The 119,186-nt window shown below is 39.7% G+C and overlaps 5 protein-coding genes across 13 annotated transcripts; 2 read left to right on the plus strand and 3 right to left on the minus strand.

Annotated features, from left to right (window-relative positions):
• Window positions 1–224: 224 nt before the first annotated feature.
• Window positions 225–20,933, minus strand: ANKLE2 (ankyrin repeat and LEM domain containing 2). Of its 2 annotated transcripts, none has more exons than XM_040577747.1 (13): window positions 20,499–20,933; window positions 15,217–15,705; window positions 12,724–12,915; window positions 11,672–11,865; window positions 10,512–10,700; window positions 10,091–10,213; window positions 9,648–9,714; window positions 8,785–8,966; window positions 7,061–7,167; window positions 5,978–6,171; window positions 4,296–5,013; window positions 3,637–3,768; window positions 225–3,272 (listed from the first exon to the last, which is right to left on the minus strand). In XM_040577747.1, exons 2-13 carry the CDS (start codon window positions 15,692–15,694, stop codon window positions 3,035–3,037), a joined length of 2,814 nt encoding a protein of 937 aa, XP_040433681.1. In that variant the 5' UTR covers window positions 15,695–15,705; window positions 20,499–20,933; the 3' UTR covers window positions 225–3,034. The 2 variants fall into 2 exon arrangements, with proteins under 2 accessions (XP_040433681.1, XP_040433680.1); XM_040577746.1 differs by lacking the exon at window positions 20,499–20,933 and adding an exon at window positions 20,030–20,267.
• A 500-nt stretch (window positions 20,934–21,433) lies between these two features.
• Window positions 21,434–47,864, minus strand: GOLGA3 (golgin A3). 3 transcript variants are annotated; one of them, XR_005825204.1, is made up of 24 exons: window positions 47,732–47,864; window positions 44,171–44,452; window positions 43,187–43,299; window positions 41,971–42,656; window positions 40,887–40,998; window positions 40,055–40,361; window positions 39,250–39,452; window positions 38,218–38,355; window positions 37,144–37,305; window positions 36,495–36,863; window positions 36,011–36,088; window positions 34,490–34,753; window positions 33,861–33,955; window positions 32,808–33,024; window positions 32,074–32,217; window positions 31,257–31,454; window positions 30,585–30,701; window positions 29,949–30,088; window positions 29,021–29,153; window positions 28,695–28,817; window positions 28,113–28,277; window positions 26,873–27,027; window positions 25,313–25,867; window positions 21,434–24,896 (listed from the first exon to the last, which is right to left on the minus strand). XR_005825204.1 is itself a non-coding variant. In XM_040577745.1 (23 exons), exons 1-23 carry the CDS (start codon window positions 47,862–47,864, stop codon window positions 25,660–25,662), a joined length of 4,419 nt encoding a protein of 1,472 aa, XP_040433679.1. In that variant the 3' UTR covers window positions 21,434–25,659. The 3 variants fall into 3 exon arrangements, 2 of the variants coding, with proteins under 2 accessions (XP_040433679.1, XP_040433678.1); XM_040577745.1 differs by having other exon boundaries at window positions 21,434–25,867; window positions 44,294–44,452; XM_040577744.1 differs by having other exon boundaries at window positions 21,434–25,867.
• Window positions 47,865–47,956: 92 nt separating this feature from the next.
• Window positions 47,957–50,557, plus strand: LOC121079828 (basic proline-rich protein-like). Its single transcript, XM_040577578.1, has 2 exons — window positions 47,957–48,088; window positions 49,869–50,557. The coding sequence occupies exons 1-2, from the start codon at window positions 48,040–48,042 to the stop codon at window positions 50,555–50,557; spliced, it is 738 nt and encodes a 245-aa protein (XP_040433512.1). The 5' UTR covers window positions 47,957–48,039.
• A 7,093-nt stretch (window positions 50,558–57,650) lies between these two features.
• Window positions 57,651–94,928, plus strand: LOC121079464. 4 transcript variants are annotated; one of them, XM_040576798.1, is made up of 7 exons: window positions 57,651–57,846; window positions 74,727–75,721; window positions 81,870–81,921; window positions 82,022–82,124; window positions 83,417–83,580; window positions 86,801–87,046; window positions 87,594–94,928. In XM_040576798.1, the coding sequence occupies exons 1-7, from the start codon at window positions 57,769–57,771 to the stop codon at window positions 88,329–88,331; spliced, it is 2,376 nt and encodes a 791-aa protein (XP_040432732.1). In that variant the 5' UTR covers window positions 57,651–57,768; the 3' UTR covers window positions 88,332–94,928. The 4 variants fall into 4 exon arrangements, with proteins under 4 accessions (XP_040432732.1, XP_040432735.1, XP_040432734.1 ...); XM_040576801.1 differs by having other exon boundaries at window positions 83,492–83,580; XM_040576800.1 differs by lacking the exon at window positions 57,651–57,846 and adding an exon at window positions 66,218–66,300.
• A 1,622-nt stretch (window positions 94,929–96,550) lies between these two features.
• Window positions 96,551–118,850, minus strand: CHFR (checkpoint with forkhead and ring finger domains). Of its 3 annotated transcripts, none has more exons than XM_040576805.1 (18): window positions 118,723–118,850; window positions 117,152–117,299; window positions 115,033–115,132; window positions 108,615–108,724; window positions 107,774–107,833; window positions 107,401–107,610; window positions 105,940–106,155; window positions 105,225–105,381; window positions 104,782–104,936; window positions 104,031–104,193; window positions 103,013–103,155; window positions 102,440–102,559; window positions 102,041–102,124; window positions 101,237–101,307; window positions 100,220–100,307; window positions 99,937–100,044; window positions 98,714–98,786; window positions 96,551–96,966 (listed from the first exon to the last, which is right to left on the minus strand). In XM_040576805.1, exons 2-18 carry the CDS (start codon window positions 117,285–117,287, stop codon window positions 96,924–96,926), a joined length of 2,037 nt encoding a protein of 678 aa, XP_040432739.1. In that variant the 5' UTR covers window positions 117,288–117,299; window positions 118,723–118,850; the 3' UTR covers window positions 96,551–96,923. The 3 variants fall into 3 exon arrangements, with proteins under 3 accessions (XP_040432739.1, XP_040432737.1, XP_040432738.1); XM_040576803.1 differs by lacking the exon at window positions 118,723–118,850 and adding an exon at window positions 117,837–117,920; XM_040576804.1 differs by lacking the exon at window positions 118,723–118,850 and adding an exon at window positions 117,728–117,877.
• Window positions 118,851–119,186: the final 336 nt, after the last annotated feature.

Below are 119,186 nucleotides of genomic sequence, written 5' to 3' on the forward strand. Positions count from 1 at the left end.
GTGTGTGTGTATGAAATATCAAATTAAGATAGTATTAAGATAATTTTTATTGTATGCAGATTTCTTTTGTCTTAAAGATTATGAAAGTACTTAAGTAGTGGCTTAATAACCAAACCTCATTGTGCACGCACACACAAAGGATGTGAGTAATGAGTAATTTAACCGTGTCATGGTATCAACCCCACCTACTTACCATTATGCCCCATTAAGTAAATACATTTTGACACTTTTAGCACTCATTTATTTTTGAATAGAAAGCAGGGTAACTCTGTGTTTGTTTTTAACATGACACTTGGCTAATTTAAAAAGAACAACAAAAAAACTGATCTTTTGCACCTTTAAAAGTGAACTGAAGCAATCCCAATCTGATTCAGTGTCTCCACAGGCTCTGTGTGGAAGAGCTTTACTTCACCATGGTGACTGATTGATCACTACATAAATTGCTCCTTTTTTTAAATAGATGAAGAAAATACATTGTCAGAAAAATTCCCCTTTAAAATGCACTACAACTGGAGTAATGCAAATCATTTAACAAATAAAAAAATATTCTCTTGACTGAACCAAAACAAAATTACAAAGTGGAAGGCAGGGTTTGGTGGTGGTAGGGTAGGGAAGTGTCTTAGTGTGTTTTCATGTGTGTGTGTGTGTATACATATACATAGCAGTAATATACATTTAAATATTAAAAAAAAAAAGAGAAAGCAAAGCATAAAAAGGTAAAAAGGAAAAAATACTACTGTGTTAGTATCAGTCTCCTGGCTCTGATAAACCCTTATCAAAAGTACAACGTTGCTATATGACAAATCAAGAACGGCTGGTTATCGGCTTAGCAACTTCCCCTATGACTTTGTCTTTACCTTGATATCATGTAATTACTTCCCTTTATCATTTGAATAATTTCTCCAGAATGACAAAGACGTCATTTACATTGAATTATTAACCCCCCCAAAAAAAAATTTTAACTAAAACTGTAGGAATTTTGAGCCCTCCAAAAGTAGTTTGAGACCACAGAGACTGCTGCATCAAAGAACTGAAAAAAATATGAAAAAGTCAAGTTAATATACTTGGTAACATAGTCAGTTATAGTTGTTTAAATGTCTGCTAAAGAATGATACCCACTCCAAACTTGTTGTCTGGAGTATCTCTGAATGACAGTAATTTGAGTAAAATGGTTCTTCCTAATGTCCAGGTTATTGGAAAAAGAATTATAAAGGAAGATCTAATTAAGTGTTTATTTTTAAAAAATTAATTTCTAAAATAGGAATGTTCTTCCACAGTGCAGAGCTGTTGCACCAAATAAACTTAGAAAGAGAAGTTAAAATACGTTCCATTCCAGAAATCCCAGAAGAAAAACTATTTTGTGTGCCCCGCTGTAAGTAGGTGCCACTTTTTTAAACTTTAAAAGAACAGAAGTTTAATTAAAAAGGTATGTTACAAAAGGCACTATTGAGCTTGCAAAAGCATTAAGTGCAGTTTTCAGGTTTATACCAAATAATGAAGCTATTTAAGTGTGTATGAAACAGTCACTAGTGAGCAATAGCCATCAATCCCGTTAAGGTTTGCATTCGTAAAGCCAGGCTCTGTACCAGTGAGAGCTACAGGTGGTGACGGGACCAGTACTAGATGATAACAGCCTGCCTACCATTAGTGTTTCTTTAGCCATACATTTAGGTTACAAAAGTCCCAGAAAGCTATATACGCACATTCCCTGTGGCACCCATGAGTCCTAATCCACCTTTTTTTTTTAATTGCACAGCCTTTTAAGGTTTTAATTATTTTTCTAATCAGTTTTGTGTTTAAATATAAGCTAGGTTGCCTTTTTTTTTCCTTTTTAAATGTATTTATTTTAAACAGCTAGCAGCACTAGAGAACTCTTTCTGGAAGCCTTCTTTCAAGCAACATTACAAACATTACCTGTCTTGTTTTTGAAAAAGCAGTCTTCAGTCTCAGCATTGTACTGGCAAAACAAGTCATTTTTACGGAAGGCTAAAAAAAGAATAAAATTACTGACTGCTGTAATAAAAAGTCATTACCACATCCAGGCTAGAGACATAGTGAAAGTGTAGATTTCAGTGAAAATAGTTGTAGTCCTTATTCGTCTTTCTTAACAGTTGGGAAATAAGTAGCCGTATCACGGGCCACTGGATACTACTGTAATATATTACAATCTAGACCATTAAGATATGTTGCTGGTAAACGTCCTGAAATTATTGCTGATGTGCTTTTCCATAATAACGATTAACATCTGCTAATGATAAAAGCTTTTGTGGGGAAAAACAAACTAATTTTATCTTTTAATCTTAAAACTAACCTTTAGCAGAATACCAGTAATTTCTAGTGTCCCTTTACTAAAACACTTGTTATTATCATGGTGTTTGTAACAGCCTCAGCTTAGGTAAAACTTGAGGTTTTCTGTGTAAATACATGCATACATATATATGTGTGCATATGTGTGTGTGTATTCAACTATCTAGATCAACCTGCTGGCTGATTATGCACGACGGTATCACATTCATACCCGTCACTGGAAAGTCGTTGTTACTGAGGCTCTGGCTTACGCTTTTCAATTGCCATGTTCCCCTGCAAGTGGAAGAACATTTTACAGCTTGCTGTCCGTTCCTTCTAGTAAGATTTCTGGTAAGACTTTGCTGCTGATGTGCTTCCTTCAGACTACCCAGCTAAAGAAATGTAGTTGAGGGCTAACGAGTTAATTGTGATGACAGCTGGTGATAGTAAAATACCACCATTTCTAAGTAAAGGTTCAGCTCACTGCTCTACTGGCAACAAGGGTTAATTCATAGCTACTGGACAACTGCACTGACTGTCACTTAACTTCTTGCATATCACCAGTAATCTATCATCTCATATATGGCAATAAAGACATATATTCAATTTTTGCAACATACATTTGTCCTCCATTGAGGAAAAATAAATAGCCAAGTGCAAACCTCATGTCACTTTAGTAACATTGTAATTTTTTCCTCCACTCTAACAATGAAAATATAATTAAAGTTCCAGGAAAATAAATCATAGTTTAGTGAGCAGGAGGCTCTGAGAAATAACGCAGTTTTAACAGAGCATGGTTGATACAAGCTGGACTGTACCGCCCAGGGCTCCCAGGGTCTGGAGAGAACGCGGCAGCATTGCCATATTTCCCTGGGCTTCCTGTCACAGGACTGTTTCTTCCTGGGCTAGAACACACTGAAGCATTTGGTGGGCCAGAAGCTGTGCTTTGGGACTTGAATCTTCCCTTCAATGCGGGACTTGGCCAACTGGAAGAAAGACAAAAGCATTTCGCATTTTGTTAAGAAAACTGCACTAGAGAGAGCAGTAGTGTCACTCAGTATCACTTGTAAGTCTTAGAAATAATGCACCAGCAGAGAAGCACGGTAACTGGTAGATGTCTGAGAAGAAAACGTGACAGCACAATATATCACAGTGAATTAGACATGGTGCTTAATTAGTGAAATGTAATTTGCTCCAGAATGGCCATGAAGAAGAAATGGGTGCTTGTGAAGCACCCTGATGATTTTGGTCCAATGCTCCCATAAAAAAGGGGCATTAAGATCAAAATCCACTTGAGCTTGGTTAGTGCTGTAGGTATTATGGCTCATTTGTTTGGCTTTACAGCAGTACCTTTGCCGGTCAGATGACGAGTACGACTGCACCGCATGTTTCCATTTGTAAATAAGGGGGTACGTCTGTGGATCAATCTGTGCTGCTTCTATAGCTGCTAAGACATCGCTGTCCAGCTTCGAGGGCTGTTCCCTAGAATAAAAACAGAACAAGATGAAAGAGAATGACACGTTTGTCTAGGCAGTAAGACATCCCAATTCCAAAATATTTTTTTCTATAAAAGCAAATTACCCATGTTCCTCTATAAACAGTTTCTGTATGAACTTTTTGCAGCAGGCCCAGCTATAAATAACTGTCCATTATTACGCAGTAGCCTCATTTTGAAAGTTTTGAAAATTTAATCTGAGGACATCCCAACAGTGTAGTGAACACTTTGTTAATCTAAGATAGGCACACCATGAAGTTACAAGTCCATCAGATGAATGGTAAACAGAAAAGTTACCTGAAACTGCGATTTGGAAAGATTTCATCTGTTCCTTGCGTTTCAGATACAGTATTCAGGTAATTAGTTGCAAGAGCCCTGTGGCTACTGTACAAGCACTGAAGCACATTAAATGTTGCTTAGTATCACATGAACTTAACCTTGCTGCGAGTGATACTACAAAAAGCATTCTGTTTTGCATATATGGCCCAAAGGACAAATAAAAGATGATTCATACCCAAGCAGAAATAATTTCTTATTTGTGGGTGGAGTCTTCAACAGAAATTTGTGGGAAGGAGGCTCTTGACATATTTGTGCCTTATTAGTCTGAATTCCAGATTCCATGGACAATCGCTCCTTTTCTGATGGTATTTTGTGTTCTGTCCTTAACTTGGCCTCTCCAGGTTTACCTGTAGCAAGTGGCTCAGAAGAACTTGCCAGTGAAACTGCATAGCTGGTCATATCCAGCTGGTCCTTGGCTATTCTACCCTGACTTGTTCTTTGAGCCAGAATTCTCTCATTCACACTTTTTTCACTGATTTTACTTGATTCTCCTGCGCCCTCTTGTTCTTGGAAGGTCAGGCTTTCAAATTCTGACATCAAACTGCGAATGGGTGATACACGGCATTCTTCTCCATCACGCAAGTGCTTTCTGTCACTAATTATCCTTTCATTGGCCACAGGATTACAAAATCCATTTTTGCTAGAAGAAGCCACCTTTTCGTAGTGCCTGGGGTGATCCGCCGTTTCTATGATGTTTACTGTACGCTCCAGCGACAAGATATCACACTCAGAGTCTCCAATAGCATCGATGCTAGGCTCTTTGGACACAATAGGTGGGCTGTTATTCCGTGCTGCATTTTGTCTGTTTTTAATTTCTTCTAAGCTCATGTCATCATCATCCTCATCCAAAAACGCTCCAACAGAAATAGAATTGCAGCACTTTTTACTCTTGCCTGTAAACAATTTTAATAAGAGCGACACATAAACTGACTTGCAACAGAACTCCCATCAAATAAATAAAGTAGGAACGAAACCACAGTCTTTATGCCTTATTTATCAAGCCCCCCTGTAATTTTACTTCTGCAGCAGATTGAACTAACCTAACTTAACCTACAACGCAAAATGACAACCTCATGGATTAATCTTTTTTGCAACTAACCTTTTATATCCTAGCTGTCCAAGAACCCTATTTCCTACACTCCTTAATTCAATCATTAGCCAGCAACAAAGGATAAAATCCAAAAGCAGAATAGGCTAGGAAAACGTTACTAATATGGAATAGTGTACGTTTTTGTCTCCTCAGCAGCACAGATGCTTATGACTATTCCAACGATTATCCTTCAGGGTCTTGTCCGCCCAGATTTATCCCAGTACCAGACCACCTTCAGATCCATAGTCACAAAGGAAATAAGGAAGGAGTACAAAGACTTGGGAGCAGTGTGTGTAGTCCAAAAATACATAGCAAGCAGTGATCTAAGAACGTTTAAAAGCTTCCTGGGTTTTGTTGAGTCTCTCTCTCACCCTGAAGTGTAAATTGCTAGTTCAGTATTTTAAGAAGTAATTTATTCTGTATCTGTGGATTACAAAATTCCATACTCTACAAAGGAATTCCCAAATGCTCTGAAAAAAAATTATATACTGAAAGTGGAGGTGTTCTTACAGGAATTTCATTTAGGGGCTATAATCAAGTAAAGAACTTCTAATATAAGATAAAGAACATCTAATGAGGTCTGTTCTAATTCTCCCATGTTCACATTGTTGTTAGCTATTTTTTCAATGCTATAATCAGACTGTTTGGATAACAGATTGATAATAGCAACCACAACAAGTGAATACCATTTCCCTGGGCACCATGCTTTTCCCTCCCTCCTCTCCCTAGGTACAACCTGTTGTTTGTAACATTTGCCTTTTTCTTACCAGAAGGATGTGGAGTTTTAAATCTATTGCAGGTTTCATTTTCCCCTGTCTCTTGCTGAGCCTTTTCGCTCATTTCCCGATGACTCAGGTACTCTTCTAATTTTCGCAACCCCTCCTGGGAAGACAGATCAACAAAACAGCCCAGAAATTCCCAGTATTCAACCCACGGGAACCCCAGTTCATGAGCTAACTCCCTGCAATAAATAAAATAAAACGAATCATTTGTGAAGACATAAATATTATTTTGACAATAACTTTTTCTGAATACATTTTATCAGCTATTAATAGGAGTATAAATGTGCAACTAGGCAACACAATTCCGCAACAATCAACAGTCTGTGCAAGCGGTACACACGCTGTTAGCAAGCGTAGTATCATCTGGTTTTTTTAGAATATTTTTCAAATGTTATCTGTTTTTACAATTAGCACTGTACATATTGCCATTTTTAAGCTGACTGTATCTAGACATCAGATCGACATGAATCCACACAGATGTAGGCATAGTTTGAATGACACTCCATTTAATAGCTTTCTTTTTTATTATTTGGGGATGGGAGAAGGTAAGAGGAAGCAAGGGGTTCTTTTAAGGAAAGGAATGTGATCAGCTGGTAACAAAGTATGGTTTTTTCTGTATATTGCTGATACAAGGTATTTTAACAGCAAGGACACATGATAACACACACAATTTTTGTAAAGCAGAACATTTGTATTAGGACTTTTTCATTCTGCTATCTTTTTAATAGTTCCACATTTTACAGAATAAGTAGTTTGAGCATAATTTTAGATCTCCTGACAAATTAGGTGAGTGAATGTTTGGGAAAAGCATTCAGCGTGTATCATCAAAACCAAAATATTTTGTTACTGGCAAAGCTGGAAAGCCAGGTCTCACAGTTTTAGCTGAAGTATTTTGTTCATACAAAAGTACAATAAAAATCCAAGTACAATATATGTTATAAAATATTTCTGGCAAATAACTTTGGCCCAAAGAGATTGGTCGCTAAGTAATAATTGTACTCTTAGTACAAGTGTTTTGCTTTTAATTGCGCTATTGCTAATTCTCTATACTGATACTCTATTAGATACCTTCCAACTCTTTCAACACCTCTTTCCAGATCAGATTTCCTGACATTGTGAAAGAAGCCAGCTTTCTCTCGGGGTGGAGTCTTCCACAGCCTGCGAAATTCTTCAGCCTTTAAAAAAAGAAATATTTTTTTAAAAATCACCACGTACAATATGAAAGTAAATCAGTGTTGGCAAAATGCCTACCTATAAGGTTTAGAAGACATTTCGCTGTGCTGTCTACATGTTCAGTCTACAGGCAAAAAAACTCAGGTTCTGCCACAAGTATTGCTCTATTCTAGCTAGGAAACATCTCATTTTGGATCTAAGGTTATTCCTCCCAGTATGTTTATTAACTTTGGTCTCGTAACCATTTATTAAAAGAATAATGATGATAGTATATAACCACCTTAACGTAATCTGTATTGATACTGGATCTAGGTGGTTTTAATTTGTGCACAGCAGGAAATAAGAGGTGTATCTTACAACATTATAATTTTATTTAATGACAAATGTTCATTTGTTTAGAGGCTTCCAAGATGCAAAGGTGGTGTTTTTACATGTATGTATCTGATTCCACAGACTTGTTTCAATTATCATAATATATTCTTGCTGTTTATTCAGAAGTTTGAATTTGAACTCCCACACTTTACGCCTTTATACATGCAACAGTGACTAGGATCAGTAACAGTATGTCAGTAGTCAAAATAATGCATTATTTACACCCTATGTAAAATTTTTTTTTGAGTATAAAGCATATTTACATTTCTGTCAGGTGAACAGAAAATTGACCAAAAAGCATCTTTAGAAAAAAAAAAATTCTTAAGCGTTTTGGTAAAACTCCGTCCTGTAGGAATTAAAGCATCACAAGACAGAACATTATCAATCTCATTTACTCACTACGTCTAAAGCTGTTGTACTGTCAGCATGGTCATATGAAATGAAAGAGTAAAGGAAATGCCTATAAATTTAAAATACATTTCACCGGTATCTAAGTATTCCTCATAAAAACAAAAGACTTTTCCTACTATCTATACAATCACTACTCTACCAAAACTATCCAGTAGCCACTACTTCCTCATCAGCTTTTCCATTTAGAAAAAAATATGAACATTAACTCAAGAAGCAAAGGCACGATGAACTACTTCAAACTTCCTAGAAATGAGACAAAGATGTAGTTTTTTTAACCCAGTTCACAGCAACACGTAAAGGCTTGTTTTGCCTAGAAAGTTAGAGAAATTATCTGTGAGACAATGCAAGGTTTGTCAAAGAGTACTCTTTGACCAAAATGATTTAAATAGATTACAGTAACAAAAAGAACAAAACAACTTTCTTTCGACTAGATTGGCTTCTGCCCAGAGAAGCTGTGGCTGCCCCGTCCCTGGCAGTGCTCAAGGCCAGGCTGGATGTGGCTTTGGGCAACCTGGTCTGGCGGGAGGTGTCCCTGCCCATGGCAGGGGGTTGGAATTGAAATCTTTAAGGTCCCTTCCAACCGAAACCATTCGCTGATTCTATGAAATTTCCATTCTTATTTATGCCACCTGTTTCTGTGTTTTCAGCAATAAAAAGATTTAGAAGTTTCTGTGATTTTCCCTCACTATGGAAGTAGACCCTGTTCAAGAACAAGAAAGCCACTATCTATAACAGGAGCAACAATGAACTGTGTGTGTTTTCTCCTTATTGGAGAAAAAAAATGAAAAAGGAAAAAAAGGCATTAGAGTTGGATGGAGTTCTTGTTATATCCTTACCTTTGAGGGGCTCATGGGGCCTGCAAAAGCTCTTATAGACAACACCGGATCTTTGGGGCTGCCAGGGTATTTAGATAAAGGTGTCTGGGGGCTCTCATCTGTCTGATCAGGTGACCAGGGCGCACCAATTACAGGAGCTGAGGAATTGTCTTCTGCTCGCAGCAGTGGTACATAGTATCGACCTCAAATAAAATAATACAAAGCTTTCTTAACTTCATGTTACGTTAGCCTGCTGTTTCTTCCAAGAAAATCAATCCTTCTACTTCACCATCTGACTTTCATTAGTAAAAATGCTTGTAATGCTTGTAATTCAAACTCACTGTTTCAGTATTTATTGACTGCTTGCAGGTTGTAATGCAGTTCAGGCTCCCTTCTCTCTCAAATGCAAAAATGCATGCATTGATACACACGACAATTCCTAAAGATTGTCAGCAAAGTTCAAAACTTAGGTTTTCAAATGCCCAAACTCACACGTGACAAAACAGGGAAATCTTTCATGTCAAGGAAATTACGTGACTTCCAAACATGACAAATGAACCTCCTGCTCTGTAGAGGGCTTTTGTTTGCTTTTAGATTAAATTTCCTGTTATAGACTCAATGGATAGAATAAGGGCCATGCCTACCTTACAGAGCTATGAGGAACACCTTGTGATCCATACAGTAAGAGTACTGACCACATAATTTGAAAGACACAAAAAGTTCTCTGTTCCTTGCCAGTTTTAGAGTTTCTTTTTGATTTTTACAGCACTGTACAGTAGCACCACTTATGAACAGAAATGCTACAGAAAACAAGACAGCAAAGGTCCTGGTGAAGAATAAAATGTATCATATGTCTGATATGGTATATAACTCTGAATACAGACCTTTCAAATACTCTCTTAGTTTTTCTTTCAATTCTGCAGATTTATTCTTGCTTCTCTCACACACTACCTGTTAATATAATAATAGTTGTTTATTAATAAAACATAAGGCATCAATCTCCAGTCAATTGCAATGAGTTCTTGAATAGTCACATTACTGGCTTCTATCAATCTCATCCAGTTCTTTTAATTCATAGTTCAACTAACCACTAAAATACACCCACATCCATAAAATGGACACTGTAAAGACAAAACAGGGAATCGTAAAATCTAGAACTTTCTTTCGGATATAATCAACACAAAATATTTTTCACGTTATCAGAGATTTACACTCTAATCATGGCACTAGTATCTCAGCCTTCTATCTACAGTAGTCAGTAAATGTTCAACCTTGAAAAATGCTGCTAAGGCATAATGTTTTTGTTGTGGACCATGGAGAGACTTACTTCTGCTGGAGTTTGATCGTATTTGTTCCTTGGATTTTTTACAATAGCTGGGTGTGAGGTAAGCACATTAACAACGTCCAAATTCCCAAACTTGCAGGCAAAATGCAATGGAGTATCAAATCCCTGTGACGGGAAAGAGGGAAAATTCACATACATTTGGAAACACAATAGAGTCACTCCCCTGTACTTTATTTTGAGACTTAGGAAGTAACCAAACATCATGACTGATTGACCGGGCTCTTAATAGATCGTTTCTCACCATACTGTGGAATAATGATGATTAAAAAACACAAAACCCACGAACAGCTCACTTTTCCTAGAAATGACCCCTTCTACTTGTCTTTCCTTCTCCCTTACACTTCTCTAATCCCTTCCAGTTGTTTTCATAACAGGAAGAAACTGACAAATGTACAAATCTTACCATTTTATCTGGTGTATTAAGGTAAAGGTCAACAATATATCGGATGCGGTTCTTTAACATTGTACTATCATCATCTGGATACATAAGCCGCATAAATTCGGGATTTTCCAAAGTGTCCAGTAATAACTGGCAGATACCAGGTTGATTCTCTTTGGCAGCAACATGCATGACATTGTACCTGCACCCTTCCTGAAAACAAAAAAGACTTTGAACAAAACAGACTTAGACTGAACAGAAATCTAAACACTCATACTCTCTACTGATTTAACGATGAAAATACAAAGGTTCCCACACAGTCTTATATTTAGATTTTTATTTCTTAATATTATCTTAGGAAAATACGTTTACAAAAACAGTAGGTAAACATTCAGAGCTGCAATAGGTTATACAGCACTGTGAAGACATGTATCTACATACCCACATTATTCTTAAAATTAACTACATTATCCTTACACTCAACTATAGTCTGTTTTGACATTTAGGGCAAAAACGTAGCAAAGAAGGTACATGGTATTAAGGTATTACATAATAAAAGGAGATAGGAAGTGCACTATGTAAAAAGAGCAAGAAGGCATATATATAAAATTCAGTGCACTGTAACACATTACGTACTGAATGTTAACAGCCTCACTAAGCTGGTTTGATAGAAGTTAGTTGTTAAAGTGTGATTGCCAGTGTTTGCTAAATGATAAGCTACGAGTGGATTTTAGATCCACAGCATGTTTTGAAATTTACAGCATGGTGGTCCCAAGGTGAGCAGTGCTGTAGGATCATCTAGTCACAGCCTAGACACTCCCCTGTTCCATAATATCATTCCATTAAAAAATAGTGGTTGAAAGTTATCAATACCAAGTGAAGACAAGGCTATTCTTCATTACTGATCAAAACTATTCTTTCCCTCAAGAACTGCATACTCCATTTCTTTAGCTCTTCTGAAGCAAAGAAAACTCAACTATCCTGGGGGTACTTCTGAAAGACAACGGCCACATTTCTGTAAGCTTCCAGCTAATATCAGTAAACACCGAGAAACTGTGCACCATGGAAAGAAGTTTTTCTCGAAGGAAGAGCAGGAACAACATTAATTCCAGTTCTGCTTATCAGGCCTCAAAGTTAAATCACTGAACTAGAACTGGGATTTTTTTATATTTTTATTTTTTTACCTGCACAACTGTTGGATTGTCTCCAGATCCAATCAGATAGCGAGGGTTGCTCCAAATAAGTTCTGAAAACGTTGATATATCTCCTTTCTCAACAGCTTTCCGAAGTTTAGCAGTAAGATCCTGAGTACGTGGACTTTTATAACTGTTGGCCCTTTCCTTATTAGCAGTTTCCGTCTCAGGGGAGCATAAGCCATCTATTAAAACAAAAGTATCATACTTCTATATGCATTCTTTAAAGTGATCACTACTTTAATACCACCATCATAATCTTTTAATCTAAACTATTAATTTTTCCTCATTAACGTAAAGAGGTAAATACTTATATATATATATATATATATATATATATATATATGTATATATATATTATTGACAAGACATTTCAACAGACTAGTAGGTAGTAACAGGTAGGGAGGAAAATATGACTCAATTGTCTTGTGAAACTGTTTCAGAGTTAATATGGACTGAAAAATTGTGTAACTACTAATCTGCTTCCATCCAAAACTAAAAGCAAAATTCAACAAGAAATAAGAACTTTCTGAATATTTGAAATTGCTTTTGCAATTATATGATTCAAGTCTCTTTAATCTAGCAACTGGGAACACTGTGAAATACGATCACGGGTTACCATCTTATTTCTGAATATCAGACCTTACTGAACAATTAAGTACAGTTTTAATATACTGTGCAATTTTACCTGCACCTTATTAAACCTGAAACTCCTGAAGCCCGTGAGTAGAATCAAATGCCACCAAATATAACCAGACACTACTAAGCAACATATCTATGCAGGCTGTTAACAACATTTCAGATTTGGAAGAGTAGCAATATTTTTTAGTGTAAAATTTGTGCAAACCAGTACAAAGGCAATCATTTTAAAAATAATAAATTTATCACAACAAACCAATCGCAATTCATTAAGATGCTTCGCGGTATCGCTTTGATTTTTTTTTTCTTGTTATAAGTACATTGGTTATGAAGTGGTCGGTTCTTTTCTGATAAAAAACAGATTGCATATTGTATCTACAGTACACATGAATACTCTCACTAACCTCTGTTAAATGATCCTATTTTCATTGGAGACAAAGTTAAAGAGGACTTGGTTGGAGATGGAAAGTAATCGCAAATTCCTTTAGCAAATTTCTCAGCATCTTCTCTGTTTGAAAAAGCTTTAAAACGGGAACCCTTAATCATCTTAACAGCTTGGAGAGCTTCTTTTTTATCTTCATAAACATGTATTCTCTCTGAAACAATGTACAATCAACATTGGCATTTCAATACCTCAGATTTGTTCCTAGAAACAGATTATAAAATTATCAGACTACCCTTCCAGTTTAGTCGTAAACTGCTTCTCTACGAACATGGCAAAAGAATCAAAGTCTATTTAAATTTTATCCTAGGAAACTGGGAGGAAGAATTTTACACATTCCAACTAACATCAGGTGCTATCTGTACAGTGGACGTTCACATTAATCAATGTTTTGAAGATCTCTTTTATATACAGCCAGCTTCTATATGACAGTATTTCACATCTAGACTGAAAAGCAAACTTTGAGCTGCACCCTGCACTATTTTCCATGTTTTTCTGTGCAGGAAGCTCAGTATGTAAGTGACCAACCCACTGTCAGAACTTTCAGACTTCTCCACAGAACCTTAGATAGCAATCAAACCATTCTCCTTCCTCTCCTTTCCCATTTAAGTAATTTTGTTCAACTTAAGATATGGGACTATCTTTTGTATGAGAACAAATACTTACTACTGCCTCAGAGTGCATGACGCTTTATGCACTACTGTAAGCCTGCCACTAGGTCGCTTAGTAATTCCTTATGGCAGTATTTACAGGTGAAATGTGAAGAATGACCAATGCCTCTTGATACCAACTGGCATTCAGATAGAAAGGAAAATATGAAATTTGTTAGATCATTTTAGCTTCAACTGATGATAGTATAAATAGCTTTTTGATTGTTTATTTCTAAGATTACTTTTTTATTCTTGAGTGGAAATAAAGTCACAGGAGGGGTACAGGAGAAGGAGAAAGATTTTTTCTTTCTATTTTTTTTATAGCTAAGCTATACCTAGTAGAGGATTTTCATGTGCATCAAATACTATGGCAGAACAGCTGGGATGTTTCATAACTGTATTTCCATGCCTCAAAAGATCCAGTAAGTGCTATATACAGGAACAAAAAAAACACAGCTTCAATCAGCGCCTAAAATAGTAGCACAGTGGTGTTTGTACCATCTGCTTTAAAGAAAAAAGTCTATCTAGATATGATTGTAAAATGGTTATTGTTGGAAGTAAAAAACCCAACTGTGTATGTCCAATTTAAGATAATACTTGTCACAGATAGAGAGAAATTGGGGCAAGTCTGGCACAAGCACAGAGCAGAAGAAACCACAGTATGTCTTACAGTGCTTTACAGAACATGGATTCTAATAATGTAATAAAGCGTAATATAAATTATGCTAGGAAAATCATTTGTAATAAAGAATGTGAGTATTATTATAAAGGTCTACTGTCTTAGAAAGCAAAACACACAATCTCTTAATAGTCAAACTTTATGTTTTTTTGTTTGTTTGTTTTGTTGTTTTTTTGTGTGTGTGTGTGTGTTGAGAGGCAACTTCATATGTCATTCCTCAAATGGATATCTCCAGCTGTCACTGAAACAGCACAGTTGCAGTCTATGGTGGACTTCAGGAAAGGAATTTAAAAAAGGATGAAATACCATCCTGATTTTCCAGATTGACTTAAACTAGTCAAATGGGAGTACAGCATGGATTCTAAACTCAAAGTAATCACATTACCAAAATCAACACATCTTAATTCTACAGAGTACTTTCTGTAACAGTTGCTTATACATCTACCTCCTCATTAAACCACCCAAGTATCACTGAACTCTCAGTCTGACTACAAGGGCTACTAAGCAGAACTTCACAGAACAGACGTTCAGTTTAGGTCCTAAATGAAAAAATCCTGAATAACCTAGCTATGGGATTGTATGAAAACCGAAACAACAACAGTGTGACCATGTCCCAACTCACAGGGCAAACAGCCATGAAGCAATTGCAGCCAAAGGTTAATTATGTCATATCTGAACTAGCAAAGTTACTTGTAACCTACATAAAATACATTTGTTAATAATTAATAAAGCTTAGTCCTTTTAAATACTGGCCCAATGTTTCTTAATACTAATTCACACAGATATGTCCACAATTAACTCCTGCACAATAGAAATTATTTCATTTTTTGGCAAGACTGCTACTATTCACTTAGTTCTTCCTCTCCCTTTTTTCTCAAGGGAGAAAAAGAAAGGTGAAGAAGTCATGGCAATTTTAATAATGTAAAATCATGTGCATTCATGCTTCACAAACAAATGCTTTTTGCTCATGTTTGGTGTCCACTCACCTTTACTGCCTTAATTTACAGTGATATGTAACTAGATATTATGGAAAGCACTCCTGAGAAAATAATACTTTGTTTTACTACACAATATGAAAAGCACAGGCCAGATTTGAGCACCTCAGAAACACACATATGATATTTACCGTTTCTTGCCAATATGTCATCATAAACGGGACAAACACCATAGTATAGCGGAGGATCTCTGGATGGCGTCTGAGCACTCATCTGTGAATCAGCATATCCTGCTCCACAGACTGGAGCTGAACAGTTCATGTGCATCACACCTTCTTCTTCTGGAGGGTTCAGACCCACACAATACCCAAAGTCTGCCTCTTCAGGAACGTTTCCCTCATGGTTGTGATTCAGCATGGCATTTTTCAAAGCCTTTTGAGATTCTGCCTGGCTGCTGTCAGATGGGACATTTCCAGCAGCAGCCTCTGACCAACCTGATCCTTTTTCTTCCAATGCTCCTTGCTGCTCCAACAAAAACTGAGCCAATTTTTTTTCAAAAATAAACCTGGTAGTCGAGGTAATGGGCCCACACTTGAGTCCTGCTCTTACAACTTCTTCTCTAAGCTCATCAGAGGTGAGCTGCTTCAATCGGGATAATATTGCATCCATTGTTATTTCACCTGTAGGAGGGGGGAAAAAGAGATGAGAGGAACCGTAAAGACCAACAACCTTTCTCCTACTATTTAAGCGCTGTATTAAAACAAAGAAAAAAGTATCTTATAACAATTTTTCTGATTCTGAGGAGGTGAATGCACATGCAGAGAAGGCAAAATATTTTTCGACCCAACACAACAGTAGAGTTTTCAAGCCACGAGCCTTTAACCATTATTCCCTCTCCTCTCATGAATACTTGAAAGTGTATTTACAATGTACATTTTATTTTCTTTTGTTCTTTTTAAATTTCTTTAACACTTTCAGAATGTAAATTCAAACCAGAATGTTCATGCATGAAAATGTATGACAGGCAGGGAAAATATTTGACTCTCGTCAGGAAATGAACAACTGGGGTGAGTAATGGCATAGCAGGACACGATAGCTACCGCAAGAGACTCAGGTTAGACAGCGCCTACAGCTAAAGGCACAGCCGGTATTTCTGTTATTTCACTAAGAATTTCTAGCTGAAAAAGTGTAAGACGGAAGCATGATGCAGCAGCCAGAGGAGTCTATCTCTGGCAGTGACTCAAGGCTGGAACTATTTACACAACATATTTTTTTCTCAGCCCCCGTTTTGACAGCAAGCAGCCAGAAAAACGGTTGATCTTTTCACATTTCCCTCCTTGACAAAGAGCAGCAACTGAAAGAATTTCTGTATTTCCAAATGAAAACCCTTCTCTCTAGTATGACACCGTAAATTTCCCTGCTCACTTCCCTCCACGTTACCCACACACTTACAGCTTCTGCATAGGCAGCAAAAAGATACTGAAAACATGAGGCCAGTACAAATTCCTTGCTGTGAAAAACCTTTGAACCTAAAAAATACAGGATTTGGGGTGCTCAGTAACATAAAAAGTTTCAACATTATTTCATTAGATACTACATCCATATAATCACAAAGGCTGTGAATGTTGCCTGCTGTACATGATTTAGAAATGACAGCATTATGGCAGGAACGATTACGCTGCCGCGCTCCTTTAGCTCGTTTGCGCTCCTCCTTAACTCAGCCCTTCCCTCACCAGCTAACCAGTTCACGCCTGGGGCTGATGCTCATGACATTTTTAGCACCAATTCAAGCAAGTTACTGCTTCACAAAAGGAAGAAGTAAAAATAGTATTTAAACGGTTGTATTTGCACACCAAGGCATGGATCAGAAACTCAGCTAGGACTATTTCTTTCTATTTAAAGCAAAGGGTTTTCTTATTTTTTTTCTCCCCTGTAGCACTCCCCATGCACTACTTTCTGCTGTTTAAGCATGGTATGAGAAACACCTGGTCATTCAAAGAGTTCTCCTGGTTTATGAACAGGGTTTAAAGCAGCGCTTCGCATGAACCAGAACATCCACTACGACGTGCATCTTTGGGTTACTAACGTGAGGCTCGAGCAGTGAGCGGCCGCACCCTAGGGCAGCAGGCCTGCAGCATTTCAAACACGGGATCCTAACACGCTCAGTGTGCTTTTTGTCAAAGCGTACAAATTCAGAAGTGATTCCAACATTGCATCTTCATCACAGAATTGCAGTATAGCCAACACCCCTTTTATTTCATTCGTATGGCCAGCAGCATTATCACAAAATATATCAACAAACTATACATGACCGCATTGCTTTTTAAATTATCTGAAGGTTAAGTTGGCAAAGAGCGAAACTTCTCAATATAAAAAAATTCAGTATTCATAAATTTTTGGAATAGCAAATACAGCCAAGGAAAATTCTCACTGGCATCAGAATTCAAAGCTATCGTATTTCTAAAACTAGGAAATAGTTTCTAAAACTGTGGAAACAACGTTAATGCCAAACTTTAGGTAGACTTTCAAATATTTTAACTTGGCAGGTATAGTTATGTGAGTGTGAGGGATGTTTTCTTTGAGCAGTAATTGTTTTTTTTCCCCTTTTTTTTTTTGAATGCCTGCTTTTAAACATGTTGTGCTTAGAGCACGTACCTCAGTCCCAGAATATTTCACAAATACTAACTGAAACCTTACAGAAACCCTGGGAAATGGGAGTATTGCAGCTTCAGAAAACAAGCTGTGCAAAGACACGGTTGATGCTGCTGAGCTACCTCCCCAGAGTATTCCAGCTCCCTCGTGATGCCTGAACCTCCAGAGAACCTCACTGCTAGGGTTATCTGACCTGCCCATGGCCCTGTGACTCCGCAGACACACCTCAAGGGTCTGTGAGGGTGGTGAGGCCCTGGCCCAGGATGCCCCAAGGAGCTGGGGCTGCCCCATCCCTGGCAGTGCCCAAGGCCAGGCTGGAGGGGGCTTGAAGCAGCCTGGGCTGGTGGAAGGTGCCCCTGACATGGCAGTGGTGTTGGAACTGGGTGGGCTTTGAGGTCCCTTCCAACCCAAACCATTCTCTGATGCTACAATTTTCTCACTTCATTTTTTTTTAAAAAGTTTTATGCCACTCTTTTAATTAAGGATAAAATGTGGCCATGACGTTATATGCAAGAATATTAAGACTTTCTATTCTGATCATTTTCTTTTTGAGATTAACTGAAAAAATGCAGTAAAAATGAAAACTCAGAGCAAGAAAGGTTATTGCAGAAACATCTCAACAGAAGTAATTTGAAAGACATTATATAATGCCTTGAAGAATTAATTCAGGAAACGTTCATGTTTTTAGGGTTCAGAACCAGCATGTTCATTCCAAACACTGCACAAGAGCAGAGTCTAAAGTACGTATAGTTCATATACGCAGAGCACGCAGGCACACGTGAAACCTTTCTCCTTGGCTTGTGGTTAAGTCAAAAACATAGGAAAGGAGTGATTTCTCTGGTATCTTAAGTTTTGATAGAATTTACTGCCTAAAATTTAATTTTCTTCCTCATCAGTGTAAGAAAATATTTATTTCATGCATCCATTACAACCGTGTACAACTACATCAGAGAGTCAAATGACAAAGCAGAGCCTCCGTGAAGCAACTGATCTTTGGTTTCAGATCTGTCAGTATGAAGAGTTTTCTGGATAAAAATCGTTTGCATGACAAGTCACCCAGCTGTCAAAGACAATATTCAAATTACCTGCCTACTAGTTTCGTGATAATATATTTTCCTGTTTAGAAACACAATTCAGTTTCTCAAAGCAACATAGTTGTTTGGAATCTCCCACGACAGTTTATTTACTATAGCATTAAAAAGATAAATATTTTTAATAACACGGTTTATTTTAGAGTTTTGAAATTTATTTAAAAATAAGACAGAACTTCCATGAAATGTTTGTTCTGACGTTAAGCTCTTAGCTAATGCTGATAAACATCTATCAATTTTTAAATGCATCGCCTATTTCCATCTGTCCAAAACAAAAGGTGTGACTTGCTAACCTGCACAACAGCAGCTGTTTTAAGATAATCCTTTGACGGTTCTGTACGTGCAGATTACAAAAGGTTATTATTTGAACCTTTAAATACATTTTCTGTAATTTCAAATGATCCAGAGTATGGCCAGCACTACTGCAATTACTTTTTTCTAATTTAACACGCAAGGTCTTACAAGCTACCTTCAGTGGTTTTACAAATAGATTAACCACTGTAACAGTCACCGCACGTTTGTGGCTTCTTCCTAATCAATCAAAACCTGAAAGAATGGGCAAAAAACGTGTTTTCTTTTGCCTTGCTACATAAGTATGAAACTGTAGAATCTGCTTCAAAAAATTAAGGCCAGTACCAGGAGAGAATGAATAATCAACTTTTAAGGGCAGCAATGCTATTCTTTCCACTATTTATCCAATCGTTCTGTAAATTAGCAATGCAAGAACACTGTTTTTTTTTTTTTTTTTCACTACTTATCAAATCCTTCAGTAAATTACCAATGTAATAAGTCTTTTTTTTCCATTACTTATCAAAGCCTTCAGTAAATAAGCACTGCGAGAACACTTTTTTTTTTTCCCACTGCTTATCAAGCCCTTCAGTAAACAAGCAGCACAAGCACACGTTTCACCCCTCGAGCCAGGAATTCACCACGAGACACATCCTGCCTGTCGTTGCACACCGACCGAGAGGGCTGCAGCGCCGACCCGCAGGCTAACAGCGGCTGTGCCCCCCGCCGTTCCCGTGCCGCCGGTCACCACCTAACGGCTCCGAGCGACGCGGCAGGGCCACACCGACCCGCAGCAGAGCCGCACCCCGGCGCGTGGGGGCCGGGCCCCGAGCCCAACGGGGCCTGCAGCAGGCCACCCGGGGCCTGCCGAGCGGGTCCGCCCAGCCCGGCCGCGGGGCGCCGCGGGGCGCCGCGGGGCTCCCCCCAGCCCCAGCCCCAGCCCCAGCCCCAGCCCCAGCCCCGCGCCCCTCACCTGGGCGGCTCCCGCCGCGGCGCCGGCTCCCCTCAACGGGCGGCGCGGGAGGGCCAAGCGGGGCCCGGCGGCCGCGCGGCCTCCTGTCCAGCAGCCGTAGCAGCCAGCCTACGGCGCCGATGACGGCGCAGGCGGCCAGGAGCTCCCAGGCCGGCCAGCGGCCCCAGCCGCCCCCCCACAGAGAGCCCCAGCCGCCCCCAGCGGCCCCTGCCCAGCGCTCCATGCCGCGGCCCGCCCGCCGCCCCTCCCCGCCGGGCCGGGCCCGGTACCTCAGTGGCCTCCCGCCCCGCCGCGAAACGGCCCCGTTGCCCCGGCAACGCGCCCCGCGGCATGCCGGGAAGGCGGCTCCTCCCGCCCGGCCCGCTCATGGGCGTCGCGCGGGGGGCGGCGGGAAGGCGGCGCTGCTCCCTCAGCGCCCCGAGCCCGGCCGGGAGGGGTGCGGGGGTGGGGGGGGCCGGCCGGGCCTTACCGTGCCGGGGGCGGCCGCTTCGGGTCCCCCGCTGGCGCTGCTGGCCGCCGTTCGGCGCCTGACGGCGGGGGAAGGCCGTTGAGGGCCGGGCGTGGTGGCCTGCGAGGCGAGCGGCCGGTCCAGCACCGAGAGGCGGCTGCTGCAGGAGCGGCGAGCAGGCGGCTGAAGCCGTGTGGTGGTTCCGTGGTTCCGTGCCTCCCCTCCTGCAGCCGGGGCCAGCTGCCGCCGAACCGAGCCTCCCGCGCCTCTGCCGCCAGGCTCCCGCTGCCCCGGCCGCGGTGCGCGGTGGGAGGGAGGGCGCGCACGCCGAGGAAAGGCCGGTTTCTAAATGAGTGCTCGGCCCGAGCCGACAGCTCGCCGCTGCGAAGGAAAGATGTGTGCCGGGGAGGTACGGCACAGAGTGCTGCTAAAGAGCAGGGTTTTCTGGAAGCTTACTGGAGAAGATGTTCGATGAAAAAAGCTCCTTTTAATGAGGTGAAGTGTCTGCTGCTGTAGAGAGAGATGCTTTAAAAAATGCAGTACATGGTATTTGTATTTACAACTTACAGTATTTTTCAAGATTCAAAAATCCTCTTTTAACAAGACACAAGAAAAAGCCGGGTACTGTGGCACTTTAAAAAGCTCAAACTCAAAATACTGCAGTAGTTTCAAACATGTACAGCATAAAAAACGAAGGTCTTAGTACATGAGAAGAAAAAGCAGTTAACAGGTTTAAACTAGTCATTATGTGTAAGGTAAGTATTTGATGGATATGGTGAGACTACACAGGCATTGCACTACAAGAAAAGGAAAAAAACAACAAGACAATAGGCTTTCAAAATAACACGTTTTTTTAAGTGGCTGGGCAGCATATGTCTCAAAAGATAAAGTCCAACAATAAAGAGAAGATTATATCGATTTCTCCTTACAAGTAAAAACAACATGGAGCCCTTTACCAAAAATAGTTTATTGCACAAAACTTTTAAAGGAATTCCTATGCACATTATTTTTATAATCAACATGCTTTGTGTGATCATAAATATTAATGGTACATAGCGTAACTCCTCTGTCCCCTGGCTCATCCACTCAAGAACATGAAATGATTAACTTCGATCTTTACAAATACAGCCTAAGTAGATATTAAATTATTAAATGTCGTGTATAAAACATAACTATTTCTTTTACAATACTGAGAACATCTTTATCTCCTCCAGAAATCCGTGCATCTATATTAGAAATTAAGCTGCTCTACTCTCCAAGACTGAAGTGTTATGCAACAATAGGAGACAAGTGTGATCAGACTGACAGCTTAGGAGCATTAGTAATTACTTTGGACTGTAATTACTTTCATATGAAAATATTTAAAGGCTCTGATCACATCAAGTCACATGCATACTACTCATACTTCCCTGGCAAAGTTATTAGAACATACATCACAAGCTTTTGCATCACCAGTAGTGACTTTGTCAGCTTTAAGTTAATTTTGTATTGATACTATCTGTCCCCAGTGCACCTTTAACGTTGTCATAACTAGCATTAAAACTTCTGTGCCACTGCATTTCACTCCCCTACGGAGGTACAAGTAATCCATGAAAATATGAGCACTAGAACTTCCATTCTAGGTATTACTCTACTCTTTAAATGTGTGAAATTCTCATAGATCTCGGCTAGCATATTGCCTGAACAGTTTGGGATCAGATCCTCCCACAGCATGAGTGGATCAGGGGCTCAGCTGATCCCTATACAGTGCACAAATATTTCCAAGAGAAGTGGAAGACGATAGAATGGAACATTATACAATGTTCAGCAACAGCATAGACTCAGTAAATAACATTTTTTCCAGTGTAGGGCTTTTGTTGTTGTTGTTTAATGGACGATTATTCCAGAGTCCTCAAAAACCCAACCCATTTGAAAAAGCTATGCTGCGGCCTTTAACAACTTTCAGTATTTGGGAAACATTCTAATTTTACAACAACATTTCTGCTTCATCAACAAGACTTGTTCAGTGGGTAGCAACCACTGAACAACAGACATGGAAAACACAGTCCGTTGTGGAAAAAAATTGCACATTACTTCAAAAAATGAAAAAAAACTTTGGAAAATTATTCTTAAATTTCTAAATACACATCGATATTAATGAGGCACTGATACTCCTCTGATCTATTTGGTAGCGCTGAGATATGCAGAGGGAACTCAGGTTTCATTCTCATAACTAGTTTGTTTACTGCCTAGACAGTAAGAGACCTGAAGCTTTGAATAGAGAGCGTGCTCAGCCGCAGGGTGAGGCTTTTTAATGCAACAGCAACTGTTTCTCTGGATAATTAAGATACATAGCTAATGAGCTTCAAAGAAGAGGGTTTGCTTTTGTCACATGCTGAGTGCTCTTTCTATAAGGCTTCTCAGTGACTTCTGTAACATCAGTGGCTCAGTACCTCACCAGACTTAGAACTGGAAGTCTTGTCATCTGTGCTTCATTTAAATAAATGGCATACCGCTTGTGTTTATAGAAAACCATGCGGGGGACATAAAATGAAAGTAACTAGTGTCCAGGAATTTCCAGAGAGAGAGAAACTGGTGGATCAATGCAGAAATCTAATCGTAGAACTTCACAACAGCTCCTTCATCTTTAAAAGGAAAAATACGCATCTGAGGCTACTTGATTATATAAACTCAGATGTCTTTCAGGGAGCTAGTGAGAAAGCGCTGCACTGCACTGAAAACTGAATGCACTCTTATTAGTGATACAGAAAGGAGAGCAGATGTTCTTAAGACCTATGAAGGTTTCTTACAATTCTGTCTTCTTCGATACCAGATAAAAGCTTTGTCTATTACAACTGTTGCCAAACTTATGCGCTTAAAACATAATGGATTAACTACAGGCAATGTATTCACCAAAATGAACACCAACATTAACCCTGCACAAGTGTTATTTTATTTAAAATCCTGAACATTTGGTAACCTTTTTTGTACTGAATATATTATTTACTATGTAGTTTTAATTTTGTTATTTAACAACACTGCATATTTTTCCCCTCTTAGAGCTTAATATACAGGCAACTTTGAGAACATGACAGCAGCAAGATAATCAGTACCATTAACTCTGCAAAGTAGACTGCAGTAGTACGCAGACATTAACATGTCTAAGCTAGTAAAGCTTTTGACTTTTCTTTAAATTGATCAGTAATTCTATACATTGGACACCTAATGTCACACTAATGCATTTCTCCCTTCATCAAATTGAAAACCTTGACTTTTAGCATCACTTGACTCTGACCCCATAAAATAGAAGTTAAATTCCAAGGAACTGAGGGGCACAATGTCACTCTGGAACACTAAGTGCGAAGTGTTCAACTGGATGGGATCTTGAGTTGGTAATTATGAGAACTAAGACTCTGAATAAACATCACTTCTCCCCACTTGTTTGGGTTTTGCCTTATTGTTAAGCAAACTGCAGTCATTTCCCACAGAAACATACAAACCCATCCAAAATGAGCCTCCTCAAAGAAGCAACTGCTTCTTTAGAAAAGTACGTAAACAAGACAAATAGAAATTAGAGACAAGGTGACTTTTCTGAATGCTGTTATAGCTAATTATGAAAAAAATAATTGGAGATGCTTTTTTTTTAAAAAAAAGCTATTTAGTCATCTTATTAGATTTTCTAATGCCAATCTGTAGTGAATATAATCGATGTGTTTTCTATATGTTTTAAAAACAAAAACATGTTGGTACCTGAGTTGCCAATGATTCTTCCAAATAACGTCATGTATATTTTGATTTGTGCTTTAGCACATTAGATGAAGCAGCATCCCTGCACTGATTTTTGAATGAGAAGAGGGGCTTATCACTGCACGCTACGCCACATGGACCGACGGGACCAAAGAAGAAGGAATCTAAGGTGGGCTGCTTTAATAATAATCTAGCCAAGGCACCTCTACAGAGGTGCTGCCATAGTTCCACCATTTACATTCACAATAGACACCTTGTTATAGAGTATGCAGGAAGTTGGGACAGCGTGTGGAAGAAGATAATCAAAATAATAATTGTATAGGCATTATAATTTTGTCTTTTACAGTAAAATAATTACATTTCTAAAAGCTCTGGCTTTGGGGGGCTAATTTCCCTAAGCCATTTGTACAGTATGTCAAAAACCAGCAAACTTAAATGTAACATTAAAACTATGGCAGTAACAAACAAACAAAACAAAACCAAAACCCCTCATGTCAGCCTTAACTTACAGTATATAAGAATATTAAAACAGATAGTCAAAGTCAGAAAATTATGATTTTTCTTTTATATATATATATATATGTATATATATTACAAGCATACCTTTAATCAAGGATGTCTACTTCAAAAGTCGAACTAAAAAGGTGCAAGAAGTGTTTGTGCAGTGAAGCAAAGCTCCCTACTGGCCTGCAACTGTAAGAGAAAAACTGTGACACTTCAGAAAACATCCCAGGCAAATCTGCCAAAGTTCTGTCATCTTTGCAGTCTGTTTCTTTTGCCATAGATCAAAGGTCATCTTTGTAACTACAAATGGCTTCAAATCTTTTTTTTTTCCCCTAAATGCAGACATCTGTAATTTGAATGTAAAAAATAAGACATTGTAGGTGGGAGGAAGAAGGATGCTCTACTAGGAGTATCCATTTCTCAACCACTGCTAATAACTGAACAGGAGCAGGGCTTTATTTTTCCTGCAATTTGGATACTGTCCAAGAAAGGGGAAAAACTGTGAGGGTGAAAAATCAACACCCCGACCCCCAACCTAAGGAAAAAAATAAACAGAACAAAAAACAGATGATACATAATTAACAGTCATCTATTAACAAACTTACCCAGATTAAACAAAATTACAGATTACAGATGTCTGCAGACCTGGAAGCAGATGCTCTTATTGGCCTCATTTTGAACCTTCTTAATCTCTCACTAAAGCCAAATGAGTCAGATTTACCACTTGGCAGTCCCAAACATGGTAGAATTATTATGGTAAGGTTTCAAACAAATCCTTGGAATAGCACATTCGACACTATTATTATGCCAGTTTCTCAAAACCATGCCCTTTGCTTCTACAGGCAAAAGCAATATTCTGAACACCATTTTTAAAATGAAATAAATAAATAATTTTGATAAAGATTTGTTTACACACTTAAAGCAATAGGAAGAAAGACAACTGCAGAGAAGGTTATAGTGTCAAAACTTCCCTGTCACTAACATCGCAATTCTGCTTCTTTTCATCTACAGTAGGAACCTCCTGCTGGTCTGATGCAGTTGCAGGACTGGTGGAAGTAAGGTCCATTAGCTGCCCCTCAATCTGAGTCCATGAAGACATTGATTCATGTACTGTAATGGTGTGTTCCTCCATCTGACGCTGAAGACTGTCCATTTCTTGCCTTTTAAAGTTTTGGGAACAAAAAAAAAGAACAAATATTATCAGGCAGAAAGCTACACGTTAAATGCAAGATCACAATTACTTTTCTGATTCTTGATAAGTACTCCAAGATTATCTAAGCTATAGCTGAGAAAGAAGTCTAACGGAACCTTAGAAACTATCTTTAACTTACGAGCAAAACAAATACAACATGCTTAATCCAAAAATAAGTGCCAACACTGCAGCATCTCCTTTACTGCACATACTTGTGGCCAGGCATGATGCAGCATCATTTCCTCAGCACAGGCACTAAGTGACTGCAACCTGATGAACATGGTGCTATTGCTGGTATAAAGGCAACATGAGACAAAGAGGCAAGGAAAGCACCAGAGAAAAATAAACTAGATAAACACAATATGACTCGTATTCAGACACCAATTTAGTAAAAAGATTAGTCTGGTAATAGCCTGTGATGATGTTCCATGATCCCGTCTCCTAAAACATCAACGAAGGTGGTATTTGCAGCTCAGTTCTCCACATTAACACCAAATCCCCATCTTCCTGAAGTTGGAGCTTTCAAGCTCAGAATTGTGTGTGTATCCTTGTGAGGGAAGACATGAAAATAAATTCTTGGCAGAATAAAATTTCTCTATATAGATTTATTAATACATTGCCTGGGCCCCTATCACAAGCAGCCCTGCTGGTGCTATGAAGAGAGAAACACCAGCTTCTCCACTGGCAACAACTAAAAATAGCTGTTTCTGGTTTGTTTTGCAGTATATTTATTTGCATGCTAAAAGTCAATCTAGGATGGACGTTTTGCCTAGTATATTGTAAAGGCTTCTTTCGTTATTTCACTGCCATTTAAGCAAACACTTAGGATGACAGAACATCCTAGCGTACTAAATATAGCACCATAAGAGGAAAATAATTCATTTCACAAATCCTTGTTTTTCTTAGGCTGGCAGATGGCTTCCTGGAAACATTAAAAAAATTATTTAATATGGTTTTAAATAACAGGCCATACTTCAGTTGCTGGAGACAGCTGTTCAGATTTTTTAAAGGCTCCTTGCTCACAGCTGTTGATGGTTTCAACAATTCTTCCAGCAAGGCAGCAGGGACCGGACAATCAGGAATCTTGACTGGAGTCACAGGATTTGAAGAGTTATTCTCTCCTTTCCTCTGGTTAAGGGAAAAAAAAGGAAAAAAAGAGCCATAAATAAAATCAGGTTATTCCATCCATCTCAATTCTATCACACGAAGTCTCACATCGCACTACTGGTACATAACATGAATGTAGTTCTGATACCTGCTCTACAATACAGTTAAGTCTCATGGGTCACAAGCAAAAGTTCCTAACCTAACATCAGCTTCTAGTCATGCTTATAGGTAAACACAGAGCATACAGAAGGACTACTCAAGAAATCACCCTACAAAAGAAATAAAACATTAAAAGATTTAAACCTGGATCTTCACAACAAATTTTAATAACGGGCTATCAGTATAGTTAAGAGAAAAATTCAGAAAAAAACACAAAGAAGTTTAGTATAATCAAATAAGTCCTTCTGGAAATTCTAGAACCTGCAGGATGAAATATCTAGATTGATGTCTAGAAGAATGATACAGATGAGTTCCATATGAAGTTCTCTTAACTGAGAGAATTACTTCAGAGAAGGAAGGAGCAAGAGATCTACTATTACTGCATTTTCTGTATGTGATTAGCAAATAGGAAAAAAAATAATCAAAGAAGCTGTTAATAGTCACCTCTTGAAATTGCGGAAGGATGAAAAACTAGATAGGACCAGAATAGAGAAGACAGACACATGAACATTAAGAAAGTACTGACTAAATATTTGGCCATGATTCATTATTTAATTTAAGCACTTCTTTTTTTACTTTATTATAATAAGTTAAAATGTAAGTGGAAGATAATATGGTAGACACAAAGTTTTCTAATGAAAAAGATTATAAGTCAAGACCAGTAAAGTTACTTTTGCCTGCAAAATATTTATCAATATTAATTACTATTATTATTATTGTTTTTAATATTATTATTAAAATTATTTAAAATATAAAATTATAAAATTATTGTATTATTATTAATAATAAAATATTAAATATTTATTATTTAAATATAAGAACATCAGTAACTCTGTACCACAGGTAGGCATTTCAGTTAAGAGTTTTCACCAAAGTTTCCGTGCAGCAGAGTATTTTCCAGCACTGTAATCCAATTACACTACTACATGTTCTTCCTACTCCAATACCTTCTTCATCTTGCCGTGCTTCAGATCCAACTTCAGTTGCTGGTTTTGCTGCAGCAGTGACTTCATGCTGTTCTTCAGCTCACTCACTTTAGCCTGCAGCATAAACTTATCCTTCTGAGTCACTGACAGATCTTCTCTCACCATTTCTAACTCAGTCTTGATATTCTAGATAGGAAAATAAGGGAATTGATCTGATAAAAGAAAGCAATACAAAAAATCCAGAACTAAGGCTTTCATCACCTCTTCCAGATTCCAGAGGAAACTAGAAAAAGAATTAAAAAAATGATAGCGCTATGTGAAACGAATTCACCCTGACAGAAAACCAGAAATAAGATTAAAAGTCAGTAACCTATTTTTACAGTGTAAGGTCAATGAAATAAGAAACTAACAGCCCAGTGATATCAAGAAAAAGTAAAGACTGCAAAACACATCATGAATTATTATTTTTTTGAATAAAAATGTATATTAAAAAAATCAGTGTAAATGCTTTTAAATGTGTTTGAACTATAAAATACTGTTTTAATTATCCCCCTACACCAATACCAGGTATCCATCAGAATCTCCACCTGCCAGATTAAATACCTGTAGGACAACTTGCATCCCTTCTAATTCCTTATGGCTGCGCTGTTCACTCATATCCAACTGCTGCTTAAGTGTTTCTATTTCTCTTTCTTTTTGTTCTACTTCCCACTTGAGGTCTTCCACCTAACAACAACAAAAAAGTATCTTTAGAATTCTCTATACAGGAAATCAATCACAAAAATATATTATCTGTGTCTCATGAACCTTTCCTATTTTTAAGAAAACTTCCTAAAATAAACTTCGTTAAAAATTCCTGAATGAAACACAAATGAAATCATACAACACATCCTAAGTAAGGATAAACACAGCAAATGTGCAGGTTTTACCTCTTGGCTTACTACAGGCTGTTCACTAAGCTTGTCATCCAGCTTTTTCTGCAGAAGTTGGAGCTGAGATCTGGCTTCTGCCAGTTCTTGCTGAAACTGTGATACTTCCTGGGAATGTTTCTCATCCTCTGCCCTACACAGCAATATTAACAGAAACAGATACAGTACTTACACAATCTGTCCTTTAAAAGAAGTACTTCACTACGTTAATATATAATTGTTAATTATATGGCAGCCCATGACACCTGGTTATACCTTTGAAGGCTTGCCAACACATTTGCTGCAAGAGTTAAGTCACAAGAGACAGATGCGTAAATATATTAAATGCTGCAAAAACCACATTCTTTGAGCACTGGTAACATTCCCATTACAAACAACAGATTATACAGTGAACAAAACAAAAAGCCTGTCAGTAATTGTGCTTTTGTTTTAGGAGAATTAGAGTTAGTCTTATATCCATTCTCATGTAGGTCTGATAATTTCTTACAATGTAAGAAAATAGGTTCTATACAACAAAACAAATTGCATTTCACTATATTGTGAGATATATCCAATGCTCAAATTCATCTTCTACATAATTCTTTAGGGACGTAAGAGGGGAGAATAACAGGATAATATGTGGGTAAAGGGTTAACCCTTACTTGTAAGGAGAAATAGCAAAAATCCATGTCGAAACTGAAAAAAAAAGGGTGGTGAAGCCTATATACAGCCTACTTTGGGTCTAATTGAATTACTAAGAGACATGAACATGTAAATATTCGCCTAGCATTCAAACATGTATTTTACGATCAGGCTCAGCTGGGATGCATTTCAACATAATCCACTTCAGAATGGCAAAACCAAAAATTCATTAACATGTGTGTTTTTCAGAGGATTTATTTTGTTTACTGTACTTCAAGAACTTGGGCATTTATTACAGTGTACTTACTGCAGTTTGTCCACTTCAGCCTGAAGGGCCTGGACAAGGAGTTCTTTGGCTTGTAGCTCTTTCTTGATTTCATTGAGCTCAAGGAAAGCAGCTTTGTAATGACGGCGATTGTGTGCTGCATCTGCTTTGGCTGCTGCTACCTGCAAGAAAAGAGATACAATTTTTCTTTATCACTGTACAAGAATCAAAAAAGAACTAGGCTAAAAGGGTACAGAACAAATCAAGAAGAAAATTGTGCAGCAGCGTTAATTTGCTGTTTATAATTATTTTTGTTTAGAAAAATACTGTTAGTGTTGTCAGCCTTATTAATGCTAATAGTGGTTAATAATTACATAATGAAAAATCACGTCTGCTAAACTGCTTTTTTACTGCAAATTTTTGATGAAGTAGCATCACTTTAGGATGCACTCCATGCACTGCAAACCAAAGCAGAACTTTCTTGGTAGTCAGCGAACATGGTTAACACAGGGCACAACAGAAAAGATATCAATTGGTCTTTCAACTATCAGCCATCGTGTCAGAGACCCTGCAGGAAGCAGTATATTATAAAGCATAAATTTTCTGTAAAGCTAGTTTTCAAATACTTTGCATTTAAATCATCTTTTAAAATAAATAAATAAAACTATGACCTATTACCTGTTCCTTAAGGTCTTTAACTTTTGACTTTTCTTTCTCTAAGGAAGCCTGTAAAGTTTGAATAAGTTGTTGCATTTGCTGGTCCTCTTCCTCTTTTCGCTTTAGGACTGCCTGAACCTGTAGCACATCACAAGAACAAATGCACATTTTGTGTACTCACTGGAAGACCAGAAATGCCAATAGAGTAAATACAAACGTCAGCCAATGTAGCAGTTGCAAAGCTTCTCTCTGCTGTTCACTGATAACTGCTTCTATAGAGTACCATTCAAGCTTAAAGTAGCCATGGTTAAACGGTAGCACATTATAGGCAATGAATTGCCTATGTTCCCTTTTGCTTATACCACAAGAATACATTACCATTGGCATAAAAATCAACATTAACCTCAGCAAATCATTATGTGACACAGTTTGCATGTTCCAAAAATCTTAAATAAGCCACACTTTCACAACTGCAAGTATTTCAGCATGATTTATTTACACCCTAAGAGAGAAACAGCTCTGTTTAGTGCAAAATATCATTTCTCATACGTTACTACTGTTATGCAACATACAGGAGGCCTGCATCTGAAGAAAACACACCAACATTGCATCATACCAGTGAAGACCTCTACATCTTACCAGAAATATTAACCATTTCCTTTCTTAAGGCATAATACCAAAAAGTCATAATACCTGTAGATTCAGTTGCACCAAATCTGCCTCTCTTTTTGCTAAAGCAGTTTCTAGGATATTGTTGTGCTCCCGCAAAGCAGCGTTCGACTGACTAAGGCCTGTAAGTTTTCCTCGTTCATGTTCCAGTTCAAGGGCCAACTTCTTGTTAATTTCTTCTAAACGTTTTATCTTCCTCCTGAAGCCTCTAGATTCCTGAAGCTATAGCCAAAGAACAGTTGAAAGTAAATACAAACATCTCCAGATTAATACCTCAAAAAAACCCTGATGTAAATGAATTTCTTTGCTTTTACAGTTTTCCTTCACTCTCTCTGCCCCCCTTTTTAAAAGGGTACTTCAAAACAAGTGCATTTTCACATTTTTTTCCTAATGGAAGACTAAAATGCTTGCTAGAAAGCACAATCAATGAGTATGGTTCACACGGAGATAAAGAGTAGTTGATGGGTTTTTTTGTGCAACTTTACAACTGAACACCACCACCCTGCCCTCAAAAATCACTGAGCATACATGACTCCCAATAGTTTCAAAAGATAACTATTCATGCATATTCACTATCTTATGGCCAGACACAGCTGGTATCTAATACAGGAACTACTTTTCTCTCTCATCTTCTGTTCTCCTATACTACAGTGATTCATAAAACCATGAAGAGATAGTACAGAGCAGAAAAATTATATAGTGTCAGCAACACAATGCTTGCTATGTCAGATTCCGATTTCCTGCACTGTTGGAATAAAATTATGGTACTAAAAATCTCTCCCCGCCTCTAGGTGCTTTTTACTGCCACCTTCCCATCTACCACATAAATTCAGGTAATCACCTCATCCTCTAGTTCCAGCACTTTCTCTCTGTATTCTTCAAGCTCCTGGCTGGTAAGTGAAATCACTTCTTGCAACTCTTTTTCCAGCATCAACTTGCTTTTGCTAACAGTTTGCAATTCTGTCTCCAGAGCTTGAATCTTTTCCTAAAGACAAAGGGATCACAAGCCTGATTCATTTATCATCCATCTCTGCAGAGGCAATTTTGTTTTGTTAAGAAGTTTATTTCTCTACCAAATATTAAATGAGCTGCTAGTGATTAATGTAAAGGTCTAGCTCAAAGCTTTCAACCCTTTGCATCCAACCACTACTTATAGCATTTTTTATATTTTGCTCCATTAGTCCAAGGAATTTACATCTTTCCCCCAGTAAATTAATTCTCGTATTAAACCGTATTATAGTCATAACATATATGATTAAATTACAGCTACCCTGAAGAGATGGCAACTGTCTATGAGGAAAAAAGCAGTTAGAGTTTGGGAAATTTTTCAGATCCCAAGCAATTAATAATCTCAAAAAACATGAGTAAAATACAAAAATCCAAAGCCTGCCAAACTCTCTCTCTCAAATATAATTAAGGAAATTCTCAGTATTCAGGACACTGATGCCAGGGTTCTTATCTAACTTTATATTCCAAGTATTTTCATCACTTCAGTGTATAGTAATATTTCAACACATATTTAGTAATGTGATAGTGCTATCTTTGTATCAACAATGTTAAAAGACACCCGCATACTTGAGCAATCTGGTTGTTTCCACCACCAGTGATTTGTGCTTTTAGTTTGCTCAACTCTGCTTCAGCAGATTCCTTTGCAGTGAGGGATTCCTGTAGCCGTCGACTAAGAATCCCGACTGCATTCTCATAGGCTTTATGCTTTGCTTTCATCTCTTTCTGAGCACTCGTCAGATCTGACCCTAGACGCTTCATTTTCTGTTTCTGCTCAGTAATGGCCCTAGAGTGAAAGCAAAAAACAAAACATAAGGTTAAAACAAAATTTGCCAGAAAGTGATATTGAATGATTAATTTTTAGCATGGCTCAATTGAAAAGAAAGAAGTAAATAAAATCTGCATATAGTCCACTTCGCTAGTCCATGTTTCATCAGCTGAACTGTAAGGATACTACAGGAGACTGTGCCAAATGCCTTGCTGTAGTTAAGGTAAATGACACCCACTTCTCTCCCCTTGTCCCAAGTCACTCATCTCAGAAAAAGCCATCAGATTGGTAAGGTACAATTTTAGCCCCTTGTGAGGTAGCGACTAAGACTTTTGAACACATTCTAGGAAAGTTGTTATGGTAATTAAGAGGTCTTTGTCAGAATTATTAAAATTCCAGTATGAAGGAACATACACTACTCTCTCTATAAATAATACAGAATTTAGAATAAGAATCTAACTAAGGTCTCATCTAATCTGAGATCTTCAGTGGGTACGTCGTTTCTTGGTAAAAGGTTTTCTTCTATGGTTATCAGTTAAAAAAAAAAAAACACGACAACTTGTTCTCATTAAGGCCAACATTCTAGCCATTCAAGGTTAAAATTTACTGAAAGAATATTAGGATTAACTCCATTAAATATGTTGCAACATGTTAACACAATCCATGCCATACAACATATGTATCATTTAAAAGCATGAGTGAATCAGAGAAGATGGAACTCCCACAGTATGCATTCAGCACTTGGCCATAGATGTTATTTCCCAAACAGAATAGGAAAAGACTGATTACTAAGAGTGTGGATATGAGAGATTAATGTAATAGATCTTTTGTCTGTACCAAAAGAACAGACTTACTTTTTTGCTTCTTCTTGCATTTGTTCTACTTCTAGTTTTAATGCCTGATTTTCCTCAGCAAGAGATGCCATTTGTTCCTTATCGAACTGCAAAGACTTTATAGGGAGAGGAAAAAAAAAAAAAAAAAAAATCAAAAACACGAGGTAAGAACAAAAACGTGTTTTCTGTTACTTTACAGGAGAATAAAGTTTCAAAATTATTTACAGTTCTAAAAAAAAAAAAAATGTGGAAAAAGCCACCTATTTCAAGTTTCTCTGCTTCCTGACTCCTTTTTATTACCTTTTAAATTCTTTCCTCTGTGGCCACCATCATAACATGTATGCACAGAGTTCTACTTTGGTCTCTGCTCTCAGACAGCATTCACTTTGGGACCAGGCAAACTGCTTCCACACCACAGTTCTACCCCTACTGTAGCATGCTTCTCCCCACTGACTTACATGAGGTGTTAATGAGCAGTCACATTAACAGAATTGTGGTAGGTATATGCTCAACTATATATACACAATATTAAATAGGTATCCAAGAACCTTAACTTGCAGCCATTCTGTTTATTTCCAAAACTAACAGAAATAGCAACATATTCTGTATGTAATATTCTCTCCAAGTCCAAAGCTTGACACCTTCCATACCTGTAGGCGTGTTTCCATATCATCTCGTTCTCTCTGCACTGACTGAAGATGATTTTCTATTTCCACCATCTGCTGGTGAACCTGAGATACTTCCTTCTGTAGTTTTGAATTTTCAGATTCGAGCGATTGTTTTTCAACTTGAATTTTCAGTAGCTCTCGTTTTAACTCTTTCACTTCTGAGTCTAGACGTTTCTTTGTAGCTTTCAATTCGCTAATCAGCTGGTCCTTAGAACTTGCATCTCTTCGATAAGCTTCCACCATTACCTTGCACACAAGAGTTTCAAGAGCAACATATCATCTCTGTTACAACTTTGCTGTAAATTACTCTTAAATTTCTAAAATATTTACCGATGTTATTCTAGTTTTGGGGGGAGGTGGTATCAAAGAATACAAACGAATGTCATCTGTAACAGAATCACAGAATGGGTGAGGTTGGAAGGGACCTCTGGAGGTCATCTGGTGATACTCCCTGCTCAAGCAGGGTCACCTAGAGCACTTTGCACAGAATCATGCCCAGGTGGGTTTTGAGTATCTCCAGAAAAGGAGATCCCGCAACCCCTATGGGCAACCTGTTCCAGTGCTCTGTCACACTCTCAGTAAAGTTTTTCCTCATATTCAGATAGAGCTTCTTGTGTTTTAGTTTGTGCCCATTGATTCTTGTCCTATCTTTGGGCACCACTGAAAAGAATCCGGCCCCAACATCTTGACACCCTCCCTTAAGATATTCATATACATTGATAAGATCCCTTCCCAGCCTTCTCTTCTCCAGGCTAAACAAGGCCAACTTGTTCATTAAGTGAATATGAATAAGTGTTTATAGCAGTACAGTATACTCTTCTTCATATTCTTTATGGAACTGCACTACTTAAATGCAAATAAGAAAATAATTGTAAAGATTAACTATTCCGTGCACATAATTAAGAACTTTTGTCATGAGAAGGGGAGGGGGTGTTAATTGCAGTTTAAGCAGCCTTCTCAAAATTAAACCAAATAAGCTAAAAACCAGCTTTGGCATTACATTAATGAGCAATCAAGTGGTAAATTAATGGTGCCTCTATGCATAATACATATTTACAACACTAATGACATATCAATTTTAAATTACTATTTTAAAACTAATTATTTAGAATAAAATTTGCGATAAAACAATTTTATTCTCAATCCAATGCCTCAGGCAACTACAATTTTTCAAAGCTGAAGGAAAATGAAGACAACTGAAGATTTTTCTAAGTGCTTTTGCAAAAGCAAACCTAATTAACAAGCCAGAGAGAGACTTTACATAGAGGATCAACTAGAAAACTTCCTCAAGACCAATGAAAGCTTGAAATGATTGATGGATCCACTTTTTCTTAACTGCAGGTAAAAATTCAACTGAAACCATGTAATTATGTCACAAGGTTCTTTGTATTTGATACAGAAAATGAATTCCAGTCTCCTCACAGTAGCCCTCAGAAATACATACTTACACTGTAAAAAATAAATTATGTTTTCATTTCTTTGAAATAGCTTGCTTTTGCTTACCTTCTGCTGCAGGAACTGTTCCTTCACTTTCTGAACTTGTTTTCTGAGGCTGACATTTTCCTGTTGAAGATTTTCTACCTGCCAGAGGAAAGAAACAAACATGTTTTACATGTGAAACACGTCATATTCTACATTATTTCAAGCACTGACAGTGTTTTTAGCTATGCTTGTACAAATTGCCTAATCTAATGAGGATCCTGTTTCTGACTAGGTATCTCAATGGCACTTTTAGATAACCCAACAGAAAGAAACTCACACTTTATAACGAGCTCAACCCTCGGGAGTAAACAAACATCCCTTATCCTGCCAGTAAGGTTTTAGCGTGTGTCATTAATCTACATACGTGGTAAGCAGATGGCACCAGTTCACATATACATGATCAAATCATGTACAAATCTATCATGTAACTGGCAATGTCACGTACCTGTGGCAATACTTGCCTGGAACAGCTATTTTTAATAAGATATTTTCGGCGATTTCTTACCTGGCTTGACTTTATTGCCATTTCTTGCCTCAGTTGTTCCAACACTTCTGATGCTACTTCTGTGTCTTCTTCAAGGCGTTTTGTTCCTTCATCAAGCTGCTCTTGGCTTGCTTTTGCTGTCTGCAGAGCTACTTCCAAGACAATCTTCTCATTTTGCAAATACTGTATCGTGTCATCTTTAGAAGTAGCATCACTCTGGAACTCTTCTAATCTGGCCTTCAGTTCATCGTACTGTGTTTGCAGGTCATCCAGGGACTGCTCTTTGGTGTGCAACATCTCTTGGGTCATAGTGAATTGCTTCATTAGATCTAGGTGTTCTTGCTGTAAAGATTCAAGCTGCAAATCTCTCTGATGCAAAGTCAGCTTGACCTGAGAAAAATTGTTTTAAGATTAAATTCATAAGATTAAATTGATACAAAATGAATGTGAAATTTCAAAAAAAAAAATTTACAGTTACAGAGATGATTTAGAAAAATGTGGAGGGCCTTTTCACCTGGGACAGAGTGACTTTGATATGGACTTCATTTTTGCAGCAATCTTTCAGACTGTTTAAAAAAAGTTTAGAGCTCAGCATTTATTTACTACTGTCTTTTCAGCCAATTAACTATTTCCCTTACAACCTTTGGTAATTTGCCTAAAAACAGTCTACCTGATCCAACTCTTGCTCCAATGTTGCTGCAGAATCAGCCATTTTCTGAAGCTGTTCTTTCTCATCCTCAAACTCCTCTAGTTTTCTCTGCAAATCTTCTTCCACCATGGTTTTAGCCTCCTGGATCTGCATGAAGGCAGCTTCTTGATCTAACATGTCAGCCTGCGCAGAAAAAGCGAGTAGTCAACATCTACAGTTTCAATTGGCAGGGGCTGTTGGATGTGTGTGTCGGGGAATAAAAACGAAAATAAAAGGTTAACTTAAAGAACATTTCTAGGAGAAAATAACAAGCAAATATAATTTTGATGTCTGCCTTACACACCTGTATATCTTTACTGAAGTCACTCACCCACATACTTAAGACACCTTAGAATAAGTTGAGTGTCTTGTATACTTGTGACAATCTGAGTTCCTTATATAGCACCATGTCCTTTCTAAATGGACGAAACAAGGTATAAATAAGACGAATATTTAAAGTATTAAAATTAAGCTGCTCAGAAAATTCTGAAACAAAAATAAATTCCTTGGATACTGTAGCAACTCCATGAAATAGAAAATCTTGTCATTTACACAACTGCTATCAGAAGCAGTGGAGATGGGTTCTAAACGCTTTGAAAGTGAGTGTGCTGCACTTGAATAGATTTTACTCATCTTTTCTTCCTGAAGTACAGGAAGGATAAACCTGAGTACTGAGCAATTTCACACATTTAAGAAGAATTTTACTGACTTTATCTTCCAAAGAAGTTTTCTCTTGGAAAAGTTCACGAACAGGCAAAGCAGAACATTTACATCCACTTTTAAAACTCAATTAAAAACAAATATCAGCTCTGAAAATGCAGGCATCACCTTGGAATGGGAAACATATGGCCTTTCTCCCTCTCGCTGTTTGTAGTTTCATGCAAATTTATTTGTTCTGAAACATTTCCTGTTTTTATAAAGCATCATTTTAACCAATTCATAAGAATTCCATACTGCTTTGATGGAAAATACTTGAGTTTTCAAATACTATGCTTGCAAAAACTAAATACACAACTTAAACAGAACACAATTCATGAAGACCACCTACAACCTCACCTCAATATTCTGCAGCTGTGCTGCAATACGTTCCTTTTCTTTAATTGACCTGTGCTGGGTTTCAGTCAACTGCTGAGACAATGCCACATTCTCTAGTTTGAGATGTTCCAACACACCTGCTTGGGTCATTTGCCCAGCCTGGAAGAGAGGGAAAAAAATATCACTGATTAATACCAACAGCTCAAATTTGCAAGTTCTAGGAAGGAAAAGAAAACACACAACACACTGAATCTATCTGTGCCTAATCTCAACTACTACTTACATTGCGCTATAGATGTTCATCCACATAAGACAAGTGATTAAATTTATGCCTCGGTATCTACAGGAGCTAATACCTTACAACAAAAAACAAAACAGCTCCGCCTAGCCTGCTCTCCACCTGAAGTATAAAGAGATTGTGTATGAATTCCAACAACGGAGCCGCTCTCAATGTCCTCTGGTGTTGTGGTTTAACCTGGCAGGCAGCTAAGCACTCAGTGGGATTGGGGAGAGACTTGGGAAAAAAGAAGTAAAAGCTTGTGAGTTGAGATGAAGATAGTCTAATGGGACAGAAAAGGAAGATAAATAATGATGATAGTAATATGTACAAAACAAGCGATGCACAATGCAGTCGCTCACCACTCACTGACCAATGCCCAGCCTGTCCCTGAGCAGCGGTCACCCCCCCATACTCTGGCCAGCCACCCCATATAATTGAGAGCATGGTATCACATGGTATTGTGGACAGCCATCCCTTTTGACAGTTTGGGTCACCTGTCCCGGTTCTGTCCCCTCCCAGCTTCTTCCGCACCCCCAACCTCCTCACTGGCAGGGTGGCATCAGAAGCTGAAAAGTCCTTGATGTAGTTTAAGCAACGATCAGCAACGATTAAAACATTAATGTGTTATCAACATTGTTCTCATCCTAAATCCAAAACACAGCCCCATACCAGCTACTAGGAGGAAAAATAACTCTATCCTAGCTGAAACTAGTACATCTGGAAAAAATTAAAAGAACAGATTCTCAGTCCTATGTGCAAGCAAATCATAATACCTGTATATTAGCCATCTCACTCTGCAGCCTGACACGAGCCTCCTGAGCGAGTACCAGCTGCTGCTGGTACCACTGTCGCACATTTTGGAGCGATGTGATTTCTGTTTCAGATGCCTTTAGCTTATTGGTCAGCGTGGTCCGTTCCAACTGCACTTTATGAAGTTGGTTTTGTAAGGAAGCCAACTGTTGTCGCAGATCATGAACTAGAAAAAGGAAAAGAAAGGACCTGGACTATTACACTCCATTACTCAATTTTTATGCGCACATTTTCAAGGCTTATTGCTATATTCATAGCTTATTTATTTGAACAAAAATATATGCACCTAATTACATAAAGATTGGCTGTTCCTGCAAAAGCAAAAAAAGAAAATTCTAGTATCCAAAGAATTAGGCTCATAAACAGAACAAAATTAAAATAAATGAGTAATTTCTTTAAGCATTCAAAGCTCATTAGAGGCAGAAAATATGAATTAAAAAATACATAAAATTAGAAAGCAGGTATCCTGACATTGAGATGCATCATTACAGACCAGTATTTGTGTAGTTTTCTAAAAAACATTAGTCCACCGTCAAACAGTTACTAGATTAAATATTTATGCCTCCTCCTACAAGCTGGCTGTGTCTTGCAAATTGTGGCATTTGTGACGCAACACAAAAAACAATCACCTTAAAATTCAGCTATTTAGTATGACATCAATAAAATGCGAATTAAAATTATTTCTTGCTCTTGGACTTCCGAATTATGTTGAACTAAAATGATTTATGGAATAATAAAATTTAGAGATCAAAATTTGCGTCAGCCCACCTGTGCTGTCTCTGGTGAGAACACTTTTTTGCATATCTTCAACCTTCAGCATGAGTCTTTGGTACTGCTCCTCTGCTAACTGCAAATCATTATTTGAAGAAGCCAAACTAGCATTCTTTGCTTCCAAGGTGTTTTGCAGGTCGGCCATTGCTCTTTCCAGATCCCAGCAAGATTGCTTTAATGTGGCCACTTCTGAGCTCAGCGATTCCTGCTTCTGTTGGCTGTTTTGGCTGTGCTCCATCTGTGCCTGAAGCTTCATGTTCAAAGCTGCAAGTTGGGCTTGTAGCTCAGTCTTCTCTTTGAGAGCCTGAATGTATCCCAAAAATTAAATACAAAAGAGAAAATACATTAATGGCTGATTAGAGAAGATACCTAGCAAAATGGCTTTGCTAAGGCAAAGACCACTTACTTCTAAGAATGATTTTTTGAAGTGACATCTCACATAGTAAACAGTTCAAATATTCAAAGAAAACAGAAGGCACAGACAAGACATATATTGTCTTTACCAAAAATCCTGACATGGTTATTGACATACAAGATGTGTTTCCACAGTTTAAATAAGAATGCTTTGCATTCTCTATGTTATACCATCAGTCAATACAAAGAGAAAACACAGACATCATTAGCGTAACTCTGGATTAATCATCTCTAAAGTTCTGTTGTCTTTTTGCCTAAACCTTTGAAGGCTTTAATGACTATCTTCATAAGCGTACTTGTAATGTATCCAATTCAACAATGTTTTTACAAAACACATTCCCATAAGAGTAGGAAGCTCTTGAAAATTAATTAACATATTAATATAATTTGCTAAATACAGAAATTCATTTTGTACCTGATTAGCTTCTACTGAAAGTGCCTCTAGCTGCCCTTCAAGTCTCATCTTCTCCTTTAGCACCTGCAGCATTTCATCATGAGTTCCTGCGATAGAGCTTTCCATAGATACACTGGAGACAGACATACCACACATACAGTCGAAGAGTTAGAATACATCACTCACCTAGCCGAAGAAAAATGAGTCTGAAATTAAGAGGTACTCAGACTCCCTAAGATAATATGCTTTTCATCTAAACTAGAAATTAGGATATGCTTTCTCACTTTATGATGGATCCAAAATACAGGGAAACAACCTTCATTACCATCCAAAGAACAAAGAAATTAGATTCACACTGAAGTTGTACATGTTAGCTTTCTATATTTGCAGCAACTAGAATTTATTGTGGTACCCATATATTTGTAATGTTTACAAAAAAGCAATGGTTGACTTCAGCGTGTTCTGTAGCTGTATATCCCTTTATAAGCAGACAAATGGACATAATATGAACAACAAAATCTCCACAAATGTTGTCCACAATGCCTGCTTTAATGCAGAAGTTGCTATTTCTCAGGAACAACTAGTGCAAAAGAAAGAGCAGGTATTTGGCTAAGGGATAAGTTTAATACCTATTACAAACACACAAGCTTGTGAGACTACAGTTAAAGGGCTGAAGAGGGTAAGAGTGTATAGGACAGGACTCTCAGCATTTCATGATTTGAGGTCTGAAAGATACATAGATCAGGTAAACGACCATAGTAAAAATCACTGTTTGAGACAGTTATATCAACACTTTCGGGCTTTAAAGACCAATGCCGCAAAAGCGATTCAGTGAATAAACGGAACAAATACAGATAGAAACAATTGCTAGCAGACCATTTAAAACATTCTATCAGCGTCAAAACTATTTTTCTCTAAAGATATATTAAGTAGGTACTCAGTGAAGTGACCTTTCAGTTTCTTTTAGAATCCGTAAGTTAACAGCTGATTTGATCATGACGAACATAAATTGGATCCAATGCTAGTAAAAGATAAGAGTAACAGACTGCCTATCCCAAAAAAGCATAACACCGTAGTCATCTCACTGCCCACCAATCTTTCTTACCTGCTAGAAATACTGTCTCTCCGGCTCCGTACTTCCCCATTAAATTCTTGCTCTTGGGCTTGGTGCTCCACTGCTGCAGCCTGCAGAACCTCACTGATGGAAGGAAATTGCCCCATGGCATCAGGATGTATCTTCTGACCATTTATTGTATATGGAATGCTCTGTTTGCCTTCTGCATTCTGTAAACTGTTAAACACCACTTTTCCTGACACGCTGCTGTAGGTAGAGCTGTCACTTTCATTTCCATCCAGCCTCATTCCCACTTCACTTCCATCAATCTCTGAAATGCTATCTCCTGCCAAGGAGGAATTCTCTATTCGATCATCTGTGTCAGAGGGTAGACTAATCTCAGAAACAACTGATGTTGGACCACTTCTGCTTTGCTTCAGCATCCCACCAGGTAAATCAGTAGCCAGAAGACTCCCTGTAGCATTTCTAGAGTCTGAATCTTCACTTCTGTAGTCAGCCAAGGACCGGATCTTACTGGACTTTGAAGATTTTGAACTTCTTCTCTCTTTTGAGGATGCTGGAAGTCCCAAGCTACCCAGTTTGGGTCCCCTGGGGACGCTGGTCCGCAAAAAGGAATATTCTTTTGTCATTGCTACAGTGCTAGCTCTTGGCAAGATTTCTGGATTTAACATCAACTCAGGATCTAGTGTGCTGGAGGGCCGGTTTTTGGATGTAGACTGATTAGATGAAAAGAAACCAAGAGACAGTAAATTCCAGAATGTTAAATTTGAACTTGCATCAAGGATTTGTTTTGTTGTAGAACTTAATACATAAAGCTTTAAACTATTATATTAATATTTAAATTTCTGTATCATTTCATGAATGAGTAAACTACGGCAACAATCAAGACTAAATATAGACAGGTTGAAAGCAATCGAGGTAGAGTCTAAAAACTGAAAGATACAGGAGAAAACAAAAACTAAAGAATTCAGATTTCAAATAACTGTTTTCTTAAACTTAAGATTGCCTACATTTGTGTTTTGTTTTGTTTTTTTTTTCTTCTTATTTCAGGTAGCAAAAAAAAGGTGTTACCAATGCAATAACAGAGAAACAATACAGAGAACCAATTCCAGAAGAAAATGAATGTTTTCTCACATTTAAAAAAGCTACTGAACATTTGAAGCAGAGCAAACAGTAATTTAAAGCATAGACTGTATAAAGTTCCCATCAACAACTGAATCTAGAACATCTGTTATGTGGTACTCACTCTTTCTTGATGTCTCTTCACTCTATATTGTTTGAGCTGCTCTTCTAGCCGTCTTCTTGCCTGAAGTCTTATTTGTTCTTCATTCTCCAATGGGAGTGAAGACTCTACTGAGCCTGTAAGTGAAAGGTATCTTTACAGTCAGAAAGAAACCTCCAACACAGGCAAATCTGATGCAAAAGGAAAAAGCCCCTTCTACCATCAGCAACATGCTTCATGCTTAAGCAAAGAACGCAAGGAAAGCCCGTTGCATGCACCTCAGAATACCCTTCTCTAATATATCTTTGTGTAAGCATTAACAATGACTGTGTATTTCAGCTTTCTAGTTTGCAAGTACTGTATCTCCTCCGAGTATATATATATGAAAAGAAAAAGATTCTACAGCAAAAACAAAACTATTGCTATCTCATCTGTTCTGCACTTCTTGTAGTACTGAAATTAAAAAACTAAGACAGACCTACACAGTCTACTCATTCCTTAAAGGCCTGAGAAAGACTATTTATTAGATAAATTTTCTACTTTAGAAAGACTTAATGTGATTTTACAATAGTAATGCTTTTAAAAAACATTATTGAAGATGGCTGCAGTATTAGACACCTTACTATAAAGGCTTTGCCCTTCTACTCCCATGTTTATTACTTATCTTAAAATCACCTGGTTGTGCTGTGTTTTTGTTTGTTTGTCTGTTTTTTTAAGTTGTCACCTATTATTTCTAATAATCAGGAAGGAAGATTAGAATAGCTTCAGTCCCAGAAAACTGAAATTCCCGTCCAGTGTGAGAATGATTTTTAAATGTTAAGGCACGTGCTTTAGTTGCAGCAGAGTGGTTTACTGAAAGAAAATGAATTTTAGTTCAAAGTAAAAGCTTACTGCCAAAATGACACTTAGTCCAAGCTGAAATGATATTATAGATTTTACAGTCAGGCTCAGAGAAAAAGCTTTATGCAGCAATAGAAAGCAGGGGCGCTATCATAAACAGATGCTTACACAATTCTGTTTCTTGCATGGGAAGACTTAGTTTGAGAGACTGCAAAGCTTCTTTTCTAAGAACTATGCCCTCAGCACTAGTTCCCTGAGACTTCCTTAGGCTGTCATGGAAACCAGTCACACCTGGGGATGACTCTTGACCCTGAGGAATGCTGGTGGGATCAAAAGATATAGGAGAGTCAGGGAAGAGCGACTCTGGCCCATTCTGGCAGGCATCCACTTTGATGTTTATCTTCAGACTTTCCTCTTCATTTGGCACTTCACTGATGTTAACACTGGTAGCTGAAAGAGAAAGTTTCACTGAGCTACTCAGTTTATCCTTACACTGCCTCATAAATACAACACCAACACTATTGCCTTTAGACTGTAAGAATATAGATTGCTAATGACAACAAAAACAATTTTATAAAGTATGTTTCTTCTGGTCTTTTAAAATGAAGAAACACCTTTAATTTACTTTAATATAGTGCCTTCAGACAGGATCTCAAACGTGGCCATAAATTATTTTCAAAACCTCACTTGGGTTTCTAAATCTTGTTAGATTTAGAAGCATTGTACACCAAATACAAGTAACGTAATCTGTGTCACACTGAGCAGCAACCTACTACAAATAAGACGTGGCAACTGCAGGCCTCTGCTGAGTGATTCAGCTCTTTGGTATGCTTCTGGGCACTGGTGAGAAAGCACCCACCAGCCCAACTCCCAGCATGGGCCAAGCAGAGTTTCTGAATTTTATACAGAGTTTAAATTTTTTCAAAGAAGATGTCTCCAATCATAAGTACTGCAGACAACCTTACGTGAATTAAAAGAATAAATCTAGCAATTATAAGGCAATTCAAGAACCACTTTAATACCAATCTTATCTTGACTTATCTGTGTGGTTTTTTTTTCCTCCTTTTTTCCATCATGAAAAATGCATCTGCAATAACAGCTCAACACTTCATAGGTTTGTATTTTGGATTTCTCACACATGTTCACCTCACTTGGTTGGGGACTACTTATGTTTATAAAAGTGCTGTTGCAACAAAACTGTACATCTAACATTAAATGCATTATTTTAAATCTCAGTAAAACAACTCAAACAAGCAGGGAACTGGAATAGCCACTGTCTTTCTGTTCACACACCATATACCACTGTAGTAACTGGAACTCATCAGAATATATGGAAGATTTTTTTTTCCATAAAGACGTATGAAAACATTTAGCATTTTTATCAAAGTATTTGCAAGCAGAAAAATCAAGTTTCCTCTTTCTATTTTCTCTCCCCACAGCTACAGACTTGAATAAGCAGTTTCTTGCATTTTCTTTTAAAAAAAATATGATGTGGGGAAAAAAACAGAACTGAGAAACATTAAATTAGTAAAAAGATCCTCTCAAAACTTAAGTGTTTCTAAGTTACATATGCACAAATATTCTGTATCCAGGAAGTTGATCACAGAGATTAAAGAAAGCTTTATTGATTCAGATATCGGTCCTTTACCATATTGGTAAAAACTTTCCCCCCCACATTATGAATCACTACAGCCCTCTGTAAGCAAAACAATTCAAAAATAAAGCTATTCATCTACGTGGTGAACACGTAAGCATACCTCTTTAATTAAATAAGCCATATAGGAAAAGTCAGAGGTAGGAAAGTAGGACTTTTTCCACTGCTACCCATTTGTTCCCACCTCTGTGGTACATCCTCCCTTGAGCCAGCACAGATGTTTGTAGAGTGAATCAGCACAGAGGAAACTGAATAAGGAAGCAATGTGGATTAAAAAAAAATATCTAAAACTTTCAGCTGTAAGTGGCCTGACCGTATCAGTTCACTAAGTTTTGAATTCAAACAATTTCAGGTATCTTTTTTTAATCACACAGAGAACATTTGAAGGCCATTTTACCCTGAATCAGTTCTCTGATTTAGCTCACCATGGTAGAATGGATGGGTACAACAAGGACACAAAGGAAGAAAGAAAATGGGATTGCTTTTTTAACGACCTACCAATGTAAGTCAGATGAAGACATTTTAAAACTGCAGCTTAGATTGTCAAAAGAAAATTTAAGAGAGGTGAGTGCTATGAATAGTACAAGCAAACAAAAATAATGACACCTTACACAATGAGAAATATCGTTTCTGCCCATCTTTCAGAAACTGCAGCTATTACTGCATCAACTTTATACCTTTTTTCTATTTTTTATCTTCACATCCATGAGTGGTACCCATATATAAAAGAGATACTGGAGCAAAATTCTAGAAGAATGGTTTCCTGGCAACTTCCTGAGGCCATGAGACACTCAGAATCTAAGTGATGCCTTGAACTAAAGTTAGTGTCAAAACAGCTGTGGTCAAAACAGTGGGGGAGGAGATGCAATTAGACTGAAAATACTAGAGACACACACTACCTATTTGTAAGGCACAATTCAATTGTTTGCACGATGCTCAAAACAGGAGAAGGCAGGAAAGTATGATCTCTGACTTCATAAAAGATGAGTGAATCACCATACAGTTACGCTGCGATTGTGATAAAGGGCAGCACGACACACACAAAGTCTTAGGACTCCACTCTCCTGCCCATGACAAGATGACAAATCTGCGATACCAGGGGAGGGCGGACGACTACCAACTTCATCACGTGATGACCTCCATATCAACAAAAAGGTTCCTTTTACATAAAGACCCTGTATACTTTTGTGCATCTACACAGCCACGGCATATAGACCTCTTCCACCTACCTATCACCACATCCTCATATATCAATTTTTCCCTAGACATCTGTAGTGGAAACATGGAAACTTCAATTCAATACAATATAAATATTTTCACAATGACAGTAGTTAAGTAATGGCATGAGTAGAGAGGCTGTTGAACTCCCCCATTGGAGATTTTCAAAATTCAGCAGGACAAGAGCCTGAGCAACCTGATCTAACTTAAAAGCTAGATCTGCTCTGTGCTAGAGATTGGACTAGATGACATACAGAGGTGCCTTCCAGCCTGAAGTTTTCCATGACTCAGTAATCTACCCAGATCGGTGTGTGCACATTCTTAAGTTTCTTTTAAGCAGCTGCATTATTTTCTTACAGAGTTTGTCTACATTATTTTGAGATAATTTGGGTGAGATAATTTGGGGAATAGATGCCAGCATCTCTCTTCCATTATGGAAGTTTGGAGAGACTTTTTGAGTACATTTTAATTTTTGCCTAATGGAATTAACAGAATAATTTCTTATGCCAGAATAAAATATTCCATTCCTAAGCTTATTCCCCAATAATTATTTCAGAACTGTTAGTTCTAAAGAACTTCACATACACATTCTTGGAAACATTTTCAGAAGACAGAGTAACACTTGAAAAGCACATGCTCAGTTGATGGCTAACAGTAGTTAAGTGAACAGTTTGGATTTGTTTTGAAAGAATAAGTTTTAAAATAGAAGGGTTTTCTCATATGTAGAGTAGTTTGGTGAAGGCTATGGCTCTGCATACTACTGTACAATAGATTCCTGACCTCAAGGACAAAGTCCTTAAGCATCACCCAAACAACAAAATAAGAAGTTGTTGAGAAGTTCACGTGAAATAACTTACTGTTAATTTCATCTCTCGTAACTGGCAAGTCCAACTTGGCTTTACAATCCAGGACTTCTTCAGAGGTGTTAGGCACCCCATTGCTGCTTCTATCATCCAACGGAACGTCCTGCTGGACAGATGAAGTGTCCATGGTAAAAATTATCCAGATCCAGGGAAGTATTTCTTTTAAATTTGCTGCCAAGTGAACTATCCAGTCCGGTTTCTCTCCATTAGCAACAACAGCCTAGAGATGTTAGGCAGGAGCACAGTTTTCTGAGCTTTTCAGCTGTTGGTGTGCAGCAGACAGTTGATAATTCCAGGAGATCATGAAAACAGCTTGCAGCCAAAGTTGTAATCAGCAAGGAGCTGCATTCTCTATAAACAAATGTATTTAATTTACAAACATTCCTTAGGGCTTTGAAAATACCAGTTAAGAAAAGCAAGCAGTACTCACAGATTATCCACCAGCCCACCAACTTCAACAAGCAGAACCAGGATAATAACAGAGACAATAACAAAGTATCCAGATTTTGTGAATAGGAAGAGATCTATTTAACAGCATTTTTATTGTCACTTTTTTTTTTTAAGTTGCATTAATACACCAATGTAACAACGTAACAACATAATGTTCAGCAAGACAACTGATTTAAGATCACTGTCCCTTTTAATGGAAATGTTTCCTTGGTCTCGGCTTCACTAAACCGGACAACATTCAGAATAGCATTCTGCTCTGTAAATCACAGCCTGGACTTTCATACCACATATTTCATCTCAAGGACCTAATGCTATTTAAGTTGCAATTACTTAGTTAGAATGCAGGAGGGAATTCAGTCTTTTTATTTATTTAACTGACATCATACTGTTTACTTGCCTGCAGAGCAACCAGTACTTATCACTGTACAGAGCCCGAACTACTAATTACAGCGTGCACTGGCAGTTAGAACAAGGCCCAGGCTGCAGCCCAGTGCTGGCCTTCTCCTACAGTGAGTCAAGAGGAGGATTTCCAAACACAGTTTTTATAGCGTTTGCAAATCATTCTCTAGGCATTCAGATTGTACCTGTAGTTATAAACCTTGTCAATTGATACAATTTGATAGAAGCTGTTGTAAATAGTCACTTCAGTTGCCTAAGTTTTGTTCAAATAGATACTGACAACTGAATTCAGATTAGGAGATGTTACAGATTCCTGTTCATCAAAGAAACACCAGAAATCCCCAGTTAAAACCAAAGGGGAGAATTTCAGGTCAGAGATATTTTAGCTGCATTTTTACACAGACATTTTGAGCAACATTCCTTCCATACCTCCAGAGAGCCCTTGTGTAACTGCTACTGCACCAAGCTGCCCTGGTGCACTGCTCATCACCAGGGCGTCACAGAAACTACCAGAAGTTCAGGGTACACAGGACTAGATCAGTGCCCCTGCCTCCTGGCCCACACAGGTGAGCCATGAAGCTGCCAGACACCTGAGGCATGGTTCTGAAACAGAACTGTCCACCGAACAGAAAGATGAAAACCTCCACTGGAATTTGTTAATGACTTTAAAAGCGTTTCTGTGTCAGAAAGCTTACAATGGGCGGTCTGAAAGAACAGCTGTCACATGGCAGACAGCACACCAAGTGACAAAGAAGAATCACAGACAAAAGGCAAGGACGATTCAGAGACTGCTCACACCTCTGCAAATCCAGAAGACGTTAGAGGGTTTGTTATCCACCAAGAACAGCGCCCTTTCCTTGCCACAAGAGCGCTCGCTGTAAGAGGGGATTTAAAAGCACCTTTTTACAATCAGGGTCTCCCGTGTGACCCATCCCCATTAAAAGGTTAATGCATTTGGCTTCAAAGCCCTTTCCGCACCCCCACCTTAGCCCACCCACAGACACGCACACCCCACGGCGGCCCAGCCGTGCCCTCAGAGGACCGGAGCGGCACCGACCCAGCCCGCCTGGCCGCTCAGAAGGGCAGCAGGGCCCGGCTCCAGGCAGGCAGGGACAGGCACCGGAGGCCCCACACCCGCGGAGCCGGGCCCGGCGGCTCCCGCTCCCCTCAGGCCGCAGGGCGGGCAGCCCGGAGCCGCCTCTCCCGGCCTCCCCACACCCGCGGCGGGCACCGCGCCTCAACCACCCCCTTCTCCCACCTCCTGGCAGAGCCCCCCGCAGACCTGGGGCCGCCCAGCCCGGCTCTGCCCGAGACGTGGCGCTGCCTCCGCCGGGAAGGGGAGGAGGGCGCGGCGGTGCAACGGGCTTCTCCCTCCCCGCCGGCCTGCCCGGCCGGGACCCGCCGCCGCCTCCACAGCTTCCACAGGCGCGGTGCCCGCCCCGCCACTGCCGCCGCCTCCCTCGCGCAGCCGGGCCCCTCGGCGGGGAGCCGCGGCCGCCGGGGGCAGCCGGGCAGGCGGCCGATGCCGGCTGGGTGGCTGGAAAGGAGGCGGCTTTTCCTGACGGACCCTTCCGGCAGCAGAGGGAGGGGCAGCGGCTTCCTCAGCCGGGCCGGGCCTCCCCTCAGAGCCGGGGCAGGGCCAGCCTGCGGCGGGGGCAAGACTTCCCTGCTCCCTCACCTGCTTCACCCTCGGAAATTAAATGTGTGCCAAAAAGCGACGCGCCCCTTGCAGCTTCTCTTGTCCCTCCCCGCCGCGCTTGCTTCCCAGGCGCCGCGGCCTGGAGAGGTTTCGAAACGCCTCGGTCTCTGCCCGGGGGAGCTGCCTGCGCCCGCAGCGGGTTTGGGAGCCTCGGGCAGTTTTGTGCCCGAGGACGAGGCACCAGAGGTGTCCTCAAGATCTCTGCCGAGCCTTTGAACGCGGTGGGAACCGGCAGGATGCCGCCGGCAGATGCTTCGAGCCTTTGTTTCTAGCCAGCCCTCTGTCATTGCCCGCCCCGGGCTGACGGTGCTGGTGCTTGTTCGATGCTCAGCTCCTGGGTTTGGCTTTTTTTTCACCCCTGGGTTTTATTTTTATATATTTTTTTCCCTCTATTTTTTTCCCATATACACAATTTAAAGGAAACAACTGCCCCAAACCTACACTGTTATGGGCAATTGCTTTGCCTTTTGCGTCCTTAAGCGGCCGATCTCCTCTGTATGCTGTTTTGCAGGGGCACATTTCATTTATCTCACTAAAATCAGTTTGCTCATTCAATTGATCTTGAAGGAAGGGGTGACTAATTTCTACCAATTTCAACCCATTTCCTACTATGATATTAGCAGAGGCACCTTTGCCCCCAATCCTTGTGTGCTCTTATTTAACTTCACACGCTAGGCACCCTGATCTCACCTGTCTCATTCACGTTCCTGCAGAAGTGTTAGCATTTACTGGATTAGAGTCTGGGGAGTTCAATAAAATGTCCTGCTTACGTCGTGTTTGCAGCATTCCTGATAAGCTTTTCCTCATGAATCAATCCTTAAAGGCTTTAGCATCTTGCTGGCATTGGGCATCCCAGAAATCCTATGGGTACCAAGAACTGTCACATCACAGTGGTATTTCACAGAACTCTTTCATTCTGCACTTAGGTTTGTGGGCTTTGTTCTACATTTTTTTCCATTGGTAGAAGTAGCTTATGTCTTTATACTGAGGTTGGTGGAGAGTTTATTGGTTGTGTAGATTTTACACCTGGCATTGCCAGAGCCTCTGTATTGTCCAAAACGTCAATAAATATGGCTGGAAAAACATACATTTCTCTAAAAGTTCCCATCATTGCCCCCTTTCTCTGAACCTTTTAATTTTCATAATGAAAATGCCTTCCAACATCATATTATCCCCCTAAATATAATTGCTGTGTAAACATACTTAGTCAGCTTTTCCAGGTATGATAATCCTCTTTGCTTTTATTAACCTGCCCAAATTATCCTAAATATGAACAAGAACACACTGAGCTGTTTCTCTAGGAAGATGAGAGGCTGTCTGACTTGTAGAAGTCAGGAACCAACACTATCAGCGAGTCTAAATTGTTTAAAGAACTCAGTTACAAACCTGTCAACCAGGCTCCTGACACATTGCTAATGGCAGTAACTGGGTGTTTTCCTGTAAGCATTATGCAGAGGTAGCCCCCAAGGCAAGATTTGGAAGAGAACATTACTTCACAAATTAATTCAGGAAGAGGGTTATTTGCAAGTGGAAAAGCAGGTAAGCATGGATCCAAGTGATGCTGGCAAGCGAGATGGCCAAACATACAGACTAGATGAGCATGATCAAGAAGGGTTGTGTAGCATGCACATCAGCATAATTTTCTTAGAGAATTTATTGAATGAAATGAATGAATGAATTCACTTATTGTGCCTTTTGCTGTTCACTAATTCACAGTCTCAGTAAGAGAGCTACACAAATATCACAAAATATACACAGTATACACAAAAGTATATTTAGATATACTTTCAGTATATTTGGATACACTTTATATTTTTTCTAACAGCAGCTATTCTGCCTTCACCAAATACGCTTCCACATAAGATGCCAAGGACAGTATGGTGAAGACGACTAGAATGTCTAATGTTCATTCAATTTTTTGCTGTGTCTGTATTGTAAGAATATAAAAAGCAGGACTTTTGCCTCCCACACAGAACTCAAATTAAGAATTAATGAGACACTAATGTAGCCTTTCAGTTCGAATATTTGTCTACATTTTCTTCTTTATTTTCATGCCATCTAAGACAATATATTGCTTGGGCAAATCTCCAAAGTATCTCTAATTTTACTTAGTAGTCTGCTACATGGCACCAAGCCCCCCAGCTACAAAAATAACCACTAGTTCAGAGGCTGCCACCCAAGAATGACACAAAGCTGCAGCAGGCTTAAACAGGCTGCCTGAAGGAGAAAGGGGATCCTTTGTACTGAAAGATACCTATCATCAATAAGTTTTAACACAACAGTGAGGTGTCATGGTAGTTGCTTAAAACGTTGGGAAAATCATAAGGCACTAACGTGAGGCCTTGAAGTGAAGAGATTCCTGTAAACTTGCAGGAGATGTGTTTGTGTGCACTGCAGTCTCTGTCTCCAGCAGAGAAAGAGCCAATGGCATTTCCCAAAGTCTACAGAAATTCCTCTCTCCGAGAGCTCTTCTGTTCTCCAGACACAGAACTCAGAAGGTAGCGCACTGGTCCTTTAACTGCAGCCAGTGCAGCATTCCTCTGCCCTGCAGCACGGCTGCCTGCAAAGCTGTCCTGCCGCCTTCTCTCCAAGCAAGCTCTCTCAGACCTTAATAGGAATTGTCCTATTTGGGAACCCACAGGACCTTGCCCCTAAATGGGGAAGGCTGAGTTATTCATCTTTACTCTGACAAAAAATAAATTAAAAAGAAAATAAAAGAAAAAGAAAGAAAATGTGTTTAATGCCAAATTAAAGAAATGAGCTAACAATTAATATGTAAAGACAGACCATTTTCAGAGTTACCTATCCATCAGGGTATTTTATTTATGCGCTGCAATAACCTCGGCTGAAAACATCTTTCCTCTCACTCTCCCCTTTCCCTTTCTGATGCCTTAAGGGACGGGCCAAGCAAAGACCAGCAGTTCTGTTAAATTCAGAGTCTATCCACAAAGAGCTGCAGAATTTCACCCTATTTCTCTCACTGTAAAGAATGTAAACATTCTTGAGAAAAGGCTGCAGCTTCTAAAATATGAACTCTGTGTGTGCGTGGATGTGTCAGAACGGCACCAGGCGAAAAGGTGGGGGAGAAAGGCTCCATACTCTGCAGGAGCAGTGGGTGGCACTGTCTGCCCAGCACAAAACCCGTGTGTGGAGTTCCAGTTATTATAGCTACAAACACGTTTTTTCTAAATAATTCCTTAGCAGAGATCTTGTTCTCTAACCACTGACAGAACCATGTTCCAATTCCCTCTGCTTATTGCATACTTCTCTGCTTACATCTTTCTATTATTTGGTGTCACTCAGTCTGCAAAAACTTCATTAAAAAAGAAACCTGTGCTAACCACATATAAATAGCTCCATCACTGGCAGACTGCAATCAGGCTTAGGCGTCCAGCTCTTCTCTCCCAGCCACTCACCAAAAAAAAATGATTTTGTATTAAACACAGACTATGCAACTAGCACTCACGTCTTGAGAAATGGGCTTTATTAAAGACTGCCTTAACATTTTATTTTTAGATTTTATGTACTTATATGTTTTATTTATATACATGAAGCATTTATACAGCATTCTGCCCCAACAATTTTCAGTGTGTCTGTTTTAGAAGGGATATGTTTAAAGTGTTACTTTCCTGACTCATTTCTATAAACAAGGGAGACACTCACATATAACAGTGGTGTGTCTGACTTAACGACAGAACTCAGAAGGGATTTAATCAACCTCTACTCTACATAAAAGAAGCCTGGGAAAGTATAAAAAGCAGTGTTGTATAACAGAAGGTTTGCAGATGAGAATTCTTGCGTACAGAAAATAAACTAAGATTTAAGGCCTTGTTACTGAAAGTGTCTTGCCAATGCCCTCCTCCTGTTTAAAGCTGGATTCAGTTTGGTCACACCAGCTGTTTTGAAAAACAGAAACTGCTAAGAGCTGCATTAATTTCTGTGGGACATTCCACTATAGTGTCCCTGGGTGAGCAGGGTTAGTTTTGGTATCAGGATGCCTTACATACTTAAGGAAATGAATTCAGAAAGTTCTCTTTCCATGTATCAGAGTGTGTTGTGTGGGTGTGGAGGGATTGGATGGAAATTACTGGTTTTTAGTGGTTTCAAGCTTAGCTTTCCCACAATAAATGATTTTTGCTGTCAGCCTGCGAACAGTAATTTTCTTTTTTTTTTTTTTCTCTCTCCTGCAAATGACTTTCCCAGCCTGGGGCTACTTGTTAAGAAAGTGTTGCCATTGCATGTAGAAATCCTAACTACTAACTTCAATAACTTCGTAAATGTCACTGTTCCACTGCAATGTAGTGCTTGCTTCAGCAACCCAGGAGCCCCCAGAATGGCACAGTACGGTACATGGGCTAGTCCTTGGAAGGACTCGCTAAAGGAGCATGGATGCCTTGAATTTTTCAACAGGTGGCTCAATGCAGGGAGCAGGACACTTACTTTCTTAAAAATGTCTCGATGAGTGTGGAAGAAACTTGATCTTGCCTGTTTGAGGATGTGCAGAGTTGCACCTGCATCTCTCCTTCCACAGCCCAGTGGGAATGGGTACAGCTCACATATAGACTGTGTAGCAACTATGTGCTCTGTCTGCATGCCTTGCCTCATGGCTGATACCTTCAGCAGGTAATTAGACATCTTTTGGTCCTATTCTTGTGTGCTGCCTTGTGTGGGAAGTTGTCCATGCCCATGCAGAGTCCCACTGACTGCTTACAAAGGGAGCTGACAGATATAGAACACAATCTTCACAAAAGCTATGGTTTGAAAGGGTAACCAATCTGAGCTGAAAATACTTTTAAGCAGACTGCTATATGTTTGGTCCTGAATTCTGGGTGTTAAGTCATTGCTAAGCCATAGTGATGGAGTGTTGTGCAGGCAGGTCTTGCTAGCAAGGGGATGCCGAGATAAGAGAGCACAGACATACTAACAGAAACTCCTAGGCCAAGAACAGAGTAAACACAAACACAAGAAATCAGCATACACTTGTGTCTGTGCTACACTTCAAGGTCTACAGCTTGGAACAGCAGCATAGCCCACACAGCAGCCTATTTGCCTCAGAAGGATTACGGGTGCCTGCACTCAGATGACCCCCGGAAAAGAATCCAAATAACAGGGATGTAAGATCCTTAAAAAGAGAGCTGCATTGCTAGACTTGAACGTGTTCTCTTTCTTTCATTTGGGTATTTTCTATATTATTTTTCCAGTCCTGTTCAAATGACAAAAAAAAAATCACTTTTTGAGTACCCCTTTCTGCCAGCTAGTCCTTGACTTATGTCCTCAACAACTGTGCATTAACAGAAGGAAACAGCAGATGGAATCTCTGTATTTACTGCTGTCACACTGAGCCTCATGTGGAAAAAAAAGTAGATTTCTTGTTTCAGGGATTTTTGAAAGCTTAACATGCATTTATGGTGACATTGCCCTGAGATTTAACTGTGAGTGTTAAGAAAAGCAATGCGCCACAGTGTTGTGCTACAGAGACCAGACTGCCCTTCAGGCAGAAGTGTTCTGCTTGAAAAAAACCCCTTTACTCTCCACACCCCCCGCTCCTGCCAGAGATGCCAAGTGTCCTGGGCTTTGTGTTTATTCAGAATAGACATAATGTAGATACATCTGCTTTTTCAGTTGACAGGTAACTCAAAGAAATATTACATAGGAGAAGCAAAATGTAAATCTGAACATGAGCAATCGCAGTAAATGACTGACAAGGTCATAGCCTGGGAACACCATTTACACAAAATTTGCCCTGAAAAGAAAACAGTGAAATAAGAATTGACCACAGAAAGAATTATTTGCATCTTCTTCCTTCAGTGCAAGGAGGATAAACAACCCAATTTAGCTACCAAGATATTGCTTATGTGCCCTTCCACTGAAGGGGTATTTCTGCCCTAGCAAATACAGCATGGTCCAGGAGGGGAGTGAGCAGACAGAGCAGTCAGAGCCCTGTCCCTAATTCCTTGTGAGCCTTGGGCTAATCATGTCATTGTTTTCTCCAGGTGACCCCGGTTTGTACAATAAGTGATAGCAGGCAGCCTCAGCTCAGAGGCACTGCAAGGATTACGTGGGTATCTATTTCACCTCTTTGGAAGTTGAGCATTATTTTTACAGAAAGGGCGTCAAACCTGTGGCAAGTAGCCCAGGATTCCAGATGAGTTCAGTGTCAGTGCGCAGTCAGTGCAAGACTGCTGCCTCAGTGCCTGCACACAGCCTCTCACGCTTTCACTAAAAAGTATAAATTCAAGACATTACTTCGAATTTACACAATGAAGAGAACAATACGGAAAGTCAAATACAAAGCACATCCATGTATTTATGACAAAAATCCCTTGGTTTTCTCAGGTATCAGTCCTCCAACTTCATGCCCACTACATCTACCTGCTTGGACCCCAGCCGAAGGTGTTATCCAGGGATTTTGCACTGATGACTTTGTCTTCTGAAAGCCGGGTGAATCCCTGCCTTTTGGGAAAGGAGGAATCCAGGACTTGCCATGACGGTGTCCTTTGTCCAATAGGGGCCAGCATGGGAATTTTCTGGGGAAGGCATGACAAACCCTGTCACGACCTGGGCGGGCAGTGTCCCCACACACACCAGGCAGCTGGAGCCTCTGAGGGCTCCCTGTGCTGCTTACCAGGGAGCATCTTTGTCACTGAGCCACACAAAAGCAGCTCCAAATGTAAAACCACAGTCTTTTGACCAAAACTTTTACCTTTAAAATAAACTACTGCAACTCCTTCCACAGAGCACAGGAATCAACTGAAGCTATCAATGCGTGCTCACTGCCACCTGCAAGGACAGAAGACTTTTTGGTTGCTGGGGGCTATAGGGCTGGCTGATGCTCATTGCAGCGTGTCTGTTACTGGAAAGGGTACAGGAGAGATTCTGACCTGGAAAACCACGAAATGCCACGGAAACGAGGAGCCTCCCCTGCCTTGCCATGATCTCCAGAAAGGCTGAGGGGCTCCTTAGGGTGCCTGGCAGCGGTCCTTCCCTTTCCTCCTTGGAAAGGGATTTTCCCTCCTTGGAAAGGGCCCTTCTCCCGTCTCCCCTTCCCCTGATCATTCCAGCCCGTGGTCCGGGGGCCGGCGGGGCGCACTGTGCCCCTCATCTCCAACCCCGGCGGCGGGAGGCACTTTTCCCCAGGAGGCCGCTGGGGGAGGCTGCCCGCAGGGGCCGGGCCGCCTCCAGCCCCGGCCGTTTCCACACCCGGCGAAGACAAAAAGCGCCGGGCCGGGCACCCCCCCGGGGAGCGGGGGGCTCGCAGCGGCCACCCCCGCTCCCTGCCAGGCCCCGCGCCGCGGGTGCCCCCCGTGGGAGGGCAGGGGCCGGGAGCGGCCGGGGGAGGGGGCGAGGGGCGGGGAGGCCGGGGGAGGGAGGGGGTCGCTGTCAGAGGAGCCCGCCCGGGGCACGGCACGGCACGGCTCGGGGCACGGCTCCGCAAAGCCCGGCACGGCTCAGCACGGCACGGCACGGCTCGGCTCGCCGCACCATGGTCCGGAGCTTCCCCGGTGCGGGGCTGGTCCTGGCGGCGGCCGCGGCGCTGTGCCTCGGCGGGGCGGGAGGCAAGGTAAAGCCCCGCGGCCCCCCGGCGGGACGGGGGGGGGGGGGTGTCCCAGGGAGCGGGCTCCGACGGGCAGGGGGGATGCAGCGGCGGTCCCGGGACGAGGGGATGCGGAGCGGTGCCCCCCGGTCGCTGCCCAGCCGGCGGCGGGGGTCGGCAGCGCCTCGCGAGGCTCGCCCCGAGTCCAAAGGGCAGCGGGCGGCACGGCCCGTGTCTGGGTCGCCCTCTCTGCTTCGGGACGGCAAGCATTGCCAAAATCTATGCAAGCCCCGCGGTAACCGATGTAACGGCATTTCCAGCAGAAATGGGAGCGCTCGCCCAAAAAGCATCCATAAGGAACGGTAGCCTGGCATAAGGGAGCCAAACAACCGCCTTGTGCCCTGTCACTGTCCCTGGGCGCTCCAGGCTTGTGCACCTCGTCTGTAGCAGGGCTGGCAGGTGAACCAGGTACCTGGCGGCTCTCAGGACAGGGACCTTGGCATAGCTGGGAGCCACGAGGTGAGCCCCGGGGGAAGCAGAGCGGTGGTGGAAAAGGCAGACTTGGGAGCAAGGAGCACCCTGTAACTTGGAGCAGCTGCAGAGCAAACCCTGGCTGTGGGCTTTGAGAGGGGTGAGCAGTCCTGGCCCCGCTGACACAGCGGGGACTTTTCCTATGGACTCTGATAGGAGCAGGATTTGACACTTCTGCTAGGGATTCTTAGATCCACAAAGGATGAGCCACTATGCTATAAAAAAATATTCCATGAATGTACGTCTTTTGTTACATATAAATATATAAGTGTGGGGGGGTTGCTTTCCCTGTGGAAAACAGCATTGTAATTCAGCCTGATACACCAACTCCCTGCCGCAGCACATATGAATACAGCAATGACTGTGGTTGAAACGAAGATGTTTTATCTCACTCTGGTATCCTAGGAAGATAGCTACATCGAGAACTTCTTAATTAAGCCACATTTTTGCCACTGAAGTACTAAGTATTAACTTCACAAAGGTGCACACAAATCTATTGAATTGTACAGTTGTGGATTTTTGTCTTTTGTCTCTCTTTTAACTCAGAATTGCATCATGTAATCTGCAAGTTTACTCTCCTCTTGGGTTTGTTACTGGAGATGAACAACTCCCTCATCCAGCTGCGTACTTAAAGCATATAACTTGATTGCTGCCCAAAGTTATTACATCCTTCCTGTGCTAGTTTTGTTCTAATTCTGCTTGGGCATTCATGAGGCAGAACAAGTATTAGCTGTGTCGTGTGCCTTCGGGTGTGAGTTGTAATAGTGGGGCATTGAATGTGTCAACAAGCTCTATTAATTTTGCTTGATTTTTTTTTTTCCCTTTCTGTTCCCTAGTCAGCTTCTGTTGTTCTCTAGTTCTGGTATCAGGACTGTTTGATTTCCCATCAGACAATATCTGAACTGGTTACGTATTGACCGCTGGTACCATAGAAAAGAAACTGCCTCCTTAATGAAGCAGCAGCAGCCTCCCACTTACTTTCCCAGACATGACTTCTTGTCACGTCAATTATTCTTTTGATCACATGTTGCCTATAGTCTCTAAACATGAAGGGCAATTTCTTTTGCAGAATGAAACTTAGGCACTTTCTGTTGCTTATCTTCCTAAATGTGACATTGAAATCTGTGCATTAGACACGTGTGTACATTTCTTGCTCCCTCTTTTTGTTATTTTTTTGATTAAGTTGCACTTGCTCTCCACTTGTCAAGGACTGCACTATGCTGTGTAGGCTTCATTATTTGTATCTTTTTTTGGCTACATTCTGACAGTGCTGCTATGCTAGGAGAAAATCCCATTCTAAACTGATGGTTTAAATCTAGTTCAATTTAGCAGTTGAAAAAAGGTATTCAAAGATTTATGAGAAATTAATTATAGAGTTAGAGTAGCATAGAGTTAGCAGTACCAAAAAAAAAAGAAAATTAAACAGAAACTCCCTTGGAAAGAGTAAAGTCTGCATGATGTATGGGAGACTGAACTGCTCTTTTCATCCAGGAAGGTGGTCTCTGCCAGTCAGAGTTGAGGAACTTGAGGATGCTGTTGGGTAGCATGGACGTTTGAAACAGGTTTTGTAGCAAAATAGAGCTCTCTCTGGAACCCTTTACTAGGGACTACAGCAACATTAAAATAGGAGTTAGATCAAATGAAAGAAAATTTGAAGATAAGGTGTATGATGTTTCCTCCTGTGTATCTGTATCAGATGGAACAAGATGTGCAGATAAGCGGCTTGTTTATCCTGAAGGAAGAATGTAAGCTGATGAAAGAATAACATAGTCAAAATTCCAGGTCTCTGTACGTCCATAAAATATTATCTGTTTAGTCAAATCCCTGTGGAGGAGGTCTCTGTGCCAGTGCCATCTTTCACCTAGTATTCTTCTGTTCACTTGCTGGCTTAAAAAAATATCAAGCCTTTCTTTTTTCTGTTAGGAAATCTTCAGTAATACTGACCTTTTAGTGAAAGTCCTGCTCCCAATGAGGACCATGGCAAAATTCCTGCTGGTTTCAGAGGGAGCAGGATCCTTCCCAAGATCAGTGAAGGATTAAAAAAAAATAATCAACTACTAAAATATGCACCTCAATTAGCAAAGAATGTGGCCTGATTAGTAAAGTGTATGAAATTTCATCTATTAAATTCTACAGCCCCGATCAACAAAGCACACTGCACAATTGGCAATGTATCCAGAATCTCAACTACTGTACTAGTCTCCTGCCAGATCAACCAAGCATGCAGCTGAATCAGTAAATTATGCAACTGGAGCAGCAAAATATGCACTTCTGATTGGGAGGGAAGGACATGGAAATTATCAAATGTTTAAAATTGACGTACAATTGGTCTGAGCATGTTACTGGTCCATGTCTGCCTTAAGAAAAGTGGAGGCAATATAGATAAACTTTATGAAGTCTCTCCAAACAACTGCTGGACAGAAAAGTACATCCCTCAGACAGCTCAGTGCCTGACAGCAGCAGCCCGGTTCTTTACCAGATGTGCTACACATCTGGTTTCAATCCCAGCTGCCAGGTGTGGAGGTTATTTTAGTTACACTTTAATGGGATATTTAGGTCCAGGTAGGTTTTGCTTTATAGGTCACTATAAAGCACTGTATGTGCACACAAGACTGTCTTTCTGGCCCAACAACCTAAGCCAGTCAAGACAAATAAGGCACCTTCACAGAACCTGAAAGTTTTGCTGGCAAGAAGCTCAGTGTCTATTAATCTCTTCACTGTTTGTGAAAGTACTTTTTGCTTCAGAAGAAGAAAAATGATAGGTCTTTCCTATTTTCTTTAGATCTTGATTAATCGCTGTAGCTGCTTCCTATTGTGTTTACAATATACCTTGGCAGATATGTACTGTGCAAAAAGCTTGGATGTTTGGCCAGTTTGGAGAGTAGCTATATTCTTATATCTTGAAGCAGTAGCATTGTTTCTCCTTAACTTGTGCCTGTGTGCTTAAAAATCAAAATCCAGCCACAGTACCTTGTTCTGATCTTCAGAAGGTGCTCTTGCTTTGAATTATTATTTTTGTTTTATACAGAAGAGCTGTGGGACATCCTATTTTAATAAAGATATGGTTTCAGGATTTCTATAAACAGCTTTTTTCTCTCTCTTTTTTTTTTTTTTTTTTATGTCTGGAAGTAAACTGTGTTATACTACCTGTACTCAAGGAAGGCACGAGAATTGTTTTGTTTTATTGCACTGTTCATTTTAGTACGTAGAAGTCTGAAACACTATTGGAGTCTAAGAAATATCTGTTTTCTTTCTTTTTGCCTTTATTTCTTTCTATTAATTGGTACATAAAACTGGCTTGCATTGAACTTATTTACCAAATTTCTGTCTCATTTCCCGGTCAGTTCAATGAATGATCCTATTTAGTTCTTTTGCCTGTTTAAAATATTTCCTACTGAGTCCAGAGCAGTGCCCTTAAAACATAATTGATTTGGGTCATTGAACTTTTATTTTTCATGCATGTTAGTTTGCATCCCGCCACTGGTCTGACTGGTATTTCAATTAGAAAAATGCAGGCGGATTTCTCCTAGAGGCTAAAGTTCACGTGGAGTCTCTGGCAAAATAAGATTCTGGAGTATGTATCCATGGAACTGGGCAATCATTTGTAACTTTTTTTTTTTTTTTTTTAATAAATTCTCTGTCTGGCCAGAATGTCGTAAATCTGGCTCTCTTGTTAACTTCACACTAAGCAGCAATAATGTCCACAGTGTTTCAGTCCTGATAATTCTAATTACTGAAGCACTGAAGAAGCTGAAAGCTGAGAAGATGGATGAGGCTGGCCTCGAGTCCTGCACAGCACATGGGACTCTCTCTTTGTAGAGCTGAACCATAGTTCTCCTGTTTGCCAAAGCCAGTGATAGAAGCAGCAGCCAAGGTAAGAGAAGTGAGCCAGTGGCAGCAGCTTGCTGGAATGATGTGGGTAATATTTATGCTGAAGGAGGTAAAAGCATTCTGTACCACTAGAGATGCCAGCCATCTCCTAGATGAAAACACTGAAATCATTTTTGTTCCTTTAATATCTAAGTAGCTTGAAGCAAACAATCCTGTTGCACTGGTTTAAAAAGACCCAGTTAACAAAGTTAACAAACTTTCCTGTAGTAACCAGCAAACAATTACTCTTTCCCTTCATTTATTTCTTTGCATGACAGACCAGGAATGGTGGTAAAATGTTCCTCTGTCTGTCTTTCTTCCTGCCTCCCCTTCTTCTTAAAAGAATGTGTGGCATGTTTGGTACCAGAGAGTGACTACACAGCAGTATGTAGCTAGCTAGACTAAAGCTGGTGTAGCAGCTCTTCCCTTTCCACACTATTATTATTACTACAAGTTCAGTCCATGCACAGGTATCTCAGGTCTATCAATATTAAATTATCAATATCCAGCTTGATAGTTAGATATAGATGACAACACCAGCCAAGTTTTAAGATATTTTAGGTGCTTCCTCGAGTATGAGAATTACTAAATGTAAAAAATAATCCTCTTTTACTTGTACAAATCCATGGCAGGAAGACAGTGGAGTTGGGACAGGGTCTTGCATTAATATGTAGAATGATTATACAACAGTTGAGAAGAGCCTTACTGGCAGCCTTAGTCCTTGGACTCTATGTAAGAATGTTATAATTCCTCTTAAAAAGCCCTCAGCAGAAAATAGCCTTATGCTTCACTTCAGATAGTCTTGGTCCTGTCCGTGGAAAAGAAGGTCCCAATTTTGAGAGGAGAAAAGGCTGATTTGCCTTTATTTCCTTTCTAGAATTCTTGGGGCCTTACTGAAAGCCACAGAAGTCACCTTGGACTTCAGGAGGATTTAAATCAGGCCATAAGTACTGCTGATTTGGATTAGTAATGATGTACATTGAGGACAACATCTGTATTTGGGTTTGGGTGGAGTCCTTTCATGGTAGAAGAGTTGGTAATACTTTTACAGCACCTTTCATCAGAGGATTTCAGAGTTTCACAAATATCTAATTACAGAAACTATTAAATTAGATGAAATCCTTGGTCCTGGGGGAGTACAGGCAGCACCATTACACTTCAGTATAAAGCAGGGGTGGGTGGTGTTCAAAGTGGCAAAACAAAAGCAAATTTGCCACATACAAGCCATAACCTGCTGTGCTATCTCATTTTCATCCACTATTCTATTCTTCTAATTTCTTTATATTAGCAGCCAGGTTGCAACATCAAACCACCTCAACAAAATGGGCTGGCCCAAGCCTCCATTCAGAACTACTGTCAGGTCTGAAGAGGGACTTTCGGATCACTGGTCTATTCCGTAGTGACCGTGTTTCATTATTCTGTTAAGTAATAGCAGGACTATTAACAAGGGCCAGGTACCAAGGATGCCAGTAAGGAAAGATTCACGAATACAGGAGGTCTGGGATGAAATGCCTCTGAAATTCCAACCTAATCCAAATCCCAGAGAGACTATTGTTCAGCCTTTCCAAAGTGGGTGTGCCTGCTGGAGATCCAATCCACTTATTCTGCCTAAATCCAGCCCTCTCCTGGTCTTGGATAGTAAGTATTCTCCCGTCATGAGTGACTAGGATTTTATTAAAGGTTGTTTTTTGCTTCTACATTTGACTTAAAATATGGAGCCTATACCATTAGACCCAAGGCCTGAAGCCCAGGCTGCCCATCCGCTTATCTTCCTGCCTGTATTATGGATCTGCATGGGTGGGCAGTTCAGGTGAATCTCAGACTTCACTATTTGAATACAAGGGCCCCAAGGAGTTTCTCATCAAGACTAACTTTAAATGCGAGCTTAGTAGGCTGAACGCTTTGATTTGCCTCTGAAATCAACAGTAACTTATTCCAGGCTTCCTGGTTGAAACTTGAATGGGGAAGAAGAAAGGATGTCTGCAAAGCAGATTTATTTGGAAAAATAAACTGCTCACTGATTGAGACCCTATAACAACAAACCCAGTCCTTAGGTTTTCCTCTGGCTGCAGTATCTGTTATACTTTTTTCTGTGTTCTCCCACACCCTCCCTGCTGTGCCCTCACGGTCTCTCCTTATGCGTAGGCAGTAAAGTAAAATTTACAAGCATCCTGCTCTCTGAAATCCTGGCAAAGGAGGAGTCTTAGAAATTTCCCTATTCAGAGCATAAAAGAGGAGATGAGTCCTGAAACAGTGAGGTGAAGATAGGTGCTGCTGTTTGTATACCATCCAAAGACAAGTGTGTGTGTGTGTTCAGACCATAACAGACCTCTGAACGGCCAGCCTCAGCTGTAGCAAATGCTTGCTTAACAACTCAGTTACAAATATTTTTTACTCCAAGTTTTTTGCATGAAAGGGAGGAGGTTTATCTTTATTTGCTTATTAAGGATCACTACCCATGTCTTCTGCATAAGCCCTCTCACCTGCTAGTGACACTTACTGAAACATCAAACCAGTTCCTAAAGATTTTCAGCATGCTAGTGGCGATATTAGCAGGTTTTAGCTTTCACATGTGGAATGTTTCCTTCTCCATATGTTTGTACAATAGACTTCCATCATGTGGAACATCTGAAGTGTCTGGATGAAACAATAGGGTCATGCAGCTGGAAATCCAAGAACAAACAGCTTTTTTTTTTTTTTTTTTCAAAGCAACTTTACATGTATGTGTGTGGTTTTTTGTTTGCTTTTAAAGATCAAAATTTGTTTGCTGGGAAGTGGCCAGCTAAATTTGCTTGTGATTGCTTTCCAGTTCCTCATTCTCCTGTTTTTGGTACTCTCAAAACAAAACAAAGCATATTTGAGCACCTAAGCTGCATATGGATTTATTTAAATCTCCCCCAAGTATTTGGGAGGTTTATATATTTAAAGTTAATTTTGGAACACTAGTTTCACAGGTTCCTATGAACGCATACATAGCTTGTTGAATGGACTTTTATATTGAACTCTGAAAGCAAACTTTTACTGCAGTGCTATAGCTTTTGTTTTGTTATAGGTTTTGTCTGGTTACCAAGCAGTTCAGACATAATCTGACCATGTTTTCTACTCTTTAATTTGAGCTGCTTTGGCCTGTTCAGTTTATAGAAAATGAAAACCAGATTGATCTTCTGGAAACTCCTTCATCACCCTGTCAGTTCCCACCAACTCTATCGTTTACTGTTATTTTTTTCTATGGTGTGTCGTGTACACCTTGTTAATGAGAACGTGCTTTATAAGAAAAAAGACCTATGCTGACCTATTAAAGCCCTGAAGCAAATGGCCATAGCATCTTGAACTCTTTATTATACAGCGTTACTTTTATTTATGATGCTCCTCATTATATTCATGATCATTTGCCTCTAAATGATGATTTCATTTCTCTTTCTAAAGCTTTATTTTTTTTTATTTATGTTTTAGATATTTGAATAAGAGTATTTTCTGAAGGAAAATAAAACAAGAACAAGCTTTGTATGGTTATAGGATCTTATGTGATATGGTATCTTACATTTCTATTGGAAGAACTCTATATGTCCGTTGAGTGTCCAGTCACAAGAATTAGAACTTCCACTCAAGGATTAGCCTGAAAAGTCTGCATGGAAAAGCTGGTCGTTGATATGAATTCTAGCACTCCCTGGTGGATGTTATCTTACATATCATTTGCTTCCTTAACCATAAAAACTAATGTTGGGATGAGAGCAGGAAAACAATGATCAGACTGTCTTCATAATGACACATCTCACTTGCATTTGTTGCATGAACGTAGCATGATAAATTTGAGATACTAATGACAGATTTCTACCTGACACAGTTCTACCTCACAAGTGTAATAGTTGTAGTTCCCAAGGGAAGACTACCTAGTCAAATGAGTCTTTCCAAGCACTGGATTTGCATATTTTAAATACATTTTTCAAATAATTTCATAGAAAAGCAGTCTGGGTGTTTTCTTTTTCAGGCTGAGATGAGAAGAACAACATGAATTTTGCAATGTGGGGCTGCAGAGTGAGGGATGAAGAGCTCAGAATAAGACCTGGCACTTGGTCTCTAGTAAGAGCACCCAGATGTAAGAGTATTGATGAAATTAAAGGAAAAAAAAAAAAAAAAAGAAATGTCCTATGCCTTGCCCTAGGTCTCTTCCAGAGCATTTCTATCTGCATTTCACACTCCTACTAATGTTTTATCCACTTCATAAGTGCTTCTCCACCTGGCATACAGCAAGTACTGAGTTATCAGTAAACACCAGGGTACTCCTGTGGTAGTAACTTCAGCCTGGGAAACTGTCAAATAACAGAAGTACCTATAGTAGAAGCATATATAAAGTAGAAATACCTATATAGAGGTAGCCGTTAAAAAAATATAAAACAAATAAAGAACTGGCTAAAGAGAGAGAACTTCGCTTAGCCAAACTTACATAGCCGTAACTTGCAAGACTTCTTGTAGGTGAATCCAAATCAATCTTAATTAAAGAACTGTAAAGGGGAGAACTAAAACTTCTGCATATTTGTGATGTTGGGAAAAAGAACAAGAATCATTTTTGTTATCTTTTCAGTATCCTGAAAGTATTCTGGCAGGTTTCACCTAGGAAGTTTTAGAAAACTGAGTTAGCCAGTAAGTCTCCTAAGGTCTCCACCTTAGTTGAGAGGGAGAGATATTCTTTGAGAGGGCTGTTAAGACCATGAATTTCCCTCTGCAGGAAATGTCTCTGTCTTTTGTGTCTAGAAGGAGGCAAGGACCACAGCTGGGTGATCTTCATTCATAACCTTACATAAGGATCTTCAAAATGTCTGCAGAAATTTCTGCCCACCCTACATGACTCCAGTGAAGGTTGGCATCTCTGGCCTAAAAAGGATAAACTGCTTTTGCTTCTCACCTGAAAACCTCTCAAAAGAAGGAGAGCATCAACCTGATTTTTCCCCGGTTGCTCTGAAAGCAAGTACAAAATGTCAAGTTACAATATATGCACAGACTGCGTATACTGCTGATCATGCTATGGAAAGCTGTACTGTTCCATGGGTGATTGTTCGGAAAACAGTTCTTGTTTGTTGTGTCTCTGGGAACAAGCATTTTTTTGTAAGCAGAAAAAGGCCTTGCGTCTCTGGAGTTAAATGAGGAGGTCTGTTGTTCTCCACAGAAACTGGAGTGCGTTGCTGTGTCTGGTGGTTGCCTGAATGCCCATGGTTTTGTGTTTTCTTTCCCTTTTTTTTTTTTTTCCTCTCCTTTTCCCCACCTCCTGTTCTCAGAGAGGATCAAGTAGGAGGGATGGTGACCTCATGGCACAGTTATGCAATCTGCTCGAGGCCAGGTATCAAAACATGCTGCAGCTGTGAAGCTGGGACCTTGCAGTCGCTGGCGGGCCTGGGCCTCCTGCCTCTAATGAGATTGCTGACCTTCTCCTGCCACTTCTGCAGCTGCTTTGATTCACAGAGATTTGTTGTGGCAATGGCCTGCCTAACGGTTTGGCATGCTGCCGTAGGAAATGCTGCATCTATGGGCAGGCACCAGGAGCTGGCCACTCTGACCCAGGAGCAGGTGGGGATGTCCTGAGTCCCATCATTCTCTTTCCGTCGTGACAAAGCCTACTTGCCTCTTTCCAAGCTTATGCAAACATTAACATCCTTGCCTTTTTTTTTTCCTCCCCACAAAGCGAGGAGAAGGTTGTCTGTTCTCCTGTGAAATAAAGCAGCACCTTCCAAGCAATCTTTTGCAAATTTTTAGGGCTCAGCTGCGGCAAAGTCACATATGGGAAGAATAAGAGAAAATAGCATGCCTACAGTCTGAGGTACATTTGGGCCTCCAAGTCTTAAGTCTCATTCAGACTTTGCATTTTGCTGTAATTGCTGCAGTGAATTCCTGCTTCCCACCTCTTCCCTTCTAGCAAAACTTTATTTTCCTTGTCTCCTGCAGCTACAGGCCTTCGTAGTCCCCTCCCCTTCCTACCTGCATGTTGGTTCTCTTCGAATGTCCTGTCAGCCATTAAGAACAGTAGAAAACTTGTTGATAGGCATGAAAACAGGGCCCTGTAAAGCAGGCCAATGTGCACCAAGTAGTAATATAAGATGAGTTGGGTTCTTTCCTGGAAATGGGATTTGCAGAGTGGAAATGTCACATCCATAATCACAATCATGTGGTGGAACTGCTGTTACCCACTACTGAAATAACAGAACATCTGTTAAAAAAAGATGTAGTTTTGATTTTGCTTAAATCCAGCAGGTTGCACGCACTTCAAGAAATATTAGACCCTTGTTTAAAAACAGGAGTGCAACTGCTCTGTATTAAATGTATTAAAAGCAAATGTATGCTCAGCCTGGTTTCAGGGTCCTACAATTGAGGCCTGTTCAGTGCTCATTTATGTGAATTTCCTCAGGGCACAAGGCAAGAATACAGACTATGTGTGCTGGTGTATGGATTTGTGTCAGGACACGGCTACTGGGAAGGAGAGAACAAGACCCCTCACCAGACAGAACACTCTCCAAATTGAGAACTCTTTGGGGGACCATTCTGAAAAAAGTCACCATTGAGGACTGGAAAAAGGAGACAGGGACAACTCCTTAAATTCAAGCAAGCTACCAGCAATTTTTTTATGCTCTGTCAATCCCATGTCCTGATCTACTGCTGCCAGGCATGCTATTTCCAAGCATCCAGAGATGCTTGAAGAGTTGCCATAATACAGGATGAGAGATTCTCTTTTTGCTGCTGTCTCATGCTTTAAACAGCAAAGGCAATTTGACAGAGGGGAAAATGGTGATTCCAAGGCAGTTCCAGGAATTCCTGTACTGCCAGGTGGAAAAATAAGTTGATGTGCTGCTGCTGTATCTAGTTCATTCTAACGAAAGAAAATAAACCTTTAATGATAAGATGAGCTGAAAATACAAAATTATGTAGAGTGCTAATTTTATAAAACCTCCGATTAACTTTGTCCTTGGAAACAGCCCTAACATCTTTGATCTCTAGATCAGTCAGCTAGTGAAGTAAATGTGGTCACTTATAAAACTTCAGTCTGTTAGTTTAAGATCTTACTCTTCGGATAGTCTTTCCTTAGATCCTGTATTTGATGAGCATCCAAAAAGCTCAGACTTCTGTAACTTGGAAATACTGTGAGAAGAGAACTTGGTCCTTCTGCTGGGAACCACAAGAATTGTATTTCTGGTAGCTTTTCAGCTAGTTCCAACCACATCAGCAAGTAAAGACTTGTCCATATTTTGTTTCTCCCCACTTTAGCTAGGAGTGGGGAATGATCTCTTTCCCTCTTCTTCTTCTTCTTCTTCTTTTTTTTTTTTTTTTTTCCTTTTTTAAGTCCTAAATTCAATCATTTTCTTTCTGCTCTGGATGAAAGTTCAGGCCACTACCTATTTCATTCCAGGTGGTTGGCTCTGTTCAAATATCCAAGTGAGTCTGAGTGATCTTTAACTCAGAATGAACCTCTTGTGCTTGGAGGGGCAAGTAACTGAGATACCATACCTAGCTCTGCATGTTAAGAGCAATTGCAAAGATCAGTTGAGCCAGGGTTTTAAAGAGGTCCCTGGGGCAGAATAAAATGTGAAAGAGCTGATGAGGTAGTCTTAAAACATTGCCAACTCTTTGAAAGAAACACACATATACACGTATGTGTGCACATTATATGTTTTTAATTTTGGAGGGGTGATGGATCCTAAATAAAGCTTCCTGGATTTTCACCCCACCAATACTATGGTGAGTTCAGATGGCTAAATTTAACTATCCAGACTGAACAGTCTTGTATTCTAAGACCGCATCCATTTCTGTCCAACATCTAATTGCATCTCTCTGCATTTGGTGTACAGTTGACTGTAAGCTGACAAGATAAGGCTACTAGGCAGCCTTGGGGGGTGGGGGGGACACGACACATTAGGGGGCTCTGTTTTATAAACAAAGCAAAAAATCTACCTGGAGAAGGGTTCTCTTTTTACTACCCCCCAAAAAAAAAAAAAACCACACAAAAAAACCCGTAATCAGTGATGTATCATCTATTTAGTGGGTATACTTTACAGGAAAGGACAAAACATAAAAGAACCTTGTGGTCACAAGCACAGGATCATAACCAAACATTTTGACTTCAGAGTGGTCGTCTTTAAGGGCCTAAGGTCTGCATAAACAAGTTCTATCCTCATCTTCACTCATTACTCTAATATTAAATCTTTCTAGTACAGCCTTCAAACAAAGACCTAAAAGCCCTTTAACTTGGATAAGGAGATAACACACGTCTGTTTCTGAAGACACTAATAAATGCGGCAGCTCTTAAAAGTTCAGTCAGCTTGAAGTGTAGTTGATTATTCCTTCTCTGGCATTTCTAAAAAGAAGTGGAAGTGACATTTTTAAGTACGCCTAAAACTGGAAATACATGTGAGAAATGCACAGAAGCTGAGATGTGCATAATGCATGAATGAGGGAGGAGTGGGTTATGATCTTTGCACATCTTTTCCCCACACACCTGAAACTGGGTATTCTCTATCAAGTGTGCATCTTGGCCCCTGAGGTTGTCTTAGAAATTTAGTGGCTCCACTGTATGTCTCCAGTTTGGTCTGCTGAGGCTTTCACTCTGGCTCTGTGTACACACCAAGATAACTTGATATTTCTTGGGTATGTTGTAAAAGAAAACAAACTACACTGGACAGGTCTCAAGCCAGAGAATCTGAGATTGTGCTCACAAATAACAAACATCAAGACAGGACGTCCTCCTTCCCCTTCTTGGAGATAAACACTTCAAAAATAAACAGTCTTTGGGACTATGCAGGCAGGACAGCGTCCTCCAGGATGCTGTGAACAGCAGCTCCTCATAACCAGCATTAACATGAATGAAGAAAATGTATCACCACTGCACTCAGGGCTTCAACAAAAGCTATGAACACAAATGGGCTGAGGGTTTCCCTAACCAGGACCTTGCATCACTTTGTCTCCTCTTCAGCAGGGCATATGTCTTTACAAGCTAAACTGCACGGCCGTGTCACCTTCTCCTACCAGCTACATGTAACGGCATCCTCCCCACATTCTCTCTGGGCTCCCAGCACCACCTCATGCCTGAAGCATTCCTCTCTTGGAGGCAAGCCAGAGAAGCTTGAAAAACTGAGCCTTGCCTGCTTCTAGTGGTTTGGGCTGAGGCCGGTACCCACCACTGAAGAGCTCTTGTGGGCAAGCTGCCACATTCGTGGCTTTTTGCAAGACCCTCCTGCCTGGTAATCACCTATCCATTCCTCACACCTTAAGATTTCCTCTGGCAAGCCACTGTATTTCATGTATCAGTACATTAACCATTGCCAATCACACCCCTTTGTATGCTTGAAAACTGCAACCATTGCTGCCTGCCAAAAAAAATGTTCCTCTGAATAGGTCCCTTCTGAACCCACATGAGTTTGATGTGCGTCTCATCAACAAACTCAGGGGCTTATCTTCTGAACAGATAAAAAATTGGAAAAATAAATAAATCCCCACCCTTTTCATAACTGGCCTAATTGGTGTAGGCATATATCAACTGTTGCTTTTTAAAAAAACAACCTATCATTTGCAAAGATTAAAAAATGTGCCAAATTTTTTGCATGCCTCTGTCAAAAGCCTGTGAATTTATAACTTGCTGCGGAAGGTAACATCTGTGTTTAATTGATGAAATTCAGCCTTCATAATGGATGATGTAAACGAACTAAACAGTTTTGTCAGTAATTCAGTTGTGGATTATAAACTCATCAGAAATCCTCCCCCCCTCTCCCTTGCAGATCTGTCTTGCATTTCCTGTCCCTTGTGTATTTTTTTTCCTGTTCTCCAAACAAATCTTGAAGGTTTTCAGTCTCCCAAGCCATAATAAATGAAAAATTGCCCTATTGCCATGACCTTTCAGCCATATTTCTGGAACGCATGTGTTGCACAAATCCACCATCCCTAGGTCTGTGGACACAGGGTACCTGTTGGGATTCAACTAAATATTGCTGCTGACTGGCAACCACATGTCTTGCAGGTGAACAAAAAGCATCTGAGCCTGACACTGAGGCTCCATGGACATGCACAGAGTTTCCAAATGATGACAGATTCAAGTGAAAATGAAGGCAGGAATACGAACGTCTCTTGAGAGTGGGGGCGAGGGATTTATAGGAATGCACTTACCCATTCAACACTTCATTGATTAATCACACAACATCCACTGAGCTGATGACTGCTGCTTTTGGGTGTTAACAAAGTCTTCTGGTAGTAGAGGTGGGGCTGTGAATGCTTCCAACTGCCTTCTCAGTATCTGAAAAAAGACAACTAGGTCAGTTCACATATTTCTCAAAATAAAATCTCAACCCTCAATCACTGCTAATTAAGGAAGTTTGGGCTGATGTGTAATCCTCCTACAGCCTTGAGTACCTTTCAATAGCAGCAGTTCTGGTGCACATTCTGGCTCCAAAACTGGGTACTTCTTTTAAATGAAAAGTTAGACATTATTTGTTGGTTCTTGATATACAAATATTTAAGAGTGAGCTCAAGAGACAGAGAACAAAGGCATGTCTGCACTGCTACTCCAGGAGAGAAGGAAGTCACAGAGAAGCCCTCTTTCTTCTTAGTGTAGGAGTAACCCTCTCCCTAACAGAAGAAAGGGTATAATCACTGGAAATCAGCTAGTTTTCAGTAAAATCCCCCAAACAACAATAAATGTATCTGTAATTCTAAAGTAAATTAGGAAGTGAAACTAAATGTTAGGATTCATATCCTCCTAAATTGACAAAGTTTTGCTGTTCTCAGCTGGATTTTTACCATGAATTAACTAATTTAGATCAGAACAACAACAACAAATTACCTCCTAGAGGAAAGATCTGTAAATTTCTCTTTACCCATTTTGGCATTACATGCTGTGGGGCACCTAAAGCGTTCACAGAAAATAATATGATCTGCATGCATGAATACGGTTTCTTTTCCACTTGAGACTTCAAGCCATAGTCCAGGTGCCTTAAATTAGAAGCCCGTAGTTTATTCCACTATAATTAGCACAACCTTTGATTTAAGTGACACTTTTAAAAGTCAAAGATTGGATTTCAATCTGTAGTATGGAAAACAATTTCTACCCACTTTGCTGTTTTGGTCCTTTTTTATTGCCACCCTGACATCTACCCTGAAATTAATCTGAATATGAAAAGCACCTGCTGGAAAACAAAGTTCATGCCTTGCAGAACAGGTCTGGCTTTTTGTTTTTACTTAAGGGCTTTTAACATTTGGCATTGCATTTTTTTTCTTTCCATTTCAATATGGGCCAAAGGAAAGGAGCAGGAGAAAAAAAAATTGAGTATTTTGATCTTTGTGGCTTTATATGGACCTCATAAGCTTTGTTTGTTCTACTGCCAAACTTCCTTTGTGCTTAAATAGATAACAGACCAAGACGACTAGTCATTTCCAATAATAATAATAAAAAAGAAAAACAAACCCCCAAAGCCTTCCCTTTCTCTTCCAATTAATGCTAGTAAACACATGACCCTAGATAAGGCTTGTGACCTAAGTACTTCTGACTTATTATTTCTCCTTTTCAAAAGCAATTGCCCAAGGCAGAGACAGGGCTCTCTGCTCTCCAAATTTATGAAAGAATCTTGAAAAAAGGCTCTGAGAGCATCTTTGGGAGAAGGTCATTGTAAATATGATATACGGAAAACAGCCTCATACACCTTTAGAGAACAAGCAAAATGGTAGGTAGCACAACCATTTATGGAGAGTCCTCTTTGGACTGTGAAGACTATTTATGGAGAAAGAAGAAATAACAAATTTCATGTGGGACTATCACTGTTACACAAAATGCATGTTGATTGCTAGTTTGTTAGTGAGAGCTGGAATCTGCTATCACTATTTTGAGAGGCTTTGCATTTGAAGGACAATTTACCCAGTAACAACCACCTAAATTTTACTGCTTATTGAAGTAAATAAGACAATGCCTTTGAAACAGAGGATGAGTTGGTTGCATGAATCATGCGTAATCATCACTGCAAGGGCCTTTTTACATTTGAAAAAATAGTTTTGTAATGAAAATAACACAGAGTTCAAGATACTGTGGTGACAGTTTTTCTTTAGCTTCTTAAGATTTTTAACACACAACAAGCCATTTAGGATAACACATTTGTGTGGTGAAAAAATTGTATGTCAGCAAATAAAGTATTCAGTAATCAATAATCTGGGAACACCTCTTAGCCAAAAGCAGAAATTGATGGTATTATGATCGGTAATAGAAAAAGGAATGGAAATTAATTACTTATCTAGATTACATTTCTGCAGAGGTTGATTATTCCATATACACTTGCACGGTCTTTAAGAATGGCTGTCCATATGAGAGATAAATGATCTAAATGTGAAAGTAGAAGACAGACTTTTATGAGCTTAATGAATTCCCATTTCTTGAGGCTCTTATACCAGTCGCTAAAGGGGAAGGATAGGACCTTCAGTAGGTCTAGGAGGCTGCATCCTGTATATTGTCTCTGGCAAGATGTAAGCTTATTTGTTTAATTTCCCAGGTATATTATTCCTGTGGTGCGGTTGTGGAATCGATGGAAAGAGGCCTGATTTTATCACCAGGTTTTCCAAACAACTACTACCCAGGGACGCACTGCGTTTGGCAATTTTTCATTCCCATGAGAACCCATCTCATTTTGGAAATTTTTGACTTTGACATTTTTGAAAGCTCTAGCGAAACTCCACCCTCCTGGGATGGCTTTTCAGCCCCTGCTGTAACGGAAAGTAAGGACATGCCCCCTCCTGAGGAAAACCTGGACTTCGCTCTCCATACCACAGAATCCTCTCTCCAGACCTGGATGTCGAAGGTGGCTCAGAATCTGAGCAGCACAGGAGATCAGTTAAAAGAGCTTTCTGGTCACCTGGAACAATTTCCAGGAGCTGCCTCAAAGAAAGATGAAGCCAAACAAGCATCTGAAGAAAACCAGTCTAAACAGATGAAGGAACCCAAAGCGATCACCAAGACCCAAACAGAAGAACTGCCATTCTCTGTGGTGAGTGGTGCCACGATGCAGAGACAAAATATCAGTGACCAAGAAACAGAGGAAGATTTGAAAGGCAAAATTTTGCTTGCCCGCCTAGCTGCTAGTGAGAGAGATGAAGTTTTGGGAGAGAGCTGGACTCTCCCCACAACAGTACTGCCAGTGGAAATCTCCTCCAGCCCACAGTCAGCAGTGGATGTCTGTCCCCATGATGTATTGTATGTTTCTGATCTCATCACATTTTCCTCTCGCTTCTGTGGACCAAATTCACCTTTAAACAAGACCATGGTCTTTGGTTCATCTCTGGAAATGGTTGAGGTTATCATGGAGCTAATTACCACCACTGACCGGGGACGAGGTTTTGCAATGCTCTTTGAATACAAGAACATCACTGAACCCAACACTGTAGATGCTGTGAGGCAGGAAAGAAAGGAAAACATGATGATGCTGGCAATTTTAACAGGGATCGTCTTCTTTGCACTGGCTTTGTTCTCTGCCCTCTGCATAGCTTGCAGGTAAGATGATGCATGTCTGAGCCTTTGAAGCATGTGACATTATCTGTACATGATGGGAAAGACCAGAAAACAAATACACATTTCCTTTGCTCTTCTAATGCTTGCTGTCCTTTAAGTACATTAGTGTGTGGCTATAGAGGAAATCAAAGCCAGATTCTATTCCGGCCACATGCTCCACAGTTTTCTTTCCCAGATCTACAGCTCCACTGCCTCCAATCTATTTTATTTTTCCTGCAGAAACACCTGGAGAGTGAGGACTTTCTTGGTCATTATTTGCTTTTGCTACCTGTTTCTCAGTTTTGGGACACTAGGTGCACTGGGGACAAATGCAGAACAGAGAGATCACCTTTTCCTGAGCATCCCAAGCAGGCCGAGCACTGCACATTAACACTCTGCAGAAAAGTAAATAGCAACTAAAATACTTCCACTTGGAATTAACATGTGGTTACCTACATTAACTAGCATTTTCCAATTGGAAGCAAATTTTATTCAAGCAACTCTGAAACTTTGAAATTCTAATGCACCTCATGAGGTAAGCAGTTACCTACACATCCCAGTCACTGCTAGGGGAAGAGCCATGAGCTGTGCTGTGGTATCTGTGCCTGTCCACAAAGGTCATCTGAAATGACTTGGCCAAGTGAGCTGAAGGTTAGCCTGGGTGGCTGGTTTCCAGGTTCTGATGCTAACCAGTTAAACAGCTAAAACCAGCCAGTGATGAAAGCAGTCCTCTCCAGTCAATTGCTTTTATTTGTTTTCTCCTGATATATCTATCAGGAGAAAGCTTCTCCACCCCCCAGCACGTTTGCATTTTTCTTACTAACTCTAGTGAAAACATTTCTGTAAAAACATTGCTTTTTTTTTTTTTCTCCTTCCGACAAGTTCAAAACAAAGCACAAGCTCCCCAGGTTTTTGTCAAAACAAACAGTATTTTTTTCAAATATTTTGACTGCAATGGAAGCATCAGGCAAACTGAAACAAATACTGCCCCTTGTAGGGCTCTGCTGGAGTGCCTAGGTATTAGTAATAGCATTTGTTCACAGTGACAGCATTCAACTGGTCTGTCCCCTCTTCCTGTATCCTCTACCTCAAGTATTTTGGATCCTCCAACACAAAAGTTCTCAGGATGGCCCAGCAACTTCTAGTAGCTGAGGTTGGTTTGATAAAGGAAATTTGTTTTCCTTGTCCTTTTGGAGGCTGCGTTTCTAGCTGTGCTGAATAAATACAAAATATAGGCCATCACTGTACTGAGAATGAGAAAATGTGGGCAAGGTGGTGGAGCTTAAATATAATCTCCCTTGCTGTATATAGAAATTCCTGCCTTCAGGGTCTGGGCTTTTCATAGTTGCAAGAGTTAAACTTGCATGTGTTACATCTAACTAACCTTTTTCCTTTTTAAAGAGCTTGCAGAATACTAATTTAGACCACAGTTTTTTTGCTAGCTCTAAAGGAAAACGTCTGGTGGAAAATGTCTTCCAGATACTAAATACTTCATTTTTATACCCTTGCCAAACTTCAAAAGCGGCAGAAACATGCTGCCTTTGCTATGGCAGCAGTCTTGCTAATACACATGTTGAGTAGGCTGTTCTTGCTCCATTTTCCCTATTTAATTTCACTGCAGCTATCCATGAAGCTGATTTACTTTGGTTTGAATAATACTCAATGTGAGATTCCACTGTCTGTAATTTGTGCTGTGCAGTCTGCTCAGAAAGTCAGGGCATGCTGCTCACATGTACGATTTGGCTTTTTGCTTGTCAGATATTTACAAAACATAGTAATGTTCTATGGTTGACTGACAGAGAAAACTTAATGCTTCCCCCCCAAATGTTATATGTTCTGGTCACTGAGGACATCTTGCAAAAAAAAAAAAAAAGGAAGGAAGGAAAGTATCTGTCAGATATTGACTGTATATAGAGAGAACTATCCCTAGTCCTTTAGTCTTGTGAAAGGCTCTTTGCTATGCCAGCTGCCTATGTTCCCTGCACAGTATTCCAGGGAGGCCTTGATTACAATATACTTTTATTTCTTGTTAGACTTAAGCCCTGTGAGATCTGTGGTGTGGAAACAATGCCATGACCTGTGCCGAGCACATCACTTAGGCTGCACTGGAAAATTCTTTTTTGCTCTTTCCTGCCCTAACTGCTTTAAGGATATTTGTCTCTGGCCCCAGCACCACTGGCGCTGGTTGGAGCTCGCCTACACTTTCCAGCTGTGGAGGTTTTGTTGTTTTTTTTTTTTAAAAACAAAGCTTAGAATAAGGCTGCAGAGACCATTAAGCACATCTAACCTTCTTTCAGTTTGAGACCACCAAGCTCTATTTTATGCTTCTTGCCCTAAATAGGGGCTTGAAATCAGGTGTCAGAAGTGTTTTAGCCATAGCTTGTCCTCATTGCCAAAATGTCAAGACTGCAAGGGGTGGGCTGAGGGAAGAAGTGAAGATGCTTTAATAACACAACACATTCAGAAATGCGACCAGCTCTCTGAGGCATGACAGTACTTGCCCTGGCTGGAATATGCCATTGCAAAGGAGATGCCAAGAGTAACCCACAAGCTCTTTGCCCCGTAAACTTGCCTTTCACTTCTCTTCGTGCTCTGCTTGCTCCTCTGGTACCACATTGGCATTTAGCTGCGATTCTACCATTTCTATCTGCTGCTCTTGCTCAGCTAAAAGTAGCAGGGGGTTAGCTTTGCCAGGGTTAGAAATGGCCCAGGCCAGGCTTGGCAACTACTGCCACTCCGATGCACCAAGTCGTCAGCAGTGTCTGCTCAGGCTCATTGCATTCAGCCAGGGCAAAGCTCTCTGGGGAAACTCCAAGTCTCCGCCACACTGCAGCTTTTGTTTGCTGTTTGGGGAGGAAATGAAAGCTTCAGTTGTTAGTTGGCCAATAATTCTAATTACTTTTGGCCATGAGGCCTGGCTCAAGCAAGGGGATATTTTTTATTTTCTTTCCCAAGCCCCAAAACCAAGAGACACATCTACCTTATTTAATTTTAATCCTGTCCAGTGCAGCCAGACTTTTGCTCAATGGTTGCAATCCATGGATTGCAACTGCATATTACATCTGCATAGCCTGCCAGTGACCTGTTTCCAATTACAACCCGTCTACACGTACAGCTATTTCATCAAGTTGTCATGTGCTGTCATTTCACTCCATACAAGCTGCCCTGCCTGCAGCCTGATCTTCACCTGGGGATGGAACTTCTCCTTCCTCCTATGACACCCTCCTAGAGGATCCTAGTTGCTTCTGGGCTAAAACCAGAGCTTTTCTCTGCCATCCTCATACTAAGTACAACCCAGAAACCCCACCCTGCCTGTTTGTAGCTGTATCCTCTGCTCCTGTCTCTCTACAAGAGGCTAGTTTAGTTAGAAACATAAGATGGCTGGACATAGAAGGAGCTGCCTGCTGGAGAGCACAGGGCAATTTTCTCAAAGCTTTCAACAGACTTAAATTTTTGGTTTACTTGGGAAGGTTTAAGCAGCTTTTAAAAAAACGTACCCTCTTTTAAATGATGAAAACTGTTATATTTGCACATTGGGTATTTTATATGCACGAGCTATGCACTGATCTAAATCACGGATCTACTTGTTGGCCAGGCACTGCAGCATGCCATGGGAGGTGCAGTGCAGCTGGAGAGAGAACTAAAGGAAGACCACTGGCTCAAGTCTTGCAAATTAGAGCATCTCTCCAGGCACTTTAGCTGCAGCTCTGAATAGAAAGAAAAAAATCTCAAGTTTCCACCAGAACTTTTTGTTGGCCAAATCTAGAAATCCTTAGCCTTGGTGTGTGTTAGTTTTTGACAGTAAATCAAACTGTTCAGTGGAAATAAGACACTCAATACCCAAAGCATGATAAAGGAAGAAGTTAAATAGGGGATATTTCAAGCAGTTACACTTTGCTATCCTAATTTAAACCTTGGGAGGAACAGGACTCTTCCCTCTCCTATTCTCCCTTCTTCTACTGTCCTTGCACAGAAAACTGATGTTTTCTGGAAAACTGGCAACACCTTACTGTCCCTCTGGTTCATTCTGCCAAACTGCAATATGGCTTTCAAGTAGCTATGGTGCCTGCTAAATATTGTAAAGCACATTTATAAAAAATGGAAAAGAACCAGATCAGTGTAAGATATTGACATTTCTTAGTGCAGAACTTGCACTGTTTATCCTAGTTTATCAATTGTCAGCTGCTGAGACTTTTATAATGGATATTTCATCTTTTCAGCTTTGTCCCAGCGAATGTGAATATCTTCTAAATGGGACATCTGTATGTAGGACTCAGAGGAACACATTTTCAGTCATGTTTCCAAGAATTTGAGCATCTTGTTTGTCACATTAAGAGTTCAAATAAACTCGGAAGTGAGACCATCCAGTTTACTAACAAGTCTGGGTTGACAAGGCCCAGTGTTCAGTGTGGAAGAAATATGTGCTAATTTATTTATTTTTCTGAAAAGAGAACATTCCGTTTTTGGTCTTCAGTCCTTAGGTGGTAATATTTCAATAAATGTTTGTAACACACCAGTTGTTTGAAACAAGAATATTTATGATTCTGAGATTTGAGTAAATGAGCTTTAGCAGGAAAGTGTAGGAATATGGTAAGAGAAGAAAATATGAACGTGATATGGAAAAAGCAGGAAACTGCACATAGTTCTCACACTATCTACCTGAATGCCTTGACCACTATGCTAATTCATTATTTTGGGTCATGTTTTACTCAGTCTCTCCTGCTTAAACAGTTCTGGTGGCTAATAAGAACTTCTGGTGTGTGCGCGCATGTGTGTGTGGGGGGCATATTTACATATGCATGTTCTACTCATGAGTATTTCCTGCTTGGCTTGATCTTGATCCTCCAATTAGGAAACACCACTTCTTAGAAATCTCTCGCTGCTCCCTCTCCCCAAACCACTGAGTTAAGGCAGCCCTGCATACCGTGGCAAAGCCCATGTGGCAGTTGATGTGATCTTGCTTCCTGGAGTAACAGCTATCCATCTGGAGTCCTTCTGAATTAAAGTCTGAAATGCAGACTTGCTCTCGTCTTTCTGTAGTCTCCTCCATATTCATTAGGAATAGTCCTGGCGACACATCATGCTTTTTTTCCCCTCTATCATTTCAGTTGCCAGTCAATAAGCATTTTTTTAAAGAGTTCCAATGATATGGTGAAGGAATGAAACCTTATGCCTGAGATGGAGCAGATGCTGACTCCTGGCCAGACTCATCAGGTGGCCTCTCAGCCCCCAAGTCTTAGAGAGAAGCAATAATGAAATGGTGCCTGAAAACTTGAAATCTTGACTTCAGCACATCATTTAAAAGACACCACCACAAACCTTGTACGGAAGCAAGCTAGAGGAAATATGCCAGCCAACAGCACAGTTAGTAAGGAAAAATAGTAACACAGGTCACATCATATATTAACACTCCTGTGTGTTTCTGCACTGTCCCATGAAGAACTGCTGTACACCAAAATAAAATATACTTGCTTCAGTCATGATTATGTTCAGCCTTTCTTCATGACATGTTTACATCTTACTCATCCAAAATGTAAATAACACTAGTTGTTTCATAATGTTGGATTTAGTAAAACTTAAAAAAAAAAAAAAAATTGTTAAGAACATGATTGTTTCCCTTCATCCCAACAGGCACATTTAGCTGGTAACCATCTGCCATAGCAGTTTCCATTAATAAAATGGTCATACAGATGAACATTTTATGTTCTCTGCTTGCTAAATATAACCCAGCATGCAATACGGACGACGCAGATGAAATACTCTGTATAACAGGATAAGAACAATGTCACTGCTCAGACCAAAGGAAGGATTTCAGTTCTGCTATTTAGTTACTGACATGAAAGAACAGACTGTGGGGGGAAGGCCAGTAAGACTTCGAAGAGGTCTGAACTCTGTTCCCATTTTTGTGGTGATCATGCAAAGAAGACAGATTATTCTCCTCTTCAGCAGACTTTCCACTACATGAGCATATCAGTCTTTCCCCCGGCCTACAGGCCTTGAGCGTTGGCAAGTGTTTTGGATGCTCCTGTAGGCTGAACAGCTCGTAACCTGCTAGGCCACCCTTGCAGGAGGAGCACAACTGAGACCTTCCCTTCTCTGGGTTTAACTCACTTGTGGGCTTCTTGTTGTTGTTGCTGTCTCTCCTTTTCAGGCAGAGAACGTGCCGCAAAAGGAGCTCATCCAACGCATGCAGTGACCAGGAGGTTAGTGCTAATGGCTTCAGCAATTTCTGTTTCTCTCTTTCATATTGGCTGTTGCACTGTTTATCTGACAATGTTTACTGGGGCATGTTCTGAGTTGTAGAACGGGATCCAGAACTCCGCTGTTGATATCAATGAGCTCCAGCTCGTGGTGCCAAGTCGGGAGAATGAAAACAACAACCACTCTGTCAGCCGGGAGCAGGCGGGTAAGCACAGCGCACCGGCAGGGGCGGGTCAGGGCACCCTGTAGGCCTCGGCCTGCTAATCAGACCATTTCTTCCTTGCCATCCTCCTCCCCGTCTCGCCCAGGCACAGCTGGAGAGCTACTTCACAGCAGAAAGGCTTTTTTGTGGGAATATCCCTTGCTGCTCTCACCCCTCACTGGTAGGGCAATTGCCCTGGCAAGGAGCACACACAGGCACAGCTCCGGGACACCACCAGCAGAAGCTGTCATAGCACAGAGCATTGCAGAGGCACTGTTAGCAACGCTAACGTGTCTGCTTCAGGCTGCTACAACCACAGCTTATAATCATCCACGAACCGTAGAAGACTTTCATCTGCCCTGTGTCTAACCTTGTCTGGATAAGGATGAGTTTTACAATGCTTACATTGGCTTTGAACAACTTTGACTCCCAGAGCTAAATTTTTCTGCAGGGCATTATGGATGAGACTGCTTTAGATGACATTTACCTCACAGCGTGTTTCCAGAACAAGAACAGGGAGTCCTCCAGCCAAGCTGCAGATGTTGTCACTTGTTGAAATCTTGAGTCACAACACATGAATCCTGTAAGCGCACCTTTTGGTCGGACGCCAACAAGGAGCTACTTCATGGCGCACATGGTGCACTGCAACACACCATCAGTGTCCCACTAAACCATCAGCTTTTATACACAGCTCTCACATGGATATCTTCCTAAAAAGCTATTTCTGTTCTGCCAAGAGTCATTAAGAAGGTTATGGCCAGAAGCCAGAGCTCTCCTGGCCTGGGCCTAAAGTACAACCTTGTGGATGCAAACACGCACATACACCTATGGCAATGCCTGGAACATAGGGCTGCCTGAGGGAGCAGCATTGCCAGGGCTCAAGGAAAAAGGACTTGTAAACACTTGTGACAAAAATCAAAGCTCACTATTAATAGGAATGAGTAACAACAAACAAAGAATGAGTTAAGAAACTCTGCAAGTTTTTGATCTGCAGAAAAACCTTATGCATTTAGTATGGGGGATTTCAGTTTGGATCTGGCTTTATTAGACAGCAGACCCAAGTGTGTTTATTTCTTTCCCTCACCCACTACCATTTGTTTTGTTTTTAAAGGCTTATAGTTTCAGGAAAGCAAACTGTTGGCTTGTGTTTTGTTCTGACTGGTGCGACAGCCAGACACGGGTCTAGTTTATCTGGGGAGAGAGGGAAAGGTGAGGGAGGAGGGATTATCATAGATAAGTCAGGAACAGATGTTTTGGACTCTCCCAAGCAGTCTTTATGGATTTTCTTTTCTCAGTCACTTCCTGCGGAGGCAGCATAGAACGGTCTCCTCAGGATACTGACCCAGATGTGCCCTCTTCCACCTCCGCAGTGACCACTGAGACAGGGAGCGATGAAGTGTTTATTATTTCTGCTGGACCTGGAGCCAGTGGGCTGAGCTTTACCACCTACAGAATACAGGTAGGAATGCTCTTGGGCATCTCTAGAAGCCCAACAAGCCACAGGATGTCCTTCTTGAAAAGCACTTGTCATATCCCTTCACTTAACACTTCTTGCTTGCAGGAATGGTAGTGAACTAACCAGGCAGTTCTCCTGACCATCAGGCTGAGCTGCTTTGAACTTATGTGGGCTGTGATCCCTCAAGCCAGCATCTTCCCAGCTTAGATAAGATCAAATTCAGAAGTCTACCTTGGACCTTATAGGTGACAATGCAATTGTCTGCCAGTGGACTGTAGGACCAGTCCACAAAATACTGTCACAGTTTATGGAACAAAAGCAGCCAGTACCCCTACACAGGATTAGCATATAGCCAGGGGTTCAGGCTGGTCAGAATTTTCCTACACTATTGCAAGTCACATGCTAAAGCTTCCCTCTAGTCAACTGCACTGATTAACACACACACACAGAGAAAAAAAATCTAGTGTCTTCCCTTGCCCAAGCACATTACCTTCTGAGGAGCAGGGCACATGAACTGTATTGGTACCCAAATACCCAAATCAGACACCCTTGAAACCCAGTGCTTCTTGCTCCTTCTTTCCAGTGGAGAGAGCTTCACCTGGTGGCAGCCACTTACAAATACAGCTTCTAGACAGAGAGGAAACCCGTTTCCCTTCTTCTTTCCCCTACTTTAGTCAGAATGAAGAATACACTTAAAGCAAAACATTTCGTTTATACCATGCCTTCTACAAGCAAGCCAGCAGAGGATGTATGTCTATATACACACATATAATATAGTGTTACAGCAACTCTAACTGAACATAATGCACAGAATTAAATTGATTTACCACAATATTATCCTAGGATACTGCTCCTTCTCAGTGATATCCTTTTTACAGCACTCTCAGCCAAACCTCCAACAGATCGAAACCAACCAAACAAACAAAAAAAGAACCCAGAGGCCATGAAAGGCCACCTTTAATAAAGCACTGGCTTTTTCAGCACAGCTGAAGACTATCCTCTCTGATTGGGGTGGAAATTGAGCCCAGCAGGTGATTTGCACACCTGCACTTAAGTGTTATCTTCAGGCTAATTGGGTTACTAAATGTTAGACATAAAGATGATTTATGTTCACAGTTACATTTCTAGATGTGTATTTTAGGGTGTATGATGAATCTGGCCATCCAGCTCCTGATTTTTGTCTCTGAGCCCTGCAGAGGGTAGGTACACAGTGTTTGTGTTGCGCCCCTGCACTGGGCGGGTAGGATGAGTTACCTGCTGGGGCCTAGCTGCTCTCTTGGCAGGGCCTAAGAAGTAATCTGCACGTGAAAAGACCAGTGAAATGCTGAGCCTGTACAGCACAGTAAATAATGTCTTCAGATTCATCTCACCCAAAATGCTCATCTAGACAAAGCAAACACCAAAGAGTTTTCATTTAAAAAAAAAAAAATCCAAATCTTTTTACTGAGGAATGGTGGCCTCTTGGTTCTACGCCTCTCAGTAAGAGTGATCCTCAGCTCTGCTAGGCAGGCACCAGTCATAAATTGGCTTTTGCTTTTTAGCTTTTAAAATCCATTTGATGAAATCAGTCCCCTGTCAGAAGGTAATGGCTGAGACAGCAACCACACCTCTCTGTATGGGGACTAGTGTGAGGAAATGGAGGGCAGGGCTGATGATGCAAGAGGAACCAGTGTCTTTAAGGTGGCTTCTGAGGAACACAGTGTCCCCAGGAGGGTCATGGCTTTCTAAGTCCTGTTTGGTTTAAGTCATTACTCATCCTTTGGCTAATTTACACCTATGACCTGTTACTTCTATTCAGACAAGTTCTAGAGGAACAGGTTTGAGTAAAGACTAGCAGAGTACTATCATGGACGTTTAAGAATCACATTTTTTTTTCCTGAAAGATTTTCAGAAATCTAGAAAATACATTATTCATCTCGACAGTTGCTCCCAGTACATCTGTCTCAAAACCATCAAAATAATAAACCCTAAGGCAGCCTGAAAAGTCTTCTGAGGAGAAGACAGCTGGATTACAAATGTATAAATAAAGTTTCTTACTTTAATCAAATCTGAGACTAAGAGCTCAATATTGAAACAAATTTATCCGGAGCCTGAATACACCCTCTGCCAGCTTCCTACAGAGAAGCTCATTTCTTGTCTCTGCCCATCCTTTTCCAATATGACATCATAACTAAATACTTTCTTTGATTTGTAGAAACTTAGGAGATTCTGTTTATCAGAAACAACAAATGACAAGCTTTTGGTCTCTCAGGACTTTTAAATCCAGGACATGGTGGGATTTATTTCAGAGCCTCTTTAAGGACTGCATAAACTCTGGGAATGTGGATGTTGCATTCTTCTCATGACAGTCATATTCACACAGCTGAAAATTAAAAATACATATAGAGTTGTGGAACAGGAGGCTTATATGAACAACAGGTGAATTCAACAGAGCAATTCTGCTCATATGCAGAGATGGTGAGAATGGTTTCATGTGCTCAGCTCCTGATGATGCCAATTTTACACCTGTCTAGACATCTTATTCTCCTGCTAAAACATGTTTTCCACCTGAAAAAACATTTCTTATGTGAAATTGGCTCTACTCTGGGCCTTATGTCTCTTGTTCCACTCACCACAGACATTGAGAACAGATTACTGCCTTTCTCTTTGTTTTAATTTTTTGTATTCTCTTGATTCTTCCCTAACTCAGACTGAAGAGCACCACTTAATTTAGTCTTTCCTCCTGAATCATGCATTTTTTTAGACTTTTGAGTCTATTGTTGCTTGCTTCTGGATTTCATCCGGTGGGCCTCATCCCCCCCTTGGAGTTTTGTTTGACAAAACACATCTGGAGCCTACCAAGAGCCTAGCAGAATGGAAGAATTATGTTTTGCACTGTGAAGTTTAGTACTGTAATCTGTCGGATATCTTCAGTGTAATGAAGCTCTAGGTATTTGATATATGCAGTTAGTGGTAGGATTTTTTTTCTTATATAACTGAAAATTCCCAATTCAGTGTAAAACCTGAAACTGAAGAAACAAAGTAAAACTGCAGTCCAGTGAAGCCAGTGAATCCCATGCAGTATGCTGGAAGAGAAATGAGTAGAAATTGTATTCCTGTGTCTTGTCCTGGGAAAAGAGCCACTGAAGAAATCACTCACTTGCACTAAAGGCCTATTTTTAAAGTGTTTTTTAAAACATTTTGACAACAAGTTTTGTAAATGATCTTTACTTATTATTTTCAGGACAAAAACCTAAAAAGAAGTGTCACAAGCCCAGCCTCTGTTTCTGACTGGCTGAATTCTAATCCAACGGCTGTAGGAGCAGACACAGTTGAGAAGGGGAATATTCAGATGGAAAATCATTATCCCAGACAACGCACGTGGAGTGCCCGCACTTTCCATGACTTCCTGGCTCCATTACCACAGTTACAGAAAAAATGGTGTAGCTGGACTACCAACAGTCCCTTCACAAAGCTGGTTGACAACAGTGTAAGTCTTGCTAAGAGAGGAGTATGGGGTGGTCAGGTTTTGTTCCCTGTCTGCTTGCTGATGGGCCACGTTTTCCCCTTGGCCTACTGCTTTGCCTCTCCAACCTGCAAACGCAATGCACTTTCCATACCATCTTGCTTGGTGTATGGGAAACTCTTTTGCCTAACCATATTGTAATTTATTCAGGCTTTCCTGAATTGCTAAAATGCTGCATTCATTGAGATTTCTGACATATTCCCTTTTTCCTGGCTATACCTTACATTAATTTTGACATGTTACTATTGCATAGCAAGAAGGCCATAGGTGTGGGAGGGATATCTAGGTCTCACTGACGGTTATCAGCAAACCAACAGCAATTGTTACAAAGTTAACAGAGGATGTTCCTTTTTTTTTTTTTTTTTTTAGGGTAATAACATAGATTTTTGCAAAAGAAAGCATCTTACCTTTACCCTAAGAAGGCATTTTAACTTTTAGTTCCCTTGGGATCGATGTTTCTTAAAAGTTTCTTTTCAAAATATGTCTACCAATTTATTATTATTTTGTACAGGCTTTTCCTACAGCTGCAAGAACCCAAGGTGTTCCAACCAGAAAGGTGATTTCTGCCACTGAGATAGAAGGAGCTTCAGAGACTGTTTACTCTGATTCATCTGCCAGCAATGCCTCATACCCCCTCACTCTGTCTGCACAAAGGCAGCGGAAGCTAAGCTCCTGCAACTTGAAGAAATCCAGGTTTGGGAACCCTTACTTTGGATTTTTAGCTGGTTCCCCTGACAGCAAACGTGTGAGGTCCTTGGATCCCTCAAGACATCTAGGGGTAGTATCGCCAGGTAACAGCCAAAGCCCCACAAATACTCTAGAGAGCTCCAACACCCTGAAAATCAACTTGGTCAACGGTTCAAAAACAAAAGAGCTTGTGGTAGAAACAGATAAAAACAAACCAGTTTTTGTTATTTCTGAAGAAGGAGATGATCAGCAGCCTCTGGTCTTAGCAGAACATCTTAACCAATGTGGAGATCACCTCTCTGAGCAAAATGCTGTGTATGCACCAGCCGTGCCAGACAAACAGCCCGTGGTTCTGACTGCTGAGGGCAACAGTTCTGCCACGTTCATGTCAAATCTTCCATTTTGGGCAAAGTCTCCCAGTTTATACAAAGGTCAGGTGAAGGCCCCTAACTCTTCCAGGGACCAGCAGAGCTTGTCGGCAGTAGATGCTAATACTAGTGAGACCTCACAGAACTTTGATACCTTAGCTGCTCCTACAATATGTGAAGCCTCAGTCCAATGATGCTCTCAGAAAGACTGAACCATCAGTTCACAAAAACAGAGGCAGCAGGCACATGATCTGAATGGAAGTGGTGCCAAGCATGGTAGCCATACGTGGACACAACTTTGTTAAGAGTGATCTTTGCTTCCCACCCGTCAGCACTGGGATTATAGCTATATGTACCACAGCACAAATGCCATCTTCCCTTTTGCTCATTAACAAACCTATTCTTCTGCATGGAAGTTTGATGTGTTTTATTCAAGGAAGCATCCTCTGAAAAGGTATTTCATACTGCAGAAAATCTTTTCTGGAATGAGACGTGGATGTCATCTGAGACGGTTACATCATGGTTTATATCTGAAATGTAAATCAGTCCTCTGTCACTGTGGTGCCACTTGAGTCTTTCTGTTAGAAGCTATGAGTTAAATTCTGCTCGTAGGTATGCCTGTACAATTCAAGCCTTGCCAAGCCAAGGGTAAGAATTCAATCATGCATGTCTGCATACTGTTTTGTAAACAATTTTAAACATTTCATAACTTCTGTACTCTAGCTCAAAGTTTACCAAGCATTAGCATCTCTAATATTAAAGACCGTGAGTATCTCATATCCTAACTCTTTGGAGTGCAGACGAGCTAAGAAAGTCTGACTAGCTTTATTTTTAATAGATCTAAATAGGCTTAAACACTTCCGTCCAGTATGTTTTAAGGTGACTCCTCATGGCAACAGGAGCATGTGTACAAAAACACTGAAATACTTGGAATAGTCTTCAGTATCCAACACTTGGATATTTGCAGCTGCTCTGATCCTATATCCACCAGCTATTTATTACTGGTAACGCACATTAACTAGAGAAACTATTTCCCTTCCTTTAGCAGGCAAGACTTAAAAGACAAAATTAAGCGTGGCAAACTTTGAGTGCTCATTCTCTTTAAAAATGAACTACTAAGTAGCTGTGCCCCCGATCACAAATCCAGCACATTCAATAGAGCACTGAACCAAAGGGAAGCCTGCTTGTCCTATTGCCTTTAATAACCCAATCATTATTTTAATGCCTCCTGGTGATATCTCCCTGCCTTTTCAAGAGAATCCTGAATATTCAACCCACAACTTAGAATTATTGTGCTTTCTTAAATGAAAGAAACTCCCAATGAAGCTGTATTTTGCAACTTGAATTGTTTTGTTTTCTTAAAAAAAAAATCCCTATAAAGTTGTATTTTGCAGCTGATGCAGGACACTGTTTTAAGGCAACAGTATGTCATAAAACAGGTGCCAGAAAGAAATCTCCCATACAAGTCTTCTCCTATACTAGCTACACTGTGCATTGAGTTATCTTAATCCTTCTATGTGAAGGCATTTAAGTTGGATTCCTGGAATATTTAACTGAATTATTTATGATTCCACCTGCTATTACAGCTTCCATCTGCCACTTATTAATGTCTGAGATACGCAACACAAGATTGTAGGTTTTGCCTAATACTTTGTGTACGTGTTTACGTAGACATATAAGGCTTGCATCTAGTAGCAGTGGAAGTAAAAACTTATATGCCCTTTAGCAGTTGACTCAAAAATGAACAGCAGACAAATGTCAGCATTTATTATTACCAGACTGCGTTGAGTAGTTTTGAAGCACGAGAGTCTGGCTCCAAGTTTTTTGTTTGTTTTGTTTTTTTAAATTAATGTTACATGAATCAAAGGGAAGAGTTAATATATTTATGACAAGAAAATATTTAAACATCTACAGTACTCTAATAACTTCCACCATGTTAAATTCATACACATTGTAAATCAGAGCCAATGCTATGTTACTTATTACATTTCTGGAGACTGAATTACTAAAATCTACTTTGGAAGAGTATTTGTGTTCAGTTACTGACAATGCCTACATGTGAAGGGCTGGGAAAAGTGACTTTTTCAATAAAAGAGTGTTTAACTATTCATTTCTGCAATGAAATGACACAGTTTATTTTGCTGCAATACTAAGTTGTATATGCCTTGCCCCAGAGTACCAGGCCATCTCGTGATGTACACCAGTACAGCAGCCCTACTGCTGCAGTTGCTGCAATGAAACGAGCACAAAAACTGCTGCATGGCTCAGTCAAATACTCAAGGTTTTGATCCTGGTTTGTCCTCAGTAACCCGGCTAGGTAACAAGGGGGTTGTTTACATGGACTTTCTTTACTACCTACCTTTGTAACCAAAGAGCAGACTTCTAAATCTGCAAAGACTGCTGCCAGAGGATGGTTTCTGTGGGAGTTTGGGTTTCCTTTCACACACTGCTCATTTTATCACTGAGTAGCACTTCTGTCATTGCCTGCTGCAGCAATACATAGCCAGTTATACCTGAGACACTAAATTGGACACCGCATGATCAGCAAGGACTATGTGTGCATGATGAGAGGCTCTCCTGAACTTGAACAGTATGCAGTATTGAACAATGCTGCTTGTTCTCAGAGCAGGGGTGGCAGACATCCTACACCATACAAAGATGAAATCTTACACCCCTGAAAGATAGCAAAGCCTAATGCCAAACCAGCACCCACTGCAGATGCACAGAAGACCACCCCCTCCCTCCCGGTCAACCCTTATCAGCCAGGAGCACAACATATGGGAGACTTAAGCTTAAATTCCTGACCTGCCTTTTGAAGTTCTTATTATTTTTAGGCAGATCACCGAAATGCACTGCTAAAGAGGTATTTGCATTTTGTACCTTCAAAGAACAGGAAAGAGATTTTCCTCCTCTTACAGCAAAGAGGAACCATTTTGAAATTCTCCCCACCACACCTCCTCCCGCCCAGCTCTGGGTGGAATAAAGTGCTTTAATGCTTCCAGCTGTAAATATTGACTAGGATTAGTTCTTAAACAGAAATGTTACTGTGCCACTTAATTTCCTCCTAACAGCTACATTACTTTTGAGAGAGACGCTGCAACTTTTTAATGAGAAAAAAACTCACAGCTCGTGGACTTGAGATGCAGTTTTACCTTTGTGGTAATGCAGTCACTTCACTGTGCTATTTTGCATACTGTAACTAAGCAGCAAATGGGATAAGCATGCTAAACACTTGCTGAAGAGGAAGAAAAATTTTCCTATTCAATTGTGAATGAAATTATGTCTTAAAATCTTATAGATCTAACAAAAAGTTTTTTTTCCCCACTAAAATTGGAATTGAATAATGTACACTAAAAAAAATAATATTCTGTAACATGCTGGGCACTCCCTCCAGCCAGTGTGTTATGTAGATTGAATAGGACATAAAAACAAGCAAGCAACAAAAACAAAACAAAAACAAACCACACAGAACCAGAACTGTGGGCATTCCTTTTTTTTTTTTTTTTCATTGTTGGAAATAAGAGATTCAAAATAAAAGCTTGAAGTTATACAAGCTGACAAGAATCCTGTGTGCCAGGTTGTTTGTTTTTTTTTTGCTGTCAGGCAGCTAAAATGGTTGAGAATGGAGGCTCAATGGGAAGAAATGAAAGACTAACCATGCAGCTCATGCATCCTAATCTCGAGGATACGGACTAAAATTCAGCATGACTTTGGTTAAAGCAGAGCATTGTGGTTGCTTTAGGTAGTACCTAAACTACTGTCACTATGTAGATGGGGGGGTGGTGGCAGTGGAAATAAAAACAAAAATTCATTTATAACTTGCTAGCAGAAATATGAGCTGAAGTTTCCTTTCAGAAACCTACCTTTTCTTTAAGAGCAGTTGGTTATAAAACATCCTGCTCTTAACTGTGGGTTGTTTTTTTCCCCTCCACGAGAAGGGCACATGAGTCATAACTAAACATGTTGGGTTCAACTATTCCAAGCAGTCAGCTACTAGATCTTATTCTACCCATCTGAAGATTAGTTTGGATTGCAAGGAAAAAGATAAGTCCTAAGCCAACACTTACCTAACGAAAGCGAGCAACTGAAATTCAGCAGGACTGAAAAGAATACCCAACAGAGACCAAATCTAGCTTCAACATATATTCATGGTGTGTCTAGAAATGTCTTTGATGTTAAACCTCATATGGCACACTTAGCATTTTTTATAATTCATTTCCTATGGAAACTAATGAGCTTAAGGGTGAAATTACCTCATTGAAAGTCAAAATGGCGAAGTGTGAAGAAAAGAAGGATGACCTGAAAAGCAGATTTAGTAGCAATCTCTGCATATTAAGCATTGCTATGGGAAATAGTATAATTAGTTTTCTTCAGAAGTTATTCCTTGGAATTGTGTAAGTGGTATTTCAGCTCCCAAACATCATGCAGAAAGAATGTTAGATAAAATAGGTAGAAAAAATGCAAAATCCCCACACATTCTTTTTAAAACCAAAAGATCCTTTTCCTAGCTTCCAGTAACACGGAGACTGTTGGTTTATTTTTAGAGGGCAGACTGTACAAAATAAGGCCCCCTTCCAGCAGAATTTTGTAAGAGACCATAAAAAAAAAAGATTTTCAGAGCATAATTTAGAATGGAGCATTCTCAACCGCCTAACTCCTTGTACTTGAATCTACTTACTTCCCTAAGCTCTTGCTGTAGGCTAAGCCATCTGCACTACACAATTCTACCAAAGATTAGAAACTGATATAAAATGGATGCATTTTTTTTGTAAAATGAATGAGCTAATGCTTGACCTTCAAAACCAAGATTCTATTAAATTCCAAGAAAACTGTACAGAGCTTAAACACAAATTATCCTACAAAGTTGCTGATACTTGAGATACTGAGGACTCTCAAATTAAAACCAACTGTTGAGATTAGTATTTTGTCAGCTATTGCAGTTGCAAAAGGCCAAGTTTTTTCTCACAAGCTTGATACCCTTTTCTTTATGGGGGAAGAGCTCTGAAGTGCTTATGTTGTGCCAGCACTGATCACTTGGCAGGGCATTAAGTCCAAAAATCAACAATGTCCTCTTAAACTAAATTAGTTACAGGTCATTTGGTGATATAATGGAGCATAAAACACTTAAAACCACAAATATAAGTGCAGGACAAATGAAAACCATTAAAAGATTTAAGGTCTGTCAGTTTGTCTTTAAGGCATACAGAACAACATAGCATTTTCACTCTTTTAATACTTAACCGTGAGTTTGAGCCTCTCTTAAACTTAGTCTGAAGAACAAATGACACTTGGGTTAAGGACAGCAGTATAGATAGGCTACAACAAGTTAAAGACACCTAGCTTCAAGTGTGGGAACAACACCACCACAAAGAATCCTAGAATGCTAAGCTGCAACTGGAAGTTCAACTACTCTGGCCTCACTGTCTGTAGCATCACGCAGAAAGGACTGAAAACAAGTCCTACTATTTCTTCAGCAGGGGAATAGTTCTATTTAAAAAAGTCCCATTAATAGCAGCCATTTGAAATCTTATCATTTAAGTGCATTAGATCATTGAAAATCCCGAAGGTATAAAGATTAGCACAGTATGACATTCATTTTCTCTAGTCTGCTGTTAACATTGGTAGTGTTATAACGCTGTTATAATGCTTGCCATGTCAGTCTCTACAGTGTAGCAAGAAATATAAGTTGTATCCGCTTTTTTTAAGTGAACTTTTTTTCCTTACTAGCATCTTGAAGTCACCTTGTTTGCAAACATTATACTTTTTAAACTTGCATTATTTGCTACAAATCCTGTAGATCTACTAACGATCCCTTGCGGTATAAACTTTCAAGTGTCAGACTGAGTTTCGATTGACAAAAAACCTCATGTCATTTTCAGTTACTACAAGTTCAAGGATGATACTTCATTGTAAAATCTCAACATTCAAATAATTGATAGCTTGACCAGTCATGAGAAAATGTCACACATCCATTTCTGTGGTGAAAGAATATGCCACAGGAGAAACAGAAACAGACGACTTCAGTGAATATCTTTTGTTGTTTTGTGTTTTTTTTTAATTAATAACTTCTTAATTCAGGAAAAAAAATAAATCACAAAAGAGAGCTGGAAGAACTACACTCCACCTTCTTTATAAAAGAACTTTCTCAAAGAGACTATGTACCTTATTCACCACTATGTCAAACTCTATCATAATTACCCTGGTTTTCACAACATCTATTCTACTACATTTCATGCTTAGCTTCCAAATATCTCTTATAAAGGAGGTGGGGGTGTGCTTTAGACAGGTTAAAAAATATGCTGCACTTTTACAGTATTTAAACAATTACACCAAGCATAGTTCATACATTTATCACATTAACTATCACCTGGTAACCATACATTTAAAAAGGTCTAATGTATAGAGTATGTAATACCCATGACAGATACTCTTACTTACTTAAGAGCATATAAAGATCAGGATTTATTCACCCTCCCCATCTGCAAGTTAACTTCTCATCTCTTCCTAGTACAATATAGATGACAAAAAAAAAAAATCCCTTCATTCCATTGCACTACTGCAATCCTATATGCATAGAAAGGCAGATCAATTACCTATAACGGGGAAAAAGGGTTTTTTAAAAGGAATTTGAAGAACCTCTACTGCACAGGTAGTTTAGATGTTAAGTACATAAGTTCCACTTTTTTTCCAGATTTTTTTTTTGTCACATAATATATCCCTATGCAAACATAACTTCAGTAAGTGCAAGCGAGGTTGTACATAGTACTGTAGATACTACTTTTGACCAAAAATAAATCAGCACAAGAGGCTTGAACACTAGCACAGTGACAAGTCTATGCTGAAAGCCCATCTGGGGTGTGGGAAGTGGTGAATGAGAATGCAAAGCACATTTCTGCATATAATGTGCAAAGGCTTGATCTCTACAACTGCACTCATTTTGCTACATGCACAGCCAGAGATGAAAAATGAGATCAAAAACAGTTGGGAATGGTTGTCCTGAGAAGATACAATAACCATTAAAAAAATCTAAACATAAAATACAAATACAGAAGCAACAGAACATTGTTAATAATACTAAAAGACAGAAGCACACTGTTGTTGTTAAAAGAAGTTTCAAGTATTATTCCAGATCCAATTTCAACCCTACTCACAGGAGAAAATGCCCAGAGACTAGGAAGAGAAGTCCACACCAAAGTGTATTTTTAATAGCATACGGACATGGTCAGCAGACCCAGCCTTGCGGCAGCTATTTTAAAAAATAAAAATCTAAACATAAATGCATAATTTTAATTAGCATTCATATTAAGATGTGCATTACTGGAAATAGTTTTTGTTTTTTAATTCACTGACACCAGTAGACGTGATGTGCTGCATCATTTGTGCTCCATTATATCGCAAGATAGTGTGTAGACTTTTTAACATTGCAGTATAAATCCTACTCACAAGTAAGGCATACTTAAAAACAACATGGTATCTACAGAGGTAACTTTGTATGCTTTCTTCTCGTTCTGTTTCACTCTTCTAAGTATGATGAAAAAGAGAAATTGGTCCCAGTTGAGCTTTGTGAACATTAACTACGAAATTATTATGAAACAGTTCAGATCAAATCATTTGGGGGAGCAGGGAGGGGTGGTGGTAGATTTTTTTTTTTTTTTAAATGATGCATGGGACATTTCCTGAATGAACTCTGCAAAAGGCATGAAAATAAGATCTACGTTATTTATGTCAGCAACACCAGCGTTCCCCTTCATCATCCCTATCCCTAGCCAGAAATGCCTCCATATTGCTACAATTTGTCCAAGTAATTATTTTCTGTAAGATTGTTCTTTCCAGTAAAGCCGCTATATTCAGTTTTAAATTATAGCTTTTTCTACATTTTTTTTTTTTTTTTACCAGTGTATGCATGCTAGAGAACAGCTGCATGGCAGAGGTACATACTTAGCACACAATATCAAACCAAAAAAGAAATACAAAAAAAATGAGCCAGTGTCCTACTGGCTGCTGCTCTATGTCAAAAGCACGGTTTGGTCTTCTGATATAAAATACTACAGAAGTAATATTAGCAGAAGTCTGTTTTGCTTCAAGTATTACCCCAACTTTAAACGTGATTTTCAAATTTTTGTGCAATTATTTTTGTAATTTAACGTGAATAAAAACCATCAACACAACAAAACTAAGAAAAGAAACTGTACTTCTTCCACTATAACACTGCACATAGGGTAGAAGCTTTAAGCTGAAACAGCTGTTTAATGGACGGAATTTCTTTTTAAGTGAAGATTAATGTATTTCTAGCCCAAATGCAAAGGGTAGTGACAAAATATCAGACTACCGCAAAATGCAGTTACAAATATACACTGACAATTTCCTTCTTAAATATTAATGGCTCTTGAAATAATCATCAGATACTTATACAAAACATTTCTATTTAAGTCTAAGGATTTTACTTAGTTTCTTCACAAGTAGTGCAAATACACTCCTTATTCTTAGGTCTTCCCAAGATATGGCTGGCTTTTGTGTGTGATTTCTGTATGTGTTCTTCACTGAAGTGATACAGGGACACTGTAGTCATGAGGATGGAATGCAATGCTTGCTGACTTTCTTGGAAAAAAATCTACCTTATTCATATACAGCTGTAAAATTCTACAAATTAAAAAGTTCACACCAGATTACCTGATGCAAAAGTTATTGATTCCCTGCTACTGGGAGAACTGAGAAGATCCCCTGAAACCTTAAACTGTACAAGCAGTATAACAAGTTTTTGTCCCCTCTCTACAGACTACAAGCATTCAGTTCTTGAATCGTGTTTGTTCACAAATGTGATTGAATTTCCTGAAATAAAAAAAAAGAAAGTATTAAAATGCAACACAGTTCTCAGAAGTCAAGCAACACAAAAGTCAGCATCTTTCACGGGGTATTTTAAATGTTTAAAACAGAACATTTACACACTAACAGTGTTTTTAAGAACCTGTTTAGATCAAACTCTACTAACATGTTATCTGTAACAGGATTTTCAGCATCTCTCCTGCCTAACACTTGGTAGTTTTATTATGCATACAGAAAACCTGTTATTAAAAGCATTCCTCTATACTTCTGCATACTTCAAGTCCAGAAGGCAATTAAAACAGGAATCAAGGGAATTCATTTTGTCCTGAGAGACATGGGTTATTTTTAGTAGACAGCATTACACAACTCACTGGGAACTAGCATTAAGCAGTCTAATAATACATTTGAGCACAAATATGTTCTTTTGCTGGCTTACAGTCTTCTTCTGGTGATAAAATATAAGTAACGTTTTTCTCATTCTTTATTATTTAGGTTCTATGGGAATGGCAAGCCTGTCTGCCTGTTCTAAATAGATAGCACAAAATTCTATACAAGGTACTCCTTTCGAATTCTCAAAAACCTCTCACTATTCATTCTATTTCTCTCTTTGGGTTACGTGTATCCTGACAAGTGAAACATGAGTTGGTGTGTTGAGTGTGTATATACATGTGTGGAAGAGATAATGCAAATGAGACCATGAATTTTCTCCCCTCTTACCGAATCAGATGAAAGATTAGGAAGAAACCTTGCTTACATAACCAAACTACTTAACTATTTAGCTCAGTAACAAAACCACGACTGGATATCTAGGAACAGTATGACAGGTTTATTTGCATTCATGGATTTTAATAGCTAACAGCAGCAGTCAGTGAAGTTTTAGAAACTGCTAATGGTTGAAAGAAAAGAAGTAGAAGGAAAAAAAATCAGTCATTTCCATTTTAGATGGAAGTATCCACCAAAATGCAAAGGCACACACCTAGTAAGTGCTTTAATACCGAATTAACTCTCTAACATTTCAAAACAATATTTCCTGTGTGAACATATACAGTCCTGTAACATGAAGTTACAGGTAATGGTGGTGCTTCTGAATTAAATCTGCAACTTAAATTCCAAGTTATTTTTGAAAGGTATTTGGTAAAACCCTCTGAATTTGTAAATGACTGGGGATGAATATTTTAAAAGTCTTTCTTATGATCTGTAATAAGCTGTACAGACTGGTTATTTTCAACCCACAGTACCTGAAATATTAAAGGAATTATACTAAGTGTGCATGTTCACTGCAGTATTAGAAAGATGGTGCAAAATCTACTGTTCATTAAAAGCAGTTTCTCAATAAGGGGTAACAGCTCTTCTGTCTTGAACCACACTGAGAATTTAGAGAATACAGCAAGAAGGATTTTTTTTTAACCTTCCCTGGAGCGAGTTAGCTCTTCGGTGGACAATTTTTGTTTTGTTTTTAAAATTCTTTAATATTTGTCTTAACACACATGCCTCTTCTTTTAAGAATGGCATTTCACTGGTTATCAGTGGCCTTGAATTTTTTTATTTTTTTTTAAATCAAGGACCTTAGTTCGGATGGACATTTCACATGAATAACCAGGAGTCTACGTCCCTTACATGTACTAAAACACTTGAGAAATAGAGCATTACCCTGTTTTCAGGCTCAGTATTTCATTTTTATCATGTGACAGATTTTGTTTTTAAGCCAAAAAAAACAACCAAACAAAAACACTTTCTAGATTGTAAAACTTACATGGCATGATGTGCTTTGACCTGAGTTCGACAGTTGCGCCCCCAGTAGCAATCAGGACGTGACGTGACAGTCACTACGAGAAGAAGAAATAAAATGTTACGTTTATTAAATAAACTATTGAATAAGGTGGTATATACTATTACACCACTGATAGTGCTGGTTACTGACCAGAGCAAACATTGTAAAGAAACAAAACATTTGCAAGAAACTGCAATAAACTATCTTGGTTCACCTTTCTAGAAAGGAAGAAAACATTCAGTAAAGGACCAAAAAAGAAAAACCATTCTGAATCTCATACAGACTTATGATGAAAAGATTTGTTTCTCAGTGCTTTCAGGTGAAAGTTTACTACTTAGTTTAATAGACTAATGGACTGTTTAACGGACTTTACAGTTTAGGACACTGAGCATGTCTATATACATTTCCATATGAAAGAAAAACTAATTAATCTGGGTAGTTTGTTATTCTCCCTTAGTTTTACATACATTATAACTCAGTGGTCCAGCAGGGCATTACACTAAAAAGAAAAGCAACATGAAGAAGAAACAAGCTAGACTGACTGTCTTTCGTTATGCACAGACGCAGAATTCTCAATAGTTAAAGACATGGAAGCGGTTTCTAGCAAGAACTGACTGGACAAACGTAATGTTTAAAAGTAGACTGCTAGAAGAGCTTCTGTTCCCAACAGATTTGGGACTGACAGAGGCACAGTTGCTTGTATGCTATTTTATACTAAAACTGTAAATGCAAACAGATTTAGAATTAATTTATGAAAACATTCTTGTTCCTAGTCGAGAGCTGGTAAAAATATGAAGTTGTTCAGGAAATGTATCATCTTACATATTTAAATGAGAAAAATAAATTACATCAACTAGTTCCCGATGAATCTACTCTGGATTTTACTGAGTTCCTCTTTTCACTAAGCAGATACATTTATTATATGCATAAGAAATCATACTGAAAGAAAAGATCCCATTAGGGAGTCTGACAATAACTATATGCAAATTTAGCAGCTGACAAGTAAAGCAACCAGCATATTAGCTCTGCAAAAAGACTTCCACCAAGCTACATAAAGGTGCTAAAAAATTGCCCTACACCAGGACCTGTTAACCTGGAGAATATAAACACACATCTCATTTAAATCTAAGGCTTCAAACGGAGGATACAAGAATAAAACTAACTCTTTAACTGACTTTCTCTGTACTGTGCAAAGCTATCCCCACCTGGCAACTCAGCAACAGGAATATTCTGCCTGTACTGGTAGGCAAGTTCTCGAAAGCTGCGAAGGCCACAACAGTAGCAAAGCACTGTGTTCCCAGTAATTCTGTAATCTGGGGAGAAATCCAGTTTGTACATAATGTCAGTGTAAGGAATAAGAAATCAAACTTAACAAAAACATCATGACACTGGTTATATATACAGAACTTCAAACCTCTTGATAATATTACTTACTGAGTTATACATATACAAGGAGTTACACATAGACCAAAATGAACATTAACATACCTGACAACATAAAAACTCCTCTTTGAAGAGCTAACAGACTTTCATTTAACATATTTTTCCAAGTCAAACCCCTGGATGCCAGGTAATCCTAAAAAAAGAGTGATTTAAGCACTTAAATTAGAAAAATCTCCAACATTACAAGCCAGACAAAGCCATTTACCCCCAAATATTTCCAAATCTAGATCTAACTGGGCTTTCAAAATGGGATGATTCTGCCTACAAATAAAAATACCTTTTCTTTAGCTTAATGAGCAAGATATTTTCAGATCACCAATAAAGTCTTTAGCTCAGTATCTTTTGTTCAGAGTATACCTACTTTTGCCAAAACAATGCAAATTGTTTTCAGTCACATTCTCATTTAAGTCACATCATCTCCCTTCAGTCACATTCTCATTTAACTTGCATCAAGATTTCATCCAATCTTTACCTAATTTAGATAACCTAGGCATGGCATGGACAAAATATTTTCCATGCATCACAAATACAATTTTAACTATTCTGGAAAAAAAAAGTTTTCCTGATATATTTTAGTGATTTATTTTTCTCTAATTAATATTTCAGATGTTACACTTTAGACTGTAGAAACTGACTTCCCTAACAAATACTTCAAACAAATACTTAAAGTAAAGTTCATGGATAATCTAACAACTAAACATATCTGAATTCTAGTCATTAAAACTCATATTCATGAGTTATGGCAATTATTTTTTGTTAATTTGGGTGGTAAGGGAAGAGTTGCTAAATAGAATGTATCTACAGGATTCATGCCCTACTATACAAAGATGGGAAGAGCCAAATTACCACCTCAAAATACTTCCTGTCTAGATACAGTAACTACAGTCTTGGTCCAGCTGAACATTCAGGGCTCATCTGACTTGCTCATCAGAAAAACGTGCTGCAAGTGACACAATGCCGTCACTTTAGTTGTCAGGCAGCACATCACTATAATTTCAGGAGTAAATCTTAAGCAATGTACATTTATTATTTTGCATCCTACATAAAGATTTTTAAGCATACCTTTAGGATATCTGACTCATAGTGGTTGTTATTTAGGACTCCATCTAAACACTTGTCACCAAGATTTATTTCTAATCAGAAGAAGAAGAAGAACAGTTACTATTTCTTCCCCAACCCTTCGGCCCTCAAACATTTTCTGAAGTTTCTTCTGTTTCCTGAAATAACGTGCACAAACTCATGTGAGCTCCAAGCACATGGCTGTGTTCAACATGTGCTAAAGCATGTGATACATAATTCCCAGTTGAAATCAAAGATAAAACATTAAGATTTTACAATTTCACCGTCAGTCCACAAGTAGTAGTGATCTACACAAATTAACAGTGTTATTAAAGCATATTCCATTAGCTTCAAACTACAGTCAAGTAATTTCAACTGTTCTGATGTATTTTTTATTTATTTTTATTTTTTTAAAACGTTGAGTTTCAGCAGTCTACATATTTAAGAGAGTAAGGTTCTTTTCCAATCAGTTAACACCAAATGTTCAGTGCTCTTGCATTGACTTGCACGATTCTCTTACTAGGCTGAAATACACTTTGATCCTTTTTATACTGGAAAGCATTTTGCTCAACAAGCACAGCTTTCAAGCTCAATATGGTAAGGACACAAGAAATCAAATCCTCTTGAAGCTAATACACATTGCTCAAGAATTATTTGTTTGTAATGTCAGGACACAGCCTGCGTTTCCTTTTGCATAACTGTGTTTCAAACTAATCTATCATATTTCTTAAATTACCCGAAGTTCAAGACAGACAGAAATTATTGCAAAGAAAGCACGCTCATAAGAAACATTTTATCCCCAAATACCACAGAATGGTGCCAAACAGCCAAAACATGCCATCCGAGTGCAGCCCCAGTATAAGTGACAGAAGGGTTGCAGACAAACTGTACCTGTAAAATAGCAAAGAAAACCCCTGTAAGGACTGCACACAACAAAACTCAATAGTCACTGTCCCTATAAAGCAATAATAATAGAGCCCTGATAAACTTTTTTTTAAAAAAAATAAAATAAAACTTTCAAATTTAAAATAAACTCTATAGAGGAATAATAAATTTTATTTCATGCGCTGACTACAAGAATCCAATAAAGAATACTCAAATAAAGAACACTCTTAAAAATAAACCTAAACTTCACTAAAATAAGGCAAGACTTAGTTTTGTAGCCAAACTTAAGAAAAGCTTAAAAATATATATATATACACATACATTGCTGAGGAGCAACATGAGGATTCTGTTCACGCTCTGCTCTTCGGTCAGGCATTGGCTGAAAGCAGCAGGTACATATTACGTGACTTCCTTGAGCAGGACACACATATTCCTGGACAGCTAGATGGATGGAAAAAGACAAAGAAAAAGGAACAAAAGTATAGACTGAATGATGCACAGGATTGCAATCTGGACTAGGGATCTTAGTGAACACAAGATAAAAAAAATTGCAAGTATCAAGGAAGCAGTATATATATATATATATATTATATATAAATAATAATATGTATATATATATTCAGAAAGATTCTTTAAAAGAACAGAAAAATTACATTAAGACTTCTAAACTACAGAGGTGTGTAAAAATATTTGAATATGTAAAACAATTTACAAATTATCCACCATCAGAAGTCTATCTGAACCACAGCCAAATTTCATGATATGTGCAAAGATAACTATGTGGAGTGGTGACACTCTCACAGTACTACAAGAGTAAGCAAACTTAGTTCGTAACAGGTGAATGAGTTGGAATATCTTAGTTGCATACTGCTGTGAAGACTTCATGACACCAACCTGCAGGGAAGTTGGCAGATGTAGAGGGTGCATCTCCCAGTGCTTGTATTCCTCCTGCTTCTGTCTCTTGGCCTGTGCCAGGCAGAGTTGGAACAGAGTGTCTTCGATATCCTGGGCACTGTCTGCATACTATATATGGTTGACTGAAGAAAGGAAATAAGGTCATAGGAAATAACACCCAACAAATGCAAATATAACTCAAATCCTTATGCTAGACAAGGTTGGTCACATTCTTGAAGTTTAAATTTGGAATTTCTTCATCCAGTAACATATGGAAGTTTACATAACTCAGTACCTCACAGCTGTGAAGAACGCTTTAGTTGTAACATATAGGAAATACTATGAAAGAAAGGATTTCTAATAGCTTCAAAAAGAAAATTGAGTGGTGTGACCGGAATTGAGATGAACAAAAAAAGAATGGAACAAAGTTGGAATAATTATCTACTGGAAGAGTTTTCCTGTTCTCTTCTAGACATACAGCAAGAAGTGTTTGCTGTTGGAAATGAGAAGCTGTTATCGTGCTTGGGAATCCCTAGGTCAAGCATCAGATGCTTCAGTAGCATATACTTGGTTAAAGCAGCATGCCTGACATGTAAGAAAGCACAATTATTGCAGCTAGACTCATAGGGTCATAGACTGCTTATCTCATAACAAGACCTTAGCCAGAAATCTATTTTCTGTAAAGCAACAGCCACAAAAGACATTTTCACACATCTCATATGAATCTGTTGTTCTATTCCGGATAGAGCTGTTGGTAATAAACTGAATCCTGCTAGGTTTTGGGGTGTTCTAGTATTAAATATTTTTGTTGACTGGTAAAGGTTCAGTAGGATGGCAGCAGAATTGCCGAGATAATTACTGGTAAGGATGAACTTACCTGAAAACAAAAGATTCATTCTGGAAATGATCATGGAAACAATACTAGCAATAACAGTGTTTGTGGAACTAGTTTAGCTTGTGGGTTTAGGTATTCAATCATAAACAAATCTAATTTAATGTACCATTTGGATAGACATACCTGATATCTGAAGATTCACTATCTACATCTGACAATTCCAGTAAATCTTCAGAACTTCCTTCCTCATCTGAAAAAGATCTCCGCACCTTAGGTTGCAACATGTCTTGAGTAATTTTGTTTCGAGCATCCATGCTACGTACATCATCTTCATTACGACATTTATCTGCATGAAAACCAAATTCAGATTTCAAGAAAAGAGCACAGGATTCACCACATTTCTTACTCCCACCCTTCTTTAACAATGTGGTTATTGCATTTTCACAAAATGTATTCTTAGATAACAGTTCTAGTAGTTAAATTCCACTGTCTGCTAATGAGACTCTAATATCAGGCAAGTGAAGTTTTGTTTTCATGAGTCTATGATCACAGTTAATTAAATCCATACTCAAGTATATTTTTCAGAATTATCTGAGTTTAGGCAACCTAATCAGTCAGTGCCTCCTATTTGATAGGACTGATATTCTTCCCATTCTTACTACTACATAAGTAGTAAGATAAAATTAAGAATTCCTAGCATATGCAGCTACAGCATTAAATCGCCTTTAATTCTCACCCACTACCTGAAATATTACAAGCTACTATGTCAGATTACATGTAAGCAGTTGTTTTCTTACAGCCATGTCAGAGAAAACAGCAGAGTAGCATGACATATACAAACTTAACAGACAATAGTCTTTGCGCTTACATCAGGTACATACACAGCTAATGTGTGAAATACATCAGATTCTTTTACACACACTGTTCAACTTGCCTGGATGCTGAATTAGATAAGCTTCAACCAAGTTGTTCAATATATGATTTTTACAAATACGTTCTACTGGACAACGACACGTTGGACATAAAGAAGATCTCTCCATCCACCCAGAGTAGCAGGCAGCACAGAAAGTATGCATACAAGGCTGCAAGCTGAAAAACACAAGCATGACAGCAATGAAAGCACAAAGTAAAAAACAAATCTTTCAATTTTTTAGTTACATTTTTAACACTCAGAAGATATTTATGATGCGTTGAGACAATCAGAAAGACACAGTTGTAAAGCATCTGCTTGATTTAACTATATAGTTTGGAGGGGAGGAAAAAAAAAAAAGACTCAGAAGGGCTTGTGAATACCCTAAATATCCTGGCCACCTCAAGCAGTTGTCACTGAACTTATCTTAATATCACATGATTACAGCTTTTGTCAATCATACTTACCTTACACAGTCATGCAGCAGCTCTTGGCAGATAATGCAAGTTAATGTTTCTTCCATTTTATCTGGTTTCACATTTGATGTTTTTGCATCTTCAGAGCCAATTTTAATTATACATTCACTTGGAGCTGCTGCTGGAACATTTGGACAGGAATCTTCATCTACAAAGGCAGAAGACTCCATAGTATGTATTTCTGAAATTATTTTTTAATTGTTAAAAAAAAGACCTGAAAGGTGTACACTAATTCACAGTTCACTGACAGTGGCCCCACTAAAGGTTCTTGCTTTACACATAATCGTTTCCGCTAAAGAAGTTGTCATTTTCACTGGACCAGAAAACAAGTAAATGAGAAGAAATTGAAAATGGACTGATGACAGCTGACCTGACTCAATCTGCAGATGGGAGGAGAGGGGGGTAAGTGTTACTTTCCTTATTTAATACAATACTAAAACATATAATTACATTGTGAGGAGGGAAAACATTACCTATCCCATACTAACCTAGCCTTTCAATCCTCTTTACGTTTGATAGGTGTGCATTTTCAATTTACTTCACTTTAACAGAAATCTAATAATCTGTGCTTATTTTTCTTAATCTCACAGGGCTTCTTTAAAAAACTTAAATTAGAAACTTAAAGCTATGTATAAGTGTTTTAAACTAACTTTCAACAATAATCTTAGAGTGCAGAGTAGGTTGCAGAATAGTGCAGTATACTAGCCTTCTTTTAGTTTCTTCTTAGCAGGTTCCAAAACTTCCTCCTCCCCTGTTGTTTGAGCATCTGATTCTGCTTTTTCTTTGTCATTGATTTCTGAAGCAATTGCAGAAGTTTCAGTATTATCATCAAGCTTCTCATGTTCATCATGCAGTGCTCTTAGACACACAGATTCTAAGATTGGGAAAGCAGGCACAGGAGTGAAAACTGAGGATTGCGATCCTGCAAAATAAAAACAGAAGATTGAACATAACTGCATACAGATATGGGATATGAAAAAAGAAATTATTCAAATGCTGATGATGCACATGCATCAATTTAAACAGCTGAATAGAAAAAAGTGGTGCAAAAGCACAGAAGTAATATCTGCTTAACTACACTACAGGCACACTGAGCCAATCTAACTGGAAGATCTGAAAATAAGGCTATTAGCTGTGTAACCCTACTTAAAACACCCACAACTCACCCTCCTCTAAAGTATAGAGTATTTATTCAAAGACTATTATTTTCTGACAAAGATGCTAGGCAGAGGATTTATACAATATTGATAATATTGTATATTATATATAATATACAATATATTATTGTATTGTATATTATTATTGTATTGTATATTATTGTATTGTATATTATATATACATATATAATACATATACATACATATATAATACATATACATACATATTATATATACATATATAATATATATATAATATATATAAATGAAATATTATGAACCCTTAAGATATATATATATATATATTATAATAATACATATATACATATATAATATATATATATATAATATATATAACATTATATTATATATGACCTATTGATAATAGGTCAGGAGCACAGCAGAGCACAAAGCTTTATTTCCATATATTTCAAACGAGTGGAAGAAGTCCCAATGAATTGTTGACAAATGCCATTTTTCAGAGAACTGCTCTTATTCCAGTTCTATCATAGAAGTTATGCAGCACTGGGGTATTAACACTTGGCAATACAAGATCACAGACAAGGGATCTACATGGTATATTTTGGCCTTAGAGCTCTAAGCAAGAGAAAGGGGTCTGGTGACTGGCAGCAGAAACAGTGACAACCACAGTATTTTCTCGGAGTGACTGCATGCAGGCAAGCACTTGTATCTACTTGCTTTGTTATATGAACCATATACAGTTGCTAAGGTTTCACTAGACTGCTATAAACCCATAGTGTACCAACAGAACAGTCTGGGATTTACAAGGATTTTGTGCATCTCATAGCATAAGCAATTCTCACAACTGCTCTACCTATCCACCAAGATTTACTCTGCCTACTCAGAGGAAGTACACACATCCACCTGGTATTTTCATTACAATTTCACAAAGTAAATACTACAGACCCAGAGAGGGGTAAGGTTAAAGTTCAAATCTGGAATAACAGCTGACGTGATAACAAATTTTAAATACTTGACACAATTCTTACCAGATGTAGATGGATTATCCTGCTCAGATGCAGACTCAATAAGAGAGGTAGAAGAAGCATTAAAGAGGTTAGATGTAGAAGTAGATGGCTGTGGTTCCTCATAGCAAGACTGAGTAGCTGATGGTGATGAGGTAATTTGGGTCTCATCATTACTTCTTCCTGTACTTGAGGTATCTTTGGTCACATGGCATTGGTTTTCTACATTAGCTTCTACAGTGACGGGGGGAAAAAAAAAGGGGAAAGAAGGATCTGTGTGACAGTCACCACATCATGGCTTCAGAATTCCCAAGGAATCAAATTCTCTCAAAAAGGCTGCATTAGTTATTGGAGCTTAGCTTAGCTCCTCTTCTTGGGTCTTAAATTACTTCCTTACCTACTGTTTCTTGAGTTGCATCCTGTTTTGTGTTTAAGGATTCATAAAGATACGCAACATCTAAAAGAGAGAAAAATATTAATCAGAATTTTTAACCAAAAAACAGCTAACCTTATTCTCACACAAGCAAATTCTATGTCCAAGCAGCTGCTTCCCCAAAGTGCCTGACAACAGAATAGGGACATGAGGGATCACCTCTGCAGTACAATGTTAATACTCCTACTTAGGAGGCAATTAGGAACAGCACAGCAAGATCTTTTCTTCTTAGGAAACCAGGCAGAGAGGCTTTTGTGTGAAGTTTAACTTGTGCCAACCATGGAACCAGAGGCTTAAACGTTTCATAAACCTAAAATTGCTCTGTGTCAGAGCAGACTGCGAGTATCTTTAGTGATAATTCAGCGAAAGTTGTTCTTCTTATTAAGCTACATTAAGCTTATTATTTCTTAATTCATTTCTCAAATTCTTCAATCCATTTTGTTTAGATTTGTGAAATGCATGAACTCAAAAACCAACAGATTTATGGCATGCTCTAAGTTTCATCGAGAAACTAACTCAGTATATATTAATAAAACCAACTGGAAAATATATCCCCATTCCCCCCCGATTTTATTTTTTTTTAAACCAAACACTTCAAACTAATACAGTTTGAAAGATTTCCCTAACTTGCTACTTGTCACTGTAAAAATTGGCATGTCCATGACCTCTTTTATGGAGACTTGTTTCTACACGTCAACAAATTGTTTGTCTTAAAATGAAGTAATTCTGTTTTAATTACATTTTTTCCCTTTCATGATTCAAAAATGATTAAGTATACCATTTTAAAAAAATATTATTTACTTACTGTTCTCTGGCTCATTTTTTCTGTAAACAACATAGATCACATCTCCAGTCTGTAAAGGGTATGTCTGCTTCTTAACCACTTTCAGTTTATTAATTACTGTTCCATTAGTACTGTAAAGAGAAAGAAAAGATAACTTGGAGTAAATGTTTTCATAAATACCTAGGAGAAGGAAGGGAAAATACAAGATACTTTTCATGACGAAAACTGTTGTCTCTCAAAAACATTTTAAGAAAGGATCAAAAAAACTGTTCAGAAACAAAACAAAACACCAAACCAACTGTTAGAGAGACAGAAGTTCAGGGCTATTTGGACTTCAGAGCTCATTTAGAGCTCCTAGTAAAGGGATGGTAGCTGACAGATAGACAGACAAATGATCCCTGACATTTGGCCACTGTGTCAAAATAATTAGATGATTCTTTCTGTAGACAAATCTCCTCCATTTAAGTATAAAACAGGAAGGGATATCTGAAATATATGAAATCAAGACAAAGTGAAAAAAAACATTATGCACAATTAAAAGACAAGTTGGAAAGAATTATTTTGGTATTTATAAAAGCTGCAAGACTCATGGAAGAAATTAAACCAGGGAAGAGGCAAATACAAAGCATTGCTGATTAATTGAGATCTTTGCTCTTTCACTGTGATGTTTTATATACAAGCTTTATAACTCAATCACATTATTCAAATACTGAAAAATTTCAGCTCAATTGCAATAAGCCTCTTTCAGGGCTGCAGCATTCTAGAACTTCAGACTTCTGCTATTTCAAGTCTCAGCAATGAGTACCAAACATGAAAGAACAGATCATTTTTTTCCCCTCAGCAGAGCAAGCTTCTCCATGAAATGACAGCAAATCTCTGCTGCCACCTCCTGGTGGCCACCACTCATTCTCAGGACACTTTGCAGTCTTCAACTAGACCTAGAAACCTAGTTTTTCTAGAAGAGAGCAACAGTTACTTAGAAATTAGCACCTTCCCTTCTCCTCCGTATTTTTCCTTGAAAAAAAGCATCTTGAACCTAAAAAATTCTCTTGTTATTTAGTAATATCAACAGAGAAAGAAAGAAAAAAAAAGAGAACTTTGGACTGCTGACCTTTTCAGACACAAAGTCAAAAGCATTACATTGAAAAGTTAGAAGGGAAAGGAAGTCCTTCTGAATAACCACAGCATGTCTTGAACAAGATACTAGTTCTTCCTTTTTCCTATGCAACTGCTTTCTCTCTATATATGGATGAATCAACTAATCAAATATAAATAATAATAAAGCAACTTCAGATATCAACAAACAAAAATCTTCAGGTCACAACAATCTTTGCTCCATTAAAGAATCTTCAGGCTTCTCTTATAAGCAAAAAAACTATTCTGAGCTTGCCTTTTCACTTTAGACATATAGATGTCGAAGCCTGAAAGACTTGAGAATGAAAACGACAGCAGAACAGACATGTCACTAAAAGCTAAAAGCACCAGAAGTTTAGCAATTAAGAAGAAAAAATAATTCTAGTCAGTCTGTTGGAAACTATATTTGTTTTTAACCTGACACTGATGTTGGTAATACTATATTAAAAAGATGGTTATGAGGGGCAATAAGTCAAGTGAGACTTTCTTGGAAAAAAAATTATCGCCATCATGCATCAGTAACCACTCATTCTTGGTCTAATGATGCAAGCTGCAGAAGCTGCCACCCAGGACCCTAATCCACAAAGTAGCTACAAATATCCAAATCTTTTCAGTCCTGCACAGTTATACTGACATCCATGAGAACTAAGTAATTAATTATGTGGCTTCTACGGATCTAAATGAAGTAGGAATAAATTGGTCCCACTTAACACAGAAAATCATAAGCTTTTCTCAAATACATTAGCAAACTGAAGCAGTTGCCTCTATATCTCACAATTATCAAAGAAAAAAAAAATCCAACTACCGCAGATAACTGTGTTATTCTTTCACTTAGCATTTCCAGTTTCAGGGTTCAGTTTAAATGTTCAGAGACATTTAACAGATATGGCGACACACTGGATTAATTTTGTATTTTTAATGAGACACACACAATAAATAATGATATTTGCACGTTCCTCTGATGTTTCAGACTATAGTAAGGTCCTTATAAGTAGAAAATACAATGAGAATCCTAAATATGAAGGTCATTACTGTGGACTTATTACTGAATTTATTTTAACTGGCTGTATTTTTTTTTTGATGTAGAGAAGAAAAACAGGACTATCAGACATAAATTGTCTGAGTTGTGAAACAATGTCACAAAAGGTCCCAATGTCACCTTTCTAAAAAGGTGAAAAAAAAAGACCTTGACTCAGTTCCAACATGATTGATGACTTTACAGTTTGATTAGTGAACTATACATTATCCAGGCTGTTATACAGAATTGATATGAACAACCACGTTTCGCTCAGACGACACCTGTTGTTGAAGTAGATAAATGATCTGTATATTGTAAGATACTTTGGTATCCTTCCCAGAAAAATGACAGTCTATTACTGTCTAGTAATTACTGGTGTCCATCCAGGAAAATAATGTAATTTATGGTAAAGCTTATGGGTTAATAGTTTTAGAAGTTATTTAAGTGCATATTATCCTGAACACACTATAAACTGAAATTAATTTTGAATTTTAATAAATTACTGAAGCCCTTCTGTACTGTATCGGTTTCATTTTTTTATTTATTTTACATTCACAGAAATAGCTTGACTGCAGGATAAGTACAATTTAGTAGCAGAAAGGACACCACTCTCCACTGAAGATCAATCTCTTGTTCCCCCACAGAAAGGGAATACCGGCTCATCTGTCACAAGTAAGAGTCTTGTTCAAATAAACCTTTCCTGCTCTGAAAAATCACTTAATATTTAATCAGAATCCTGAAAACAAACAAACAAAAAAACACATTAGCATACAACAAGAGGAGGTCCTTAGAAGTTACCTTAGTTGCTTTTTAAATTTCTATTTCAAAGAATCCTACAATTGCTTTTACTTACAGCAAACCAATGACTGCTTCAGCTGTGTTAGGTTAACTTGTATTTCTTTCAAGAGTACCAAGCAACTAGGGCACGGTTTGGAAAATAAAGCAGAAACATACATCAAAAAGGGGCGATTCCATGGATTTTGTATTGTACTATTTGCTAACTCTTGGTTTTGTTATTTCCAAATTTCTGTTTACTCAATAATTAAGTTTTCTACACATTTCCTTCCACCTGCGAACTTCTGGTAAGTCTTTCAAAAATAGATCCAAGAATGCTACCACAGAGATAAAAAAAACATGTGGGCAGTCAACAATGTATTTAATGATGTTCTTTGAATTAGTTACAATAGAAAAACAAAGTCCACTCAGTTCAACTGTCCCACACCAGCTGCCTCCTTCGATGCATTCCTTTTCACCAGAAAAATCTGAGCTTGACCACAGCAATGCTTCCAAACTATTCTCCACTTAGCAGCAGAAAAAGCTGATGCTGCAGTATTTTTCTGGGACTCTGGGCATCAGTATTGCCAACTCAAACATTCAAAATTCTTCTTTCAGCCTGCTTGATTCTTTGGAACTCAGCTGATATTCAGTGCAAACATTGGAAGACCCAGAAGAGTGGGGTCTTCTGCAAGTAGTTACATTAACTTGTTTAGTCTCTTCATTCAGCAAGAGGTTGGTATGCTTCATACCAACTGACAGGCAATCAGAACACATGGATGACCTTATTCTTTTTCTGTTAGCCACAAAGAAGTGCAACATGCATAAGCAGCTAACTGGTAGTACTCCACAGTATTGGAGTACTAATTTGACTTGGCTAGTTCTCTTCCTGCTGGCTGCACCTTTTGCCTGGGCTGGGTACGGGGGTGTGGGAGGGGAAGAAGGAAAGGTAGGAAAACTACATCATTCACAATTTCTTTGGCTTTTCTTATCACCATATAGGTCTGAACTACTTCTTCCGGCTAAATGCACCTGAAACAATGGATGGTTTTTCAAACTTGGGTTTACAGCTGCCCTCTGAATCTACCACAGATTGGCAAACATGACCTGACCTGCTGTTTGAAATATCTGGAAGTGTGGAATAATATTGGTGGATGACATTTACAAGCCATTACCTAGATGTCCTAGCTAGATCTGACATTTTTTCCCTGAAGTTTAGCATTTCATTCCACAGCCTCTTGCAGTACAAGCTTTCCCAACAGCCACAAACCATCAGGGATTTATCCAGAGACCTATCCTGTTTACTATCTCTAGCTACAACCTAGATGGGGAGAGGAAGTACACCCTTATCAAGCTTGTGGATGATACCAAAGTAGGGGTTATATTCAGTATATGCAAAAGTTGGGCTCTAGAGAGGGTGTTAGGCAGGCTGGTGGGAACACCACAATGCTCAGCAAGGGCAAAAACAATGTCCTGCACATGGGATGGAATAACCACCTGCAACAGTAAAGGCTGGGGACACATCAGCAAGGGATCTTGGCGGATCTTATGCCTAAGCATGAGATCATGCACCTTGGACTTATGCCTAGGCATAAGTCAGCAGCATGCCCTGGCAGTGATGAAGGCCTACAGCACACTTGGCTGTATTAACAGGGCGTAGTCAGATGATCAAGTGCAGTGATTATTATTCCACTGTGCTTGGAACTCATTAACCCATGTTTACAATATTACATCTAGTTTTGGGTAACCTAGTACAAGAAAGGTCTTAATAAACTTGATAGAGTCCAGCAGGTATCCACTGAAATATCCAGAGGGCTGGAGCACAATACCTATGAACTAAAGAGCTAAGGGAATGGGACTTGTTTTACCTGTGAGAAGGTGGCTTGGGGAGCATGGGACCTAATAGCAACCAGCTGGTACCTATGAGGAAGTTACCAAGAAGACAGAGCCAGGCTCTTTACTGAGGTAACAAAGATCATAAGCTGAAACAAAGGGAAATGAAAAAATTGAAGTAGGGGACCTCCTTAGGCATCTTCCAAGCAGAACAATTCCATGATGTTCTGCTTTACTTGAGGAAACAAAAATAAATAGCCCATGTAAATACCTAGAAGTGAGTTCCTTTTAATATCAGCACAGCCTCTCGTTGAACAAGAGACAAATGTTTTGCTAAAAGAAAGGTGTCAACTAAAAACATTTTTTTCAGCAAGTACACGATGCTAACCTTGAACTACCAGAACAATATATTTAACTGCATTCTGGTATGTTTGAAGAGGAAACAACAGATTCAGTATGATACCCTGTAAAATCTCCCACATTATATTTTGTCTTTATGCATATACTTCACTGTCTTTTGAACTGTTATCCTCATCTTTGGGTAAAATGCCTTCTAGACACAAAGAATGGGGGAAGCTGGCAGAAAAGTATTATTTGTTTCTTTATTGACTGCAGGGGCATGGCATAAGAAGAATGTGGTTTACAGAAACATTCTGAAGTGTCACAGATTTCTTGACATGTAATAAACCAGAAGCTTTCTGCAATTTTAGACAAAAAATCCTGTCAAAAATGAAGCAGATGAAAATTTGAAGGGGATTACAATCTCCGAAGAAATCCCCTTCCATTCAAATTCCTATTTCAAATTTTATAAAGAAAAACTAAAATCCACTAGAAATCACCCACAACCCCTGCAGTGCTACTTGACTTCCACAGTAGCCTTAAAACTCTACAGAAAATAACTTCACCAGCATAGCAAGTTCGTTGGCCTTCAGTATATGAAGAAGCATGTAATTAAATTTATATACTAAAAGTAGTTCCACTAAATTAGCTTTGCTTTTTACCAGTAGTTACAAGGAGATATGTGCTTAAATCTTCTTACATTAAGAGCCTTAGTTCTCAAACCGTTAACTGAATACAGACACACCATGGAAAAAAAAAATCATTCTGGTTAAACAAAAGAAAACAAAAATTTCAACAGTAGAAATCTAGCAAGCATCTTTTACTATTCAAGTAGATTGAATAGGCTTTAATCTGCATCTGACATGCCCACCACAACAGACAGATAACTGCCTGTGGTATACAGACTACTGATATTTTGAATACCAGAAAAATGTATAACAAATACAGACTTTTACTATTTTATGAGTTTTATTTGAGATCATCACTGCTGGTATCTACCTCCCTTCACAAGTACCTGAAATGAGGCACACTCATGCTTACAACTTTTAAGAACATTGGCATCACTGTAATCATTTTTTTTCCCCCACAAGACTAAGGAAATATCCCACAGAACTATTACATCATCAGTATTTTTCATTAATTCCTTTAAAGAAGAAAAAAATACTTAGAACGTACCAAAAAAAAATCTAAAAAAAACCCCACCCCACAGATGCAAAAAGTAAAAGAGAGAAAAAGGAAGGAAAATGAGAAGAATTTACTCTTGATGCCTTGAGCAATACACAAGATTTTACTTCACAGACTAAAGAGAAGACAACAACAGAAGTGCACAGGAGAACCAACCTTGTATCTTCCAATGACACTTGACCAGATTCTTCATCCACTATGATTTTACAGTGATCTCCAGACACCAACTTGTTTCCAGGGAAAGATAAGTCACAACCTTAAAAAGAAAGCAGATTTTCCAGTGTGCTTAAAAATACACATTACACAGACAGATCAGCATTCTACATGGCTATAAATGCACAACAAACTGACTCATGTACATCTGCAGTAGTTCAAAATTTCTACTGGCACATAGGCAGAAACATAGTCCATCTATGTGATACATAAATAAAGTAGCCCCATGTACTGATACACCTTTATATCAACCATTTCAAGATGTTTTCATTCCCTTTCTTTCCCCAATCCCAGCCTTTACAGATGGAAATCATGTCACAATTACTCTGCTCCAGAGTGGTACCAATTCACAAATACTTGAGAAGCATTCAACCTAAATTCTAGAGGGATATGTCACAGAGCACCCCGCTCTTTTTCCACATCAGTGTAACACTGATTGATTGGATTTAACTTCTGATTCATCCTGGTGTACTGGGAAGAAGTAGTGGAACCAAGAGCTGATAAATGAGAGTATCACTGCTCTACCTTAAAGCCTTTTTCTTTTGTTTGTTTTGAAATAAGAAAATATTCCTTATCTTTGTTGACAGTGCTGTTACATTATTAAAGCTGACTGGAGACTAAAAACCCCAGGACTGACTAAGATTTAGGGATATGCTGGAGAAGTGTAGTGACAATATTGACATGGTAGAGACCTTCCTACCTACAGCTCCAGGGCTCTGAGCAAATCAAGTGTTTTTTACTTCCCTTTAACATGGACTGTTCAAGGCAATTCTCAAAGTTCCTTGCGTAAGACACTAATCTCTCTCACAAATGACTCAAAGGACCTGCTTCCAGGAAAATTAAACCCCAAAAATATGATTCACTTTCACCTATTCACACTGTAGGTGCACTGTACCTCAGCTGACAAAAACAACATACCCAAAAGGAGCAGCCACTAATGCTGGTGACAGTTGTGACAGCTTATTGCTATCCTGCTCCAAAGACTCAGGGCACAGTCAACAGCTACAGTTAACTGTTGCACAACTTGCAACAACAGGAAGCACAATGAAAGCGAGTAAACTAAATTTTACTCAGAATTACGCCAGTAGCAGGAAAGCTCATTTGGAGCATTTTGTCCTTTCTAATGTTCTTTAAAATTTTACGAGTAATATTTACAAGCCAAAGCTTGTCATTCTCAGAGTCACTCATTTTATTGATCTATCAGTAGACAGGTACAGAAACAACTCAACTTGCAAGAAATCCAACCCTCATCTAGACCTCAACTTGAAGGATTTACCTACAGCTTAGATAATGTTAAGCAATCTAAACGTATATCACCATGTGTAAATACATAAAACGTTTTTCCAACAACATGCTATCTGCATTACTCATAGAGTAATAACATCTAGCCCTTGTTCAAGACTATTGCTTTACAAAATGCAATTAGCCAAATAGTTTGATCTGATGGACAGGAATTGGAAATTAGGGTTGTCATGGCAGAGTAGAAAAAATTATAACACCATGGTGACAAGTACAGTAAGCATTAAAATAAGAGACAAATATTAATAGCCTTAGATGCAGAACATAAAGCTTTTAAATCCACTCCAAGAAACTTTCTGTACTTGTTGGCAATCTTTATATAGCCAGAAGTAGTGTGAGCTTTTATGTGGACGTTTTCTTTTCTGTGAAGCCCAAGCATTTTGTATTGCAGTTCCAACTCATTTTAACCACAGAAATGAAAAGGGAACCTAAGTAAGATTGATGCAGACACTCTTCTGAATCAACTATTGTTTGTTCTTATTTGTACAAACTGTCACAGACGACCTAAAAGGCACATTCACTTGTAAACGTGCACATGCTGAAATCTGACGAAAACAAGAAAAAGGTCAGTGTAAAACCTTCTCTTTGCACAGCACCAAGGGGAACAAGGGACAGTCTGGGGAGCACCTCCGACAGCTGAAAGCGGCCAGACCCAACTACTCTCAGTCCCACGACTTACGTTCCACCTCCTAATGCTTTAAAGGCCAGGAGGGGCTCCCTGCTGTCCCCACCAACCCGCCCTAGCACAAGCAGCCTGTCCCACCTTTCTTCCGACCAATCGTCCATTCTCTTTTCAGCAGCAGGACGTGCGGCTCTGCCTCATCAGCACCCAGCCGGATCAGCTTCCCCCAGGGCTGCTGCTGCTGCTTGCTCTGCTCGCCTCCTTCCGAGCGCTCCATTTGGATTCACATCTGACAAAAACAAACAAACAAAGCGACCCCAAATCACACAGCACCCGGGGTGAGGCGGGGGGGGGGGGGGGGGGGGATAGCCGGCCGGCCGCCCGCCCCCTTCCCCTCACGGGGGCCGGGCCCCGCACACTGCCCCTAAGCCCCTCGCCCCCCGGGGGCTCGCCGGGCCCCCTCCCTGCCCCCGCCCGCCCCCTTTTGTGCCGAGGCGGAACGCCCTCCCCGGGCCGCTCGCCGCCGCCTCGCAGGGCTCCGCCTGAGGGGCAGCGGGCAGGGCCGGCCCGCGCTCCCCTCTCGCCGCAGCTCACCGCCCCTCTCCCCTCCGCCCCGCTCCGAGGGGGGGGCCGAGGGGTGCCGCGGGGTGCCGAGGAACTCCCCCCCCGGCAGCCCGCTCGGTGCCCGGCGCCCCCTCCCCTCGGCCCGGCCCTTACACCCAGCGCGGCGGCCGAGGCGGCTCCTGTCACCAGACATTGCCGCCCTCAGCTGATCGCCGCGGGGCGGGGCCCGGCCCGCCATTGGAGGCGGCCATACAGAACGCACCGGCGGCGGGGGCGGACCTTCCGGCGCCCGACACCGAGCCGCGCCGGCTGGAGCGTCGCGTCTTCCGCGGCGCATCGGGGGAGAGAAGCGAGACGGGGAGGGGAGGGACGGAGGGCGACGCCTCGGCGGACATCTTGGGTGTGGGCTGGCTCGCTAGGGGGAACAACGCAACGGGCGCCATCTTTGTTGAGGGCGGACTGAGGGTCTCACAGGGGGTTGGGCGTGCTGGCAAGCGGCTGAGCTCGGTCGCGGATAGTGAAAAATACTCGTAGCTTAACTCTTCGTTACTGAAGAGTTGGTAGTTAAATAAAAACATACTTGCAAGGGAAACGGTTTAGAAATGATGTTCACACTGAGGGGGGATCAGTGTCCTTTGGTGGGGTCCGTGCCCAGAGTGGGGAGTCCCGGCTGAATCACTGAGGGAGTCCTTATGTACCCAAACCCAGGGCTAGCAGGGACAAGAGCAAGCAGCAAAGCTTTCCACACCCTTAAGAATCATCACCTTGCTCTTTGTTACCCCCATAACCTTCTCATTTTTATACTATGAAGAGATTGTAGCAAAGGTGGTAGGGTTTGTTTTTAAATCTTTGCTTTCTGCTGTGAGCATTGAGGTTGTAGCTTGCACCCTGTTTTAACACCCTCTTCTACAGTTATAAACAAACAAACAACATAACTGAACAAAACACCAAGTGGGAGGTCTCATGAGTTCCCCAAGGGCAACCCTACTGGGCTGGAAGGGCCTGCCCTCCCAGCCCCACTGCACTAAGCCAGCCTCTGTGGGGCTATCAGTCTCATGCTTATTTCCCCAGGTCCTCTAATTCACCTTCCACCCTTCCATCCTGTTGGGAGCCACCTTAAGGTGCTCAACTGACCAAGAACAATTTACCTCCTCACTTGAGCACATGCTGCTCCTGCCTTAGGTTAGTCTGAAATCCCACAGAGCCGCGCTGTCTCCCTCCACCACGTGCTTGGTGCTGCCTTCACCCTCCAGCCTCATGGCTGTTACCTCAGGCGGTCGGCCCTCATGCCTGCCCGCCAGCAGCTGCATGTCCTCTGGTGGACACATCCACGTAGTCTGGAGCATCTTCCTCAGGGTCTCCTGAAAGATATCCTCTTATGCATCACTCCCTCTTTCTCTGAATCATTGAAGAACTTCATAAATAACCTAACTCCCCCCACACACACACACCAGCTCCGCAAAGGCTATTAAGACAGAAAGCACCTGAATTTGGTGGTCCTTTCCTCCCCCCTTGCGTAAAGAACTATCACTACTGCCCATTTGTTGGTCAGCCTGCACACCTGTCCCTTGTTTCTGTATATCTCTTTCAAGTGTTTCCTGGGACATCTGTA

The sequence above is a fragment of the Cygnus olor genome, chromosome 17 (genome assembly GCF_009769625.2).
Source record: "Cygnus olor isolate bCygOlo1 chromosome 17, bCygOlo1.pri.v2, whole genome shotgun sequence".
Taxonomy (NCBI): Eukaryota; Metazoa; Chordata; class Aves; order Anseriformes; family Anatidae; genus Cygnus; species Cygnus olor.

Excerpts from the sequence above, each read along its gene's own strand:
- ANKLE2 (XM_040577746.1), bottom strand. The coding sequence starts at position 20,252 with ATGGAGCGCTGGGCAGGGGCCGCTGGGGGCGGCTGGGGCTCTCTGTGG. Across the intron at positions 11,866-12,723 it reads AATAGGATCATTTAACAGAG|ATGGCTTATGCTCCCCTGAG; the intron begins GTTAGTGAGAGT and ends TTGTTTTAATAG. Across the intron at positions 6,172-7,060 it reads GGTGTTGAAAGAGTTGGAAG|GGAGTTAGCTCATGAACTGG; the intron begins GTATCTAATAGA and ends TATTTATTGCAG.
- GOLGA3 (XM_040577744.1), bottom strand. The coding sequence starts at position 47,864 with ATGGACACTTCATCTGTCCAGCAGGACGTTCCGTTGGATGATAGAAGC. Across the intron at positions 44,453-47,731 it reads TACGAGAGATGAAATTAACA|CTACCAGTGTTAACATCAGT; the intron begins GTAAGTTATTTC and ends TTTCTCTTTCAG. Across the intron at positions 33,956-34,489 it reads ATATGGAAACACGCCTACAG|TCTTTGCAGTTCGATAAGGA; the intron begins GTATGGAAGGTG and ends CTCCCTATAAAG.
- LOC121079828 (XM_040577578.1), top strand. The coding sequence starts at position 48,040 with ATGAAAACAGCTTGCAGCCAAAGTTGTAATCAGCAAGGAGCTGCATTC. Across the intron at positions 48,089-49,868 it reads TCAGCAAGGAGCTGCATTCT|CTGGGGCCGCCCAGCCCGGC; the intron begins CTATAAACAAAT and ends CCCCCCGCAGAC.
- LOC121079464 (XM_040576798.1), top strand. The coding sequence starts at position 57,769 with ATGGTCCGGAGCTTCCCCGGTGCGGGGCTGGTCCTGGCGGCGGCCGCG. Across the intron at positions 75,722-81,869 it reads GCCCTCTGCATAGCTTGCAG|GCAGAGAACGTGCCGCAAAA; the intron begins GTAAGATGATGC and ends TCTCCTTTTCAG. Across the intron at positions 81,922-82,021 it reads ACGCATGCAGTGACCAGGAG|AACGGGATCCAGAACTCCGC; the intron begins GTTAGTGCTAAT and ends TCTGAGTTGTAG.
- CHFR (XM_040576805.1), bottom strand. The coding sequence starts at position 117,287 with ATGGAGCGCTCGGAAGGAGGCGAGCAGAGCAAGCAGCAGCAGCAGCCC. Across the intron at positions 107,834-108,614 it reads AAAAAATGAGCCAGAGAACA|ATGTTGCGTATCTTTATGAA; the intron begins GTAAGTAAATAA and ends TCTCTCTTTTAG. Across the intron at positions 100,308-101,236 it reads ATGAGTCAGATATCCTAAAG|GATTACCTGGCATCCAGGGG; the intron begins GTATGCTTAAAA and ends CTCTTTTTTTAG.